We start from the raw sequence: 112,029 nt of genomic DNA, 5'->3' as shown, positions 1-112,029 counted from the left end.
AAACCGAGGGTACAAATGGGAAAAGACATGGCAGGAGAATTCCGAGGCAGACTGAAATGGGTGGTCCCATGCAGGAGTGCTGCTGATCCATGACAGTATTCCCCATGGACAGGGTGTGACAGGCCAGCCCTGGAAACTGTTAAACTTTGGACCAATTTGGTTCTTATCTGCACTGTGTAGAAATCAGCAGTTGGGTTCTGTGAACTGCCATTCGCAGAATAATAAAAAGCCTTGCATCCATGCCATGTTGCCTAATTTAACTCCCACCCTGTGGGAAAGGTGACCCTTTCCAGAGTTTTCCCAGCTCTGCAACACACTTCCCATGAGGAGAGCTCCATCAAAGTCATGGGCAGCTTTCTGCAGGGCCAGAGGGGCTTCAAGGGTGAGAAAAGCTCCCAGAAAAGCTACAAACGTTTCCACAGTCACGGTTACTTTAGAAGTTTAAGCTCATACATCACACACCTACTCTTAGTAACAACCTTACTAATACCCTACTGGTTTGGTCATGTCCCTGCTCTGGCTTTTCCTGCTGAGGTAACCTGTGAATTATTATCATGTGGGCAGTCAGGATCCAGCTATGGATCCCCAGCATGGGATGAGAAGGTGACCTGTGCTTCACTGAGTTCTTCCTGTGGCTTCTACACAGCCCAGGAGGTTTTCTCTCTGCAGCTGCACGGAGCTGAGCTGTAGCCATGCCTTGAGTGGTCCCACCCTGACAGAGCTCAGAGCTTGGTGGGCCTCATTAATTCAAACCTGGGGTGTGCAACTGATTTTATTTTTTTTTTCACTGAAGGCCTTGGAAGTGCAATGGGGTTCTCAAAGCTTTCCTTCCATAAAATGTGACCTCTCCTATGTCGTACATGGGGACTCACTTCCTATTCCTCCCAAAGTACCCTAAGTGCCAGGTGGTGGTTGCAGTGCTTCCTGCAGCGGTGGCACTGCTGTTCCAGTGTCACTTCAGCAGGGAGCAGAGGAATCCTGGATCCCTTCCTTGGCCAGGGCTGTGCCTGTCCCCTGTGCCATCAGCTGTTTATCACAAAACTAGCAAATGTTAGACACCAACCTCCTTCACAGCACAGGCAGAGCACAAGAGAAAGCAGAAAGCATTGGTTCATTGCTTCACCACTGGCTCAAAAGAAGAGAATTTGAAACAATTAAAGTCTAAGCAGCATTTACTACAAAACATGGACAATATACCTCTGGATTTTATGGCTTTACATTGCACTGAAACAGTTAAGAAGTTACTTTGTAATGGTTATGTAAATTCACACACACCCCAAAGACATTCCAGGTGTCCTGATTCTTGCATTAAAAAAAAAAAAGAAAAATCAGCATTTGTAATTGAAGGTCATACTATTAAAGTTTCAATCTGTTACAAATTCACATATCCTTTTCTCAAACCAAGTATATAAACCAAATGGCTGATGGTTTGCAAATATTGCAACATTACCTGGCCATGCTAAACTGAACAGAAAAAGAAAAATATAAACCTACTTTTCACATACTTAACATATTTCTAGATTTTTCCTAACATGATGATTATTCATTTCTGGGGTCTTGCAGTGCACTTTGGACCCAACATTCAATAATTCTGATATAATTTGACAAAAGTGCTTAATGTTGTATTAAACATAGAATTCTTTCTACATGATCTTTTTCTAATGGATAACTAGTGTGTCAGACATTAATTGAAATGCCAATATTTAAAAAAACCCTTTGGGATTAAATACAGTATTTCATTGTTCAGTAGTTATATGAACATTTTAATGCTTTCATTAAAAGTGTTTTTTAAAGGTCATGAAGCATACTTGGTTTCAAACTGCTTTTCAGAAAGGAACTTGCTGAACTATAAATTTTTCTAAGGTTTTTAGACATGCTGCTCACCTTTCAGTGAAAGCACTGTGATATATTGCAAGTGTTAGAGCTTTAACTGACAGTCTGTGCATTTGGGTCAGCATATAAAATGTACTGCCTGCAGGATGTCTGCTACTGCTGTGCATTTTCCTGTAATATGTGCCATATTTGATTTTATTTACTTAATTTTTAAACAACCAACATGACTTGAGAACTTTTACAAATGCATCCCAAATACATCAGTGACACGTGGGACAGTCCTGTAGAGCAGGTGTGTGTTCAACAGGGGGAGAAGAGGGGCTCCAGCTCCCATCAGCCTGGCAGGGCTGGGTCCCAGTTAGGTCAGGACCAGGTGCTCTTGTCCCTAAGGTGGGGAGAACAACCTGGACCAGGCTCAGACACACAGAGGCACCAGGTGCCAACTGCTGCTCCCTCCCTTCTCTCTTTGTCCCAGGGCCACAAGGGCTGTGCCTTGGGTGTCCCACAGCTCTTTGTGTCCTGTCCTATCTCCCAATTCTGTTGGGAAATGAGGGTTTTCTCTCACTGCTCCCTTCACTGAACAGAACTAGAACTGCCAGGCAGGATTGAAGCTGAGCAGCTTCATGAGGGAGCTGTGTGAGATCTGCAGGCAGCAGAGGAGGGGAAGCCTGGCAGAGCACCAGGAGCTGCAGCAGTGCAAGGGACCAAAGGTGCTGGCAGTCCCTGGTGGCTGAAAGTGCTGCTTTCCCAACCAAGGAGTCCCACTGGAATGTTATGATCCAGAGGTTCTTGAGCCAGCACTATCCCCCAGATTCCCAAAATATTCTCAGATTAACAGAACCAATGTCTCACTGATCCTCCTTTCACTTTCAGAAGCCAAGAGTTTGCAGCAAATTGTGTCTTTATGCAGTTCCATTTCAGGAGGTTTCACTGTGTGCAGGGCTGATCCTGTGAGAGAGACAAGCAAATGTCATCAGAGCTGCTGACAAGAGCCCCATGCTGCAGAGCAGGCTGGTGTCACTGAACAGCACATCCTTTCAAGATGAGGTAGCTGCTGGGATCCTCAGGGATGGGAGTGCCTTGCATCACCCTGCAGATCATTTTGGATGACAGCCTTGCTGCTGGACTTGGGAATTCAATCCAGCCTTCTTCAGCCAGAGCTTCACAGCTGAGCCACCCTCTAAAGGATTGGAAGAAATGTGTAAGGAAGGGGCAAGGCCAGGTATCTTTAGGGCACCAACAGGGTGAAGAATCCACAAGGAGAAAATAATGTAATAGTTGGTATCATTGTGATATCATATCAGTGGTATTGGTGTCGTATGAGTGAAACTTTTGAAGTATTTAGAAACACAAAAATTTCTTCTGTTCCATGACTACACAAAAAAGGGCTTTGATTTCTTGAATTTACCAAGAGGAAGAAGGAGAAGGTTTTACTTTCCCAGGTAGTTCTCAAAGGATTTAGTGGTTCTGGACACCAGGAAATGTGTACAAACATCTTTAACCAAGTAGTGTTCATTTCCAGAAGAGATGGTTGTAGTTAATTTTTAGAGGTGAGGTCCTCTCTCCCCATCTTTAGAAATGGAAGAGTATACTGGAAATTCATTCCTTGGCATGTGGAATGTGTTCAAAGCAAATCAACATTTAAGAATTACATTCCATTTCTTTCTGTATATAGGTTTAATCACAGCACATTCCTTCAGCAGTAAGGAGAGCTGGCTGGTATTATATCACATCCTTCCCCAGTTTCTGTAAAGGTATCAAGAAAGCAAGAGAGTTCTGCCCCTATTATTATGATTTTGTGAGTTAATTAAAAGGTTAAAACAATTTTCCTCAGACAATTAAAAAACCCTAAATTATCTGGATTGTATTTACTTCTACTAGCCATCATTTACTAAATTTCCCAGAGCCTGACATGGTTGACATTATAGACAGCACCCCTGGAGATCATGGAGTTAAAGATGAGTTGGTCAGTAGAGAATTACACCTTCATTTCTTCTTTCTCTATGATGTATTTCCATTGTATGTGCAACTGATAATGCTAAATGCCTATTTTGCCACCTAATGGTGTAGTTCTGAGAAATAAAGTACAATAGCAGATTACATCTAGGCAACCCCAAAAAATTTTAATTGATCAGGTTTCATTTAATCTAGAAAGAGATACATTTGAAATATTTATGAAAGCCTGTTCCCTTTCTTATCACATCAGTATTTTTTCTTTTTTTTTGGTAAAGCTCTGTTAATGTGGCCAAAAAAAAATTAGAAAAATGAAATTGTGAAGAATGATGAATGTTTCTACCAGCAGTTTTCTCTGCCTCTTTGTTAATTTACCTGGTTAACTCACACCCTTTCAAAGCATTCATCAACACCTTTGCTTGCAAAGGGCATTGTTCTCCTTTTCAGCCTCTGGCACAGGTTTTTCTTCTAAACCTTCCCTAAGCCAATCATAACTTCTTACTGTAGCTAAAGTACTTCCTGAATTCATTGCAGATCCATCACATTTTTGTCCTGTCCCTTAATGGAATTCTGTCCTCCCTGAGGCTTTCTGTTACTTTCCCTGCTGCTCTTCCGTGCTAAAGGAGCAAGCCCTACTGCAGTGATGTATAAAATGCTTCTGCATTTCAGGAATCAAGATAAGGAGCAGAAAATTTCACCTTGTACAAGATTCCTTTTTTCCCTTTGCAGATTATGAAAATTGTCAGACTGGAGGATTATTTGTGTTGCTGCTGAATGGAACAAACTACATGAAAGCATTGAGATGCACATGCTTAAATATCTGCTTTTACTCTGTCTCTGTTGCTGCTCGGAGACAAAGAGAGTTAACCCAGCAGAGGAGGACAAACCTATCAGAGCTCTGGGATGAAGAAACATGTCTAGACAGGGGCTCTGGTTCTCACTAAGGCTCCCTTTGGCATGCAGAGACAATGTTTATGCAAGAGGTCAAGAATCAATCCATTTCTCAAGCTGGAGCTGGAGATGAAGCTTTTCAGGAGAAGAAACTAGGAAGGAAATCTCCACCCATGTGCTGGCTACTGCAAAAGGGGACAGCAGCTTGGAGCAGAGACACTGTGGCCCTCTGAGACAGGATGTGTCTTGGGGAAATGATGTGTCTCTGAAGGGAAATGACTGCAGCTGTGGCTACAAAAAAAATGCATGAGCTTCCATATCACAGGATTTTCCAGTGGTTAGTCACTAAGATAACTTCTAAGTCCATCCATCCAGAACAGATTAGTAACTGATGCACAGATATTCCATGCAGTTCTCTAGCCATGTTATTTCCTCATCATGTCCTGCAGGACAGCCCTATCCTAATGTGACTTTAGCAGAAGGAGAAAAGGGAGATTTTAGAGACAGGTATTGAACATGGAATAAATAGATGTGTTGTGTTTTATTACTAGACAGGGGCTGAAATCCACTTTCTGAGAGGGTTAAATCTGTTGTGAAAACCATGTCCTGCCTGGGCAAAAGGTTGGAGGTGACACCCGTGTGCCAGCCCAGCTCCTTGTCTAGCTCATGTCACCATCACCCCTGTTCTCTGCTGCAGGACGTGTCTCACAGCCCAGAATCTAGTGGCAGGTGCTGCACAGCATTTTAAGAGCCCAGCACACAGGACAGAGCCCAGTGATGTGTCTTAGGCTTAAAATACATTCCCTTGATTGTCTTGTCATAGATACTTGTCTTGATTCAAAATGAATGGGACTCTTGACTTGCAGTACAAAATCAGCCTCCAAAATCTTAGGCCAAAAAAAAAAATCTGTCTGAAGAATATTCCTTTATTCTCCCATGATTTCTACTTATTTATCCATAGGACACTATCAATAATACAATTTCTTTTCTGGACTCTTGGACAATTGGCTTTGTCAAGGGCTCTGAGAGGTAGGTGCTAATATTCCAACTGAAATGAGGGAGGTTTCCTGAAAAACCACATGTTCCCTTGTGCAACTGCTCTGTGCAACTTTCTTGTGTTGTGTTGTGAATGAAGCAACTGTAGAATCTCATCTTTAGATTTCCTTGGCTGATACAGAACAGGTTCCTTAGAAGACCTTACAGAAGAAGACAGTTGGAAACAGTCTCCTCTGAGTGACATGCATCAAGAACTTAATTAACTGCTGGGCCACAACATCTGTCTGCAGATAGGGTCTGATTCAACTTGACACCGTGTGTATTGTCCCAGAGCTCAGACAAATGAGGTGTTTTGAGGAAGAATCTCAGCCCAAGTAAGTATTTCAAGATTTGACTTACAGCACTGTTTTAAACAAGCCACATTATTTGGCCACTAAAGGAATATCAAACCTTCTCCAATCTTTCTTATTCCCCATGACCCAGCATCAATTTGAAGTAATTATTTTGTCATCTGCAAAAGGTGAGCTGTAAAATCTCCTGTATTGCAAATCTCTGAGTTTTAATTATGGTGGTGATGCTGAGGGCAGGGTGCCACTGCTGGGATGCCAGGGGCTGACTCAGCCCTGATGCTGTAAACTCACCCTCAGCCACTGGTGATCAGCAGTGATTGCCCTGTTAAATCAGCCCTGCTCTGCCCAGGTAACACCCAGCTTGCACCACAACCCCTGCTTAATGCTTTGGAAGAAGTAGCAGATGTTCTGTGATGCAGCTTCCAGCCATGCAGCCATGGCAGGCAGAGAAGCTTTCCTGGCTCTCCAAAAGCCCTGGAACAATGTCTGATAAGCCTTGATAATTTGGCATAATTAGCCAGTTCTCTGTGGCCATCATGACTTATCCAAATACCCAGAGATGAATGTTCCAAGCTGTACAAAATTCCACATGTCAGGGCTTATGATGAGGTTTAGGAGGAGCAATTTATCCCATTCTAACCTGTTGCAGAGACTGTGGCTGTTAGGGACAAATGCAGCCACGGGTAGGCAAGAGGCTGGCAGCAGGCTCCTCTCATGTTGGCAGGGAGAGCACCTAAAACAGCCGTGTAAGCCACCTAAAACAGCCCCCACCTCATAGTTCTGATTCTCTCTGATTCTTCAAGCAAGTGGAAGTTTTTCCATGTGTGTCACTCAAGTTACTTCCAAGTATTTCCATTCAAGAGAAAAACTTCATTCCAGGAAATGTATCAAGTTCTAACAATATTGTCTAGTCCTACAGGTAGTTGAATGTGCAAGGTTCAAACCCAAAAATAGCTCACAAAGCCTTAACCCCATGGGATGATTATTTTCTGCCATGGGGAAGCAGGCACTAAGAGTCAGATGAGCTGTGCAAACCACATCTACTCACAGTTCTGGGAATTGCTGAAAGGAGCCTGGGCTGTCCAGCTTTGGAAACTTCTCACATGAAGTCTGGAGACATTATAAACATGCTACGTGAAAACTAAATCCATAAATAAGCTCAGTCATGACACAAAAGCATTTGCAGGTTCAATAAGCTCAACAATCCCTCTTTTTAAAAAAGAAATCTTATTCCTAAAACCTTCTGAACTGCAGAAATACCAAACCTATCCACAGGCTGTACTGGCTCCTTTTGTAGTTTCTTTTAACAAAATCACCCGCAAGTCCACTGTGAAATCAATTTGAGAGGATTTAAGATAAAGTTATCTCTAAAAATACCTCTAAAATATTTCATTTTAAAAGTTACAAAGCAAGGTTTTATACCAGATAAGAACAGCACAGATATCTAAGTAGGTTAGTGGGTCTAGTGAAGTGCTGAAAGTAACCTAAAGCAAAATCTGTCACCATGTATCTTGATCATTCCTTTATTCCACTCTTGAAACCCTTTAAAATAGAACTGGAGGAAAGGTAATTTTCTCCTTTTCTTTTTATCATTAATATTCAGGGGCAACATGTCTAATTAGGGAATGTGTCTAATGAAAGATGGGAGGGCTTGGCTCTTCAGTCAGATATAATCACCCTGCAAGCAGACACATACAGCCCCTCTGTGCACATGTTCTCATTCACTGACTGCAAAATTCAGGCTTTTTTGAGCAAATGTCATCTCTCATTTGTCCTGCAAAGCACTGCACAGTTTGGTTACAAATTTAACAAACCCTTGGATTATGCTGCTAGAAAGACATTATGTTCCAATTTGGGTCTAATACACAGTGGGTTGGCTATGAAGAAGTAAGCTTACCCTTGAGTTAAAATGGCTTTTGTTGGGGTTTTCTTATGTCATGTTTATTCCTGGGTTACTTTTTTCTGTTTGTAACTACAGCACACTGAATTCTGTTCACAGCTGCAAGTCCACTGTGCAATACAGCAGATCAAATTTTGTGTCCTGCAGCAGGGTAGGATATCTGCATGAGCTCTTGGTTGTACTGAACAGAAAAGTTTTTAAAGCCAGTTTGCACAAAAGCTCCAGGAGTGGGCTACTCTGATTTTTCTTAAGTAATTTCTAGGATCATTTGCCATTAAAATTGGATTTATTAAAAATTATTAGGTCCCCATTGTCAGTCTCCCTCAATCCCCTCTGTTTTGTCTTTCTGAGTTAGTTTACATCTTGCAGAGTTGTTCCACTCCCCCTCTGCTTATATTTTCCTTCCCTAATCCCTGTCTGGCCCCAGACTGCAGGTGTTGATATACACTTAAGTACAGATGGGGTAATAGCTCCAGTTTAAGGAACTACATAAAACAGTATTTGTACACAGATGAAAAATTCCTGCTCCATTCAAGTCAAGTTTGCAAAGCAGTTCTTCAGAAGTGGAATGTGGCTGTCCTGCCTGTCCCATCCCCCTGCCCTTGTTTCCCCAGATTGGTAATGTTCTCTCTCTTATATGTTATATGAACTGCAGCAACGGGTTTTTTTAGCCATTAGGGGAAAGGAAATGACATATGGAGAGAATTCAAGTCCCTCCTCATTCCTAGAGAGTCTATCCAGAAATTCAGTGTGCTGAGCTCCATCCAAGTGTCGTTTCCTGCTCAGAATTGGGAAGGGGACCTGGAGGTGGGAGGAGAGATGGATACGTAACATTAAATTGCTGCTTCTGATTAACAGCAGATTCTGCACATGATTTCACAGCATTGCTTTGAACAGAACTGAGCCTCTGCAGCCCAAATATGTGTAGCAATCCACTGATGAAAGAGCTATTTTTACATCTGTTTCATATAGTGGGTAAAAATGAAGTGATTGGGATGGTGGAAATGTGCTTTGGAGATTACTGAGGATTTTCTGATAACTTTGTACCTCCAATCTTCCATATGCCCACAGAGCATTATTAATACTCCTGGTGGTACAGCTATTTTACCACTGTGAAGCTGCACACAAAGCAATCTGTTACAGAGAAAAAATTAGGCAGCTTTCCATTATTTTATATATATTAATATAGAAATGCGTGCATGACCCTGTGATTTCTATATATATTAAAAAAAAGACCTTCAAAAAATGACCCCATGATTTTCATTTCACATTGCAATGCAGATTGAGAAAGATATGAAATAAAGGAGAATGATTCCTCATTACAAGCTCAACAAAAGAGGCAGTGTAGTTGTGATCCAAACTCCCCCACAGTGAAGTCAGTGCCATTGATTTTGCTTCCAGCATGTCAGTCAATTGAAACTCTGTTCCTGGTACATGATTTACACATCACTTCTGGAGCTGGCCCATTGTTTTATTCAAATGATCAGCACAACACTTTAACGTGGTCAAGCAAGTTGTGCTTGGTAAGAACTAACAGGATTTTTCTCCATCCTGCTTTATTTTTTCTCTCCTCTCCTGGTCCCTTTAAATCCCAATGTCACTTCCCTCCCACTGATGGCACTCCCAGGGCAGTGGGTGAACTGCAGCCTGCAGAGGGGCCACGGCTCTTCCACAAAATCTCCTGAAATCTCCTGAAACCTCCAGGACTCTCCTGGCTGCTGTGGAAGAGCATCCATTTCCTGGAGCCAGTCTGAGGCAGCCAGAGCTCTGCAGTCAGGAGCAGGACTGCAATCCAGTGACCCTTCATCCATAGGAAGTGCTACAAAACTCACAGCAAATCAATTCTCCCTCAGCTGTCCACAGGCTGAGTTTCTGCCTGCCTCATGTCTGTGCCATTGCCTGGATCAGTGAGAAGAAAGTGTTCTACAAACACAAGGGACAGCTCTGCACGCTTGGAGTGGGAATGTTCTTGAGAATGGATTTTCCTGAAATTTCCAGTTTCAGGGGGTGTACCCCTCCCACCCTAATTCCCTCTTAGCCTTTTTTCCTAATGTTCCTCTGAAGGCCAAAGGGTTAATGTGTTTCCTGTCAGGTTTTAAGTGAAAGTCCTAACATTTTCCTCTTTGGGTCAAATATAACTAAACACAATTAACCTTCATTAATTACCTCTGTTTTGACTAACAGTGCCTCTTCCCGAATTTACACACTTTCCAAAGTCTAGACCTGTACTTAAATCTACATCATACCTTATCACAACAGAGCTTCCCTACTCCTGGGATAATCCCATATTCAGCCAAAGGATAACAGTGACCAGAGGTGCCATGGGTTAACTACAGGGACAGACATCAGGATTCCCAGGCTCCAGGTGAATTCTGCCAGCAGCTTTCTGAATGTCTGTGGATAACTTTTTTGTGTCTCAGTTTGCTCTGGTGTAAAATAGATTTAGAAACAGAAGAGATCTGTGAAATATTGTTGGGTAGTGAATTCTTTTTTCTGCAGAACCACAGCTGCTTCTTGCTGCTGATACACCACTGTGGTTCTGTGCAATTTAAACCATTCTGGATAGAGTAGCAGGAAGCAGCTTTGCTTCAGAGAATAGTTCAGTCTAATTCACAGGAAAAGAAAAAATAGATTTCTACTGATTAAACCATTCCTAGCTTTCCCACAGTTTAAGCTGTTTTTCCTGCAGGGGATAGTGAACAGAACTGCATGCCTGCAAAGTCCCAGCTCTCCTTGCAGAGCCTGGCACCTTGGGGAACAGCAAATGGAACAATCAGCCAGGCAGCATCTGCTGCCATCAGAATTTCAGAGGCAGTTACGTTTGCTGAGATCTCAGACTGCAATCTTGCCATCACTCCACAGATAAAATAGCATTAGCAACAACTGCATTCCAAGCCAGTTGATGTCAGCAGGGGTCTGTTATTGTTGCTCTCAGCACAGAGGAGTTGGCAGACTGACACACAGGCCACCAGACATTGATTCCAGCCCTTGTCCTGAATGAGGCATTTGACACATAAAGAGGACAAGCTCTTAAATCTGACTGGGCCGTGCACAAAAAAAAATCCCCCCCAAATAACCAAACCCAACAAATTAAAAACCAGGAGCAATAACAATTCTCCTCTTCCTTTTTGCTCCTACCACTTTTTTGAAGCTAGAGATGTATCCTCATGGGTGACTGTGATCCTAACCTCAGAAATAGTTTGCATTTTCTTAGAATAAGGAGTGACTCACCCCAGTCACTTACTCATGATCATTGTAGATTGTTGTTTGTGGAAATACACGCTGCCAACAGGACTCACTGGTGGATAGGCTGAACACATTTTTCTTGGATAAAAACAGTCTCTGGCCCCAGAAAGTTAATTATTAAGCCACTGAGCTGTCAGGCATCTAAAGATCTTGCAGTGTTCTATTATTAACTCAATATATTGGATAAATCTGAAACAATTCAGAAAAAAAGAAACCAAGAGAACACAATTGAACAAGTGTTCTGCATTTACTATATAGAGAGAAACAAAAGCCAAATTACTTGCATATGCTAAAGAGCAATTAAAGGAGTGGTGTTTTGACGTAACAGTACTTTGATTTTAAAGGGGCTTTTAAAAGGTTATATCTTATATTTGATATTTAACCTGGCTAAACACTCGTGAGTCAGCGCACGGATGCTCTGTGTGACTGCCCGGAGCAGGAGCTCGCTGGTTTTTACTGGGAAATGGAGCAGAGCCCAGCTGAGCGCTCCCGCCGGGCTCATCCCGCCTCGGGCAGCGCCCTCTGCCGGCCGCGCGCTGCTCTGCAGCGGCACCAACCCCGCGGCTCCTCGGGCTCTGCCCTGCGAGCCCCGAGACAGCGAGCCCGGGAAGGAACCGCTCCTTCATTACAGCTTTGCGTCACTGCTTTCGTAGAGGTTTGGCACAGACACGGTCCAGGAAAAATCCTTTCCTTAGGATTTTTGCTCCTGAGAAGCTGAGAGGCCTCAGGAAGAACATGTAACCAATGGTTATCTGCTGCTGTGGGATGCAACAGGTGCATCTGTAATTAGTCTCATGTGGTTGTTTCTCATTAATGGCCAATCACAGCTGTCCAGACTGTCTCGGTCAGTCACAAGCCTTTGCTATCATTCTTTTTCTATTCTTAGCTAGCCTTCTGGTAAAATCCTTTCATCTATTCTTTTAGTATAGTTTTAATATAATATAGATCATAAAATAATAAATCAGCCTTCTGAAACATGGAGTCAGCATTCTCATCTCTTCCCTGGTCCTGGGACCTCTGTGAACACAACCACAAAGCTTAACTCTTTCAGTTCTCTACAGTTACATAGAAAATCATTATTTTCTAACTGATGCTTTTAGGTCAAGGGTGGAGGTTGGAGAGTAGAGCAAAGGACAAAGAGGTCTCACTGCAGGTACATCAATGCCCTGTTTGGTTGCTTTTCCCCCAGAAGAGCTCCAGCATTGCAAGGCTGGTCCTTTCCCCCAGGCACAGGACTCTGGTCCCAGGGGAGCTGTGGGACCGTTGGTGGCACTGTTCTCCATGGGCCCTGGGTGCCACCTGCAGCCTCAGCCTCCAGCCCAGGGGCTGGAAACAGAGCACAGGCACAGTTCAGCCTCCTTAGAGGCACCCAAAGAAAGGTTTAGTACCTGCTACAGCTCTTTTGGAGGTAAAGAAAAACAGTTAAAGTGGTGCAGGCCAAAGTATGAAGGTCCTCATGAATCAGTTCAGGATGGTGTGGTTTTTACAAGCCAGTCTCCTTTGTGACAGGTAGAATCTGCAACCCCTGCTGGTACATCAGTGACAGTAATGTGTCACCAGGACCACCTTCTGAGCTGGATGCAGGAACTGCCACAGCTCCATTGGCCCAGCAGGACAATCATTATGGCAGTGACTCACAGAGATTGCTCTGCACAACACGGGATTGTTGCTAACAAGATGTATAGAACTGGAGATATAAACAAATTATCTGTTGCCCTTTGTAACTTTATCACAATCCAGCAATAGCCAAGCTCCAGAGAGGTCCCAGGGATGGAGGTCATCACCAGCCTCCAGCCAGGGAGGGAAACATTTGCCAGCAAGTGTGGGATAGGGAGCAGCAGAGCTGCCCCACGCTAATGAAAACAAGAGTGACATCATCTACATTAGCAATAACAGACTAAGAGATCTTTGTTAGCAGCACACAAGAGTGAATTCTTCATGAAGCACACCTGATCTTCTGTGGATTGCCAAAGAGTTACACCCAAATCCATTTTTCTACACAACTGCATTTCAAAATAAACTTGGAAGCATGCAAAAGGTGACTAATACAGGAGACAATACCAGATTCTATCAGGTTCACCTAGCAGAATAAAGGGCTTTTTTTTTGTTTTGTATTTGAGTTTTTTATTCCCCTCCACCCATTAAGGTGGAAGGAAAGCCAATGGGAACTCTGGAAGAACTGCCTACATATCAGAATTTTTCCCCCTACCTTTTATTAATAAAAGTGACATGCTGTGGGTCCAGTTAAGGCATGTTTATGAAACATCTAGCCCTGAACTGTGACCTCTCCTAAACCATCATTGGAGCTAGAGACACTCAGTAAGCTGAGACAACATTGTTATTCCAGCACATTTGACTCCTGGGAGGCTTAAGTTTAATAGCTCAATCCAAGCTTTTCCAAAAAAGCTGGAAAACAGAACTCCAGTTCTTCCTCCATGCAATACTCTTCCCCCTGCAAACCCCATCCTGCACAACCCCTTTGAGGGACAAAATGGGTGCCCTGTAAGTAATGACTTCAGAAATGAAGGGACAGCAAAGCCTTCATTTTTGCTCTCGGGCAGGCAACTCCTTTAAAGCATTTCCTAAGCTCTGTCAAAAGGGTTCCTGAACATGTATGGAACTGGTTAACTGCTGTACTCACCTCTCCTCCAAACTACTACTTACAGTTAAGTAGCACTACTAGCCTTTAAATATTTCTCCAAGAGGCTGAAGCTAGTTTAGCTCAGCTATGCACACACAGGGCAAGATGAATCAGATTTCTATAGGAATACCTGGAAAGAAGCAGCAGTTCTTTGGTCCTGTAATGGAAGGCTGCTGCATACAGAAATCAGAGCTTGGGGTGACCAAACTGCTTTAAATGCACAATCTTCAGCATTGGATCTCTCATGGTTTGCACCTGCATTCATTCCATTAACTATTTTTGTCTAAATTTTACTTACCCCACCAGTCAGCTTTTAAGAGAGCAAGTGACACAGTTCAATTTGATGTACTGACAACACTTTATTGAACTTCAAGTAACTTTTCCTTAAAAGCCTGTTCAGTGTATTTATCACTGCAACAGGTCGTGTAGAAGGTAAGAGGGAGGCTTGCAGAGCAGTGGCTCAATGCTTTGTGAGAGGCCTGAATTGCTCACATGCTCTCTTTTCCCAGACAAGGACAGAAACAGGAAGTATTTACAAGTATATCTCAAAGAATGAGGTTTACATTTAAAAATTCACAGATACATATAGAGATTGAACTGTTCAAGTATGTTTCAGTTGGACAAAGTGCTACAGAACACAGAAAATCCAGTAAAGGCAAGAGGAACTATTAAGACAAAGAGGTGGCAGTCATTTGTGTGCTAAACCACTTGTAGGTGGTTGCAGTATATGCAAGACCTAGAAGTTGAAAGAATTTGGGGTACTGTCCTGGATTTGGAAAGTGTAGCTGTCAGCAGTAGAGTCTGGTACAACATTTTGGTCTTCCTCTTCCTAGAAGGAAAGAAAAGAAGAAGGTTGGAATAGCAGTAGCATTTGAATCTAGTAGTCAGTGCTGGAATAGAAAATAAAAGTGGAAGAGGCTCCTGAAGCCACTTACTTCTGCTGAGAAATATTTCTCAATGATGGTGGATGAGGCTCTGTACACTTGTTCATTTTCATGTGACTGGAGAGCTTCAATTCTGTCTAGACCACCACACTCCTCAATCATGAGGCAAAGCTTTTCAGTCTCATTAATCTTCTCAGCAGCCTGCAACAGGAAAGTGTGGAATTACCTCTGGAAAGATATACAGCAGCAGCTACTGGAGAGCCATTAGCAACAACATGGATAATAATCAAGTGTAACTGCATCCACATACCAAGAAGATGTTGGAAACTGCATCCAGGATAACGAGCACAGTTTTGCTGTCTTTAGTTGAGAGAAGATTCAGCAGGGGTTCAAGAACACCAGCCTGAACAAGGTACACTATCTGGTCAATTGTTCCACCACTTGTGTAGTTTGTCACAGCCCACACAGCTTCCTTCTGAGATTTGAAATCCCCCTGTGAAGGTAAAAGCAGAGTGTTTGAACACAGAGAAGTAATAGGAAAAGGCTCAATATTGTAAATATAGGCTTTGTTTACCTTCCTCAGAACACCAATGAGATAAGGCACGAGACCGTGGTCTACAACTCGCTGGATCTGATCCTGACGCCCAGCAGTGATGTTGGACATTGTCCAGGCTGCTTCTTTCTGAATGTTGTTTTTATGATGAGAAAGGAGACTTGGAAAGACAGCCAGAGCTCCTGAGTCAATAACAACCTGTGTCTGCTCATCAGTACCAGTGACAATGTTTCCTATGGCTCTTAGTGAAGGAGTCTGAAACAAAGATGAATGGAATATTTAGGAAAATTGTTCAAAACCAGATTAGATTATAGCAAACACAGCTATACCTGATGGCCACCCACTCTAACCTTCCCAGTTAACAGCATGACCTGCTATGTACAATTGGGGTTTGTGCTCCTTGTTAGCATTCCACAGGCAGACACTCATGTCTGCCTGCACAGACTGCACACCTTCCAAGGTCAGGCTGCAAACAACCACCCATGACAGAGCTTAGGGAAACTACCTGCTAAATACTAATGGAGTTTTATTATGCTCTAATTATAGTGTGTACAGAGCACACTTGTGAACACTGTCCCTAGAATTTGGATCTAAAACAGCAATTGAAAGGCAAACTTTAGTGAATGTCGACTGTTGTGCTGGCCTGTGAAGTAAATTCAATGATTATATAAAGCAGCTCAATAAGCTGCTGCTGCTGATGATGACTGTCTCATGTAGGACAGCACCCAGGCAGGAGAGAAACTGATGTCTCACTTCACAAAAATTAGAACAGGCACCTGACTCATGTATGAAAGGAGCCATTCAGTTCCATGGACACTACTGTCCTTAACTTGCTTGATTTGAATCATGGCTAGAGCTGCACAGCAGCCTGCATATCCAATCCCTTACCATTATTGGCAGTTCACTACATCCCAGGAGTCTCACAAGTTGTGGCACCAATCCAGTTTTCACAACAACTTCTATCCTGTCATTGGAACCATCTGTGAGGTAGGAAATTGCCCAGCATGTGTCTGCCAACACCTCAGGGTCATTGTGGTGCAGGAGCCGCACAAGGGTTGGAAGGATCTGCTGGATGGCTTCGAGGGGAGGTGCAGGATTCTTATTGCGACACAGGTTTGAGAGGGTCCACGTAACATTGCGTAAATATCCAGACTGCGGTGTTAATCACGAAGAGTAATGGTTAATAATAAAGAATAAATGGTTAGCAATAATTCAGCTAGGGTCTACTCAGTAATTGTAACTTGAATCACTCTGCACACTTACAGCCAGGGAAGAGAGGTCAGGAACAGCAAGGAGACTCAGCAGTGGCTCGATTGCACCATATTTAATAACCAGGTCTCTGTAGGCAGAACCATCCCCTGGAAAGAAACAAGAAAAAAAACCAGGTGAAGACCAGAAAAAAAGGAATATGTGTACACAGAACCACTGTGTGTTAGAGGATTAATTGTTCTAGTCCTTAAGAAAGGCTGGATAAAATCAGAAGGAATGAGAGGACAAAAGGACTCCTGCCATGGTTCAGTCACATGACAAGCATGTTCAATCAAGCTACTGAGCTTCACCTTTTGTGTTAGAAGAAGAGGTAATGCAGAGGGTTTTCTATGCAGCTTTTCCTAAAGCTGTATAGCTCATAACCATGCAGGGTCTTGCATGTTTTCTTTGGACACAAATTTAAGCCCTACACTAGAACAGAGCTTTCCCCACAATATGAGACTTGAAATGCATTATAATCATCAGCTGAATGATTGGGTGCTGCAGAATAAGGCTGATGGCATGTCAGAGTTTGACTGAGAATTCAATTCCAGGGTATAGTAAATACCTTATAGTTGATTTTAAAAGTCTAAGGAAAAACTTGAAGGAAACCCCAATCAAACAAGGCTTTTAAACAAGATAACATTCTTTGTGTGAAGATTCACTGTTCTCTAGGGCACATCCATTGGAAACCATAATACAGCAGGTACAATATTTATATTATTTATTTTGACCAATTTTTAAAGACTGGGTCCAACACTGGCTGATCAAGTAATCCTGAGGGAAGCATGAGAAACTTCAGTGTACCAACACTTATCAGCAAGCAAGGAATATTGGCCATCACATACATAATTATTTGAGTCACTGCTTCCTGCCTTCCCCCTTTCAGTCAACACACAGAGCAGAGCTCATTGCTGAGTCACAAAATCACTGCAATGTCTGAAAAAGGTTTGTGTTGTAGCATGATTAGAGATGCATCAAAGCTGAAATCTGGAAGCAGTGCCCACAACACAACCCACAGGCTGGGCCAGGCATTGCATGAGCTCTCAAAGTTTCCTGCAGCTCGCTCTGCAATGCAGGGCATGTCATGACTGGAAAGCCACCGGGGCAGAGCTCCCAAGCAGCTCAGCACAGGGCATGGCACAGCAGGAGTGATGTCAGAGTGATGGCCTCCCACCTCAGACAAGGACACAGGTCTGAATTCCAGATTTCACAGAATCACCAGGTTGGAAGAGACCTTAAAGGTCAAGTCCAACCCATGCCCTAATACCTCAACTAAACCCTGGCACCCAGTGCCATATCCAGTCTTTTTTTAAACACATCCAGGGATGGTGACTCCACCACCTCCCCAGGCAGACCATTCCAGAACTTCCTGTAAAAAACTTTTTCCTAATAGCTAACTTAAATTTCCCTTGGTGCAGCTTGAGACTGTGTCCTCTGGTTCTGTCATTTGCTGCCTGGTGAAAGAGCCCAACCCCACCTCCTAGCAGGAGGATAATTAGAGCTGTGCAGCACATGGACATACCTGCAATATTCCCCAAGGCCCACACAGCCTGCTCACTGATGTGAGTGTGTGGAGAGGCCAGCAGGGAAATGAAGGCTGGAATTGCCCCTCCATCCACCACTGCCCTGGTTTGCTCTGACGTGCCAGAGGCGATGTTGGTGAGCGCCCAGGCAGATTCAAACTGGATGGGGCTGCAGTCTGCTCTGCCCAGGAACGAGACGAACTTGGGAATCAAACCAGCCCGAATGATGTTGTCTATTGGGGGTTGCTTCTCTCTTGAGAGGAGTTTCCTAAGGAGGAAGGCAAACAGGAGGCATTATTTTTGCCTGCAGACATCTGAACAACAAATTAAAGTTTTAAAAGCGCCATATGTAAAAAGTTTAGCATTGTCTTAACATGCAGAGAAGGCAACACAACACAGCATGAAAGAGAAATGCAGACAAGCTGAACAGTGGCTTCCTAGGCCTCTGTTAATGCTGGGATTGGCATGTCTTCACTATGGGAGAGGTTCTGTTCAGACTCTGAAGTACAGCAGACCTACAGGAATCATTACACATCTGAACTGCTAGAGGCTTCTCAGCAGAGACAGGTGAGTGACTGCCAGAAGCAGCACTGCAGCAATATGCAAGCTTATTAAAGGATATTTTAGATTTGGAAGAAGGAACAAACTTGGCAGACTTCAAACCCCAGTCATCTTACTGTTCACATTATTCTAAGGTGGATTGCCACACTCATACATATCAGACCTAAGTGTTAACACAGTTTAAAAGGTACTTTACCTTGCTATAATAAAGGGTTTACTATAATTACTCCTTCAAATCTAAGGTGACTACTATTAAATTTGCCACCACTAGAGCAAATTACTTCTTCCTACTAAAATATTCAGGCACTTTAAATATTCAAAAGCCACATGGTTTAAATAAAACTATGCCTAAGTTATGTGTACCTCAACATGGTATATGAGATGCTGTTTGTTGAAATACTGCCTGATAAGAAAGACCCAAGCAGCCACTCAGGCTCATAAGTCAATTCTCTCACCTTGCCTAGTTATTGGCTTGCACAGCTGAGTTGGTTTCCTCTGAAGTGCTTACCTGGCAGCTTGAGTAGCCTGTAGCTGAAGCTCCATATTATTACTATTAACTCCTTTGACTATTTCTTCAACTGACCAGTGTGCCAAAACCTGTACAAGAAAACATTACATGAGTGCTTCACTGGGACTGTTGGGTATTCCTGACCACAGAGAGCTCTTACACAATACCATGAATAGGCCCCAATTTACAGCCACTGCCCTTAGTACCAGCACCATGAGATATTGCAAAACCTCAGCAGCTACAGCTTCATCTGCAGCTATCTGAACTGCTGAAAGCTTTTTTAACCAAGTGCTTCATACCAGTTATGCTAGGCTTAAAATGTAGCTGCAGCCAGTGATGCCTTGAGAAGGCTGACTTGGAACAGAGGCCAGACAGAGTTAAAGAATAAAGTAGGTATTTATTAAAAGGCCTCAATGGATACATCTTGGGCAGTACAAGAGCCTGGCAAGGGCTAGACCAAAGATGAATCCAAAATGGTCACAAAGTGGACCATGGTCACAACCACAAATGGTAACAAGGTCTGAGACTTTCCTAAATTTTGGTCCATTTGCATATTGGAGTTAATTGTCCAATTATAGCTTTAGGTTACAAAGTTCCATCCTCTTAACTTTTCTCCATTGTTTATAATTTTTGGGCCTGGAGGTTGAAACAGTTGTCCTTGGCCAAGCCGGAAAAGGATTGTTTTGTCTGCCTACCAAGAGTACTCACTAACACTTAATATGAAGCTCAGAGTTACACTAAAGCAGCACAGAATCTGAAAAATATGAAAGCTAAATCTTAAGGCATTCCCAGTTGCGTGTAAGAGTGCTGTCTATTAGAGGTGATAACACAGGCCTGAGCTGATAATGCAGATGTAGTAGTGCTGTCCTGCCCTCAAGAAGGGGCTCATGCTGGCCTGGCTGCAGGACCTGAGATGGTCCTCATCATGTGTCTATTCTGAGTACCCACTTACCTGGTTGCCTTTGTTTTCCTGAAGGGGAGAAGTAGCATCGTCTGGTAAAGTGCTCACATTTCTTCTTTTAAGCATCTGGTCATCTTTCTTAGCTTTCCTCAGCTCCACATTGACTTCAATGCGCCGTCTTCTCATCTCCTAAGGAAAAACTCTCAGAGTAAGTTCTTGGCTTTCAAAACTTAAAGAGACAACGGCTGGCTAAAACACTAATTGCACCAGAGTACTCACTGTGCTGTCCTTCCCTTTGTTCTTGAATCTGTTCAATCGAGCTGACGGTGTATTGGCATTCTCATTAGTAGACATCTTGCTTGTTAAGAGTTTCGAGCGGGACAGATAAAAACAAGCCTGAAAACAGGGTAAAGGCAAGTTTACTCCACAAAAGCTAAATTTTAAAAATTGGATCCATACTCAAGAATAAGAGGCACTTGATTGTATTAATAGTATAACAACATCTGACTTGATCAATCGCTGTCTCTTTAAAGAGCCAGATGTTACAACAAGCTCTAGCATCAACACAACAGCAGAAGACACACTCACACGATTTTAAGGCACTTTAAACCAAATACTATTAGTTATTATTTTCAGGAGCAACATAGATTCTCCTTTCCACAGACAACACACACACGCTGTTAAATACTATTTTCACTACCACGTACCTCTGCTGCACAGGATCCCACCCAGCCCCACCCCGACCTTTTTGGACGAGAACAGCGAGCTCTCGCAATGGGAAGGATCCCGAGGAACGTTTGCAGAGCGGGTGCAGCCAGCAGCAGATAACAACGGCTACACGGCTAACGAAGAAAACCCCTGCACCTCGGCCACCCCCAGAATAAGAACCAGCTTCGCTTCGGCCACAGCCCCGCCGGAGCGACAACCCGCGCTGGGATACACCAGCTCTGCCAGCCCCAGTGCTGACAGCGGAGACGCGGGAGGCTCCCGAGAGAGGCCCCGGCAGGATTGCAGGCCGAGTACGGCTCTTTCCAAAAGGGCAGCGCAGGGTCCGCGTCCCCACCACCCCGGTCCCAGCCCCCGCACCTCGGCCGGAGCCGCCGCCGGTCGCTCCGCTGCTGCCGCACGCTGCCACTGCCCACGGCCGCCCCACGCGGCATTTAAATTTCCCGCGGCCGCGCCCTGCCATTGGCCAGTTCGAGCCAAAGCAGCCTTCTGATTGGCCGGTTTGAAAGCTGCCCGGCTCGCGAGGACGGGGAATGCCCTCCCGGAAGAGCCGGTCGGACGTGACGTATGCACAAGGTTCGGTACTACAGCTCCCAGCGTGCCTCGCGCAGGTAGCGCCAGCAAGCCTGTGTGGGTCGGCGCGGGGCACGCCGGGAGCTGTAGTGCGCGGGGCCGGGCTCGGTGATATCCCGGGACGGGAGCGGGGGGTCGGAGTGAGGGAATTGTGGCCCCGGAGGGGTCTCGCTCTGAGCGGTTTGGGGCAGAAACACCCATTCCCTCAGGCAGAGCACATATTCTGCCTCAGTAACCAGCGGGGCACGGCAGGCTTCCCCTGGGACAAGGGCGTGTAGTGACAGGACGAGGGGGGCGGCTTCAAACCGAAAGAGATTGGGTTTAGATGGGATATTGGGAAAAAATTCTTTCCTGTAAGGGTGGTGAGGCCCTGGCACAGTTTCCCAGAGAAGCTGTGGCTGCCCCATCCCTGGAAGTGTCCAAGGCCAGGCTGGATGGGGCTCCAAGCAACCTGGGGTAGTGGAAGGTATCTCTGCCCATGACAGGGGGTGGAACTGGATCAGCTTTAAGGTCCCTTCCAACCCAAACCATTTTGTGATTCCATGGTTCCAGGGCTCCATGCCTCACTTATTGTCTCCCAGAAATGTGGTGCCCAGAAATGCAAAGAAAAGGGGATGTGAGATTGCAGTTGGAAGCAGTTCTGCAGCCATCAGGGCAGATGAAAACCAAATAATACGGAATAACAAAAGAAAAGGATTCCTGCCCCTGTGTCATGGCCTGAAAAGGGATGAGATTGTTTCTGATGGGTTTGGCCTGCTCATGAGGGATGGACTACAAAAGAACACTGATTTTCACAGGAGATATTCAAACCAAAGAACTGTAGGGAAAACACAACTCTGACATTTTGAGACACCTATAAGGTCCAGAGAAGTGTCAGGTATGCATATCGATATGTCTGTGTGCTAAACCATCACATTAAACCACTTATGCCCTGTAGGTGCACACAAGTGTGGAGAATGTTTGTCGAGGAGGAGGAATTATCAGTGACATCTCATATCGCTGGGTTTGGGCCTTACAGTGCTGAGCTTTGTAAAAAACACCCACTAAAACAAGAACAGAGAAAGCACATTGCTAACAAATGGAGATATTAAACAAGAGTAGTTTGACAAAGGAAAAATAGGCAGTTCAAAAGCAGAAATGGAGGTACACCACCTGCTTTCCTGGAAAGACTGGAAGGCTAGCAGGAAGAAATTCCATTGCGTCATGAATCGCTGGCAGTGCATGGTCTGGAGCAGTGAAATCTGCATGCAGGGATGGGCGTTGAGGGCAGGGAGAGAGCTGGCAGTGCCTGAGGTGCCCGAGGGGGTGTGTGTGAGATGCTGCAAGCGGTGAGGGCTGTGAGGGAGGGGATAGCTCCGAAGGGACAGAGAGGTGGAGGGAGACTGGGCAGTTGGGGCAGGACAGCGGCCAAGCTGCGGGTGAGGTTGTGGGGCAAAAGGGCCGTGAGGGGTCACAGAGCCCTGATGGGGCGGGGGGGGGGGGGTGTTCCCTGAGAAGGCCGAGTGTGGAGCCGCCGGGACTGGATGAAGTTACCGGCCGCAGCACAGGAGCCAGGACCGGGCCCGTAAAGGGGAGTTTAAAGGGACAGGAGGGCGGCGGTGGCCGGGCGTCCCCGGGACAGCGCGGCGGCCCCGGGCAGGTCCCTCAAGCAGCCGCGCGCTGCTCTGACAGTGAGGGCGGGAACCCGCTCTGAGGCGCGGGCGGGGCCGCGGGGGGCGGGGCCTGGGGGCAGCGCGACCAATGGTGTGCGAGGAAAGAGGGGCGGGGCCGACTCGCCGCAAGTAGGGAGAACGTGACAGCTCGCGGGGGGCGGAGCCGGGGCCGGCCGGGCGGGGCTCTTACCAGGCGGCGCAGGGAAGCAGTGCTGGGTGACCCAGTGGCCTAATGGATAAGGCATCAGCCTCCGGAGCTGGGGATTGTGGGTTCGAGTCCCATCTGGGTCGTGCCGCGCTCGTTTTGTGGCGCGGCCGCCCCGTGCTCGGGATTCCCGATTCTTTTACCGGCAGCTGCCCCGGGCCGGGCCCCGAGCCCCTGCTCCGCCCGGGCGCCGAGTCGTGCCTTGAGCCGCGGCTGTCGTGCGAGTGGGTCCCGCTCCCTCCCCGGGGCTCCGCGACAGCCGCAGCCGGGGAACACCCGGGCCCGGACGTGGCCACGGCACTTTCGGTCCCTTTTTTGCCCAGCGCCGCTGGGAAAGCTTTTACATCTCTGCTGCTCGAGCATCCCTGCTGGAATGCTGGAGTGCTCCAAACACCGCTACTGTGCTCTTAATGGAGATCCTGCCCAGATAAAGAGGCTGGAAAAACACTGCAGACACAGCTGTACATGAATGAGGGTTGAATTGCACCACCAGCTAATTCAACAGAAAAATCCTTGGCATACAGGTCTGTGGGATGCTCATGTGTGTGTATATCCATCCATCCATCCATCCATCCATCCATCCATCCATCCATCCATCCATCCATCCATCCATCCATCCATCCATCCATCCATCCATCCATCCATCCATCCATCCATCCCTCACAATCCAGCTTCTGCTTGCTGCAGGTACCTGCTGCTCACCAAAGCAATGGAGAAGCCCTCCTCTCCCTCATCCTCAATTTACATTCCTATTCCTGTAATAGCTATCTTGGGATAGTTCTGAAATTAAAAATGTTTCAAATAACAGAGGAAAACAAGGATGAGTAAGTGCTGCAGTAGAAATGTAACTCCTTGAGTAATAGATGTGGTGAAATGTCATTTATTTTCCACACTATTCTGGTAAATTTTCTTTATCTTCACCCATGGCTGCTGGAGACAAAGTCCTGAGCTTTTGGGAATCCTATTAAAATGCTTAATTAAGGCAGGACAAAACAACTGCTTAAACTAAGCAACACTGAATCCCATGCCACAGACATTGCTGAGGGTTACATTTTCTGTCAAAGGTGGGTTTCAGGAGCCTTTCAGTGCCTTTATGGAGTTTTAAATTCTTGGTTGCCCCTTAAAGTCATGAGCAGCTTCCACAGCACCCGGCAGCAGCTGGTGAATTAAACTGTCACAATGGAAATCTTGTGTAGCAATAAGGTCACTTAGAAATAAGCCTTCTTAACTCAGTAATCCAAATCAGGGTTGGCTTGGTGTGAGAAAATTTGCAGAGTTCTTCATGATGGCAAAGAGAGATTTAAAAATAAAGCTGTGTGGGATCAGCAGAGCTTTCCCTTGGACTAGACACTCACTACTGCATTTTTCAGTCTGAAAAGAATCACAGAAACCGGTTCCTGAAAGTAAAAGAGGAGATTAGCAGCTGTATCACTGAAGGTGGCCAGAAATCCCCAGATATGTTCCATTGTCATGCACATCCTTTACAGGCCCTGTGTGCCAGGGCTCTGGTGTATTCCAGCATCTCCCAGTTCCCCCCAGAACATGGCTCTCCATAGCCAGCCTTGTCCCCTATGATTTTTCCCTATAAAGTGCCAGAGGAGGGCAAGACATTCCCAAAAATAAAAATGTGCTGCCAGAACCACGTGTGGGTGTGTTATCCCCAGGACACAGGTGTGGAGCCAGCGGGTTGTTCCCTTTGGGAAGGAGCACATTCCTCCAGGCAGGGCTGGTGGAGGCAGCAGCTTGGTCCTGCTCCAGTGGGTTGTCCAGCCAGTGATTCCCGCTTCCCCTCAGGCTGCCTCTCATTAGCATGGATCGGGGGAAGGGCATAAAAGGCTCCAGCTCATTTTGAGTCTGGAAAAACTTCACTTCAAAATGACAACCCAAGTGTTCTGGCTCCTCTGCTTTGCCATTAGATCATCTTCTGGTAAGTCTGTTACCTCTGGAGCGGGGCTGGGGCACATCTGAGGCTGAGGACATTCCTGCAAACCTGGGCAGCCCCCCAGCCTGCAGCCTCTGCAGCAAGTAAGGGCTCAAGAAAGAAACCTTTCAACGTGTTTGTGGGATGGGAGTGTAGATTGCAATATTTAATTTGCCAGTATTAGGAAGAATTAAGAGCACCTGGCAGAAGCAGGCAGGGAGCTGGTGCTCCTCTGTCCTGCCAGCCACCACCGGCAGGTGAAGTTGGATTTGCTTCTGCATCTAGGATTTTTATAATTTGTATCAGGTGAAGTTGGATTTGCTTCTGCATCTGAGATTTTTATAATTTGTATCCGGTGAAGTTGGATTTGCTTCTGCATCTAGGATTTTTAAATTTGTATGTGATCTTTCTCTTTTAGTCCCCTTCACCTGTAACTCCAGGTGTCTGTCTGCCTGACTTTACCATGTTCAGTGTGCCTTGTATGTCTGCAGCAAGCTGTCCTGAATGGATTTATTTGGGTTTTAGTGCCTCGCTGACAGAACAGAAATAGCATTTACATCTGTTCCACTGAGATTTGGTTATGTTGCAGTCGTATTTCCGAGGTTGCAACAACTAGACAGGAATATGTTGGTACAGGAGGAGGAACCTCAAGGTCCTGAACAGATTGAGTAGGGAAAAATGAACTATTTCTTGATACAATCTGTGACTGAGAAGGCGTGATAAAGTGGTAGAAGAGTTTATTTACACACCCAAGTCTGAGACACCTGTTCAGAGGGCACAGCTTCACACTGAACCATCTCCAAACCCCCCTTGCCTGCTGCTTTCGGCAGCTTGGACTTCTTCCACCCCTCTCTCCATGGACATTCTTTAGACTTTACGTGTGGCCAGCCCAAATATCAGGGAATCTTTCCCATGACAGCAGCTGGTGAGAGCACAGGGGGAGAAGTGGCAAGGTCAGCAGTTGAGTCAGTTACAGGAGATAAACCAGGACGTTGTTCATCTGTGTATGTCAAATCTCTCTTTTCACACAAGGAGCTGGGATCAGCCTCCTACACAGGATAACCACAGCCATGAGCACCAGACAGAGGCTGTGTGTGGGTGAGCTGTGTGAAAACTCTGCTGGCTCGCTCCAAGCCTGCAGGGAAGGTCTAAAGGAAAAGGAAAATAGACTGCCAGGGGAAATTTCTCTCCTGCCTGGCTAAACATTTTGGTTGTTTTTCTTTGTGAGGTTCAAAGGATCAAGGTGAAGGTATAAATGAAAGTGTAGGTGATTGCCCAGCTTGTGTGAACAGTGCCATTAAGTTATTTTTTCCCTGGATTTCCAGACACTTCCTCTCTTTCTCAAATATCCTCTCAAATTAAGCAAAGCCTTGAAATAATTGTTACTCAGCAGCACTAGCCTAATTACTGCTACTACATGCTCAAGTCAGAGATACAAAACTGTGGATAAAGACCTTTCCAGTAGCATCCAAAGCTGCTGAAGAGTCTGGATGACATTGTCAACAGGCATCCCATGGATGGGAAAACCAAAGAGTTCTGCTGTCACGGTCTCTTAAACAAGCATCCCAAATAGCAACGTGAACCTTGTTTCCTCAGATGCTCCCTGGAGATTCAGGGGTTTGAGAAAAGGGTTTGTTTTTAATTTGCAACAATAATAAAGTAAAAATGCAAATCTCCTGTTTTGCTCACGCAGCTGCATTCCCTGTACTGGACCTTCAATATCTGAGTAGAGGAATGAGGAGCTCTACTGTGCTTCATCTATTGAGCTATTTATTAGTTTTATATCTTATTGTTGAAGGCCTCACTTATGGATTAGACCTTCAAGTCTTCTCAGTCTGAAATATTTGAAATAAAATACTTAAAACACTGATTTTCCCTCTCCTTTTTTTTGCCTGTAGGATCCCTGCTCTATGCTGAGAAACCCAGCCAGGTTCTGAGCAAAGATGTTTTCAGTCCAGCAGCTGAGGTTCAGGTGAAGGAGCCAGCGCGGGGCACGGGCAGTGCCAGCGGGAATGCCAGGGAGGGCCGGCTCCCGGGAATGCCCCCCGGGCCCGCGGGCATCCCCTTCCTCACCCCCGACAAGAGGAAACGCGCGGAGCCTTCCCTGGAGAACAGCACAGGGCTGAGGAAGCAGCTGGGGCAGCAGGCAGGGCTCCGGGCCCCGGGGGCTGCTCCCGGCCGGGCCAACAGGCCTCACACGGACCGGCGGCTGGCCGGGGCTGCCAACAGCCTGGGGGCCCTGCGAGCCCCTCCCCGCCCCAAGGCCATGGCCCTGCTGGAAACCCATCCTTTCCCGGACTCTGGAACGGGGGAGCCCAATGACCCTGACTCGCTGCACCACTTCAACCGAGCGGGGAAGGGAATGGCCTACAAAGAGCCCGACCCGTCCCGGAGGATCCCCAAAGCCTCGTGGGTCACGAACCGCTGGGAGCCCAGCCCGAGGCACCGCGGCGAGCTGGGGACAGGTGAGGGACAGGCTGCACAGAGAGGGACAGGTGAGGGACAGGCTGCACAGAGAGGGACAGGCTGCACAGAGAGGGACAGGCTGCCCACAGAGAGACAGACTGCCCACAGAGAGACAGATTGCCCACAGCGGGACAGGTGAGGGACAGGCTGCACAGAGAGGGACAGGTGAGGGACAGGCTGCACAGAGAGGGACAGGCTGCCCACAGAGAGACAGACTGCCCACAGAGAGACAGATTGCCCACAGCGGGACAGGTGAGGGACAGGCTGCACAGAGAGGGACAGGTGAGGGACAGGCTGCCCAGAGCAGGACAGGCTGCCCACAATGGGACAGGCTGCCCGGAGCTGCCCACAGTGGGACAGGTGAGGGACGGGCTGCCCACAGTGGGACAGGTGAGGGATAGGCTGCACAGAGAGGGACAGGCTGCCCACAGTGGGACAGGCTGCCCGGAGCTGCCCACAGCGGGACAGACTGCCCACAGTGGGACAGGCTGCCCGGAGCTGCCCACAGTGGGACAGGCTGCCCGGAGCAGGACAGACTGCCCACAGCGGGACAGGTGAGGGATAGGCTGCACAGAGAGGGACAGACTGCCCACAGCGGGACAGGCTGCCCGGAGCAGGACAGACTGCCCACAGCGGGACAGGCTGCCCACAGCGGGACAGGTGAGGGACAGGCTGCCCAAAGCTGCCCAGAGCAGGACAGACTGCCCACAGAGGGACAGGCTGCCTGGAGCTGCCCACAGAGGGACAGGCTGCCCGGAGCTGCCCACAGTGGGACAGGCTGCCCGGAGCTGCCCAAAGCTGGGGCACAGTGTGGGGACAGATCCTCCAAGGGCCCGTGGCTGTCCCTCAGGCTGTGCTCCTCTTGCAGACGGTGACAAGGAGAAGCTGTGTCAGAGCGAATGCCGGAAGGAGCGGGATGAAGGGGAGGCTTTCTGTGCCAGCGAGTTCGGTAGGTGCTGTCCCCCTCAACCCACAGGGACGGAGCCCCTTCTGTCTACTTGTCACTGATACTGCACTGCTACTTTTAAAATACTGTGATTAAGATATGGTAAGTATGTTCAATAATTACCAAGTATTCCAAAAGGACCCATCACAGCTCTTCAGAGACATACTTACATTATCCTTTCCCTCCCTTGGGCTAGTACTGCCCTTTTTTTGTTTCCTCTGGAGGAACAGTGTCTTTGGGACTGGTCAATGGAACTGAAAAGACCAATTGTTTTAGATACTCTCAGATTAAACATTGCAGCTGGGTTATTTATCTCTTACTATTTAGAGCGAGTTTGATTTTCGAGGCTGAAGTTTGAAATTAAAATAAAATGGTGAACCAAACAGAAAGAAGGCTGTGATGCTCTCTCTAGAGAGGATTCTTCTTGAAGTTCCTTAGGATTCAGTGTCTTTAGTCCTTGTGTTCACACTGATGTAACTAAAGGTGGCAGGAAACAGCCTGGTATTTTTGTACAGACTTTGTTTAAGGACAAGCATTTTCTGACAGAAACCCTGCCTTGTGCTTACAGAGTTGTGAAACAGATACCAACTTTTTCTCACAGTATTTTAAGAGATAAGGAAAATACAAACCCAGTGGTAACAGATGTTTCCATTTGTAGAACATAAACACGTTAGGAGACATCTGTTTTCTCTAAATGGAGAAGTCAGGAAGTGCTTTCTACAAATGCTGTCCTGCTTTGGTTTTTACCACTCTCATACAATCCTGTCCAACATGGGCTTCACAGCAACCCAACCTCTGTGTGTTTTAGCCCTTAACAAACAGCTCTGCTCCTAAATTGAAAGGACAGGTAGGAAAAAGTCTGAGCAACAGATGAGCCAAGGTTCCACAGCAGCCATCAGAGAGAGCTTTTCCTTTCTTTATATTTACAGTGCAGATAAAAGAATAAATGACTGAATCAGAGCTCTCCCCCTGATTCAGGTGTAACACCAGGTGCAGTAGCCCCATTGACACAGAGCTGTTTTCCCAGCCCTGCACTCAGCTCAGCACTTGCCAGAGCCAGAAACTGAGAGAACAGCATGAAGTGATTGTCTGAGCTCCCAACACAACCTACTTGTGCCCCTGTCTCTTGGTATGGCAAGGGCCTTTTATTTCAAAAGCCAAAGTGTTTCATTACCAGCTTGGCTTTGTACTTCATTGGGAAGTTTTAAATTTGAAAATTTTACTTTGTTAGGTAAATATTCCCACTTTTTATATATCAGGATAGAAGATGGTACTAAACCCATTGCTGTGTTCCCTAAGAAACATCTCAAACTTGTAAAGCACTAGGGTTGCAAAGCAGCAAAACTTCAGACAATGACCTCACCAAATGTGATTATTTGAAGCAATTCCTACTGCCCACTCCTGAGCCAAAGGATTCCTGCTGACACTTCCTTTACAGCATTTCAAATTACAGCCTTCACACATGCCCTGAAAATTGCCACGATATAGACTCTGATCCTATTTTTCCCTCTCCCTTAAACCAGCAGTGAATGGAATTGTTCATAACCTGGAAAGCCTGGGGCATGGAGTGCAGTGGATCACCCTCCTGGTGGACAGGGATGGACTGTACAGGATGAGCCGCCTCTATGTCACTCCTGACGCCGCCTTCTTCCGAGTTCACATCTTGGTTGTGGATACTTTCAACTGCAGTAAACCATGCCCAGACTTTAAACTTGGTAAATCATTGCAGCTAAATCCATTCTGCTATTCCTCTGCATGCACTGCAATCTCAGTCTGCCCTACTTTAATAGGCTTAGCCTGGGTCATTGGGAAAATTTGGAAGAAAAGTATGTACTCAAAGTTGAGGCCTTTTTTTCATCCAAGTTTCTCCAAACTTTCACAAGAGAACCAACTGCATGAAGAAGTCAGGTACCAGTGTAGCCCTTTCTTAATTCTGTCCAGTTCCAAAATGATGGCAAGTTTTCAGGGTTCCTAAAACAATACAAGAGAGCTTTAGCTGGTGCCTTTGTAAGTTGTTCAGTTTTCCTTTTGTGAGAAGCAACTACTCACTTTGAAAATTTAAAAAGGTTTATTAAACCTTGACAAAAATACAACAAAAGGACTATATAAGGAAAAATTTGCAGTGCTGAGAACTGCCCTCATGGATACCACATGGCCAGTTCATCTTCAAGATGGATGCTCAGTCTTTTATACCCCTGGGGGTTGCCTCAGGCAGCGCTGGCCCCTCCCAAGGTCTGTCAGTCAGCTCTTCTTTGCCATTTATCAGTGCAAACTGCTTTCTTGTAACTTGATTGGAGCTCAGATGTTGCTGCACCCCCTAAGCACCCCCTGAGCTTTTCCATTCCCAACTGCCCCATGCAAGGGACATGTGCAGCCTTCTTTGTACCTGTGCTAGACAACCCTGGCTGTCTGATGGTCACCATACAGGGAGGAAAAGGGAACCATGGGGAGAACAGAGGACATCTAAACTACAGCAACATAACTATACATCACTAAAACTTTTCTTAATATTCACACAATAGTCATCCCTTAAGTACGAGAGCCAATCATCTCATTATCCATCTATAACGCTTTTAAGTGCAAGTTTATCAAATACCAGCACTTCCCCCAAGAGTAAATCATCATTTCCATGCCAGCCCCACCCCAGGACCCAGCGGAGCTCAGGGTGCCGCAGTGGAAGCCCTGTGTCCGGGATGCTTCCATAGGCACAACTTGGTGGCTGTTCCCAACCGCAGTGCCCTCGGAGTGACCCCCACTGGCTCCCCGAGGCTCAGCTCCCCGTTTGCTCCGTTCCTGTCGTTGCAGGCAGCAGGTACATCGTGATGGGGCACATCCACCACAAGCGCCGCCAGGTGCCCGCAGAGCTGCTGCCGGCCCTGCGCGGGCGGCTGCGCCCGGGGGACGGCTGGGTCGGGAGCGGCAGCGGCTTCGTGAGGAGATTCAACAGGAAAAGGGATCTCAGGGTGAGGGCAGCGCGCTCCAAGTGTCCTTAAGGCTCCGGGGGCTCCGTCCAGGACGTGGGAGCAGCGGGATCCACCCTCGGAGCGCACCCGCCTGGAGCCGCAGTCCCGCAGCCGCTTCTGTGCTTCAGCAAACACCGGGTGCCTGGAGCAGGCACCCCTGGCGAGGCTCGGCACAGAGGACACTCTAGGGAATGTTAACCGGCCGGGAATTTGCTCCAGCTGCTTTCAGAGCCACAGGTTATTGTTGCTTCCCCTGCTGCAGAGTGCCCCGAATAATCTGTAGTAACTGTAATGCAAAATTCTGGCAGTTTGTCCTCGGTACACAACAACTGCACTTTGAACCCTTCACCTTGAACACATTAGATGATACCACAGCTTTATCTACACAGGATGTTCACTGTGTTTTCACAGTTCTGCCTAATGCATTTGATTTCAGAGAAACCAACACCTCTGAGTACCATTTATATTATTTTTGTCTCCTCAACCATGTCCATGGTATTTCTGAAAATTACACCATTCTTCCAGCAGAGCTGCATGTTCACACAAAGCATACAGAATAGAATGTAATAATTTGAGTATATGAACACTGACTGAAAGCAAATCAAGAACTGCAAAACACAAATGCCCAGTTGCATTTACAAGTAATGATGCAGGGACTGCAAAATGAGCATGGGCTGCACACACTGGGTGTGCCAGGGCACTTTGTCCCAGAGCTGTGCTGAATGTCATTCCCCAGGAGAAATATTGCCAAGCTTGTACGTGCACAAGAGTAAAGTTACTTTTTAAATCAAACAGACAACATTTTATTACCTTTAGAGTGGTGAAATTGAGATGTTTGTTGTTCCCAGTCAGTATTCGCAAATAATAAGTCTGTAAAAGAAACTAATAAAATGCTCATGAGGTTCTGCTTTCACTGTCTCCTGGGCTCTGGAAGACCCAAAAATCTTATATAATGATGTTGCACAAAGGCATCTCCTTGTGTGACAAGTTGGCTGAGGATTTGATACATATTTATATTAAGAAATGTAAAAAATTGAGTAGAGCTTAAAACCCCACATACTCAGCGATATGATGTGAGCTGCCACAGGAAGCAGTGGCTTCTATATAGAAGCATTTTCTGTTTTGAAACAAGGTAGTTCTGACACCCTATACTTGTCACACACCTCTGCAGCTTCATTTGGTGTCACTGGAAAGCCACAGAGCAGGGGATGGGATGGGCTATGCTGCATCAAGTATTTCTTGACATGGAGCCAAATACCAAGAACAAACATCCCCTATTTGGGACCCAAAAGGCTCTTACTGGATAGAAATTTACTCACAGCATGAGTCTACCTAAAAAATACCATGTCTCACTTTTGGTATGTGAAAGATTTTGCATGGAGCACAGCATGGATTGATGGAATTTTCCTGAGAAAATCTGAGGGGGTTTTGATTTGGCAGAAGGACTGTTCTGGCAATGAATCAAAGCCCTGGAGTGACTGGGAGGACAGAAGGAGGAAGGGTTACATGTGCATCTCGAGTTCCTTTGTTTCTATTTTCAGGGGAAGTCCAGGACTAAGCAGCAACTCCTCCAGGCATCCCCCCCGAGCAGGCCCGAGCCCCATTCCCGTTATCCTGCTGCAGCCCCGGGAAGTGTGGGCACAAACCCAGCCTGTGCCTCCCTGGGGCTGTCTCTGGGAAGGGACAAACACAGAGTAAGGACATCCCAAGCCTGGGTTCAGTGCCCACAACTGACACAAAACACTGGGATACAGATGTTGCTCTGGGAGCCTGAAAAGTGATTTATCCCATGATCTCTTCCTTGTTACCAAGTCCTCTTACCTTTCCCTTCTCGACTGGAAGGTCCCTCCTTAAAGTGTTCCCACAGCAGCTGAGCAACAAATCCCTGTGTGTCACAGCCCCACTGAGACAGGGCTGGAGCAGGAGCAGGACTGTTGTCCCCAGGCCCATCACATCCCAAACACCAACTCCCAGATCGAGAGGATTTCCAGTCTTGCACTTGCTATTCCAAATCCCTCCCAGCAATAACCACACTGGGAATGGGATGGCACTCACATTCAACAGCTGCCATGGCAATTCTGGTACTTCACAGTCAGTAATTTCCTTTCCAGCGGGGTAAGTATGGAAAATTCTGCTGCCACCACACAGAAATCTGGGTGTAAGGGAATAACTGTTCTCATCCCATCTGTCCAGGAGTTTACTCAAGGCTTTTTGGTAAGCCCAACTTCTTACTGTACTTTAAATCTCCATTAATTTCTGCATGAACTAAACAGAGATTGAGGATAATTGCTTCAAATTGGAGGAGACAGAAAAGGAAAATCAAGCTGGCACAGCTCATATTATCAATATCTTACAACATATGACCATTTCAAAACAACTGTTGTAATAATTTATAAAATACAAAGAAGACAAGGACTGAGCAGAGATCACAAATCTTATGAACTTTATGCTTGATGGCAGGTGGGGATTAATTACAAGTGATTTATTTTCTGTAACACCATTTAAGTATAAAACATCACCACTAGCAAATCCAGAGGAGTACCTTGACCTGCCCAATGGCAACTGAACCCACTGAAAAAGGCTCCCATGGAATCACAGAATGGGTTGGGTTGGGTGATTAATCAGCAGCATTCAATTGCATGGATGGATTATTTCCCTAATCAAACTGGTTCACAGTTACATATGATCTGGCAAAGCCAAGACCTATATCCAAGAACATTATCAATGTTTCATTAGAAACACCACCAAATCCATGTCAAACACATTACTTTATTTGTCTAGGATGATGTGTCCTATAAGGTACAAAAAAGTACTCTTCAGTTTGCCACAATTTGTTAAAAACAGCAATCTATTGCCTACAGGTAGGAAAGGTTTCAACCATGTCAATATGGATTTAGGTATGAATAAATAGTACAGAAATGCTGAGAAGTTGGGATGAGATGCAGGATATGTCCCAGTGCTGTTAAAGGTGAGATTTTCCTTGTCCCATTAAAACACAATGCTTACAATATGCAGCATTTTTTTAAAACGTCAAAGGACAACATAACCTAAATGCAACTACTCTTCTTTGACTTTCAGAAGCATAAATGGGTTATTGTTTCCACACTGAACAATTAGTAATTTTCACAGATTGGTTAAATGACAACATTTGTATGTACAAAAACACACGGGTTTTTAGTAGATAAAATCCCCCCAGAAGAACCTGAACACCTGAGCTGGAAGTGTAAGAAAGGGTGGTCAGTAGCAACATCTTGTAAGAAAAATAACAGAGAAGGTTCTTGCATAGCAAGGTGTGAGGTTAAACCCAAAAGGAGCTGATCCATAAATCAGATAAACCCCAGACCACTGTAGAACAGAAGTTGACTGTGAGTTAGTGCAAAAGCTGGTCCAGGTGGGTGAGGAGCTGCAGAGAAACCAGGGCTGGGAACTACAGACCGGTACCAGAGCAAGTCAGTCACACACAGGGAAGGAAAAGCCTCCTCATCTGCAGTTTGCATCTTCTTGGGCTCCAGTTCACCCCTCAGGGCAGCCCAGGAGCCCCCAGGGACACAACTACAGGTGGCACTCCACAATCCCAGAGCACCTGGCAAAGGTCACTGAGCTCCAGTGGGCAGGAACACCTCACCAACCCCTCCTGCCCTGGCCCAGCTGGACAGTCAGGCCTGGAACCACAAACAGCTCCTGCTGTCCTGGCCCAGCTGGACAGTCCTTCAGGCACCCTGTGGGAATGTCTGACAGGATAACAGGGCTGGAACCACAAACAGCTCCAGCCCTGTCCCAGCTGGACAGTCCTTCAGGCACCCTGGGGGAATGTCTGACAGGACAACAGGGCTGGAACCACAAACAGCTCCTGTCTCACCTGGACAGTCAGGGCTGGAATCACCTCCTGCTCTGTCCCACCTGGACAATCCTTCAGGCACCCTATGGGAATGCCTGACCAGGAACACAGGGCTGGAATCACAAACATCTCCTGCCCTGGCCCAGCTGGACAGCCCTTTAGGCACCCTTTGGGAATGTCTGATGGAGATAACAGAGTGGAACCACAAACAGCTCCTGCCCTGTCCCAGCTGGACAGTCAGGGCAGGAACCACAAACAGCTCCTGCCCTGTCCCTCCTGGACAGTCAGGGCAGGAAAACCTCACCAACAGTTCCTGCCCTGTCCCTCCTGGACAGTCAGGGCAGGAAAACCTCACCAACAGCTCCTGCCCTGTCCCTCCTGGACAGTCAGGGCAGGAACCACAAACAGCTCCTGCCCTGTCCCATCCTTCAGGCACCCTGTGGCAATGTCTGATGGGGTTGGGTCCCACTCCTTGGCCATTCCCCCCCCTGCTCCTGGCAATCCCTGCACAGATCCCCAGAGTGTCTCACACACGTGGCAGCGCACACTCAAACACACCTACTGCTGTGGGGAGAACAATGATCTCCATTTATTTTGTTTCATATACATCCATATTTTGAATTTTAATACAAAAGAAAAAAAAAATTAGAATCTGACAAATGTTTACAAACAAGATACCTTCAAATAGATTTTACTCAGTTCAGTCTGGTGCAGAGTAAATGACAAATTGTACTGTTTGTTATATTCAAGGCAACAGAGTCTGTAGTCCATGACCACTCAGCCCAAATTTTATGCAAGCTTGTTTTTATCTACCATGAATGATAAACTCCTTGTTGATTCCCAGTCCTGTGTGTGTGCACATGTGTACATAGCAGCTCCTTTCATAGAAAGAAAAGACATCTAGAGGTCTTCTTGTACTTTTACCTACAGGAATCATGTTAAGATACAGAATGGATTACATGGAACCAGGGCTGGATTTTATAAGAAAAAATAATTAGCTGACAAATGAGGGCAGCAATAAAAAAGCGTCTTTTTTGCAACAATAAATAAATACAGTCAAAGTTTTCTGTGTGGACTTTAAACCAGCTTCTTCACTGAAGAACAGACGTGGCATTTCCATGGAGTTAAACGTGACCCCATTTACTGTATCTTTTTTCTTGCTCTCTCTCTCCTTCAACAAAACAAAGTTTTCCTGCTTCTGCCACAATAGTACAACAATTTGATCTTGACAAGAAAGTGGTGCTGCTGATTTTTATTTCTTTGTCCTTTGGACAAAATAAGCCAAGAATATAATTTGACTGTTGTGACCAATAAAAACGCAGTTTACATCGAGTCTTGTCAGGATAACCTGACTAAAAACATCTGGCTCCTTAATTAAAAATTGTCAGACAACCAGATCCTTGCTCGTGTGTTTGGTTAACACGCTGAACTCTAAGAAGCTGTAGACTGCAGTTTGTTGTTATGGGACCTGCAGAATACAGAAGAAAGTGAAGAATTAAGCACCCTTCAGTTTGGAGAACACAGTTGCTGCAAGGTGTAGCCAAAAATAAATCACAATAAGGGAATTACCACCATGTCGCTTTCATTTCTTTTTTTCCCCTTCAGAAAAAATAATAATTCTTGCTCTGAATTTTAAGCCCATTTTCTCCTCCAGAATACAAATATTTCAGTACTTGTAAAATGCAGTCTGTCACTGGGATATTCCAAAATGCCTGAAATCAGTTTTACTCACATGTTTGCATAATAGTAGTCCATCAAAAGGAAAGAAAAAAGACATTTTTAGTTTTTAATATTTATAATAAGGTCCACTTTGCTTAAATTTATTCAATAAGTCTTTGGATTAACTTAATAGGAAAAAACTGAACAGGCATGTTAAAATCACATTTTTCTAAGCAGAGTTCAGCAAAATTCCTCTTTGACATTCAGTTTTATTAGTGACTTAAACTAAAACAATAAAATACAAGGTTTCCATGATGAATTTTTCATTTTTCTCAATACAGTATTTGAGGAACGGAACAAGTTTTTTTTTTTTTAATACAATTATGTTCACCAGTGTGACTGCTGGCAACAGAAAAAACATTTACTTTTTAGACAAATGATCTGGATTTTTAGGGCAGTTTAATGTCATTGGATTGTACAATAAAAGAAAGTGACCCCAACATCCAGTTCTGATTCCAGTTAAAAAGTTCAGACTAAAGATATCACAATCTGCAAGAAAAGAAAGAAGATGGATGGTATAAATGAAAAACAAGAACAAAAAAGATGCAGCAGTGAAATCAGTGTGCAAGCACAGGGAGTGCTGGGGACCCAGCTAATGGCAGTGACACAAACATGGGTTGAAAACTACCTGACAAAATCATTATTACAGCATTGAACTGGAAAGAAAAATGGATATTCTTTTTCAGGAATGTCTATGTAAGGGAAACACTCTGTATCAGCCATTCTTCGGTAAAAGAAATTTAAACTTAATTTTGAAAGTTAATTTTTGAATTAGGTTTCATTTTCCATACCCTACTTTAAACCTTACTTACTCTCCTGTTTCAAAGGTGGTAATGATAAAAAGATGAGAGAAGAAGTAACACTGAAGTATTTTAATTTCTTTCACTGGATTATAAGCTTCACAGCAGGATTGTCTCTTACTAGCATGAGAAGTATTTACTGCAGAGTAGAACATCAGCACAGCTAAGACACAGCATTTGCCCTGATCAGAAATTATTAAGTTTTCTGCAGCAATGAGTTGAAGTATCACTCAAATTTTGCAAATTCATGATCCCACCCAAATTTTTAACAGCTCCTTTTGAATAAACATTCCAAAGTAACCTTCATGAAATCATATTTAAGCTGTAATTGTGACAAAATTTTCCAGGAAAGCGCATGGCGCAGCAAATCCCTGTGCAAATACAAGATAAGCTTAGAAAGGAGATTTCAGGGACCAGCACAACACCTGTGGTTAGGAACACTCCAGCTTACCTGCTTGCCTTAAATCCTTTTAGTTTCTGTACAAAGAAAGACTCGAGAACTTCTGCACACTGGTAGAAAGGGGAGTCACTGGGATTGTAGTAACGGCAGTTATCAAAAATTTTGGTCATGTCTGCCACAAACTCCGTCACCTTCTTGTAGTAACGCTTCAGGATTCTTTCTTCCATGGTAGCAAGGTCTTCAAAGAAACCAAAGATTATTTAGATGAGAGACTTTCATCCTAAACAGAAATCTACACTGTCAAGACTGTGGGAAACAAGGCATTATCCAGATTAGAGGCTTGCCCAGGAATTCTGGTTTGGTGACAGCAGCAGCTCTCCCTCAGAAGAGACCCTTAGGCATGAATATGCTGTGTGCAGGTAAATTCAATAAAATGCAAGAATCACCATGACCAGGGAAAACCTTTGCAAGGAGCTCCCACTTTTTCTGAAGAAATGAAGGGAAAAGGTCAGACAAGCAGGATCCAGGTACCCTGTGCATGTACCAGCCATCACTTACTGATTATTTTTTGAATTCCTGCCTTGCTTTGAATGAGCTATCAATTCTTGTGGGCATGTGCACATTACACATGGCACAAATGAAAGATTTCAAGTGCAGGGTCATGCAAAATGCCAGAGCTCTCATCCTTACTGACCAGACGTGTTAAGGAGACAGAAATGGTGATGTGAGTAGTAATTGTCCTGTTCTAATGCAAATATCAATTAAAACCAGGAAGAGAAACAAAACCTGTCAAATATAAATATAGTAAATGTCTAGTGGCACTTTTAGCCAGAAAAACAACTATCTGCCCTTGGAAAATGCCTTGAGGTGCTTATTTTGAAATACCAGTGATGCCAGAATGTGTGCAAACAACTGCAGATAGATCTGCATTATCTGGTGTATTTTATTCAAATTTACTTGTATTACAAATGTCTTCTCCTCCTATTTAAGTCAGAAAGGGCTAAATCCACTTTTGTTTGCTCCATACTGTTATTTGAGCTTTCCTTATAAACTGTAACCCATCATCATGGAATTAGAGTTGTTCAGCATTGTCATAACAGCACAGTCCAAAACTTTGGAACAGGAAAAGGACACAATTCCTAAACAAAATATTATTTTCAGTCAAAATACCAAAACATTTTGCCAAGATACTAAACTGAACCTTCCTGTTTCTAGGATGAGTAAGGAGAGGTGAGAAAGCTCAAATGACACACTGGCTCTCATTTAGAGATCTGGAAAGGTATTGGTTCAATACTGTAAGGAAGGGAATAACATTCCCAGCACCATTTCTGTCAGGAGGTAGATTTTCCCAGGAGGTTGCACATGCAAGTGCTTATCCAGTTTTAACTGCTGAGCTCTAAGAAGATCAATTAAAGCACTGGAAAGCTGCAGCATCTCCCCTTCCACTTTGCCCACATTCACAACATCTGAATCCTTTTTTTCCCTAGAGCTTTAAAGACAAGTGACACATAATACAAAATTTACTATACTACCAAGTCAGATGAAGATAATTTTGAACTTCATCTTAAGGTGCATGTCACACTCCCATAGCATCACCTCCTCCTCAGCCTCTGGAGTACACATCCCAACCTTTGGAGGAGGAGCTCATTACAAAGACAGAAAAAAATAGTCCTCTTTGAATACAGAAATTGAAACCATGAATTCTCTCCTATTGCTGCACTGACTTCCACATTCATCTGTTAGACTGGCAGCATTTAGGGTGAAGGAGTCAGGCTAAGAGTAGATAAAACAGCCCTCATGAACTCCTGAATGGACCAGTGAGAATCACAGTGTTTCACCTGCCTAACCTGGGTATTTTGCAAAATATGGCTGGAAGTGGTCAGCAGGAAATGAATTATTATTAAATTAATAACTTGCTATTCCAAAGGCCAAAGCCCCTCACTGGGGCTGCTCTCACCAGCACTTACCCATTGGTTCTTTGATGACACCATAATAATCTGGGGCATCGTTGGGATCTACTGGTTCTAGGAATGGCCATGCCATCTTGTGAGCCTGGCAAGGAAACAGGAGAGAAGGAAAACATACAATAAAGTTCAATTAGGCACTACTAATAGGTAAATATTTTCATCCTTTTATCTGTTGGGGTCTGGAGCTGAATTTCAGGAAGAAGTGCAGCATTATATGAAAAGGAACCAGTTCTCATCTGATGATTGGGTAAAGTTTTAAATGTCAGTGACCCAGTAGCTGGGCTTAAAAACAGGAAACTGAAATTCAGACATAACAGGATACTGTGCTGAACAGGCTGCATGGAAAAGTATGGAATGAATTTACTGAGAGTGCTTTCAAGTACTCTGAAATTAATACACTTTTATAAATGTATGTAAAATACAGGACAATGCAAAGTATTACTTACAGGATTTCTGTTATCATAATTTTAAGAATGTTACCAGAATTCTTAAAAATTCCTTATAGTTGTAGCAGAAAAGCCTATTTGGGAGTGACAGACAAACCAGAAATATCAGACAGTGTACATAATTCTTATTATGAGGATGCCATCATTTACATGCTGAGAATGATCCCCTGTGAGAACACTCCTGAAATCTGGTAACACTCAAATAAAGCAAGGAAGTGTGGTCACAACCCACAGCAAACTGATCTGAGAACAGAACACTGCACCTTCCATGCCCTGTGCAGTTGGGCTCCCACTCTGCATTTTGGGATTCTAAATCTGCTTCCTTTAAAAGCCTTTCACTGCAGGAATTGTTTAATTTCACCCACTCAGGAGCACTGATTTACTAATTATTGTAAGTACTCCTCAGCACAGTAACACCAAGCAGGTTTGCAGCTGGCACAGCTTTGCTATTCCCCAAATTTCAGAGCTAATAAGGAGAAATTCCCCCTTCCTCCCAGACCCACTGGGTCTGTCACACTCCCTGGTGCTGCCATCCTCATCCTCACCTGCAAGGAGCGCAGGACCCTCCTCAAGCCTTCATAGTCTTTATCTGTGAGGGGGCTGAGCACAGTCATGGCATCCTCTGTGGACTGGCACTGGGGGCACACGTACTCATCGATGAGATCGGCCTCGCTCTGCAGGATGCCCACGCAGCGCCCGTGGTACCAGTTCTGGCATCGGTCACAGCCAATGTAAAATCTGCAAGAGCCAAACCAGGTGTCAGAGCCTTCATCTAGCTCCAATCCAGCTTCCATTTAACCACATAAACCTGCCATCCCCTGCACACAAGCAGATACTTGGCATGATTAAAGACAACAGGTAATGTCAGATTTCAGAGTGACAAATTCTACTCCAACTGCTTTTGTATTTACAGATCACTTCAAAACACATTCCTAGATTTTATACTTTGAGAAATCAAGATTTCAAAAATAATTCCTTTGCTTTAGAGATGAAAGGAACAGTGTAAAGCCAGAAGCCTCACCCAGCCAGTATCCAAACCAATTCAAGATGCATTTTGCACAAACTGGACTACAACTAGGGCTTGTTTCACTCCATACAAGCACTTTTCATATGGAAGCTTCAGCCTTGTAACTGAATACAGAGGGAGTATTCTATGACACAAGGCCTTACAGTAAAAGATGCATATAATTCACACATATATGATCATATACCAACCATATACCCCCCCCATACTAAAATTATATTCTCCAGCCAGATCAGATTAAAGCACAAAAACATCCACTAAATATAGCGTTTGTCTTTTAGTCTTTCTAACCATCCCCTGTTACAGAAAATAAAATAAAAAAAGAAAATAAATCCCAATTTAAAGTACATGGTGTTTTAGTAGTTTGTTGTTAAAAATAAAAACCACAATACATTTTGACTGCCCTGAGGGACTTGACTTTTCCTAAACATTTACTGAACAGAAACATTCGGGAGGGGGGAGACAATTACTGGAAAGCAATTTGTATTACGAATGAATACAATATATGCAGAATAACTCGTTTTTTACTCTTTGCAAGGAACAGGAAAGCACAGTCAGAGCAGTTTTGCTACCTAGACATGGAATAAGAGGTTCTTATCCGAACTCACTGCGACTCATCATAAGGTGTTCTGCAGATACAGTACAACTCCTCACTGCTGCCCTCTTGTGCCCGTTTACACTCATTACAGATGTACACATCCATTTTCTTAGCCTCCTTTTCTGTGATTCCAACACATTCTCCATGATACCAGTTAGTACAAAGATCACAGCCAATATAGAACCTAAAAGTGTTCACAATGAAAATGACAATGTAATTGTCATTTCAAATGGCATGGCACTTTTCCCTGCATTTCTCTCTGATGCATTTGATGCTGGGCTACCTTCTGTCTCAGCTTCCCTGCTCCCTATTCCTTACAAACTAACATCTCATGCTGCAGCTAGACTGGCAGTAAGGTCACTTGGGTCAATTTTAATTTGACAATTCATCAAAATGCACATGTATTAATATGTACATATAAATATGTAACCAGACTCTGACAAAGCTATGGGCTAAAAATCTACTGACTTCAAGGCGTGTGTGAAAAACTATCAAAGGCACAAAAAGACAAGGCCAAAGGAAAAGGTTTACATTTTCAAAATTGCAGCTCAAAAGCCACTGAAACATTTCCTTAAGGTTTGAAAATGTAGGTCTCAGTTAATTTAAAAAACAAAAGCAAAGCGCAAACACCAACTAGGAGTTACGAGTACACTACAAGGACATGCAACCAGCAGTGTGTAGGTACGTCTTGGTGTAACATGATACCAAAGAAAATGGGGTTAGGGCATGATTGTCAATTTCAAATCTTGGTGGTTTCTTTTTTGGAGGGGTGTGCACTGAAAAACTGATAATAAACTACTTAAAACTGTGACAAAGTGGGATTTTGAGTGAATAATGTCTCGTCTCAGACACAGCTGTGTGACAGAACCAGGTATGGTATGACACAAAGTGAAGGGAACCAGGGACAGAATCATGGGGATGGGACCTTGCACAGAATGATGTGACAAAAGTGTAAAATATTATGCCAGGATGTTTGTAACTCGTGTATGGATCTCTCAGAACACACCTATGGCCAGTGACAACCAGATGGGCGACGCTCACATCCATTCTCTCTGCCTAAGCAAAAGCAAGCGGACTCAGAACCTCCATTCTCTTGATTTTGGAGATCCCAACCCCCTGCCAGGTGCTGCTCTAGGAATTCCTGCCACCCTGTCAGCCTGGGGACACCACAGCACCAACAGGGCAGCAGCTACCCCATGTTCCACAGGAAGCATCTCTGATCTCCTGGGCCTCTGCACACATCCTGGACGCTCAGATCCTGCCTTTTCTTTTGTTTTTTCAGTCAGGCAAATCCTAAAATAAATATCACACAACCCAATTTCCATAAAGAACGGCCAGACATAGATTCTGACAGCTCTCAGCAACTCAGCCTGCACCCCCTTCCCAAGGGGCGCTGTGGCTGCTCCTGGTGATGTGGGAGCACATTTGCATCCAGGTGTAGATGCTAAACCTTGCCACTGGAATGTGGAGCAGGTGCCACATTATGATTTAACAAATAAGTTGGAATCTCAGTAGGAATCTCAGAAAGATATCCTTACTGACCATCCTTGAAAACAGTATCAGCAAATCCCTATAATCCTGGAGAATCATGAATGAGAACTAAACATAAGAGATCTGCAATACAATGCACAGCACAAAAGAAAACACAGAGGGTATTCATAAAATACCACAACTTGGCTTTTCAAGTAGCACACCTGTCTTTTCTGAAGTAGAAAAGAGACACCAGCACAAAGAGGACGATCCTATGTATGTAAGAAAAAATTTTAAAAAATTCTCAGAAAACTGTTTTAAAACTTGGCTAATTCCTTTCCAAACAGCAAAAAGATTATGTACTTCAACAGTACAGACATCATTTGTAGGAACATCAAATTTAAAATTCACAAAAAGCAAAGCAGCAGAGCTCAATCATATTGCTAAGGATCCTACTGAGTTATTAACATTTCTTTTTCTTGAAGTTTTATTCAGTGCATTGAAGCACAGTTCTCAATTCAAGCTACCAAAATTCACTCTATGACCACTGGAGTCAACACAAAGTCTGACAAACAAATCCCTTTGCTCACTCACTAAGTCCAGGTGCAGTAACACACAAACCTCTGGTATCACAATCAGAGAACAGGGTCCCTCCTAAGTACACTGGGTGACAGGAAACCTGACACAGACACCAAGTTAATTGAGGCTGGGGACATCTCAGAGGTGACAGTGACATAACAGCCAGAGCATCATTCTGCTCTTTCTGCAGCACTGGCAGTCCAAGGAGCAGCCCCATTTCCCACACTGATGTCATAGTGCAATGGTCAGAGCTACTCAAAACCAAGGTGAAAAACACCTCAAATATCTCAACTTTGTTAAAAGACACAATTAAAACCCAAACAAGGCTAGAAGGAACCTCAAGAGGTCCCCTAGTCCTGGCCCTAAACATGGAACAAAGAACCATGACCCATGGAGTGAATGCATCACTCCAGATCTATGGTTTCCCTGTTATCAGCCCTTAAAGTACAATCAAATGGTACCAGTTCTTACTTTTGGGTATTGACACTTGGAATTGGCCTGAAGTGAAATTTATTGTACATACATCTCTACACAGCTCTCAGATGTGAGAAAACCATTACTAACTACTGCTGTTAGTCACCTCTAGCTGCAACATGTCACCTTAAGCAGCAACATGTAACACTATCCCCTGGAATGCTCTGGATTCTCCACTCCAGCACTCACCATTTCTTTACAAGCGCTGTACACAGTGTAAATACTTGTCCTCATTCACAGTCAGAATCAAACTACAGAGAACTGCAGTTTTCACTTTGTCAAATGCTTGAATATTCATTTTTATCAATCCTAGCATACAAATAATAACACATGGAAACCATTTCTCCCTGAAACATTGTCCAAAGTGAACTGCAGTCCAGTGACTCAGAGCCCCCTTTACTGGTACAGCCTTACCAAAAAAAAGTCATTTATTGGAAGACGGTACCGAAGCTATTTCTGAAGAACATCAACTACTTCTTCAGAAGGAATTGCTCAAACCAAATTGTCACTTGCTTCTGAGGCAGAGGCAAAACGGCAAAAGAAAGAGTAACAGAGCGGAGGGAAAAAAAGAAAGGAGTATGTGCATGTGAGACAGGAAGGTCACACAATGGAGACATGCAAACAGTAAAGTATAAACCACGCCCAGGAACAGTATCAATCGAGTATGTTAATATTTGCAACTGCTAGTGGAAATAGAGATTTTATCCTCTACACCTCGGTGATCCCTGCAATAACCTGCCCCTAGCTCCACTTCTAGCACTACCTGGCACTAAGGGCTGACACTAACCCTAGAGCTGAGCACATGCAGGAGGGGCTGGGGCATCGCTACTCACTTGGACTCGTCGTAAGGCGTTTTACAGATGCAGTAAAGCTTTGTGTCCTTCTTCGTTTCCTTTGAGGTAGTAGAAATCATTTTCTTTTTCTTGGACTTGGAAGCCGAGGAATCTTTCTCCTCCTCTCGTTTCCTCTTCTGGGAGGAGACTGGCACGGGGACAGTGGTGGAGGAGGAGGAGGTGACACTGGCTGCTGGCAGCTGTGGCGGTGCTGGTGGCACTGGTGGCGGTGCTGGTGGGGCAGCGGCGGCGGCCGCGGCGGCTGCGGCCGCTGCTGCAGCAGCTGCTGCCTGGGCTCTTTCCTTTTCTTTCTTAATTTTAGTCAAGTCTTTCTTTAGCTCCTCCTGAAGTGTATTAAATGAATAAATAGAGGGAGGCACTTCATATGATTATTGCAAGACAGGGTTAAAATCTAGGCAAAAATCCCCAAGCTTAACCAAAAGAAAACAATTAAATCCATTTCAATATGCATTTTTTCATGTTCTGAACCTACAATTCACATACTATTAAGGGATGACATTCCTGGGCTACAATGGCCCACTGGCTGTAACTTATCAGAAGCTGTTTCATGAAAGAAGGTAATTTCAGTCCAGAAGAAAACCAAGAGGCCCTCAAAGGACATATGGGCAGCTTTGCAGAGATCCACAACCAATAGCTTCTTCCTGTAAATTTCCTTAAAATCTCACTAAGTAAACAAAGATTAACACAGAGATACTCTCCCCAGCTTATCATCAAATTAGCCTTTGAGACTCTGTCCTTACCTGCACTTCAATCTGCAGATCTTTGTCCAGAAGTGCTCTTTTTTTCAGTATTTCAGCTTTCAGCTGCTCTTTATGCTTGAAAAGCAGAGCTGAGAGCTTGGTCGCGTTCTGTTTGCTCCGCTTCTGCTCCACGCTCTCTTCTCGCTTCCGTTTCTTAGCTGCCTGTTTCTCTTCTTTGTCTATCTTATCCAGAATATATTTCATCACTTGGTTGCACACAATCATTCTGGGGAAGGAATAAAGGAAAAGGACATTGTGCTGACCTGCCTGTTTATTCCCAGTTGAGAATGCAGAATCAATTCTCCAGTCACTGCAAGCTCATTATTGTATTTCCTAAGATGTACAAGGTAAATTTAGCAACACCAGTGCTTCCACTCCTGCTTATTTACTAGAGCACTGCTGGGAGAGATCGAGTCCCTTGTTAGGCTCAAGAGGGCCAATCCCAATTTCACTTAAATGATCTGAGTACTAATTGTTCCTCCCCTCCCCCATCTGATTCCCAACAAAGCTTTGGCTTTAGTAGGATGAGAGAGATTTTCGCTCCATTCAGTTTCCTCAATTTGTTTGAAAATTGAGCTGCATTTTTATTCTGATGCAGGATGAAAGTGAGTTGGAAGCCTGCAACTTCTTCAAAAACAAACATTTCTATGCTCCAGTGAAATACTACCAAGGTTTTGTGTTTTGGCATAAGGACTGACAAACACTTTTCACTGTATAGAATTCAGTACAAACAGTTCTCAATTTCTCCACTGACAGCTCAAGATGAGGTTTTTGTCTGCTTGTTGTACCTTCAACTATAAATCTATTTTCCTGCTCACTTATTTTGCACCTTTCATTTATTTTGCTTTATATTTCAATTAGAAAATGAATGTATTTGGGTTCTTCTGAATTTACTTTTCCCTTCCCCATTCTCTTCCAAAACCATTAGAAAACCAAATGCTTCTTGTTGCCAGAGTGACCATGAAAAACAACTCCCACTGAGCTGAGAGGAAACAGCAGAATAGCAATGGCCAGGACAAGCAGCTGCTGGCAACTCTGGTCTCAGATATTTTGTCCTTTGTTAGACAGCTGGATTTTGATGACAAATGGAATATGTACATAAATATTTGTAGGGTCATACAATTTCGTTTAGTTTGCTCTTTATACCTGCCCTGTATCTACTTGGTTTAGTCTGTTTTTTTAACAGATTAAAGATCCCCATATTGTATTTCTGAAGAAGAATAAATCAGTGAGATGGAAAAGCAGATGCACCACCAAGCTAGTTAGAACTATTTTTTTTTCATCTTTCTTTTAAATTGGGCTTTTGTCACTCGAAACACCTATTTGGTTATCTGATACCATGAAATGAAGAGCATATCCACTACATCTTTTTCTTTATGCAACTCTGAACAGTAAAGGAGTGGCACCCAGGGATAGTGTTGTAATCAACTGAGCTTGTGACTGGATGATCAGAATTTTATAGAACATACTCTTCTTTTTCTTAGTATCTGACACACACTTGTGATTATCTAATTGGAGCAACTGCATGTGTGAAAAGGAGTCAAAATAATCCCAAGACAAATGACAAACACTCCAAATTTCTGTTTAACAGCTTCAAGCATAAAATCTCTCAGTTTGTCAATCTGTCTTCCAACTCTTCAGCTCCTTCTGTAGAGTGGGATGTGCAGGGACAAGAATGGAAACACATGGCCATGATAAAGGACAAACAAAATCCAGGCTTTTTTTTTGCAGCAGAATCATTAATTCTCCATTCTTGCTTCTTTACTTGAGTTTAAAAACTGGCCAGCTTCAAGCACAATATGTAACATTACTTAAAAACATATTATCAAAATAAAATTGAGATTATAGAAGATGAAAGAAGATCATAATTAAAGTTACTTTTAAGTGTTACTCTAACCAAATTTATATTGCAACACTTCTTTAAGCAGATTTTTACAAACCAGCATTTCATTATGAAACCATTAAAAGATGCAATAAATGAAAAATTTCATATCTACAAATGCACTGCGATGCACATTCACCTCTGATTTTCTTCCCTCTCAGCTGGAGTCAGTGTCTTCTTCTGTTTCAAATGTTCTATGACAGCATTCTGCTTCAAAACCACCTGTAGGATGATACAAGATTCAAAATAAAAGATGAAAACTTAGCCAGTATTTCACAGTATTATGGGGAGACCCAGGACATTTCCTAAGTTAAAGTGTCATTTATTTCACTGAGTGACAAAATAAAGCTGATTTTATCAGGGGAGCAGTGCTTGTGTAAAACAATTATTTGAAAATTCAAAAAGAAATTGAGAAAGAACACCACCACCCCCAGGATAGGATATTTTGCTTATGTCAAGTTTGAACCCAGGAACTAAATGTAAATTGACTGTATTTCCTCAGAGACTGGTTGTTTTATTTTAAAAGTGGTCATAGTCCATGATATATTTTTAAGCCCCGCAGCCGTCCAACAGCGTCACATTTCAGATACCTCTTTGGAACCTCAGTTTTCAGGTAATGAAAGTTCTGCACATGTTTTTGTCCATCAGCTCTCCTAGCTCTGACCTATCTTTCCTGAATTGAGAACAGAGATGGATTTGTCCCAGCAGCTAATGGTAAACTGAATCAAGGTGACAGAAGAATGCAAACATGGTACAAGTGACTTGATGTGCTGAATTAACTTGGAACATGTCCTTAAATTGCCAATAGCAATCGTGCACTATCTTCGAAAGAATCAAATTAACTGCCTATCAAATGTATTAACATTGTTAACAAGAACAGGCATTTGAAATTAGATTTCTTTCATTCATTAGTGTTAATTTCCTTCTGTTAACTTTACCTGTTTCTGGATAATGTCACTTTGATTAGAAACCTGAAGGGTGTGCTCACGTTTAATTTCTATCTATTGCTGCTGCCTGAGCTGCTGAACTGGGTGCAGCTGCTCCTGCACAGAAGCTGCTGGCACTGCCGCCACCCTGGCCACCTGCTGAGCCTGAGCTGGGCCACTGGGCTGGACCTCAAGGGGTAACTGAGGATGGATGTGGGGCACACCGCCCTGCTGGGCTCGGATCTGAGACAGAGGATTTCCACTTGCTGCTGGAGCTGGGGCACTGCAGTAACACTTTTTGGAGGCTGCTGAAATTGTAGCTGAGGATGAGCTGGGCACTGCACAGGAACCTGATTTAAACTTTGAGTACTTGCAAGGGCTGTGCCCGAGGTCTGAACCTGAGCCTGTGATTGCTGCAGCCGAGCTGGGATTTGGATGGGAGCGTGGGGCCACATCAGAGCGGGCTGTGGGGCTGGAGTTTGCACCTGAGCTGGAAGCTGAGCCTGGGCCTGGCCTGGGGGCAGCCCCGCGGGCGGTGCTGGAGAGAGCCCCGGAGCCGGGGCTGGAGACTGAGCCGGAGACTTGGAGGGCTGAGCTTCGGGAGGAGCCGCGGGGTCAGCGGGGGCCTCGGGCGGGCTCGGGGCCTCGGGCTGAGCCCCCGCGGGCTGGGCCTGGGGCTGGGCCTGCCCCTGCCCTGCGGGCACGGCCGCTGCTGGAGGCGCCTGCAGAGCCGGCTTGGCTTCCCCCGCACCTGTGAACACACAAACACAAACCACGAGTCCATTGATTGCAAATGGCACGGCTGTGAGCCTTGATAACCCAAACCCTCTGGAACTACTGCAAAGCTGCAGCTGTGAACACACAAACACAAACCACGAGTCCATTGATTACAAATGGCACGGCTGTGAGCCTTGATAACCCAAACCCTCTGGAACTACTGCAAAGCTCCGTGCAGGAACTCAACAGACTCTGCAATGCACTTCCAACACACTGTGAAAATGCGCATTTTATGATTGGCTTTTTGCAAATATTAAAATGAATATTATATGTGTTGTGTTAGAAAGTAATGCTGTATTAATTCTCTTAAGTAGTGTGGTAAATATAGTTTTAGGTTATAAAAAAATGTTAAATATAGTTTTAGGTTATAAAGAAAATGTTTAAATAGAAACTATGCTACGTAGGATACTTTTTTAAAAGAAAGGACTTGCAGCGACATAGCAGCCACAGGACACCTAAATCTTTCAGAGAAAAAGAATTTATTGCCCTCTTATCAGAAGAAACTAATTTCTTCCTGTGAAAAATGCATGTATTTTATGATTGGCTTTTTGCAAATATTAAAATGAACGTTATATGTGTTGTGTAAGAAAGTAATGCTGTACTAATTCTGTTAAGTAATGTGTTAAATATAGTTTTAGGTTATAAAAAAGGTTAAAATAGAAACTACGCTATGTAGGATAGTTTTTTTAAAGAAAGGACTTGCAGCGAGATAGCAGCCACAGGACATCTAAATCTTTCAGAGAAAAAGAATTTATCAGAAGAAACAAATTTCTTCGTGCCTTGAAGGCACTGTTAGAATTCAGAGGAAGAAGCTGATGATGACCAGACAGAATCCTGTATTTGAATGGAATTTATGCATCATGTATGAAGTGTATGAATATGCAACAGGCTATTGCTTTTAAGGGTTAATCCTCTGTTAACGGGAGTCCTTTCCCTTTTCCGGGCTCGGGGTTGTGCTGCCCAGAAAAAGGTACCCGGACGTCTGTAACTCTTTGTCTTTCAATTCAAATTGTCCAAATTATTATTACTCTAATTGTATTACTATTTTTATAACCATTTTATTACTACTAAACTTCTAAAATTTAAAAAAAAACAAGTGATTGGCGTTTTCCACAACATTTCCTGCAGTAACAGACAACCTCCAGCTGCGTAACTTCTCCCATGCAACTGAAATGGAAGTTTTTTTTCTGCTGAAGAGAACAGTGCTTACCCGAGGTGGAAGTAGAAACGGTGGTTGTAGTTGTGCTAGCTGTAGTAGCAGCTGCTGGTAGTGGGGTGAACAGAAATCTCTGAATTGTACCATTTGGCATAGCTGCTTGCATAAGCTGCTGTCCTGGACCAGGTATTACAGTCACACCCTGAGGGATTAATTGTAACTGACCAGTAGTTTGACCTTGTCCCTGAATTACCACAGTTAAGCCTTGACTGCCACCCTGAAAAAAAAAGTTAATATTGATGTATTAGTGATGTAATTCTTAGACAGACTTTGCTGAAAATCAGAACAATTAGGGGTTTGGATTTCAGAATTCAATATTTTTATCACATACTATACTCCTAAAATCTAAAACCAGCATCTGAGATCATGAAATACTCAAGGACTCTTTCAACAATTTTACCGCCAACAGATGACTGGGTTGGAGGGACACATTTTGTGAACCCACAGAACACAACACAACTCTGAGTCTTTGGTGTAGAAACTCATAGAATCACAGAATGGTTTAGGCTGGGAGGGGCCTTAAAACTCACCCAATTCCACCCACACCTTCCACTGTCCCAGGTTGCTCCAAGTCCCATCCAGCCTGGCCTTGGACACTTCCAGGGATGGGGCAGCCACAGCTGCTCTGGGCAAACTGTGCCAGGGCCTCCTCACCCTCATAGGGAAGAATTTCCTCCCAATATCTAATCTAAACCTACCCTCCCCTTCAACTTAAACTCCAAGTCTTGTTCCACCTACAAAAAACCTTATCTGGCAATGAGCAGTCTGTACATTGCAATCATTTATATGAATTATTTATAGTTTGAAGAACAGATGTTGTGGTAAATCATAGACATTTATTTTTACCCAAAAAATGACTCTCAACTTATTTTTTGCCAACAGACCTTCATGATCTGAACAGAAGTTGTAAGAACTTTTTCCTCCTCTGCTCACAGATACTGCAACTTTTCCTCTGAGATTCTGGATAGCATGAATGAAAACTAGATCTTCACATCAAATCAAAAGACAAGTAATCAAAATTATGATCTGAATGTCTACAAAACAGACCATACAGAATAATTATGTCCCTTACTGCTATTAAAGATTTTTTTTCATGCTGCTGAACACTCCTGATGCCAGTTACCTTACTGGGAAGTACAACAGGAAGCAAGCATTAAAACTTTACTATTAAAACTACTTACTTTCTATTTACTATTTATTATATTTATTTACTATTTAAGCTGCTTTCAGTCTGTAATTATGCCAATGCTCATCCTAAATAAAGCCAGACACATGAATTTAAAGGCACAGGCACTACACTGCTGAAATGCAAAGGCAGGCTGGGTTAGCACACTCCACACCCAGGGCTGTCCAGTGCTTTACCTGCCCTTGTGTGAGCTGGGTGAGCTGGGCCATTGTCAGCTTCACCTGGCCCTGCTGAGGCCGAGGGGGCGGCGCTGGGGTCTGAGGCTGAACTTGTTGAGGGGCTGTCCCAGAACTTGTGATGGTTTTCTGCCCAGTGCTGGAAGAAGCTGTGCTGGTACTAGAAACTGCTGTTGAGACAGGCTGACCCCTGATTATCTGAGTCACCACTTGCTGGGTCTGACCTGTAAGAGAAGAATTTGAGCTAAGAAATACATTTTCAGCTTTTTAACTGTAAGCACAGCAAACCTCCAAGTCACAAATTGCAATGGGGTGTGATGGTGATCAGACAGGTGAAGCAAACACTGCAGTTTGCACATAAATTTTCTTTACAAACCATTTGTGTGATTGAAAAATGTCTGCAAAATATTTTAACTACAGTTGCATGCATATAAAGAACTTTCAAACATTGAGCTTCTTTATAAGAAAAAACATACAAAAAAAGGGCTTCCTCAATGCACAATTACTCCATGTGTTTTTCAGTTTTGTGGGGCTTTTTTTTTTTCCCCCAAATGAATGGACTTAAACTTAATGTGTCAATGATAAATAACATTGACAAAGCCTCCTACAAACACATCCAAAAGCTGAAAAAGGCATTAGTCGAGCATCAAAACGAGGGATGTTTGCATTGGGACACAATGAATTGATGAAGAAACAAACCATGGATTTCACACTGGGAGTTGAAATATTAAAGTGAACCTACTGGCTGGCAGAATACCTTGTTGCACCACTACAGGTGTTCGAATGATGGCCTTGCCAAGGGTGGGCTGCTGCAGCGGGGTCCGGATCACCGTCATCCCGGGGCGCAGCGGCGTCCCCTGCACCACCTGAGCACACCAGAGAGGAGAGCACCTGTCAGCTGGAGGAAAAAGCCTCTGGAATTTGCCCTGAATGGTGTTCAAGGTGTGTTTTAGTTTTCCCAACTGTTGTAACCTCTTTGGAATAAAGGATCCATACACACCATTGCTGAGACGAGCCAAAACCATTGAAAAGTGATTTAATATCTGCCAATAACTGAAAGTCTACACACTTAAATTTCTTTGAGTTAAATAACATACACGCTTACACTTTTTTGAATTAAATAACATTGAGAAAAACATCTTACTTGTGAAGTGCTCGTTGTTCCTAACGTCCCTGTGGTGTTTGGCCTAATGGTTACAGTTGCTGTCCTTGGCTGGAATGAAGTAAAGGTTTGACTTGCACCTGTAGTTGATGGAATGATACCCAATACCTTTTGCTGAACTTGAACCACACCTAATTAAAGAAAAATTGAGAATTCATTAATGACATAATGGCCAGCAAAAGAAGTAAATGCAACTCCAGGGTGGCATTTAGAACTCAAGTCTCCAGGTTTCTAGAATACCTTTGAGTCTCAACATTTCTTGGGAAAGCCTTTGTCATATTGCAAAAAGAAGCAGCATTATACTTTGTTAATAGTCCAAACTTACATTTTAAGTTAAGAAACAGATATTTTAGAAAAGATTAAGGAAAGTGTGAATCTTCACAGAGATCAGTTTGATGGTAACTGCAAAGAAGCCCTTGCATTGACAGAGTGCCACAAATTAGTGTTATACAACCATTAAAAGCTATAATCTGATTAATTTCAAAAGTAGGAGAGCAGTTTAAACACCTTTCACCTACAACACTGTGGTGCTGAAGAAAATGGGCAATGCTTCTCCTGTCACCTATGAAATTTCAATACAAAATCTGCAGCCTTCATGATGTGCTCAGATGCTAAATATAATGGAGACAGAATTGAGTTTTTCTGTTCAATATACATTCACAAATCTCAAAAAAATTAAGTCCTCTTCTTGAGGCAAGAATCAAAAATGCTAATCTTAGTCTGGAGCCCAACTTCTGCTCATCAGTGAAGAGCAGCTGTAGGCATTAATACTTTTGTGAACAAAGTTTCTTTGTTGATTTAGATAACCAAAAAAAAAAGCATGCTTCATTCCACATTGTTCAAAATAAAAAAAAAAAACTTGCATTTTTTCCCCTTACAGACACAAATATGCAACACAGGGGGACCAAGCTGTAGAAACTTGTATTTTTTTATATATATATAATATATATTTTTCCCCCTTCACGTCATAGTTTACTTCACTGGGAAAATAGTGTCAAAGGAGAATTAAACAGCAAGCTGGAATACAGTTTTTATTCAGTTCCCTTTGCCCTACCTCCTTGAGTTGATGGCACATTGACGGCAACAATCTTGCTGTTTGCAGGGAGTGGCAGCTTAGTTATCACTTTCCCTGCCATCGTTACTGGGCTGCCTGAGAGCTGGAAGGTCTGCCCTGTGCTGGCAATGCTTGTGGCTGAGCTGGCAGCTGTGCTAGTGGCTATTGAGGCACACAGAACAGGCAGGTTTAGAGCAGAATCATTAGTCAATGAAATGACTGTTTTTCAAGCATGAAACAGCAAACTACAGGATTACTTTTACTTTTTTTTTAATGTGTCATGCTTTTTTTGGTAAAGGTTCTTTATTGGAAACAGTATGTTACATCATAGAATGCTTTCATGAATGATACTGGCACAAAAACTGTCAGTAATTAATGAGACAGGTCAGAAATGAGTCTTTCTAGCAGAAGTCAGAGCAAGGAAAAAAATAGACAGATATAATCTCAGAAATGTCCTTCTGGCATAGCAAGAGTTAAGAGCAAAGATAACCAGAAATGTACTAATGCTGCATGTCTGGAGAAGATGTGATGTGATGCACACACAGATGAACTCCAGCAATGCTCCTTCCATGACAAATGATTCCTTACCTGTTGAAGACTGGCCTTGCTTAACCCAAGTAGCAAAAGTTTGATGGAAATTCTTGTTCTGTTGGAATGTTACTGTAGCTGGAGACCCCACTTTAGTGGTGAGCACTACTTTGGTTCCTGTGGGGACAGGGCCTGCCAGAGGGCCCACCACGACTTTCTGGGGTGTGGACACTGTGGTTGCAGTGCTGCTGGCTGTGCTGGCTGCAGGGACCACACCTCCTGCAGGGATCTGCTTCTGCTGCTCCAGCCGTTTCTGTTCAGAAAAAAATGGAATTAAGAGATAATTAGTATTTTCAGATTTTACAACATCAACACTGTCTCCCAGTATTGAGAGATAAAGGCCTCTGGTAGGATTTTAGCTCAAATTAGGATTTTAGTTCAAATGTAGAAGATTGAAGAATAGGCTCCTTGATCTCCAGAACTACAAATCTGCTTAGAATACAGAGCCAGAAATTTTCCTTTAGAACAACTTTTAAATCCTTGCCTTATGTTAATTTCACTGCACATTTTACTTTAAAAAAACCTGCACAACATAATAATTTGTCTCAGATTAATCAGAAATATTAAAAAAACCTTTAAAAATATCCATCTATATTTGGCTTTGACCATGTACATTCATCTATGTCAGTAATTGGTACATCATCATCAACACAGAGTTTACTATTAGCGTTCCTAAATTTAGAGCTTCCTGCATTGAGATCCTGCCAGTTACAGAAAAAAGCAGACTGTATCATTCTGTTTCACCACTGAGAATGCAATTTTAAAAACTATTATTTTAAATTTAAATCCAGTTTTCAGCCTGCTTAAAAAAATTAGGTTCAAAATCCCTTACCTTACCCAGTGACCTTCTGTGCTGTAACTGTTGAAAAAGCATATTAAATCTAGAGATTCCCTTAGTGAAGGGATGTATCAGCAGCTCTTCTAAAATGTCAACTAATCTAACATTTTTCCCATGTTACTGGAATTATATCTGTATTTATCTAATTTAAATTCCAGCACTATATTGCAGTAATGCCCACAAATCAGAAGCACTCATTCACTACTAATGGGTTTTTGTCAGAGCAGATGAAATGAAGAAGGAATATGCTCAGAAAAAGCACAGTTCTTAATAATGTATGTGAAATACCAACATGGCATCAGATTTCCTAATTTTAATTGCATACATTTAAATGTAAATACATATACATATCTACATATATTTAAATAAAATTACCAATGGGTTTCACTCAGATAACGTAAGAATAAAATCAAAAGATTCAATTTGAGTGAAGCATGAAATGCAGTTGTATTCCCACGTCAGCTGTATTCCCAGGCAGCTTTCCACCACACACAGAACACTGAGAAGCTTACCTGGAGATGGTGCTTCCCAGCCTTCTTTAAAATGGAAACAAACTAAACCTTCTTTAAAATGGAAACAAACTAAACCTTTCTAAAGTGTTACAAATGACGTGGATGAAAAACAGGCAATCCACAACAAGCCTTTGCATTAACCCTGTTTCAAAATAACAGATGCATATAGTGGCAGCAGCATTGTTTGATGGCTTAATCTGCAGTTGGAAGTATTTGAGAAATGGTGTAAGCAAGGGCTAACTGCGTTTCCCAGGCTATGATGCATGTGCTGAGCAGTGCAGTTGCTGACTGCTGGGATGACCAACAGCTCCCCACCTGCTGGGCAGCCAAACGTTGGTGTTTTAGCTGAGCCTCCAATTGGGCCTTGAACTCCTCTGCCTTCTTCTGTTCACTAACCTTAGCCTGTTGTTCAACTGCCTGTGCCTTTTCCTTCTCCACCCTGCCAAAGACACAAGCAAAAGTAAGTTATACCACCACGTAAAATCCAACCATCAAACTGCACTTTGTTTTATTCAGTTTAACTGCTCTCGTATGAGCAACCATCAAGACAAAAGATCACTGAAAAACTGGTCACAGTTTTAAAAATATTTAGAAATAAACTACTGAAGTTGCATGCAACATCCCTGAAATATCCTGATGCTAAAATACTGCAACATCTTAGAGGAAACTATTAATCAAAACTGGAATTTATAATTACATCTGAGACTGCAAGGAACCCATGTAATAACATACATTTAAAATTGTTCTTTCCAAGAGACTCAAAAATGTTGTTCTAACTGTAAGCACATGATACTGAAAATATGCATCTTATGACTTGAGTATTCTCAGGCTCAATTTACTTGTACACAGTCATTTTCTTTGGATTACAAAGTGTTTCATAAATACTGTACAAAGTCATGCCAAAAGCAGCCTACAGCCTTTTGATGCATTACAGCAATAACCTTTTAGCATTTAACAGTAGTGAGTTCATAAGCATGGAAAAATTAATATAATATTACTTCTAACAAATCTGAAATATCTGCATACCTTAGTTTTGGTACCAGCAAACAGTTTAGCTTTGTAACTTTAAGCTTGACTATCAGTAAAAACCCAACACAGCTGTGTTTCTAGTGATCACAGTGACCAGGTTTGTGTTCTCTAGGGGAACTTGTATTTAACAATCACACAAATGAAGAGTACTTTCTTTAACAGCTCACTTTACCTTTCAGCAAATGCCCTGATCTCCCACAGCTCCAACTCCTCCTCTGCTACCCAAGTTTCCATTATAACAGGGCCTGTTTGCTTGGGTGTTTCTGGCCTTTTTGGCCTGAGGGCACTCGATCGCAGTCCCTTCCTCTGGGGTGTTGGAGTTTCTTTAGAGAGCAGTCAAAACACACACATTAAGCTATAGTGTAAAACGAAACTGAAGTGTAAACCAAGATTTAGTGATGTTTTCAGTCCCATTTTATAAACAGGGAGGCCTTTCAGCTTCAGATAAATCATGTCCACTTGTTAAATGCAGTATTTGTTTCCCATAGGTAAATTAATAGTTCCTGGCAAGCTGCATTTGCTCCCTTGATGGGCTGAATTAGCATAAAGATCCAGTTACTTTAATTTCTCTCGATTACAGGGGGTGTGGGGGGGAAGTCTAAACAAGCAAATAAACAAACCAACCTTTTGGAGCCTCTGGTACACCAATGGGACAAATGATTTTTCTTATACAGTACTCTGAGCGGATCCCATACGGACCAACATCTCTCCGCTTGATTATTTCTGTTGTTGTAATTTCAGTTTCAGTTGTTTCTGCAACAAATTAGTCCCAGCACATTAATAACAGAAACAAATAAAGCTAAATCTCCAATCAACCCAGTGTACTCAAGGCAGAGAAACAGCAAACAAAATTCAAATGCCACAGCTGACAGCAAGCCTTTATAGAAATGTTTTGAGTGTAACACTCAGAATTTACAGCAAAAGCTTCTGCAAATGAAAACCAGAAATTGAAAATAACAATACCTGTCCTTGTGGTTCCTCCCCCAGGGGGAGCTTTAGCTGCCATATCATCCCACTTGAGACATGCCCACAATAACCTCAACATCAGGCTCACTCCAGCCAATGATTTGACTGTTTGGAGTCGGTACCTAATGACAGAATATAAAATTATATTTAAAAATAAACTTAAAATACCCAACCAAACCAACAGGACACAGGTTTTCCATGCTACTTTAATTGAACAATATAGAAAACTGAATAATAAATAGCAAAATGTTAATATTTGGGAATAAACATGTGTATCACTTGTATTTTAAAAAAATCAATTTATTTCATCACACCCTAGACTTTTTCTCAAAAATGTAAAGTATGTACCTCCAAGTGATCCCAAAAGTTGGTCTTGGGGATGGATATGGCCAGATATCCAAGGCAGGCTTTGCATTGTAATTGAAATAAGGAACCTCTCTGATCCCTCCTCTCCTGGCCAGCTTTTTTAAGTCATCATTGGGTAAAACAAATATGCTTTTTTTACTGCTTTTGGTAACAAATTTCCTATAAGACGGCAAGGCAGTTCCAGAACGAGTTTTTTTGGGTCTTGTGAATTTCATTAACTTCACTTTGTCTTTTGTGGAATATTCTTTGCTGACAGTCATGGAAGTCACCAATGTTCCTTCTGGGGTGGTCAGGGAGTCGGTGACTGTGGTTGTAACCACTGTTTTACTGTGCTCCTGGACAGAGATGACATCAGAGTTACTCTCTGAGGCTGGAGTGGTGAGCTTGGTGACAGTGGTGGTGGTGGTGACAGTGGAGATGGCACAGTTTTCTGTAGAGGAAACAACTGTGGTCTTCTCATCACTGGCAGCTCCAGTCTCTGCAACCTTAAACACCGTTTTGGACTCTGTGGACACAGTTGAGGTTGTGGTAGTCACTTCAGTAATAACAGTTTTCATTTTACTTTCTCCATTAATATTTTCCATTTTATGTGTCTGTACCCCATTCTGGTCAGCAAAGTGACTGCTCAAGCTGGATTCCTCACAAGAGGTTACAGGACATGGAGCAACTTTCTTCTCCTCACATGCTTCAGTTTCCATAGATTCTGTTTCACTGTTCAGGTTATTTTCCTTACAGACAGGCTGTGTTGGGAGGGAAGCAGAGCCCACACTGGCAGATCTCTCAGGAGAAAGCTGCTTTTCTTCAGTTTTCTGCATACACTTGGGCACTTCATCTGGTGACTGAAGACTCTCTCCAGACTCAGGTGAACCCTGCAGATGTGACTTTGAGCCCACATTATTTTTATCCTTTGTGTCCTCTCCCATGATGTCACCATTCATGAATGGTTTTACTGAAGATTCCTTAAAAGTCAATGGTTTTATTTCATGTTCTGGAATGGCTTTATTAATATTATTAACTTTTGGTTCAATATCACCCCCTGCCTTAGCTTCACAGGTATTTTTCACTAAGCAGTCATCATTTGATAATGCTTTAATGTCATTGTCTTTTCCATTCATTTGAAATGATTTTTCTTTTTCTGTCTCAGTTTCTTCATCTTTATTATTCTTTTTGTCAGTAACAGTATTTACATTTGTCTGATCAAGATATTTGTTCATGGTACCTGTCTCCACCTTCAGTTCCTGACCTTTCTTTCGACCATTAGCCTCTGTTAGTTTGGAGCTCAGTAAATCTTTGTTATCATTTTCCCCATCCATGTGTTCCAGACTTTGACTTTCAAGGTTTCTTTCAGAAATCAGCCCTGTTTTAAATGGTTCTAGATCTTTATTAGCTGATTTTTGGTGAAATATCATCTTTTCAGATTTACTTTCAGTCTTTACAGGAGCAATTTCTTCCTCCATTTCACTTTCTTGAGAGGACATGGTTTCCATATGGCTTTTTATCATACAATTGTTTTCTGGATCTTTGCTTTGCTGTTCAGAATCCCCTTCTGAGTCTTGTTTTTCAAGAGTGCCCACAGCATCTCTTCTGCAGCTGCTTTCAGGTACCACTGGTCCTAAGTTTTCAAGTTCTCGCTGAGAAACTCTGGTAATAGGTAGCTTTTGTTTCAAGGGTTTTTCAGCTGTTTCTGAAACATCCCATTTGATTCTGCTTTCTGCACTGGTTTGTTTCAAGCCATCCACTAAAGAGCTCTCAGACTCTCCAAGAGCCTCTTGTCCTTGACGTTTATCAGCAGTGGAAGGCTCAGGGTTGTTTTCTCTGCCATCATTCTGAACAGAGCTGTCTCCTTCAGAGGATTGAGGGGAGTCGTCATCCAGTAGCTGCCCCTCTTTTGAGAGCCTGTTTGACAAAGGCAGAGAAGGTTCATCTTCATCCCCAGTTTTGCTGATGGGCAAACAGTCCTGTTCTGCATCTTCACCTTGGGTCTTGTCTGAAACGTAGCTCTGATCCTGGGAAGGAGAGCCAAACTGGTTTCCTTCTTTCCCATTCCTCACTTGTAGCCCTTCTGTGTTTTTCTGGGGGCTCACAGGTCGAATGCCCCCAGTTTTAGCACCAGCCTCCAGCTTCATCTTTTCCAGACGCTGTTTTTCCTCCAGTGTAAACTGTTTTATTCGCCGCTCCAGGAGTCCATCTAATTTTGATGATTTTACTTTCCTTTTGTAGCAAGTCCTTAAATGAAATCCCTCACTGACATTGATTATATCCCGCTTACAGTGACTTTCCTCATCTTTTATGGAGGATTCAATTTTCACATCATCCACATCCATAGGTTCTTCTTTGATGACTTTATCATTTTCACTGTCGATGTCTTTTTCCACTGTGAAGAAGAAGTAACTCTGAGTCAGTGAGCTCCCCAATAATGAATACAAATTATATTTTTACATTAAGTACTAAAAAATAAATGGGGCTTTTAGCATATTAAAAGATTTCAATTAAAAAAGGAACAAAAGCTTCAGACACTACCACAATGGATAACAGGCAATCATTTAACATTTTAGATGTCTTGACAAAATCTGTTACACAGTTTTTCACTAGTTATTTCTGAGGTTCTATGCTTTTACTCATGCAATAACATGAGTTTCACAATAACAAAAGATTATCACCTGTGTCTTTTGCATGATCTAAGTTTTCAGAAATTGTGTCAACTTCTAATTTGTCTTCACGCAACTTTTCTTCTTTTACTTGTACTTTCTCCAAGGTTTCTGAAACATCTGCTTTGTCTTTTGCTTGCAGATCTCGAGAATCCTTTGCTCTGTCTTTCTCTGGTTTTACCTTAGCTGTACCTTTTCGTTTATCCAAGTTGCACTTTTCATCTTCGCTCTTTGCTATTAACAAATTAAATTATTTCAATTATCCAGAGTATTTTTTGTACTCTGCCACATTTGAATGTATGTTAAGTTTACCTCTCAAATCATTTGCACACCATTAGTGAAATTCAGAAATAGAATTAAGCATCTAGTAGTAACACCATAGATTAAACAGTGCACTACTGAATATATATTTACTCAATATTTAAGAATATATATATCTCAATATTTAAGATGTTGTTTTTTTGTTTTGATGCTCTACATAACTTTTATCTACCTTTAATTTAAATAAGGTTATACAAAGATGCACAAGCATGACACAAAACATAATTGAAACAATTTAATGTAGCTACAAAATGTCTGTGACAACTGAACAGGTTACACTGAACAGTATTACCAGATATCCACAAAAGGTTTTCTGGAAAATTACTCCTAAAGTCTCCTTAAGAAATATTAACTAATAACTGCAATTAAAAAAAATATAAGCAATGCAGACACTTACTTGATAGCAATTTTCTGTAATTTGCATTAGTATTTCCTGGCAGTTTGGGCATAAACCTGTGGACATGGGTTTTACTAATCCAGCTCCAGCCACCATATCCTGTTACTCTATATTCCTCTCCTTTTTGCTTCCAAACCTGTAAATATTTTAAAAAAAGTAATATTAATGATGCTATCTGCTGCATTATTCATGTTTATAGGAGTTTTTAAACCAACCTGTGTGCTTGTTACAACAAAGAACTACTCCAACAAAAGTAGTTAATATCTACTGTAGGAGAATAGAGAGGTTTCTACAGTAGTTCCCATTGTATTGTACAACCTTTCAAAGACTGGGTTTTTTGGGGAGAGGGAGTGGGACAGGGACAGACACACAGACAAGATTCCAATAATCCCCTAGAACTTTCCATTAGGAAAGGCTGCATTTGCAGACCAGTATCTGTCACTCAGGCAGTGTCAATAAGAGCATGACAGATCAAATTCAGTTCAGACCAGGATAATGTGCTTGAATACATGGCCATGGTCCCTATTTCCATGTAGGACTAACACAAGGACATGAACACTGTAAGGTTAAATGAAAACAGAGAGTCAGAAATCAACAGTTTCTGTGCTTTCTTTGTACTTCCCACAAAAGAAACCCTCACCTGGTGTTTGACAGGAAATGTGTATTTCACCCATGTAGCTTGCTGCATTGTTTCTTCTTCTTCTTGTTTTCTCTCCTTTTTTTTCACTTTCTCCTTTTCTTCTCTTTCTATTGCTGTCATTCTGCGTAATCTAATCCATACAGATTTAAGTGCATTTAAGTACAGGATTTTGCAAGCAAGTATAAGATGTCAACAGCACCTAATACCCCTTTGAATAAGTTTAAATATCTGAATTTAAGTGGAATGCCCACTATCAGGTTTTAGGTATTACTTGTAACAGGAACATCACTTTTTTTGCTATTTCAGTGAGGCAAACACAGCTGGATGCAATTGTGTCTAACACTAGACCCATCTATTTTCTGCTCCTATGACAAAATGAGAGACAAAACCCAGACTCCACTGAACTGAGAGTGTTGAAATTTGCTCCTCTACTCTGCCAGAGTTTTAGCAGTTTTGAGACTGTGGCTCAGCTAAAACAAATGCAGGAGCAACGACACTATAAAAATACTGTCATGGTTTTTCACTGTTTCTGTTTGGGAAAATACACTTCAAGTGCTGAATGACTATCTCAATTTAAACATAATTCTTACAGGCTTAGAGGAACTAGCAATTGCAAACCAAACTAAAATTCTCGTATTCAACAATATTTTAATATTTATTAATTTTACCTCGTATGCCCCAAGGATTCCCTCCAGATGGGCAGCATGACAACTGGTTTGATTGCACACTCCAAAATAGCCAGTGCTAGTGCAAATTCTCTGGGTTTGCTGCACATCTGAACAGCCTTAATCCAGTTAGACCTAAATTGGAAAAAAGAGAACAATCTGAAACATATACATGCATTAATGCAGCTTGCCATTTTAAGAAGACTCCATGGGAGGATAAAAACTCCTGTAGTAATACTTCACTCAAATGTACAACCCTTTTAGCCTCCACCATCAACACACATTATGTTTTATTATAGTGAGGCACAGTGCTTGGAAATCACAGATTTGAAAAAACAAAGACTATTGTTTATTACCACTGCTAGCAAAACCACAAGTAAAACACAAGAATATATATTTCCATTTTATCATTTACCTGTGGGAAGCCCAATTAGGGTGAAGGAAGGATGCTGGGATATTATTTTCCAGCTGAATAATGGTCAGCCTCAGGGTGGATATGGTGAGAACTTTGGAGCCATGCACAGACCCGTTCCACTTGAACTCCCCAGCTGGGGTCAGGCAGAATTTGTGTGAGAGGTGTCTCCTCTTGTCGTGGTCCTCCCTGTGCTGGTGCTTGTTCAGGGCAAAGGAGTTGGTGGCATATTGGTTGTGATACACACGGTACTTCCCCTCCTGGCCCAGTTTGAAATAGTTGTTGATATTTCCTTTAATCACAACATCCTTCTTGGTGTTCACTCGGGACACTTCCCCTTGGGAGTTGACCACCAGAACCTTAGGAAAGAAAGATTGGAAACTTTTCAGGGAATCTGTAAAGTAATTCCTTCTCTTATTTATGATTTATGCTTCAAATGTCTATATATAAAAGAATAAAAATACCCTGCACCAGTGTGTAGAAACAAATAACTGTTTATCTAATACACCAATATATGTACTTCATCACTGCCTGTCTACAGAGTTAGGATGTTCCCAGATCAAATTTAACATTAAAAAAAGGAAAGCAGCTTCACTAAACTCAGGTAAGGCCTCTGTGAACCCCCTCCTTGGTACATCAGAGAATTCAGACATGCAGCTTAGGAAACAAGGATCCTGGACTTTGAAAACATGGCACAGGTAACATCACTGGACTAATTTGTTTGTCAATAAATTCACTAAGTGTTAACTTACATGGAAAATCAATGAACAAAAATAAAATTAATATACAAAATAATATGCAATTAACTGCAAAAAAAGCCCCAGTGTTTGAGCATTTCCTTCCTGTAAAAACTGGGCTACTTAAAAAAACCAGAACCAAAACAACAAACAACCCAGTCATACAAAACTACTCTACCAGTGCACTGGGTCACTGTTATCACTCTGTGCAGAACACTCAAAAGAGCAAAGAGAGGGGGGAAAAAGCTTCCTGTGATATAACAATTTCACCATTTGTTAATTTATTATTACTGCCTTTTTTTGAAGTACCTCCATTGCCTGAAAAAATAACTTTCTAAAACTTTTCAGTAAAATTTAGTATCCTTTAAAGAAATGAACATTTTTCCAGAACATTTTCTGTAGTTCTTTAAGTTTTCCAAGACGTGCACAAACCTCTCTGGTTTCTTTATATAACTTATTTGCTTCATTTGCTGCAGCAGCAACCTGCTGGCTTTTCATCTGGCTCAGTTTGCTGTCAGGATTTCTCAATCTGGTGAGCATCCGTGTCGAGCCTGGTGCGCCCTTCCCTGCACCTGGAGAATCACTTCTGTCACCATTGGATTTCTCTCCTGCCCAGGAATAAAAAAAGGCTTTTAAAACAAATTTAACAATTGGAAGTTTTCTATTGATGTATGGAAGTTACAAAAAGAACAGAAAGTTTAGTGAAACGATGCATAAAATGAAAGTTGCAGATGTCATTATCCTTATCATCCTTATTATTAATATAATTATCATCATCATCATTATTATTACCTAAATCCTCTGAAGCCTGGGATCCCCTCTCTGCATTTTCAGCATCATCAAGAGTCTTAATGGAGTCATTCTGGCCAGAGCCCAGCTCGCTGCCACTGCTGTTCTCAACATCTGCCTGTGGAGGTGCAGCAGAACCACTGCTGGGGACCATCTGACCAGTTTCTTCTACAAAAGAACAACTTCAGTTTTAGTTTTTTCTTTTGAGTTGGACCAATGAAACTTTTGAAAGTTTTCATTAAAAAAAGGCAGATGAACATGTTTTGCTGGGCTGAAGGGAAACACATGGAAAATATTAATTCCCTTCAGAGCACTGTGTCCATGACAGTATTTTTTTTTCTGTTTCAAGCAGTTTCAACTTCTACATCTCTGAAGAACTGAAATTCATACCTGTATTTAAAATATATTTGTATTTCATCCAAGAAATTTTTTTTCTCTAGATGCACACACAGATAACTCTGAGACCATTTTGCATTTAGAATTCACAAAATTTGGTCTTCCTGAAGCATCTGATTTTCTCTCTTTTAATTTTCTTGTGCTTTAGCTGTTCCTCAGAGCATACACCTTTCAATTTCCCTTGTTTTCCAATGAGTCTTTGATTGTCTCTTCCTCAGCACCTTCATTCTCAGGAATCTGTTCCATTGGCACACTCTAAATATCAGCCCACTGAAAATATCAGCCCCTTCCTGATCTGATGGATCGTGATGTGGCTTCAAATGGGTTTCTGGTCCTCAGCTGTCCTTGTTACTGTCTTGACAGCTCTGGACCTTGTTGTCACCTCACCTGTTGTGCTGCCCCAGTAGGAATTTTGGACTAAATATCACTGAATTGCAGCTACCTCAAAATAAATCCCTGCACCCTCCCAGAAGGAACAAGCCCCCATCCCTCAAAACAGCAAACCCAGCAATGTCTCCTGGGCTTAGAGCCAAAGGGAGACAGCTCAGCTGTTTAAAATCTACAAGATCTGCCTGTTTCTAGAATTATTCCAAAGCATCAGGGATTCTGATCTTGTTAAGAGTGAGAGAACAAAACTTGGTTTTTGTGAAATATTCCCTCCTAGCAGAAGGATGGATCAGAGAAATATTCTGGAATTCTTAGAGGATCCCTAATCTGAATGCATCCTGATTTCTGACTGGGCCAAATGGGTGACCACCACTGTTTGATCCACTTCCCTTTTTACTCTGAGGAGAAATGGACCTGTTTCCATGGCTGCTGTTTGGAGGAGAATGGAAGCACCCAAACCAGACTCTTAATAAAGATTATTATTCAAATTGCATTTAACAAGGATGGTAACAGACATTCTCATCTATCTCTGCATTTTACCCTATTTCCCCCTCATCTGGAGATAACTGCCTCACTGATCCTGGTTCAGTAACCCTCCCTCTCTCTGTCAGTCTCAAACTGAATTTCATAGCAAGAACACAAACATTGCTGTGAATATAGTGAATTAGACATGAGGAAAAACCCTCTCCACACACACTTTCCTACCAAAAAAGAGCCCATGAATATACAACTCACGCAGAAGCTTTGGAAGGAGAAAAGTACTTGTGAAAGTATAATAAATAATGATAAATATATAAGTGAATCTTTAAAATAAAATACAAACCCATAAAGGTGTCTGAAACAAAATTATACTCTGTATCTTTTCCATTAAATCTTTACACAGTTATTTTAACTTTAAAAGGGAATAAAAAATAGGAGAACTGGCAAAAATATTTAGTCATGTATCTAAAATATATGGCTTTTGTCTCGTACATCAGGACATTTTCTGTACTTAAAAAGAGCATTATGAGGCTTGCAGATTACGGATTAATCTTAGCTTTCATTTTGTCCTCTTGTTCAGAAAAGTTTATTACAAGGTTTGGATGCACTGACTTTCATAAGTTGAAAAGCTGCAGACTGTGACTGCATGGAGAACTGTTTCTGTAGGAGGGAAAACATTTACTACCCCTTTTTAAACCTAACACACTGAGTGTGTTCACATCACACATGTTCAGATTTTTAAGAACTGAGAATAAAACTGAAAAGAAAAGCCTGATAATTTTAATGGCGATCGGCTGTTTAGAACAACATTTGGTTATGTAGTAAATCCTGTAATAGAATATAATTCTAAATGTAATATAAAGTAATTCTAGAATAGTACACTCATGCTTCATGTTATACTTAACTCCCACTTATTCCTAAAGTAACTTTGTCTGATTTTAAATAGTGTATATTATTACCTTTGAGTCACTGACATGGCAGAACAAAACATGTTAAAATACAATAACCCTTGAGCTTATAATTCTGAAATCTGTTTAAAATTTCCAGCATGATAATTTTAATCTTGACATTTCAGTGCAATGGTTTATTCTCATGAATGAAAACACTTTGTTAGTAATTTACACAGTAAATGAGAGGTTAAAATAATAAACAAGCCAGCAGCAAATTAGATTTGAAATAAACTTTGAGAGGATGCTAACAATCATTACGGATCACTATGGAAAAATAAAATGTAGAGAAAACAGAAAATAAAAAGCTTAGCCATAGTTGTCTTTGGAAGGCATGGAAACAAATGCTAATGTCATGGAGGACCACAAATTTCAAGCACTAGTTGCAAGAAAATTAACTTTGAAATGTTAATAATGACAACGTAGCAGTAAAGGATGGCACTGCAAGCAAACAGCATGAGTGATATATGCTGGGAATGGTTTTAGTGGACAAATCAGAGAGAAAAACAGATTTCCCAAATTACAGAGGCATTGGTAACAGTGCCTTCTGTACCTGAGAGTTCCAGAGGGAGCTCTGATGCCACCTTCTTCTCTGCCACGTTGTTGCTATCAAGGGTTTCTGACTGACACCCCACTGCGTCCTTCCCTTCAGAGCAACTATTCTCTCCTGCAGGAGGATTTGTGGTGCTGTCATCAGTGCTGGAGGTCACAGAGTTACTTTTATCCCCAACGACTGTTGCCTCTATAGTAAAACGCACAACAAAACTTTAGGGATGTTCTTTATTATGCCTTAGGATGTCATTTGGCATCATCCATAGAAAGCAACTTCAGCAGCTTTGTTTGTTTGATAATGCTGAAAAATAGCAAGCTTTTTCCCTTCCTTTTTTTTTTTTTTTGCTATGAGATGGTATTGTCTCAGAATCAAAGAACAAACCAATTGTGAGTAGGAAAAAGTTAAAAACTGTGGCTTACTACAAACATGCTGGTCACAACCTGTAAGTGCCACCTGTACCTCAAGGCAGGGTATCTAGGAGCCAGCTGTATAGAAGTAGGAAAGTTGGTGAAATCACTTAACAAGAACAATTCCAACAAAGCACAACGCAACTGACAAATATCACCTATTACAGAAATATCTTAAGAGAATCATACAAAGTATTGCATCAACACTTAAATAAATGGGGGTTCACTTCACTTCACTTAAATGGAGCTGTTAAAGCACAGTCAGTTTCTTTACCTTCTGTTTTCTCTTTTTCCACATCTTGCTCACTCGGTGTTTCCTCAATTTTATCTTGGTCTCCAGATTCTTCCTTGTCTCTCTCAGCATCTGTCTGGTCATTATCAACATCACTTTTAGCCTTTTCTGCTTCCTCATCTCCTGTGTTTTTATCTTCCACTATTTCTCCTTTTCTTGCTCTGATAATGTCCAAAATTTCATCTACAATATAAAGCATGTTGTCAACATGAAACAACAAACCACCTCCAGAGCCACGGAGCACAAATAACATGACATAAATCCCGCTTCTGATGTAAGATAAACTAGATTTGATTCAAAGTGCAGCATCTATTCTCATTACACCAAATATTCCTACCATTTGCTGCAGAAAGGAAAGACTTGTTGCTGCCCCTTGCTTTGTTTGTAAGGTCCTCTGTCACATCCATGTGCCGATGAACTTCCTCACGCATCTCGTCCAGGGTTTTGCATAGGTCAGCCTCCCAGTAATCCTTGTCCAGGCATTCAATTAACTCTGCCAGCTGGATCTTTGTGCTGTAGTACCAGATTTTCTTATCCTTCTCACTTTCTGAATCTTCCTCTCTGTAGGAGTATTTTAAAAATATTGATTTTCAAATATCTGGATAAATGACAAGAATTGCTATCACCTGCTATCTACAGAGCACTATGAAATATATAATAAATAAATCACACTGCTCATATGCACCCAGTTTAATATCAATATTCCTTTCTTGTTTCCTTCCCTTTCTTCATCCCCTCAGTTCTCATGACAACTTGCTCAGGAAAGCTTTGAAGTCTCCTTAAAACTCATTTGTCCAATCTGACAACAAGGTTTATTCTTATTATATTTACTATTTCTTTAACCAGTAATTTACTACTAAGTCTGAAACAATTTGTAAGTCCAGAGTCCATAATGGTACTTTCTGACAGCATATTCAGGAAAAAACACAGACAGAAAATTCAAAGTATAGAATGTCACACTCATAAAATATTTTATATTGGCATCCTACAGCATCCACCTGTGAGAGCACCAGGAAGGGATGAGTCATAATACAATCCCTTTGAAAAGATCAAGGGATTTCCACATTTTTAATCTGCAGTACTCCATGAGCCCACGAGCCCAGAATTACTGGTGCCAACAGCACCTGAGCAGGGCCACAGGCCCAGGGGAGCCCCATGAATACCTCAGGTAACAGACTCTCCTGGAGCCTGCAGAGCACAGGCAGCATGCTCCAAGTGCTTCTGCAGCTGCTGCATTTCAGCTCGGCTTGCTCCATCCTGGGGGGCAGCAGCAGCCACACCCAGAATGGCACGAGCCACACCCAGGCTGGCACGAGCCACACCCAGGCTGGCACGAGCCAGACCCAGAATGGCAAGGGCCACACCCAGGCTGGCACGAGCCAGACCCAGGCTGGCACGAGCCACACCCAGGCTGGCATGAGCCAGACCCAGAATGGCACGAGCCACACCCAGGCTGGCATGAGCCAGATCCAGAATGGCAAGGGCCAGATCCAGGCTGGCACGAGCCAGACCCAGAATGGCATGAGCCAGACCCAGAATGGCACGAGCCAGACCCAGAATGGCAAGGGCCAGATCCAGGCTGGCACGAGCCAGACCCAGGCTGGCACGAGCCAGATCCAGAATGGCACGAGCCAGACCCAGAATGGCAAGGGCCAGATCCAGGCTGGCAAGGGCCAGACCCAGAATGGCAAGGGCCAGACCCAGGCTGGCACGAGCCAGACCCAGAATGGCAAGGGCCAGACCCAGGCTGGCAAGGGCCAGACCCAGGCTGGCACGAGCCAGATCCAGAATGGCAAGGGCCAGACCCAGGCTGGCAAGGGCCAGACCCAGGCTGGCACGAGCCAGACCCAGAATGGCAAGGGCCAGACCCAGGCTGGCAAGAGCCTGACCCAGAATGGCAAGGGCCAGACCCAGGCTGGCAAGAGCCTGACCCAGAATGGCAAGGGCCAGACCCAGAATGGCAAGGACCAGACCCAGAATGGCACGAGCCCATCATTTCCACAGCACATTCCCACACCGTGTGGGTGCCACTGATGGCCCAGCCTGGCCCTGTCCTGGGCAGAGGAGCCGAACTCCTGCTGCCCCTGCACCCCCTGTTCCAGCACTGCAGGCCTGTGGCTCACTGGGAGCCCTGACCCAGGGTGCTGGCAGCCATGGGAAGCTGACTGGAAATCTCCAACCTCTGCCCTTGTGGGGTTTGTTGCAGGTTCCTCTCTACTGGGTCCCTTCCTATGGCTTACATATTAAAAATGGCACAAATTGGCTTCAGGGGTTCAGAAAGACAAACAACCTTAAGGCAACTTGATCATTGTTGTTCTACTGCTTCCCACTCTGTATTTGTGAACCAATTCATATTTGTAACTCAAACAGAACACTACTGAGATAAGGTGGTTGTGAAGTTAATAGAGGCAGTATTACACAAAATTCAACTACTAACTTGTCACAATCATTATTGCAGAACAGACTTTAGGTTTTGATGATAAAACCTGGTGTTTTGCAAAGAAACTTGCATCTCTGTTGTAAAGGCCTTTGCTCATGAAAAGCAACTAATTCTGCTTTATCCATTTATCCCTCTAAAATGCCAATACCCCATTAGTTTTAACCACATCAACCTGTTAAGTTTGACAAGTTTTCTCAGAAAACAGCTCATTTCAGGAAGACCATCACATACAACACACCAAAATGTAACAGCTCAACACTGACAATCATTTGACTCTATGGAATATTCTAGGCCTGTAAACTTCCATGTTAAAGAAAAACAACTGTTTAAACCATGTTTCCTCTAAACCAAGAGTTATTTACTAACAACAATAGGAATGACAGCACTTTCATTACTGGTGGTGAACAAAAGCCACAGAAGAGGAAGATAAAGGCAAACGCCCAAAAACCAAGATGGAGGGGGAGATGAGAATGCAAGAATGGAGCTTTACACAGTGAGAGGAAATAAAAGGATGAAATAAAATGCTTAACTAAAAACGACAGGGAATGGGTGCCCTCTGAGTTTTCCCTGGCAAGTGCCCAAGGGAAATGGCAAGTGCAAGACCCTGCAGAGCAGCAGTTGTAAGGCTGTGTGCTCCTGGCAAACATGACTGTAGAATATGAGGCTGTTATTACTCTGTTTCTTAACTGACCAAAAAGGGACCTTGAATCTTTCATTTTGATCCCTTCTGTTGTAGCTGTTACAGGATTATTTGCTAGAGAGATAATGCCATTTATACATCCTCTCATATGACCTAGATATGCAACAATATAAATGCTTTATATAAAATGAGTCACTTTGGCTGGAAAAGACCTTTGAGATCAAGTCTGACAATATATTCCATGAGGAAAGGCTGTGCCTGCATCCATCTGCCAGACAAGCATCTTGTACACATTGCTTCTCTTTTCATGGTGACCATCCAAGTGTTTTCTTATTTTCACGTTTCTCCCCCCATTCAGCAAATCTGAGACTGCTCCAGCTGCACTAATGCAGCCAGGGTGAGGATGTGTCACCTGAACCTCCCAAGCAGCATCTGGCTCTTCCCTTCCCATCAGCTCTTTCTATTCCAGGTTTGCAAGGTTGCATTGGACTGAAAAGCAATTAACTGCTGTTTCCAGTTTCCCTGGATAACTCAAGGAAAAGCCTTCAGCACCAGTAAAGCTTTATTGTATTGCAGACCAGTAAACCCCAGGGCTCAGTGGGCAGAGCTGAGACATCAAACCACCAAGAGCATTCTGCAGAAAGCACCTGGAGCTGATCCCTCCACGTGTGATGTGAGTGCTGCCCATTAAAGAACTGCTCAGATATTATTCTAGAAACAGACAATGAGGTTATCCAAGAGTATTTGAATACTCTTCTCCTTCATTTGTATCAGGGTTTGAGCACAAAGTTTGTTTTGATCTGAAGACTATCACAACCTTAACAAGAGAATTTCAGGAATTAAAGAGTTTTCTCTGGAAAAAGCACAGACAGAATGTGAAATGGCACAAACTGGTTGGTCTGCTCTGTGTGCTTACACCAAGCTCATCTCTGGCCAGCCTTCTTTCCAAGACTCAGATGTGTGCCAGGGGAAGACTTGGAGCACACAGCAGGAATCATTCCATGCAATCCATTTTGGCCAACTCAGATAAGACTTAAATTAACAATTCTATAATTCCAGCTAAGTTTCCCTTAACATCATCTTGTGTTTACTGAAGGGACATGATTTTCTGAGGAAATCAGAGGGGCTGTCATAAAAAGATGGAATATCCAAGGCTGACAAGGAGCAGCTCCCAGCGCTGTTCTCAGCCAGCCCAGGCAGATTTGCCAGCTCGGTGCTGGACAGGGGGACTCAGCTGAGTCACACACAGTGTGAGGCCAAGGAGGGAGAAAAGAATCACATGATTATTTCCTACCTCTTTCAGCCTCCTTGGCTGCCAGGAACTATTCACTGGCAGGCTGCAGAGACAAGTTTAAAGATTGATAAAAGCAACACAGAAGATAATCCAAACTTTCAAGTAAGGTGATAACAAAATATTTAGTACTCAGTAGCAGATACTTCCTGAATTCCATGATGATACTTGGAAACTGAAGAATTCAGGAAATTGTTTAAAGCAATCTATTCAAATGAAGACCCAAACCCTTGTAAATTAACTACAGAAAATAGAGGAGGACCCCCTAAGAACATAAACAGCATGACAAATCTTGCAGACAAAAAAAGCTGAAACTGCTTTTGACTGTTGAGGAAGATCCATACAACTCAGGAATAACAATGTGTGCCCTATTTCTGCTATCAAAATGAAAGCCAAACAGTGTTTCATTTTCTGTTTTCACAGACAATTGATAAATCCAAAGCATCTCAGTATTTCTACAAAGATAAACTTGTTAAAACACTGCAGCAGTTTAGAAGGACAATGCAAGTCAAAGTCCCAAATCTCCTGAGTTAATAACTTGCAGAAATAATCTTCACAAGTAAAACAAATGCAATTGACCCAGAGGCATCCTCCTTAATTTGTAAACAGCTTGAAACAAAAACGTCAGGAATTAATTTGCTCTTGGCCTGTTTTTTGTTTTAATTTTGTTGATATTTGTTCATGAGGAGACTCCTCCAGTGTCCACTTTTCCATCTCTGTAAAACAGAAGAGGTGGAAAAGAGAAAAAATCCCACAATGATGGGCTTCAAAAAGGCAAGTGATGGAAATAAAAGTGTCAGGGAACAAGCTACAAAACCCTTTAAAAGGTAGGAAAACCAGCAGTAGATTGGATTTATGACATTTAAAGTGGAAGAGGGGAGAAGAAGTAGAAAGCTCTGAAAACCCTTTTGAGAAACAAAACCACCAAGAATTTAGGATTTCAGTTCTCTAATCCTCCTGGGCAGGATTTCAAATTGGTATTTGTGCAGATTATTTTTAGATCTATTAGTTTCCTCTGATACATTTGATCACATGGCATTGGGGAATATCTTCTATTCATTTTAATAACGTTGATATGATAATATAATTTCACGAATCTCAGGTTTTAGCATTTGGCAGTTATCCCTTAAGTTACCCTTCAGTTATCCAAGATATCAGGTGTGGTTTGATCCTGTTCAGTGTGTATATATAAATAAATAAGTAAATATATGCAAAAAGTTGGGTTTGCAATACAGCATGCTTACTGAATTTAAAAACTGAAATTACAGAGTTTAATGTCTATATGAGTTATTAAAGTTGCATTTCCCTGGAATTAAGTTCTGTACTACTTTTGACCCCTTATGATGAAATTTGCCCACAGAACACCTAAAAGGAATGCAAAATATTGGTTTTTATAAACTCAACACATTTAACTTTTGAAGATGTCTCTTCTAAGTGCAGTTAAAATTTCTACCAATGTGCTAGAAAGAAACAACTCTCACATGTGCAGATTTCTAAGGATCACGAAGCACCTGCATGATTCATTTTAGTTTGAAGTATGTTGAAGTATTGCCTGTATCAAAACCTTCTGAACATCAAATACTCTACTTCACTGGGAAAAAAAACATTGTTTCACAGATCAAGTTTGGTTAAAAATAATTACCTATCTGCCTACATACAGGGAGGAAACAAAGTCTGCCCATTTATCTCAAAATCAGCTCCCGAGTGATCTGGATTTTTAATGTTAATAATTCCCAGATCTCTGCCAGTACAGGAGAACAGTGAAGACAAACCCATCTTTAGAACAACTTTTTCCTCAAGAGTTTGAGGAGGAAGATACAAAACCAAAGCAGAAGTAACCCTAAGTTATTAAAGCACAACTAAAATAATCCCAGTTTTGTCCTTCACAACCAGGCTTTTTGTAAAAATCAAAATTTCAACACATTTTCTGAAAACAAAAGGTAGGAAATTCAGTATGAAGCAATGGAATAATTGGATATCAACAGCTTCAGGTGCCCATCACATCCTGGTGAACCACCTGAATGATGCACCCCTCACTGTGGAGCATGTGACTGAGTATAAACATGGAACACGTATATAGGGAAAAAAAAAAGAGTATAAAAGATTCCCTGCATCCTTTGAAAGGTTACTTGGCATTACTGTGACATTTATAACCCAGAGAAACTAAAAAAGATCAAACATGGACTCTTTTTTTACAAATATGAAAGAAGAACACAGGAAACAGAGCGGAGATAATTAACACTTAAAGCATCAGCTGACAATACCCCAGAGAAACAGCCCCACATTTTAAAGGAATACCATGAGCCCTTAGAAGTGTCTTCTTTGCAAGATGTAACACCATCAGCAGACCTCACAGTCCCTTTTAAACACACTGGCTACTATCTTAACATTCACTGTAACCTGCTTTGTACCAAATTCTGTTAAGGTACCCAGCTGTGGTTTATTTTCTCTGTAACACTGAATGGAAACTGTGTTTCTGTGTTTTCAGAGCTCTGTTAAATTCTCTATTTCTTCTAATTTAACAATAGCACTAATTTCACTTAAATATTGTTTCTCCTCCATTATGAGAACAATTAGATAAGAACAGTCTTTTATGACAAAAGCAATCTTTAGCCATTTTCCTGTGAAAAATGAATTTCAGATTCAACTTTTCAGGTAAAATCTAGGGCACAATGCCCTCATTAGCAAGGGTTTGACTCCTATTAATATTTTGAGGTACATTTGTATTTTGAGACCAACCAGTAACAGGAAATTGTGTGAAACACACACAGTACCTCCCTCAAAGACAGGCACAACTTTCTCTGGTGACTTTCTTTGCACTACAGAACAACGTTCAATGCAACATTTTCTGCTTTTCTAGTAACAATGAATCCCTCTGAGCATCTCTGAAAGTTTCAGCTTCAAAAGCAGAGCATCAAACTGGCACCAGAACCTGGCAGCCCAACACTGTGGTGACAGACCACAAGCAGTGTCCTACACACCATGTGATCATAAAGAGAATCAAACTTCTCTTCAGTAACTTCTACAAGAAACTGGGGAGTTCTCATTAATTCTCCCTTTCTTTGCCTCACATTCATGTGTTTTAAGTACATTAATATTAAGCCTGAGGTCCTGTTTTTATGTATAGATTATGAGAGTATTAATTTGGGATAAATATGGATTATTTACATGGTCTTTAGTAATAAAGAGCAAGCAGCAGCCTTATCTAAAGAAAGGGCAATTTTAAGATGGCAACAGCAATTTAAACGATGCACGGAACCCACAATATGGCTGCTCAGAGAGGATGCAGTGCTTGGCTCACTTACATGATGATCCTCCTGTTGAGGAACCAGTATTTCCGCCGGTGCCGGTCGTAGCCGATGGGCTCGTGGCGGATGTAGGGTTTGTTTTTTTGGATTTCAGCCACACAGTCAGTCACTCCAGGCACCTGGTGTGCCACGCAGACCTCGCACTGCCACTCGTCCTCGGGCACCTCCTCCAGGGGCGGCTTCACACACTCCAGGTGGTACACGGCCGAGCAAGTCTCACAGCAGAGCAAATCCCCGAGCTTGTGACAGACCCTACAGTGATCATCGTACTGAATGACACCTTCTGACATTAACTCCTCACGTGCAATGTTTGTGGTAAGAAACTGATCCACTAAGAACTGCAGAACTTTGATTTTATTCTCTACTGGTCCATAAGGATAGTCCTCTGTCTCTTGGTAAGGAAGAACATGATGGTATTCCTTGTCACTCTCACAATATACCCGCAGAACCTCTGGCCACGTCATTCCATCTATGAAATACAAAGTGGAATTAACGCTATCTTTGAGGTCAGCAGGTCCAAAGGTAGTATTTGAAGTGTCTTCTTCACGTAAAACTGCTTTTAACAGCACTATGTGCATCTCTGCCATAAGTGTGCACTGCTCTTGACTTACCAGAGCAGCACAGAAGTCCTCAAAACGAAAAGGAGAGAGGCGCAAAACAGTGCCAAAGTTCCTTAGTACCTCATAGATGGCAATAACATTCATTATATGCTCACTAGGCACCATTAAGTCCTCTGAGGATTTAGGAAACTCCAAGGGTGGGATATCTTTTTCTTCCAATATTGGAGAACGAGGACGATGTGCTCTCTGTCTTCTCCTACCTGGAATAAGAAACAACAGTGAGAATTCTGCTGTTCACAGGTCAGCGTGTTTGAACATCTGTCATCAATCACTGTGTTAACATTCTGAACTAATGCAAATTAAGGCTTCACAAGCTTCACAGTTACAGAAATGTGTTAAGTCAGCTAATCATCTTATTCTTTAACTAACAGTATGAAAATAAAACACAAGATATCTGAAGTTTTGCTTTAGACACATGCAGGAATTGCATTTTCCATACAATGTACATCTTTTGAAGCTTTAAAATGATATCTAGGAATGTAATTGTTTAAACTACTTAAAAAGAAAGACATTTCCTGCAGCCAAAATAATAATTTTCCTCGCTTTTATTCAACCTGACTAGTTTAAACCTGAAACATCACACTCCAAACAGGTATTCTGTATTCAATGATTGCAAGTTATTCTCCTATCCAGCAAGGGCATCCAGGAATGCTCATTTCAAGCAGATGTCATAGGACAACAATCTCAACCAAATTAAAATATAAAAGAGACCCTAAAGCAAATTACCCACTGCTTTCTAACTAGAATGTTTCTTCTGACTACCTACAAACCAAAACCAGAAAGTAAATGTGGTATTTTATGACAATATTTCAAAAATTCTTAATTTCTCAAAACAAACAACCACCCCCCCAATCCACCCTCATGCGTCAATGAACAGGAGCCATATCCACAGGATGAAGAGGCAAAATTAGAGAAGGATGAAGTTTACCAATAAAAGCTAATCTAAAGAGCTGTTTTACTACCTGAAAGAAAAGACACTGAGCATAATTAATTCAGTCTCAGATGTCAATTCAGATAAGATGCTGCATTTTCTTGCCTTGAATTCCACTACCCTTGATGCCAAGCAGAAGGAAAAATAAAAGAGGAATGTTTTTTTAAATGCCCCTACCTCACAGATGAAATATTTTAATCTTCTGTCAAAATAACCAGCTACATGCAACTATTTCTCAGCTATCAGTTTAAAGTTTTAGATGCACTCATTAAGCTTATTTCCCTTTCTAGAAAAAAACAAGTTGAGAAAAATCTCATAAACCATCATCTAGGTTTAATCCAAGAACTGAGAGAAAAACTGGTCCTCTTACTAAGCACACTAAGATTGTGGTCAACAAATAAATGTCAAAATTATCCATTGTGCATAGACAAGTGTCAGCAGGACACTTCATGCACAGAGAAATTCCAAAGAAAAACTGCAGCTATCCACAGCAGCCATTTCCTTATTAAAATGGGACATCTATTAAACTTTGTGTGTCCTGACACAACAAATAGTCTGGAATTTTAAGATTCACATTCATTATTTCTTAACCATATTCTGCAGATAACAGAGCTCCCCAAAAACTGGTTCAAGGAAATGAAGAGATAAAGTGAGTTCCAGTCTGCTTGGATGTTACCACTAAATGGAAATGGTTCTCTGTGGCATTTGTTCAACCCACCCTACTCCATTCAATACTCCCAGAAATACAGAAAATAAGTCTAATGTGGGAGAAAAGCTGCTAAGGCAGATCCTGCTGAATCTGAAACACCATCATTAAAACACTAATGCATTGAAAAGGGGAAAAAAAGTTACCAGAAAGAAAAGCCACCTCTAAGAAACATCTTGATGCACAACAAATGATTCCAAAAAAATAAATCAACCCCTAGACTGGTATGGCAAGAAGGCTCCAGACACAGCTCTCCCTTTCGAGTGTTACAGAATGAAATTTTGTACAACAAATTACACACCCAAACAATAGAGAAGATGAACTGCAAGATGTTTCCATTACAGAAGTAACAGGTCAAGCTCATCTGTGGATAAAAATAACTTTCCAAGTTTGAGTTCTGACTGTGGAAAGTGAAGGAATGCTTCTATGAGTGTCTTCCAACATGCCTCTGCACTCTGCAGTGGAAAATGTTTAATCATGGCAAACACACAAAGACAAAGGAGTTTCACAGCCAGGCACAAAGCAAGTGTTCTCCAGATTCAACTCAACTTTTCTACCACCATGACCCAAAATCATATGTGCATAAGCCACAGCTGGTTTAATTAGAGGACCCCACAGCAAAAGAAGCCATGCCCACACAATAAACCACTCTGGAGTCCTGGAGTTCCCTTCAACACTGCAGTCCTGGCTGGGCATGCAGGATACCACCACAGGACAGATCTTCTGAAATCCCTGATGGCCCTCACAGAGTACAAGTATCACAAAAGGCAGCAGAGATATCAACCAGAATTCTTTCTGGAGCAGAAAAATGTGTCTGTCACACAGCAATGCCATGAAACAGCCCTCCAAGAAAGAGAGCAGCAAGGACACTCACCCTGCTTTGCCTCAACTAATGGGAAGTGACAAATCCCCCAGTAATTCCAGGCAAAGATAAACCAGAGTGAAGGACCACTGCTGGAAAAAGGGACTCCAAACACTGATTTGCTGGTGTCTCTGTACCACGAGATAAGCATGGGAGGGAATCACAGAATCAGTAACGTTGGAAACATCTTCAAGATGAAGCCCAACCATCCCAGCCCCACCACCACGTCCTCAAGTGCCACATCCACACATCTCAAACACCTCCAGGGTGACCTACACCAGTTTCCTGAGCAGCCAGTTCTTCACAACCCTTCAGCAAAACAGAGTTTCCTAATATACAATCTAAACATCTACTGGTGCAATTGAAAGCCACTTGTAGATTTGCCACATGAAAGTAATAAGGGAATAAAAAAGAACTTTAAAACAAGGCATTCCTAATATGTTCTGAAATAGTTAATCTCTAACACTTCCTCTTACAAAGGAAGCACAAGGGTGCTATTGCAGATCTAGAAGAAATGTGTTATCAGGATATAAATGTGTCATAATAACACAATAAAGAATTGTACTTTGGTGCAAGCACAATACAACCTGTGGCTGCATTAGTCACACCATTCCATCTCCTACTTAAAGCAATTTGTGAATTTTCCTGTTTGCTTTGGTAGAAAGAGCAGAAATTTCAAAAGTAATAATAAAACAGACAATAGGAAAAGTAGACTGGATTAGAAAATGTGTGCTTCATTTGTGTTAGACCTCACAGTTGCAGCACATTATGATATTGTGCACCTCAACACTCCCCATCCACACTGCAAACCACACACCACAGCTCAAGAGCTCAAACAATTTCTGTTTTTGGACACTGAACTGCTCTGAACAATTCTCAACTAAATATAAACTGGTTTCCAGAGCTAAAAAAGGCAAGTATTCAAAGATGCAGAATATTTTAGAAAGAAACTGTATTTTTCTTGAATGACTTGATGGCACAGCATTTAAAGTCTTTCTATGCTGGCTTTTTTTCTTTCCAATTTCACTTTCAATTTGTTATTAATATTCTCTGTACTGGGGATGAAGAGAATTTGAAGTTGAGAGGAGAGTCACAAAGTGTGATCTGGATATTCAGAAATTCCCAGCAATTTGTGCTTCAATGTATTACTGGCCAATACATCAACTGTGATCCCAAGAAACATTCAGATACCTTTAAAAAAACCCTCAAAAGCCCAAACCAGCAAACCCAAGCAATCTAATAAATAATCTCCAGTGCAAAGGATGGACATTCTCTGCCAAGGGTGCTCATAAATCTTGAAGCATTGCAAGTGGCTGCTCAACTGGAATTAAAAGTGCAGGTCAATGGAATATATAATGATGTCAAAGTGCTACAAGTAGGTTTTTTTGAGCTGAAATGTTGGTATTTTACTGCTGATTTTTCAGTGTGCTGGCAACCCACACAGCTCACCCTGCTTTGGAGCAGCTGCACCTCCTGTGTGAGGGTTTTTGAAGACCACAGCCCATGTTTACCCTACTGTGCCTCATAAACACAAAAGAAAATCTCTCAAACATTGAAAAATGTCTCCCTGCAGTAAACATATACAATTTTTCAAGCTCTTCACTTTCAAAGACAATCTTCTTTTTCATGAGGCAAGTGGGCCAATATTAAAATTCAACATTCAGTGGCAGACACAAAAAACCCACAGCCCCACAAAGAACTCTGGCCACTTCAAACACTTCAGTTTAAATTATTTAAGAGATACTAGGATTTGACAACCTTTTTTTTTTTAACTTCTTGTCATTTGTCAAGGATTTGGGCCCCACAGGGAAATTTTGTTTCAAATAGAAATTGCTTTGTTTAACCCCAAAACCACCAAGGGGATTGCAGAGCAGGTGCACCAGCAGGTTACTTCTCCTTTAAGCACCACCACCTGACTGACCAGACTTTAAACTGAATTTTCATGTAACTACTCTAAATTCAAGAAATCTACTCTCAATTTACCCACACTGAAGTTTCCCAAAACATACTCAAGTTTTATTATATGCAAATGAGATACTTCTGAGATAGTTTCTGCATGTTAACTAAGTCTCTGAATCAAATTTCACCTCCAAGTTTGAGGCACTACAAAGGCAGAAAATGTCCACTTCTACACCACTCAAATTCCATAGCTTTATTTGGTGGAAAAAAATTGATTTGCCAATAGCCTCTGCTGCCACAGCTGGAATATTGACAGGATCCAGATCCCCTGGAGTGTCTGAACATTACATTTCTACCTAGCACAAGCTTCTTTTAAATGGCAAGTCCTTCACTGGCTGTCTCTCCCCAAGTGCTGGAGCACTCTGCAGTGGTTACCTGTCCCTATTTTGAATTCTCTAGTTGAAGAGCTGCCCTTAATTAAGATGAAAGAGCAAACAATTCTATTTCCATGGCACATTATAATTATCAGATACTGATAATTATAGTCTACACTTAGAATAATCTACTAAAATAATTTCTATTACAAATATTTAAGCAAACACACTAATGATATTTGAAATAAAACAAAGTTACTCAAGTAACAGTCTAAACACCCAAAACCAGAATTTACTTTAAAAACCCAAACCATTGCTTTATTTTTTTTATTTGCATCTACTCAACCTACTTGGTTCAAATGCTGACGCTTTCAGAATTCAGAAATGAAAAGAGTTTAAAAGGACCAAAAACCTTGTCACCACTTTCATTCACAGATTGAAAGAAGAAAAGGGAAAGTCACATCTACTCTTTACCACAGGAGAATGGAGAAATTAAAACTACTTTAACCATCCTTAACACATCTGCTGGTTTATGTAAACAGAGTATCTGAATTAACTGCAGATATCAGTGTCCAGGACACAGTTCCATGCTCTTCAGCTTTCATTATATACAATCACCATACACATGCAGGCTAACAAATATCACAAAAATCCAGTTTTGCCTTGTCTCACTGAGGTTAAACATCCCTCCCCTGCAGCAAACACAGCCTTTCAGCCCAACATATTTCAGGCTCTGGACTGGTGGATGGATGTCCTACAGGACAAATATCCTCCAGAACCACTGTCTTGTTTAAACAGGGACAGAGTGGTGGCTGCATTGGTCTGGCCTAAAAAATAAATACTGGTTCCAGTCTCTCTTGATCTGAAAGTTCACAACAGGTGCCATTTCACTTGTCTCAGAACTTTCCCTCCCTCATCGTTCCTCATCAACTTTCCTTTCCCCATCACTTCCCAGCCCTTGGGCTCTCCAGCTCAGAGCTCCTGCTCACAGTTGCCATGGAGAGGAAAAGCTTGGTAGGAGCACTGGGGAGAGAAAAGAGACCAAGGAGCTTCAGATGCTTCAGCAACCTCTCCCAGGAGGGGGGAAAATACAGAACAAACCCCCACCCCTCCAGTCGCACTCCACAGAACTGACCACGCTGACCACAGAAAGGACTTTCCATTTTCCCCAAAAAAAGATGAAAATTTTGGTTTCATGCTCCACAAGCCAAGTCAAACCACACTACTCTTACATGAAAGTCCATCTTTAGTAAAGCAGAACTGGGCTGGTTTTGTTTTCCAGATCGTGAGTCACTGCAGAAACTTCTCAACATAAAGAGCAGCTGCCAGTTCTATACAATGTCCTGGGAGCAGAGCACTCCTTAGAGAAGATGCCCTCTCCTACATTTTCCTTCCTTCTGTAAACTTTGCCTTTTTACTGCCCTCCACTCCCTCCTATTTTGGTCTGGTTTAATAAACACACACTTGCTGTCCCATATTATTGCTTTGCAGCAGGCACGTTTCAAATGGGACTCCACAGCAACACAGGAGTTTTTGTTAGATATCACTGAGAAAACTGGAAACAGTTGATGACAATGTGTAAGAAAAGCTTTTTTTGGTGTTCTTTCTTTCCTTTCACAGCAGAATGCAGAAACTGGATAGAGCTGCATGTTTGCCACAGCAATATCCAAACTGGTTCTTTAATTAAAAGTCAACCTCTTGGGAGAACATTTGCTCAGCTTCCACCAAAGAAAAAACAGCAGTAAAATGAATGAGTTCAACATAAAATAAGAATATATTATGAAAAGTAGTGCCAAAATAGAAAAATCTAAATATTTTTCTTGGGATGGGCTGAAATGAAAGGCTTTGACTTTCACAAAACAGTTTCTTCCCTTTTAAAAATGCCAACATGATAATCATGTTTCTAATATTCACAGTCAAACAGTCTCTTCCAGAAAAATTTTCTAAAAGATACATTTGTAACTACTTGTAGGTGCAGCTCCAATTTGAATATTACTCTGCAGTAATCACACCTAACCCAAATTCATTTATTTAGTCTGGAGAAAAGAAAAATCCAGCCATAAATAAAACTTAAAAACTAAACAAACATTAAAAAGGAGGCATTCCAAGCACCAAAAGAGCTTTGGAAGTTGAAAAACAAATGAAAAAAATCACTGGTTATTAGACTAGATCCTGAGTGCACTCACATCACAGAAATTCTCACACATGTTCCCAAGCAAAGTTTGACTCCTGCCTTCCCTTGTACAAAAATAGGTCTTTATGTTCTTTTAAAACTGTAAAACTTTTGGCTGCTTGCTTTTTCAGTTTGCACACCTGTCAGCATGCACTTTTATATCAAACTAGGGTTCTCAACTGATTTCACTTTTAAGAATTTAATTTCCCAACATCATGGCCATCAGCACTCCCTGAGGAGCCAGGAATACAAACCCCCCATGTTCTGTGGAATCATTTTAACATTTGGATAACAAATGCAAATGCAGCACAAGCAGCAGGTGAGATCACTTTGAGAAGGACTCAGAGACACAACCCTTAAGTGCCCAGAACCCAGGCAAAGGAAAAAACCCAACAGAATCACAGGTAGCTCAAACAAAATGATTCTCAGGAACAGTTGGACAATTTCTTGGGACACACTCAGATAAGCTGTAACAAATTTAATGAGTTAGTGAGCCCTGAGAGCCAGCCCCAACCTACTAAAATCCACATTTATTCACCTTACACCTGTTCTATGCAACACAATGAGCACTTCCAGAATTTTACTGCAGATCTACAGAAAAAGTTTGCCCAATAAAGTCATTGCAGCACATTTTCTCTTACAACACACACACATACTTCGATCAGGGCAGGTATTGGCTGCTCAGAGCTCCTGAGATGACTGACAAAGCTCTCCTCAGATAAGCTGCCAATTTACAACTCAATGCAGCAGGATCAGCCCCAGATTTACTCCTCTGGCCTTCCACACAATTTCTTTGTTAAGAATCGTCTCCTACATTTTTCAAGACTGGCATGAGGAACTAGTGATCCTTCCCTCTAGAGCACAAGTCAAAGTGCAGATCAGTACATGGTAAAATAAGAGCACAGCAGGTTTCATTTAGAGAAGAGGGAAGCCCAGGTGAGGTGTTTGGGAGGCTGGTAAATCTTCTCCCACGGCACACAAAGGAGGCTGCATATCTTAATGTTGTATCTCAGGGTCTCCACTTCCACAATTCTTCAGTTCAGATAAAAAATTACTACAGACACACCAAATGCAGCACCTGGTACCCAGCTAAATTCTTTCACTCTGAAGATAAAAGCACACTGGGAAATAACTGGTTAACTGAAGCAATGGTCAATCCCTGCAAACGCTCAGACAAGCAAAATCCAACTAGAAGTATTATTTATTGTATTTTAAGATATATATTGTGTATTTGTTTGTTTGACAGACTGATGATCTCAGCTGAAATCTAGATTTATAGCTCTTCCTAAAACTAGTTTTCTGATGAAGAAAAATCAATAAACAAAAAATGAAGGACTTCTAGGCCTCCCCATTAAACCCTTCTCTTCAAATTCTGCAACATATGAAAAATACTTAGTAACTATAATGCAACAGTGACAAGCCTCAAGTGGAATTTACATTGGACAGGGAATGGCAAAAATGTTTAGTGATACAAGTTATACAGGATACCTGTCCCAGCAGTTCATCCACCTTCTGGGGATGCAAAGGGGTGAGAGGGAAGGGACATTACACATACAAAATCCCTCTACCAAAAGTATATCCAGCAGAATAAAAAGAACTAATTGTTATTCACACAGTATGTTTTTATTGTACCATGACTAAGTGGTATATTTGGCATTTTATCTTTTCTAAGATTCCATTTCTTTAAATAGTTTAATAATATTATTTTATATTATAATAATATTAATTTATTACCATATTCTAGTAGAAAGTACTCCTACACCTAAGTTCAAGATAAATCATAAGCTTCCCACCGGAGCACAAAACCTGAGGCTTTCTTGGCCAGAAACATTGCTCTGTGATCTTTTAATTCATTGTTAGATGTAAGTTAGAAAAAACTGTAGCAAGCCCATCCCCCATTTAAGTGGGATGTGATTTATGTGTAAAAGCTAGGTTGGCAGCAGAATTTGACTGGGATGGCAATTATTCAATAGCCAGCTCTCAAAAACACTCTTCAGCCCCTCAGAGGACATCGTGGCAGTGGCTGGAGGGTGAGGGGAGAAGGACTGTTCACCATCTCTTCTGGTAAAAATTGTCAGGAGCCAGTCCAAGCTAGGGGGGAGCCGCTCCTCGGAGCCCTCCAGCGCAGCACAGGAGCTGTCACTGTGTTCCACTTTGTGTGTAGGACAAGGATGTGAGATAATAACCCCCAGTATCTAACACAGGGCTATGGAATAACCCCTGTATCTAACACAGGGCTATGGAATAACTCCTGTATGTAACATAGGGCTATGGAATAACTCCTGTATCTAACACAGGGCTATGGAATAACCCCTGTATGTAACACAGGGCTATGGAATAACCCCTGTATGTAACACAGGGCTATGGAATAACCCCCAGTATCTAACACAGGGCTATGGAATAACCCCTGTATCTAACACAGGGCTATGGAATAACCCCCAGTATCTAACACAGGGCTATGGAATAACCCCTGTATGTAACACAGGGCTATGGAATAACCCCTGTATGTAACACAGGGCTATGGAATAACCCCTGTATCTAACACAGGGCTATGGAATAACCCCCAGTATGTAACACAGGGCTATGGAATAACCCCCAGTATCTAACACAGGGCTATGGAATAACCCCTGTATGTAACACAGGGCTATGGAATAACCCCTGTATGTAACACAGGGCTATGGAATAACTCCTGTATGTAACACAGGGCTATGGAATAATCCCCCTGTATGTAACACAGGGCTATGGAATAACTCCTGTATGTAACACAGGGCTATGGAATAACCCCAGTATCTAACACAGGGCTATGGAATAACCCCTGTATCTAACACAGGGCTATGGAATAACCCCCAGTATGTAACACAGGGCTATGGAATAACCCCCAGTATCTAACACAGGGCTATGGAATAACCCCTGTATCTAACACAGGGCTATGGAATAACCCCCCTGCATCTAACACAGGGCTGTGGAATAACCCCTGTATCTAACACAGGGCGATGGAATAACCCCTGTATGTAACACAGGGCTATGGAATAACTCCTGTATGGAACACAGGGCTATGGAATAACCCCTGTATCTAACACAGGCCTATGGAATAACTCCTGTATCTAACACAGGGCTATGGAATAACTCCTGTATGTAACATAGGGCTATGGAATAACTCCTGTATCTAACACAGGGCTATGGAATAACCCCCCTGTATCTAACCCAGGGCTATGGAATAACCCCCCTGTATCTAACACAGGGCTATGGAATAACCCCTGTATGTAACACAGGGCTATGGAATAACCCCCCAGTATCTAACACAGGGCTATGAAATAACTCCTGTATGTAACACAGGTCTATGGAATAACCCCTGTATCTAACACAGGGCTATGGAATAACCCCAGTATCTAACACAGGGCTATGGAATAACTCCTGTATGGAACACAGGGCTATGGAATAACTCCTGTATCTAACACAGGGCTATGGAATAACCCCTGTATCTAACACAGGGCTATGGAATAACCCCTGTATCTAACACAGGGCTATGGAATAACCCCTGTATCTAACACAGGGCTATGGAATAACTCCTGTATCTAACACAGGGCTATGGAATAACCCCTGTATCTAACACAGGGCGATGGAATAACTCCTGTATCTAACACAGGGCTATGAAATAACTCCTGTATGTAACAAGGAATAACCCCAGTATCTAACACAGGGCTATGGAATAACTCCTGTATGTAACACAGGGCTATGAAATAACTCCTGTATGTAACACAGGGCTATGGAATAACCCCCCTGTATGTAACACAGGGCTAAGGAATAACCCCCCAGTATCTAACACAGGGCTAGGAAATAACCCCTGTATCTAACACAGGGCTATGGAATAACCCCCAGTATGTAACACAGGGCTATGGAATAACCCCCAGTATGTAACACAGGGCTATGGAATAACTCCTGTATCTAACCCAGGGCTATGGAATAACCCCTGTATCTAACACAGGGCTATGGAATAACCCCCAGTATGTAACACAGGGCTATGGAATAACTCCTGTATCTAACCCAGGGCTATGGAATAACCCCTCTGTATCTGAACAGAGCTGAGCCCCAACCCCAGCTCAGGGTGCACCCTGGAGCCCCTGGAGGAACCCGGGAGACACAACTCCAGCCCTGCCCTGCTCTGACCTCCCCTCTGCTCCACCAGACACAGAGATCCTGATGAGACAAACCCTGTCCTGCTGTCAGTGCTGCTCTGAGGGCCGGCATCTCCTGCTGGATTATGCCAGGAGCCAGATTTCCATCAGTGTCACTGGGATTTCAGATTTCCATCAGTGGCACTGGGATTTCAGATTTCCATCAGTGCCACCCTGGCTCCCAGAGCAGGTGTTTGTCCAGGAGGAGGCACAGACTGAGCTGCCTGAATGAAAACTTTGTACTTTCCTTGCAGAAAGGCAAGAGTTATCCAGGAGGGAGGGAGACCTCTAGGCAAACACTGAACTAATGAGAACCACCAGTAAATTGCCAAAATAACAACACAAACGTTTTAACTCTCAAAAAGTCGGGAGAGAGACCTAAGGATTAAAATGCTTACACTTCTCTTAAGAAAGTTAAGTGAAGTCATCCTACCAAGTGAGAAATAAACATATAAATTATCAAAATGGTTTCTGATACACCTAAATACCACATAAAACCTGTCTATGCTTGTACAACAATGCACAGAGAGCTATCTTCTGATTTGCCAAAACACTTAGCACATTTGAAAAATGGCATACACCCATTCTCTGCAGAACTCATTTTAAACCTGGATGCTCATGTAAAAAATATTATCCTGATCTAGCCAGTTAAAATCATAAAAATATTATTTCCCTGACATAAGCGCTCCCAAAAAAGTAATAAAAATGAAAGTTATCACAGCTAAGAAGAAAATGGAGAGTTAAAAGTCAAGAGACTATTTGAGTATTTTAGAGTTTTCCTTCTGTGAAGCCAGGTCTCAATCTTTATCAAAAAAATTTCAATTTGATTGCAGGACATTCCTGCAACAGGTAAACTAACATCTTCTAAAAATTATCTCTAAATAAATTTAGTACTGTATGTACTTATTTTGATTCATTTAGATTCTGAAGCATATGGATATAAGTTTAAAAAAAATATATAGACAAACATACAGAGCTTTTTAAAGTACCATTATGAAGTCACAGAATGAGCTGATATCATTAACTCACCAAAATAAAAACAAATTACACATTTAGCACCCACTACTTCCCCCTTTTAAAAAGTCATCAGCTAACTACTCGGAACTACATTCCTTTTTTAATTAAGATGCAATGCATTCACATCAACAACCTGTTCCTCCTCCCTTCCAAACTGGCCAAATACTGGAACAACAGCAGTGCCTGCCATCCTGCAGCCCAAATTACCTATAAGTTGAACTACTCTCCTGGTTCAGAGACTTCAAAAAAAAAAAAAAAAAAAGAAAGAAAAGAAAAATAAAATAAAATATTCTAAGCTTGAATTCCATTCTGGAACAAGTTCAAATAAATCCAAAGTGCTTAAGTTTAAATAAAAGAATTTTTGAAGCTTGGTGAATGAACCAATTAAGGACAAACAAAAATGCAGGCCTTAAAAATTTCCCAATTTTTCCACTAGAATGAAAAAAAAAAAATCACAATTACGTTTAATGAATTTTAACCCCAACATGAGTTTTAAAGGTTGCCATATCTTAAGATAAACGCAGTGTTTAAATGCAAGACCTCTGACTCAACCTCCACCTTTTAATCTTTGTGTTGAACTCAAACTAGGTTTACATCCTTGCAACGAGGCCCTGTGCACTTTTCCCCAAACTATAACAATGCAATCTCCATTTTGAACAATGCACCTCATTTCCCTCCTTGGAAAGCTACTTTTGTCTTAAAGCCAGTAGATGCTGGATCCAGTTATAGCTCTGACCTCAAGAGCCTGAAAATTCTCGGTGTTTATAGTTTTTTGGTTTTTTAAGCCACTTCAACTTACATGCGCTTCCTTTCCTTTCAACATCAAGTTGTATTTGCAAGCACAAGCCAGCCTTTCCTGTATTTAATTGAAAAGACCTCTTTGCAAGGCATGCCTCTCGTTTCCCTTGTTTTTAAATTTAAAGTGAATGCTCCACGACACTTCTGACATTGTTTGCAACACGTCCTGGTGGATCGCGCATTTCTGCGGTCACCAGGTTCCCCATGAATATTTGCAAAGCATCCCCTTGTTCCAGCAAGTGCCGCCCGCCCTCCCCGTGCCTGCGTTTGTGAGCATCTTCCAATGCTCCCCGCGTCCCCGGGGCTGCCAGTGGTTATTTGCATCCCCTCTCCCTGGGAGTGCTTGCGGGCATCCCTCACATCCTCGCATGGGAGTGCGGAGCGTATTTGCCAACCTAGAGGGAGCATGTGGGGTGCCCTCGACTTGTTTGAGTTCGCCCACGGACTCTCTACCTGGGGTGCTGCTGTAGGTGCTGTGGCTCCTGAAGCTGCTCTCAGTGCAATAACTGGCATCGTCTTCATCCTCCATCTCTTCGGGGTAGTCAGAGTCGTCGTCGTCCTCCTCCTCCATTATCTCCTCCTCCTCTTCTTCCTCGGAGTCCTGGTTATCCTCGGGGTCTCCCTCCTCCTCCTCCTCGGACACCATGCTCTCCTCCTCCTCCTCCTCGCTCTCATGATCGTCGTACACCACTTTGCTGATGCTCCTCCTGGACGAGGCAGCCCTGCCTTGGCTGTTGCAGCTGCCTCCTGCGCCTCCTCCTCCCCCTGCTCCTGCCGCCCCGGCCCTGCCCCTGCCCTTACCGCCGCTGCCTCCCCCACCGGGGGTGCTGCTGCCGCCGCCGCCCGCCTTCCTCTTGCCGCCCCCCCTGGGCGAGGCGGCGGCGGCGGGCGACGAGGCCTGGGCAGCGCCGGCTCCCTTCTGCTTGGGCCCCGCCGTCTCCGCCTGGGCCGCGGCCGCCCACCTGCCGCGGCTGCTGCCGCGCTGCCGGGAGCGCAGCCCGCCGATGGGGCCTGCCGGGGCCGGGGCGCTCGCCGGAGCGGCGGCCGCCGCCGGCTGCTGCTGCTTGGGCGGCCTGCCGCGCCGGCCCCGCATCGCTGGGCGCTGGCCGAGGGGGAAGGGAGGGGAAGGGCGGCTCGGGAGGGCGCTCGGAGTCCGGACAGGCGGCTACGGGCAAGCTCCGCGCCCCGCGGAGGGCGCGGGGCCGGGGCGGGGGGGGGCCGGGCCGAGCGGGCCGCGGCTCAACGCGAATCGCCGGCGCCCCGCTCCGGATCGCCGCCGGCCGCCATCTTGTTCCCCGCCTGCGCCTCGGCCGCTCCGCGCTGACTGGGGGAAGCGGCACCAGGCCCCGAGCGCCTCACGTGACCGCCGCGCCCGCCGCCGCCGCCAGGGGGCGCGCCCGCCGCGGCCGGGAGGGAGCCGCCGCGACGGGGCGGCCCCGCGAGCCTCGGACCCGACACCGACACCGACACCAAACCCGGACCGAACCCGAACGCGGCACCGACATCGACCCCAGGCACCGACAACGGCGCCGTCACCGACGCCGACGGCGACACCCAACCCGAACCCGGCACCGACCCCCACCCCGAATCCGACCCCGGCACCGACCGCAGGCACCGCCACCGCTCCTCGCCCCTTTTTGCTCCGCTTGCCCCTTTCCCTTCCGCCGGCACCGGGCGCGCCCCCGCCCCAGCTCACGGTCCCGGCACCGCCGCTCCCTCAGCCGGCGCTGCCCCGGCCTCACCCTCTCCCCACAGCGGAGTCGCTGGGCCCGTGGCCGGGGTCTCTCCCAGAGCTCGGCCCGAGGGAGCCCCGGGCCCGTCGGGAACAGCTCTGAGCGAGGTGCGCGCCGGGCCCTGGCACGGGCTCCCCACGAGGGTCTGCATTCCCCGTCCAAATCAGGGCCCCGGGTGTCCCCTCGGGAGACGCTTCCCTCCGCCATCGGCACCAAGCAGCTCCTCTGACCACTACACTCAGCTCTGGCCGTGCTTTGACTCCTCGCCCGTTAAACCCCATTTACAGCTCACCCTTACACAGCCAGCACCCCTGTAAAGCAAACACTGACATCACACACGGACCCACCATCACTGTTTTGCCCATCCACTTTCTCTAATCTCTGTTTCCACAGTTCTCTGGAGCACTAGGAAAAGAGATGGGCTCCTTCTGCTTTGTATTCCCTCTGGTTGTCTCATTTGCCAGAGCCTACAAAGAGCTAAAAATCAACAAAAACCAGTTGTACATTTGGGTTTCCAATGCCACCACTTGAATTCAGGGTATCAGTTTCATAAGCAAAAGCAGCGCAAACTGAAAGTCAGCCCAAGGCACACAGATATCTTGCATTTCCTACAACCAGCCTTCCTTTTCATTGCTAGACCGAGACAGCTTCAGGATTTCAGAGAGCCAGAAGCCTTATCGTTAGAAAATCAGTTTACACGTTCATTTCCTTCAGTCCCTTGCTTATACATCTGAGCAAGGCAAAACCCAACACTGGTCATGCCACAAACATGGCAGTGACATGTCCAATATATCATTTAATTTGCATTCTTCAATAGTAATTTTTGAAGTCCTTTTGTTCATTAACTTGTTGCTCAGACCGAGCACCTCATTAAACCCACAAACCTGCCACAGCATCAAGCACACAACAACGGCAGCAGGGTTTAGCCCAATTTGCCCTCTATATCCAGCTTTTTATCTGCAGCTCTTTTATATTCAGTGTTGCTGCTGCATAGGCCCAAAGCCCTGAACACAGGATGATACACACAGCATCAGCCAACACTGCCCAATCCCATTTACACCTTTCTTTCTACTCAAATTGTATTCTGAACCTTTCCAAGTCACCTTTAGATTGCTTATGTGGGGCTGATTTTTGCTACCTCTCACAAGGTGGCAGAGGGTTGTGGTAACTCTTTAAATACATGAATATACAGACACACATTTTCCATTATCTCCTTCTGGTATCATGGGAAAAACACCTGTGCATTCTGCCATTGATCCTGAGAATCTAGCAAAGGTACCTCTCTGCTGCACCAATCACACAGCCTGCAGCATTCTGAGAGCATCAACACCTCCAAAACACTGTGGATTTTGTGTATTTGTGGTAGATCAAAGGTGCTGAGAATCATGTGCTTCTGAACTATGAACCAGAGTATCTGTCTCTTAATCTCATCCCTTATCAGTTGGTGATGTGGAAGTGCTTACTGAATTCTCATTTTGTAGGTGGAGAAATGGGTGCACAGAGAGGGGTTACCTTCAGGGACAGGATATAAATTAGTCCTTTCCAACACACAGCGCAGTAGAGAAATCAACCCCAACCCCAAAACCTGCTCATTCCACTCAGTAGAGTAGAATACACTGATTTGGAATTTGGAGCTCCTATTTGGAGTCTGCTGGTTTGAGCATGTTTATAAATGAATTGAATACAGCAGAAGAGGAATTTTTGGGTGGAAACTCTACCCTGCTTCCATCCTCAGGACAGATGGAGAAAAAGCCTCCTGTGACAAGGCACTTTGGAGAAGATGAAGAGCCCAGTTGTTCCAAGCTGTGGTCTGGGTGGGCTCCTTTCTCCAAGGATAAGGGAAAGAACTGAACCTACAGCTGGATGGCATTCAGAACAAGGGAGCATATGCTCTTGCTTAAATTATTGAGATGCTTTTGTCCAGTCCTCCACTCCAAACTATTTCATAACTTGTGTTAGGAATTGTATTCAGGTGTTCAGCTCTCAAATCAATTCCACAGACATTTTTCTAAGAGTAATGTTACACTAGAGCTCCAGCAGACTGGAAGTCAGGTGTAGGAAGGAAGGAAGGGCTTACATGACTTTTGCTGAGGTAATTCAATATAGTTCCAATTGTCATTTTATTTAGATGATGAAAACCAAAGTATATCAATGTACTGTTATGCTGAATTCTACTAATATTCCATCACATAATTAGTAAAAATAACATCATATTTGCTGTTCTGAAAATGAACTGATTATCTTGTCCCCAACACTCCACCTTATACTTGACTCCAGGAAATTCAGCATTATGCTTCTGTCCCATTTTTCCTTACTCCAGATGAATAGTCCCACAAGTATCTTGTAACAGGTCAGCTTTAAGTGAATGCCTCATCAGAAGAACAAGTCAACAGATACCTGTAAAATCTTCAACAAATGTTGTCTGCATAAAACTTTAGTTCATCACTTTGTATTTCAAAGAGAGTCAAAATCTAAGATATACTTTGAAATACTAGAATTCAAGCAGCACAGGTGACATTAACTAAGTTGAGGTGTTCAGTAGTTGAAAAAGTACTTACAGAAAACAAACTGATATAGGTAAGAATGATCTTATTTTAAATTCAAGATAAGTTTTCTTGTCCAAAACATTGAAAGCAACTACCAGTGCCAAGAAGTCCCCTCTATAAATCTTCAGCTGCTACTGCAGAGGTTTTTTTCAGACTTGTACACACACTTGGTACAGACAGTGTATAAATACAACCAAACATGTCACCTTCCAAAATGACTCGAGCCTTTCAACTGTGCAGCTCTGTCCAAGTTACACAGCCCAAGACAGCAAGTTCTGCCACAACCATCTTGTGTTTAGCCAAGAATTGTGTGCTATTCTAGGAAGTTCTCATGATCACAAAATTCTACGTGAAAATATAAGCAAACATCCAGCTTCTCATCCAGTCAAAAAGAGAGATTTTAATACACAAGGTTCAAACTTACAACTCCCATGTAGCTACAGAGTAACCAGGCTCCTCCTATGTAGAAAACAACTTTTGACAGCCCCAATATGGAGTGCTAATACATCCTTGTCATAAAAGGAATCAATACAAAATAAATGTGTCAATGAGCTTCAAATTCAAATGATTTCCAGCACTTCAATAGAATAGGTCTGAGATTCTCTCAGGTGGTTCAGTCTTTGCAATTCCCGCAAACTTCCTTCAATCTTGTTGAGTTCTGAGTAGAACCGTACCTGAAAAGAAGAAAACAGAGACATTTCTAGTAAAACACACTTTAATTCTTCCCATACATCATCATACTGTGGAACTATCTGTGGTTCTGCACAGAGTAAGATATTTAAACCAAATAAAGCAGCTTTTGAAATCCAAATGAGACAGAGGCAACTGCAATTCATGCTCAGGAAGGAGGACACAGAGGAGGACAGACATTATTTGATTCACTATATAATTTGTTGTTGTCTGTCTCCCCCTGTTCTCAACATCCATATTCTGAATCCAACTGAAAATCAAAGAATTATCCCAGAAGATGCAACTTACTTGGGCTCTCACAAACTTGTGCAGGTTTGAAAGCAAGTCCTTTGCTTCTGGAAGCATCACCATGACAGTGAACTGAGCATCAAGCAACAGGCACATCCAATCCATGATCTGCAGGGAAACAAAAAGTCCACTTACACTTCCCAGTCTGGAAACACACGTTTGCCTTTAAAAGCTGAACTCTGAAACATTCACTTCTACTGCAAAATGCATGGGCTCCTATGTTCAGGCATATTTTAAGGAATATTTGCATTCTGATTGTTAAAGTGTTAAATCTGACTTCATACAGGTCACATTGATGGCCAGTTCTTTGCAGAATGAATGCAGATGTCTGTTGATCTTAGATATTCCCAACTACTCAGTTACACACCCCAGAAAAAGAAGGAAGCACAGCTCTCAGAATGAGCTGCTCACCTGATTTATTGTGGGAGAGCGTATTCCAGGAAGAGTGGTGTTAACTTTTTCACTGCATTTCACATACAGGTAATATAAATACCTGAGAAATAGCTGAAAGTAGAAAAGTCAGAACATTTGTAAAGGACAAACATTTAATAGACCAAGGGGTTTTATCCTGCACACGGTAATAGCCATAAGGAATTTTTAAATTTTATTTCTTGCTTTGGAATGCAACATAGATGCCTGTATACTACACATTAAAAACAAGTTTTATGGTTCTCTTACACCACCCATAGCTGGATGTTTGAAAATTCCCAGCAATATTCAGTGTAAATTACATTCAGGGGTAATCACTGTTCCAGGAAATGTGTCAGAGATGAGATCAGCTTTGTTTTGATGTGTGGGGTTTTTCTAAGATCACTGGAAACTCACACATATGCTCAGGTACACACAGTTCTTGAAGTTATATTTCAGATTTTGAGAAATGGGAGTTTGGTGGGTTTTTTTCCTAAACTGAGGTGATCTAGATTTGTATTACATTTGGGATTATACAGAGGTTTTTTTTCTCATATTTTCTAAACTTCTGTTTCTGATAGGACTGACTAAATTACTGTGTCTTTTTCCTTTCTTAAAAAACATCTCAATCAAGGGAAGGTATAATTACTTGCTAACAGAATATGAACTTTTTCCAGGTATGCTGGGTCATAAAGAAAGTTTCTTACTTACATCTTCTAAAATAAGCAAGGACTACAAATATCAAGAAAATTACGTAAGTATATGGAAAAATGTGATATTCCTTAATATTAAATCTTATCGGGCATCCTAATTTCATTTTTGCTCATTAGTTTGAATTTATATGAGAAATTCATTGTTTTTTCAGGAGTCCTGAAAGAACAGTGAATTTCTCATATACAACAGAAATAGAATAAAAAATAGAATAGAAAAAAAAATCTTTTTCCTTTCCTTCACCATGAAATAATAAGTGTTTTTATACTTTTTAATGTTAAAATACTTACAATAGCTTGTTGAGCTGGAAGGTTTTTCAGGTGAGGCAAAAGAAATGTTTCAGTGTAAGCTGAATGGAGAACAGCATTTCTGTGTAGTGCTATTAAGGGAATAACATTGCAGGAAAAATACCAGTTTCTTCAAACCAGAGTGAATTCTAAAGAAAATATTTCTCCAGGTTTTTGAGAGAAGTTCTATTTGAATCTTATTTTTATCATGAAATATCTACAGCAACTGAACCATTACAACAGATTTAACTTGAACAGTTCTGTCCACTACAAGAGTAACTGCCTGATGTGCTTTAACAGGCAAATATCCAAAGCACTGATACCTTTGCTTTTAAGTAGAGAAAAATTATTGCAAAAGTGAAATAAAACTAAGTTTAAATTGGTGTAGATACATCCTAAAAGCTAAATATTTCTATTTCTATTTTAAACAATTTTTCTACTGAGCAGAAACAGCTGTTATGAGAAGCCAGAAACTCTGAGCAGTAACAGAGGTTGTGCCTTGAGGCAATAGCAAACACAAACTCCCACAGCACGTGCAGTGCTCTGCCTGCCCTTCCCCACAGAGGATACAGCAATGCTGCCTTCTGAAGCCCAACAGGGCAGGATTCACCATCTCTCTGGTTTTCCTTTGGGATTTTGGTATCACACATGTCCTGGTCCATCTCTTCACTGAAACCATTTTCCAGAATTTCAGTCTTAACTTCCATATCATTGCATTCAATATCAACGTAACAGATGGCAGAATCTAGGTTTACATCTACACTTTTAAGATGGTCTTCACTTATGCTGTAGAAGAAAATTTCAGACATTGAACACTTTTAATTATTAGCTTTAAAATCATCAATGCCATCAACACATATCATGAATTCTATGAAGCTTCTTATGAAAACAAAAACAGACTAAAATTTGGTGAAGAAAAAAAGGAAAAACTGATTTTGAGTTACCTTAAAAAGGCTTTCAGGCAAGCATAAGTGATTTCTTCAGGAATATCTGGAAAGCGTTCTAGGCAGATCTGTAAGAGCTGCAGGTCTTTTTGCTCCAAAGCAACAGCCATTAAATCTGGACATAAACTATAAGAAAATGAATTTAGTATTTAATAGGTTGCACAGTCCACACTGAGAACTACACTTTTGGTAGTAGTACTGATCTTCCTCCCCAGATGGAATTTTATGTAAAACACCAACTTCATCAGAAAATAAACATCTTTGGTACTAAATTCTGATCATTCAAGAGCAGCTTATAAAGAACTTTATTTCTACTTTTTTTAATTTTACAGACTATTCCTTACACTTTAAAAAATACAGAGTCACTACCTGTAGGACAAGTCCCGGGTTTCAACAATCTCCTGCAGTAAATTTTGAGGGTAGAACTTTGGATTTCTTTTACATCTGTCTGTAAGGGCAGTGACCACACAGCCAATGGTGGCTTGCAGATCTGGGGTCGGTGCTTTTGCCATTAGTTTTTTCAATTCAGTTTCCAACACATAATTAGAAGCATCCTGGAAAAGACAAATACTGTGCAACTCAGAAGTACATGGCACATGCTTGAGAACTACCCTGGCACTAATTACAAGTTGGCATTAAGTAGAACAGACCTATTTTGGAATTCAAGTTCCAGAAATGTACAGAAATCCCTCAGCACTGTGTGTTTTGACAGGACAGATTCTCTCAAGCATGAAGGAGCTAAATGAGGAGATTCCTCACCTGAACTCAGGCAAGCAGTAACTGCTCATTAATCACTGTTCCATCAGTGACAATGCCAAGGTGTCCAGCCACAGCTGAACTGTAGATAAGCTTCCCTTCTTGTGTGACCTATCACAGCACTTGCAGCAAGTTCTAGAAAGGAACTAAAGAGCTTTTTGCTGAATTTACAGTGGAATTCCTGACAATTCCTCTGACTTCCTATGGCCAAAATGCCTTCAACAAAATTAAGGCCATAAATAAGAACCTAAACAAGCAAAGTTCAACTTAATTTCTTTTTAATTTCTTAACCATACTCAAATGCTGTTCTTGCACAATAGTGATAACAATATCCTTCATCTCACCTGTTCAAGGCAGCTTGGTCAGCCTGATATGTGCAAGAGGACATGGAAAGAGGTAACAGCTTAAGAGACACCTAGAATATTCTGAGTGTCTAAACTCTATTGAGGATATTTGGGTTACTTACTTTGAGTCTTAGTAAGAGCTGCCCAACTGATAAAGTCCCTGATTGTCCAGTGCTCCTATTTGATCTTAACTGTGGTGAAGAAAAACACAGAGTTATTATTCAGCTCCAAAACATTTAAGGATTTCAAGCAAAATAAAAGGACACTTCATGTGTCAACTTGCTGTCCAGACTATAATTACTAACTCAAATTCCAGAAACAGTGTTAGAAACAATCAGGAACAGATAAAGTGAAATTTCTTTCTGCTGCAACACCTAAAAGCAGCAGCATGGGGAAGAGACAGGACAAACAACAACCCCAAAGGACCCTAATGCTAACTTACATTCATTCTGGACTCTGCTTTCAGAGCTACAGACTCCTGGGACTGAAAGGAAACCAGCAGCTCTTCATCTTCCAGGGTATTCCAGTTCACAAACGAGGACACATCTGGGAACACACAAATGGAACTGCATGAAGGTAACACTTACAGCACATTTATTGAAGTGTGAATATTGCATCAACTTCTCATGCTAACAGATACTTTCTAAACAATAATGCAAGGGATTTTATGCTAAGAAAGTTGCCAGTTTTATTTCAGCAGTGGGTAATTTTATGACCTTTTTTATACTGTTCCTCCACTTTGCCTCAGGGAGCAGGAGAAGTAAGTTATTACACAATTTATCCCGAGCATTACTTGCAATGTTTTACCACTGCAGTGTTTAAAACCACTGTGACAGAACAATTTTAAACTGAAGTTCACAAACTAAGGTTTGACATTGCCCTATCCAACCACAAACTCTTTGAAAATACTTTTTAGGAAGCAGCACTTCACTTTGTTCTCAGTAATTCCAGGATCTGAATGACAACCCAGGTTAAGTGAAGCCACAATAAATTCTGACATTTGTGTGCTTTGGTGGTCCCAGCACCAGTAAATTTAGCAGCCAGGAACACAGTACAGGGTGAAGTTGCTTCAAGCTGTTTAGATTAAATTAATTAATTTTATTGGACTGCGTTAAAATAATTTTTATACAATTTCAGACATCTTCCTTTTACAAGATCTTTTCACTGTAATTGTAAAAAAAAAATCTTACCAAGGGTTTGACTGTCCTTGAGCTTTCCCACAGCAGCTGCCAAGGATGATGTTTCACACTTGTACATAATTACAGTCAGCACTTTCCCATGAATTAGAAAAAATTTTTCCTCATAACACCACAACTGCAAAATATTAAAATGTATCATAAATGAGATAAGCAGAAAAGTGAGTTCCTGCACTGATGTGTAACTCCTTACTCTAAGCTTCAACTGGAAGTCAGTGATCAGATTATTTTAAATTATTTGTGGTAGGTTTAACATTTGCTAGCAAATCTTCATTAACTGCTGATTTTAAATACACAAATTACAAATGCAGAGTATTTTTTCAGGGATGTCCTAAAATATAGAGGCTGCTCCAAAGCATTAAGTCCTCTGAAAATTTCACTTTTTAAGTTTCCTCTTGTACAATTTTAAGACAAAAGCAGTCAGCTGTTCTGGTTCACTAGTGCATTTATTCCTTAGGTGTCATTTCACCTATTTGACTCTGGAACAGCTTGAAGTGCTGCTCAGGTGTTCACAGAATCATTTAGGCCTTTAACTGCAAATTGCCTGAACAGAACAGACACTGCTGGATTTTGTGTTCAGTGATTTTACTTACACCAAATAATGATGAGAAGTGACAAATTACTAAATGATCACAGAAATTCCTCCAGGCACCACTCTCCCAGTGAATATTCTGACAGAAAGTGCTCCTCAACTGCTCAGCAATAATTTTGCTGCAGAAGTTGCAATTCCTGCTCCTCCAGCAGCAGCAGAGCTCTGCAGCCCAACAGTTCCTTCCCTGCTGCCAAAAGCACAAAGCCCAAGGACCCCAAAGCCATGGCTGAGCCTCACCTGGCCACTGGTCCCCAGGGGCAGCTCCTTGGAGGTTTGCAAGGTCTGAAATTTTGTATTCCATATGGTCAGGCACTCTGAGGGAAGTAACAGAGAGATGAGAGCAAAAAAGGAACAGAAGCACTACATCTGCCTTTGCTACTTTCAGTTACAAAGGCTGCAGGAAACAGAAATAACTGTTTCAAAACAGCTCAGCCACTATTTAGCATTAGGAATTGCATCACTCAGGTTAAATCTCAATCCAAAGAAATGCTGGATTTCCAGGGAAGAGCTTTAAACCAGAGGCTGAGACAAGAGAGCAGAGTTTTCACACCCAATGCTTTGCCCAAGGAAATTTTAGACCTTACAATAGCTTAATATGATTTTTCAAGTTACCTTTGGGCTTTTTCCCAGGATCGGGCAGACTGCCCAACACTGCAACGTGGTCTTTGTCCAGGACAACCAAAGATGTTCCTTTCAGAGCAGCTCCAGATACTGAAAGCTTTAGTAGTAGTGACTTGGACAAAATTTCTTCTTCTTTTTCCTCTTCTTCTTCAGTATCTTGCTGTAGAGGTATCAGAACCTGGTACACAGAGTTATTGGAATCTGTCAAAAGAAAAATAATAATCACTCTATTACAAATTTTTTTTGTGGAAAAAACCTGTTTGATATCATATGGCAAAAAAATCCAAAAAACCCCCAATACCCAGTGAATGCTGAAAGAAGAATTAATGCAGGATATTTAAAGGATTTATTATAATCCAAAGCAGCAAAACAAAAGTACAGCAATAAAGGTGCAGTGAGATCTGCAGGGTACAAGTGATCATGGGTAGGAACAGTTGGTCATTGCAACCGTTAAAGTACCAGGAATCCTTCATTACTGCTTGTAGCTATTTTAGAAAGCTTAAAAAACTAAAAATATTAAACAGCATTTAATAAAAATGAACATTTTATGTCCTTTCATACAATTCTTTGCTTCATTATCACAAGCCATTAACAAATATAACTTACACAAACACAGAAGTGTGACAGTTTGGTTTGTTATATGTGCTGTGAAACACAGTGGCCTGGCTGGTTTCTGTTGTTCAAGCTTGTATTTGTGTAGACTATTCAGCTTAGGCTTCTGTACATAGACAAAAAAATCCTTATTCTAAAATAAAAAAAGAAAAGAAAATTTTCCCTTAATTTACACAAAGAAGATATAACAGAAATTCAGATATCAGTACTGCTTAACTTTGGATGTTGTGCAAAATTAGGAAATTGTGTTTTCTATAGGACATACAGAATTATTTGGAGTAGTCTGCAGACTAACAAGTAAAGAAAATTCTTATTTGATGCAACAAATGGATTGACAGGAAGAAGCATTTGCATAAAGACAGATGCAGGTGTAATTCCTTTTTAAAAAACATACATCCTATTCAATAGATCTTCACAATGACCAATGAAGAGGCACACAATGTCCACTGTACTTCATATTATTAATTGTTCTCTGCAGTTCTGAGAGCCCAGCTTCTCAGCCCTGAATGCAACACAACTTCCATTTAACTGCTATGTTGATTAAATCAGGATAATGATTCTACTAAAAGCTTTAAAAATCAAATATCAAATGAAACCAGTGATGGATTTTGAAAAAAACACTCAGGTCTCCTGCTATGAGAGTTTTTAAAATAAAAAATATTTAACTCACTTTCTCAGTAGTGAAAATTAAGACAGGTTCTTGGCCTTCCATAAAAGCTCCACTCCACCTAAAACCAGAAAGCTGGATGAACATCCTCCAAATTCTAGCTTTATACATAAAGTCACTATATCACTATACACTAGGCACCTTCTAATTTTAGAATTAGTCTAGTGAATAAATAACTCCAAAATTTTAAAAACCAAGTGTTGGAAGAAAACCCCCAACTCCATGATCTTGGTCCTTGATTTCCCCAACTTTCACGGTCCCAGTGAGTTCCCCCAAGCAAGAATCCCCCCAGAGGGCCCCACTGACCTGATGGCCTCAGCTGAGAGGAGGCTCTCGATCTCCTGCTGAGGAGCCTCCAGGAGCACATCCAGGGTCCGAACCCCCCCGCCCCTGAACAGCACCAGGGCGCCCCCCTGGGGAAGGGAGTGGATCCTGTACACCTCTGCTGAGAGCTGCAAGAGCAAAAACAAACAAACCTCTGCTTTCTGCTACACAGCCCTGAAAACTGAGTGCTTTCTTCATTATTCTCGCTTATGCCAAGAAACTTTTAACAGAAAAATGATAAAGCTTTAAGATTCTTGATAACATAGATCTGAACACTGCTGATTTGCTGAAATGCCACAAATAATGCAAATCACTACCCCAAAAAAAGCCAGGAAAACATCCTGATGAGCATCACATCCCTGAATCACATCACAAAATACAGGACAGGGTCAGGAGGTCACACAACTGCACCACACAAAGTGATGCTTAACACATCAACTAGCAGAACATGAACACAATCCTTCATCTTCAGAAATTCCTCAGAAATGCTGGCCTTGGCATAAAAATCACTTTAGGAGATATTAATAATATAAAATAATAGAAATATTCTGATGATAAAGTCAGTGCAAGTGGATTCCTTGTAATACTCCATAACATCATGAAGCACAAGTTAAGCTAAAATGTAATATAGCCAATACTATGAAAATTGGAGCAGTTTTTCCCTCCACCAGGATCCAAACCACATAGAAGAGAACACCTGAAGGACACTTACTGTTGCTTTAAAGGCTTTGTCCAAGTTAAGGTCTTCATTCTTCCATATTCTTAAAACCTTTAAGAGAAGCATCATTTTTAGGTAAAACAGTAACACAGAGACTTCTCAGCACTCAAAATACCAGCAACTGCAACAGGAGGAAAACACACAGGGAGCATTCAGAGCAGCCTGAGGGGAAACTGCCCCAGGGGGGAGCAGAAACAGCAGGAATAGAAACCAAGCTCAGAAATCCTGAGTTGGAGAGAAAGGACAGGAGAGAATAAAGAAAAAGACAGAGCAGAACTCTGAATTTAAAGTAGGTAAGAGTGATGGAGACAGGTGAGATACAGATGGCCTGATTTTCACAAGCAATGCTTGGAGTGATACTTCATCAACAACTATGAAAAGCCAAAGGCTCAGCATGATCTAAGCAAATGCTCCATAAACACAAGAGAAACTTTTAACTGTGAAACAGGAGCAGGAAAACGAGGATGGGGGTGTGAATTATTGTAAGCATTCCAGTACCACAATCTTGTAGCTGTAAATGTCACCCAGGCTGCAAGAGGAGAAATAACTCATCCTTAGGGAGTGCCTGCAGCAGGCACTGAGCATCTCCTGTGTCTAAGGCCACCAGACCATGGTGCTCAGCACAGAACCTGCTCACATCACTCTGGAAACCCAGGGCACTGGGAATATTCCTGTGTCTGCTCTGGGGTGCCCTGACCCCCAGGGCAGCTCTGACTTTGACTCTCATCCATGGAGAAAGTTTCCTAAACTCCAGAATAGACCAGAATCCACAAAAGTGTGAAACAGATTATAGAGAGCAGTGTAGGTGCATCACTTGGTGAGAAATTGAGGTTTTGGGGTTTTTAGTGTGCTGTGGATGGCAGCAAGATGGAGAGCACAAGGTGTCATCCTGGGTTTCTTCTTCATGCTGCTTCTTCCTTCTTCCTCATGGGTTTGGGTGGCATTTTGTAATTGGGCAGAAAATTCTGCATTACAGCTCTTTGGGATCAGTTATTGGGTTAAAAGGGAAAATAATTTAGGTGTCACTTCTTAATTGCATAGTTTAGTCTTAAAAGACCTTGTAACCAGAGATTGTGGCCATTTTGTGCCTTCTAATGAAAAGCTGCCAAACTCACAGCATGAGACTGTTTCACTGATAAGAAATAATAAACACCTGAGTCCAAACATGAATTATTGTCTCAAGTGCCTTCAATCCAGACCCAGACAAACCCACACCTGGTACCTCCACACGTCACCAGTGTGCCAGGGGCTCCCCACACTTTCAACCAGAAATGTCACACTGCTGATTTTTTCCTACCTACATCCCTCAGGAGGACCCACCAGCTCCCTTTTCCCTCTACAGAAGATGAAGGCTCTCACCTTGTCATCATGAACTGCAATGTACTCGTGGGTTTCAAAGTTGCACACGACAGGACAGGTGAGAATCTGCCCATGTTTAACTGACCAACAGCCCAGGGGCTTCTGATCCGAAATCTAGAGTCAGAACAAAGACAATGCAAGTCAAATGTTACATGTGAAACATTTTGGGGACTTCTCTCATGACAGAAAGGAAATGTGAGACAGCCACATCTGACCTGAATTAGAATATTAAAATATGGAAACTGCTTCACTCAGAAATTCCTCTTGAGCATTCCTGTTTCCACCTCTAACACCAACAATTTCAGAATAACAGGAAAGAACTCTCCATTAATGAGATTTCTTTTCATGTAAGAAATAACTTTGACCTGTAACAGTCTGAAGGGCTTATGCCATGAAGCACAGGTGCAAGGCATGGCTTTTTCAAAGGGCAAATATTCACTGTATCACTAGTGTAATTTGTATTTACTGACTAATACAATCACACACAGACTTGTGCTTTTTCTCTTCCTATTTCAAGGTGAGTTATTGAGACCAAGAGCAGTGGATTTTGCAGACTGAACTCCTGTTCTGTGTGATTCACAGAAGGGCACTGGGTGTATTTACAACAAGTTGTGTTGTCACATATGGTCTTGGCAGCGGGAATAAACAACCCAAATGAGGTTGAATCATCAACCCACTTAAATAATGGAATTATTTGGGTTGGAAGGGACTTTAGATCACCAAGTCCCACTCTCTGCCATAGACAGGGACACCTTCCACTGTCCTAGGATGCTCCAAGCCCTGTCCAACCTGGCCTTGGACACTACCAAGGATCCAGGGGAAACCACAGCTGCTCTGGGCACCCTGTTCCTCACCACTCTCACAGGGAACAATTTCTTCCCAATATCTAATCTAAACCTACTCTCTGTCAGTTTAAACCCATTCCTGCTTGTCCAGCCGTGTGGATGTGATAGCCAACTAAACACAGAAACTCAAATAGGCGCCTTAAAGTTTCTCATTATGGTCTACTGAATAACAGAGACCAGAAGACATTTTCATTTTCAGGTGCTGCAAACTAAAGTCCTCCTGCTGCCCGCAGGACGGCAGCTGACACTGAGCTGACAGCCCGGGACCTGGCACTGCAGGGACACGTACCTGTGGCTTCGGGAAGGTGTTTTTTGGGACGGGGAACGGACAGAGAATATCAGCAAAAGGAGAAATACGCGAACAAGCGCCCGAGCCGCCCCGTGTTCCCGAGCAGAGGGAGAGCAGGGGGCAGAGCATGGCCGGGCCGGGCCGGGGCTGTTCCCCGCCCTGCCTCCCACCGGGGATGGCGGCCGGGACAGCGGGGCCTGGTCCGGACAGCCGGGAGAGAGGGAATACGGGAAACGGCGCGGCCCCGGCCCTGCCCGGGACACCCCACCATGCCGGGGCTGCCCGGGCGGCGCTGACGCCCCCCGAGCACGCGCGCGCGGTACCTTGAAGAGCGTGGCGGCCCGGCCGCGCTCGGTGAGCAGCACGAGATCGCTGCCCGGGCCCGGCTCCAGGCACAGCCCAGGGTCGGGTCCGGAGCCGCCGCCGCCGGGGCCCGGCCCGCGCAGCGTGAAGCTCTCGCACAGCGCAGCCATCTTGGCCAGACCCTGCTCTCGCGAGAATTGGCGCCAGCGCGCGCGCCCCCGCGTGACCCGGGGCGGGGCCGGCCGGGGTCGGGACGGGCCCGGCGCTGTCGCGACCGGGAGCGCGCGCTGCTGTCGTGAGGCGCTGCCCGGCCGGGCCTCGCCTTCCCCGAGCAGGCAGCGCGGCTGCGGCTGCGGGCCCCGGCTGCGGGCCCCGAGCCCCTGCACTCCCAAGGCGTTACGGGCTCTGAGTACTGTGAGGGCTGTGGAGGGCGATGGCAGCTGTCCTCGGGACGGCGCCCCACAGCGGGACGCTCCGGGGTTCGCGGGCACTGCCCTCAGTCGGCTGTCCCCGCCGCGTTCCGTGCACTGAACCCATCGCTCCCGCGGCGTTCCCACGGCAGGGGCGGCTGTATGCTAATGAGGGCTCAGATTTACGCTAATGAATGGGTCACGCGCACGCCGATGAGCGGGGTCACGTCTCTGGTAATGAAGGTCACGTGTATGATAATGAGGCGGTCACGTGCGCGCCAATGTGCCCGGGGACGGACGGTGAGGGCCCCGCTGGGCTCGGGCTGTCCCGGGCTGCGGCCCCGCCTGTGCCAGTGCCCTGTGAGGCATTGAGCAGGGATTGTCCCCAGGGCAGCGGCACGGGAGGGGATTGTCCCCAGGGCAGTGTCACTGAGGGGGGATTGTCCCCAGGGCAGCGACACGGGGGTGGGGTTGTCCTCTGGGCAGTGTCACTGGGGGCGGGGATTGTCCCCAGGGCAGCGGCAACTGGGTGTGATTGTCCCCAGGGCAGTGTCACTGGGGGCGGGGATTGTCCCCTGGGCAGTGTCGCTGGGGGCGAGGATTGTCCCCAGGGCAGCGGCACTGAGGGGGGATTGTCCCCAGGGCAGCGACACGGGGCGGGATGGGGATTGTCCCCAGGGCAGCGGCACTGAGGGGGGATTGTCCCCAGGGCAGCGGCACGGGGCGGGATGGGGATTGTCCCCAGGGCAGCGGCACTGAGGGGGGATTGTCCCCAGGGCAGCGGCACGGGGCGGGATGGGGATTGTCCCCAGGGCAGTGTCACTGAGGGGGGATTGTCCCCAGGGCAGCGGCACTGAGGGGGGATTGTCCCCAGGGCAGCGGCACGGGGCGGGATGGGGATTGTCCCCAGGGCAGCGACACGGGGCGGGATGGGGATTGTCCCCAGGGCAGCGGCACGGGGCGGGATGGGGATTGTCCCCAGGGCAGTGTCACTGGGGGCGGGATGGGGATTGTCCCCTGGGCAGCGGCACGGGGCGGGATGGGGATTGTCCCCAGGGCAGTGTCACTGGGGGCGGGATGGGGATTGTCCCCAGGGCAGCACAGCCCGCCCCGCTGACCGCGCAGCCGGAGGGTCCCGTTCGGGTTTTCACCGCGTTGTGTTTTCCTGTGTGGGATGTTGAGCGTGTGCAGATTTCAGCGCAGCCGTACCCGAGACCAGGAGCCCAGGCTGTGAGAGGTCAGTGCGGGTCCCTGGGGGTCACTGTGGGCTCCGGTGGCAGGGCCGGGCACGGTGACCCAGCGGCTGCCGAGATGTCCCCGGGGCTGCGCGGGCTGTGTTCCCTTTGAGCCGTCCCATTTCCAATTTAAAACATTTCCAGTCCCCTCTTTGTTCCCCGTGCCCTGTCCCACGCTGCCCGGAAGCTTTTCCCTCCTCAATGAGCGCTGCCGCTCCTCTGGAGCAGGGAAAGCTCCGTTTCTATGGAGGAAATGAAGTCTCTGTGTAAAAGCTTATAAAGAACCGTTGTGCAAGGGAAACTTCTGGTGACTAAAATTAACTGACTTGGAGACAAGCCTGAGAGCATTCGAGTGGTCTCTTTTCCAGTATTTTCCAGTTACTTGGTACAACACCGAGCTGCCAAATCCTGCATAAAGAATTAGATTCCCCAATGAAAAACTTCCTTGTCAACCAAATGGTCATTTACAAGTGAATGGGCTAATGCCGGACCGATGAGGCACCTGCCCCGGTAAAACCTTTACAGAGCTGGGGGACAACAAAACCCAGGAGAGGCTGTAAGTGCTTTAAATTTTCCTCACAAAGTTAATTCTTTGTGCTGTTTAATTTTGAGGAAGTGACTTGCAGAGCTGGGGTAGAAATGTCAATGTTACATGTTAATGAGGAGATTTCTGCCTACAGGAGACCCAGTAAGAGAAAACAGCCACCTTTGTAAAGAATAGTTGTTGGTAGTTTATTTACAACAAAATGCAACGAAAAATACAATATTAAAAATAATAAATAACTTGGAAAAAACCAGAAACTAAGTGATATGAGATAAATGACAGTCAAATTCTCCTGCTGAGCCTTGCACTATTGAACGTGCAGAGCAAATCAAGACTTGGTCCTTCTTTGACGGTGGTGATGCATTGCCTGATGTTGCCATCAGTGCTCTAAATAAGAGAAATTAATTACTGGACATAACAGAATCACGTGGAATTATCACAGAAACGAAAGAAACCAATAAAACCTGCTTTAGTGACACCACAAAACTACAGGAGATCATAATTCAATGACCGTACTGTTCATTTAAAGCAAAACATTGTTAGACTTATTTAGCAATTTTAACTTACACATAGAAAACCAAGTCCAAACAATGGCAACAGAAAATCTCCTATGGACAAGATTTTGAATTCTCTCTTACTGCACTCACTAATTCATAAAAAGCATATACATTTGGCTTATTTCAAAGGATAACACATTGTTTTGAAGTTATAGTGCAGCAAGCCTCAAAGCAGTTTTAGCAAAGTATAGCGGTCTTGTTACAAACTGAAATTCAAAGAACAAATATTTCAGTTTCAAAGTCTCTACAGCAGCAATTAATGCAAATTGGCTACTAGATGTCACAAAATCACCTTCCAGAATAACCAAAAAAGCCAAAGAACAAGGTCAAATAGTTTCTTTCCATAGTAGTTATCCAGTCCTTTACAAAATTAACCATTACATTCATAAGAAATCCCATTAAGTACATGTTTCAGGAACAACTTTTGTGGGTCCCTCCCTTTTTGATTTTTTAGGAGATGGACCCTTCTGAAGCTGCACTGAATTGCCAGTTGTTTTGTAATGATTGTTCTATCCAAAATACACAAAAGTACAAGCAAAGCCTGGAGGTTTTCATAGAAACCTGAACAAACTCATCACAGTTTTTGCTCTGAACTGTATTCTCCTTGATAAAAAATTCCTTGCCAAGTCCTAGCAGGGCTGCATCACGGGATTCTTGTCACTGTGGCAGAGAAGAGGAACACAGGCTGTGCTCACCAAGCTCTGAGGCTGCACCCAGTAAATAATCACAGCGTTTATTTTTGCAAACAAAGTGAGGAACACCTGCAAAACTCTCTATTTTAATCCTAATAAACATGTCTGAAAACACAACAGAAAGGGAAAAATCAGCACTGAAAACAATCCCTTCTCCTCAAGGTGTAACACTGAAATACTCAGACCTTCCTTCTCATTTCATTTCATTTCATTTCATTTCATTTCATTTCATTTCATTTCATTTCATTTCATTTCATGTGTGCCTGCTGGGAATATTCTAGAAAAAGCTATCTTACCCTAAATAGCAGCCAACCAAACAGAAAAAGGCATTTAAAGATCCTGTCATTGACCAGATGGGTGATGACTGCTGGGGAAACCAAGACAGAACTGAGCACTGGGCACTTCCACAATCAGTGAAAACCTGGGGTACTCTTATCCAAAGCAGGGGCACATTAAGATCTTTTAATTGGCCTTGATTGAGCAGCAGCAGCAGCAGAGGCAGAGTGGCTGCTCCTGACCCTGCCAGTGCTGGATCCAGGGGGGGACACTAAAGCTGGGCACAGCAGGGGGAGTCCTGTCACTCTGACACGCCAGGATCCCTGTCTCTCTCTCATCTCTGCCAGGCAGATATTCAAATCTGTCCTGTTCAATATTTTCACAAATGACTTGTCCCCAAACCTACTTAATATCATGATCAATGTATTGGAAATCAATCAGTTAAAATCAGTAAAGATGGAACTGCTATGGTCTAATAATCTGTGTCAAACCCGGATTCCAAAATGTGAATAGAAACAGTCCCATGAGCACCAGGACACTGACTAGAGCTGAGCAAATTTGTCTTGGACAAATTAAAAATCCATTGAAACAGACTTTCAGGTGGAGCAGACCTGAATTATTTCTGTATGGGCCAAAGTCAGGCAATGAGAAAATAACCAAGCAATGTTTTATGTTTTTAAAGGTTTCCCTTTGCTGTCAATGTTCCAATCTTGATACAATAAATCAATAATAACAATAAAAAATTACACATGATCCTATGATTCCATAATGTGTTAAATGGAAATCATAAACCTGTGTAGGAAAGTTTTGTTTTCAGTATTACAGCATCTTTTTTTTAAACAAAGCAGCATCACCCATCAGGTCACCAATGAGTCAGAATTACCAGCTCTGGAAAGAAAAGCAAAGCCAAGCCTGGACGGGACATGGGAGAATGCAGGACCACAGCAAACCTGCAGAGAGCTCCTGGACATTGCTGGCTGTGGGATTTTCACTATCAGACAAATGAACACTTGTTTCAGTGCAGGTTGGCAGTGGAATTGCTGCTGCTCCTAAAACCTCTCCCCAAATACCACTCATTTCACAAAACTTGTGCTGCAGCTGCACCAGCGAGGAGCTCAGTGCATTTCAGCCACTGTGGCCCAGGTTTGGGCACCCCCAAACTGAGTGTTCAATATTCAGGGACAGCTCAGCTCTGGAGAAGTCTCTTTTTTCCTCCATCCATGAGCCATCAGTGGTGGCACAAAGTATCACCCACTGGGATCATGGTTCAGGTAGGAGCTGTCATTCCCTGGAATCGGACAGTGGCTCCCCGATGACACCAAGGGAAGGAGCTGCAGCAGCAATGGAGCAGCAGCTTGTGTGGGGGAGAGCAAAGTGTCCCAGAGAGGGGCACAAGGAAAGGGTCTCACCCAGTTCATGCTTTGAAGAGAAGGAAAGAAGAGCCACTCCTGCCATTTATTTTTCTCCTTCTTCCACCATCTACACTTCCCTCTGGGAAACATCCTTGTCAACAATTGAATTCCTGAGACTGAGGAATGATTTCACACACACACCCACCAGGAAGACCACTTCTGGTTCCTCAACATCACCCACCCCTGGTTTGCTTTTTGAAGTGACTGATTTTGTCCCCCTTCCCCAGTGAGGCAGTGCCTGAACCCAGCTTTGTCAGATTGTTCTGTTTAGCAGAGATGCAAGGCAGGAAAGAAAAAGGAGTCTCCTGTTTTCTTCCCTTTGCATTCAAGGTCTC

At 43.1% G+C, this 112,029-nt stretch overlaps 4 protein-coding genes and 1 non-coding gene across 13 annotated transcripts; 2 read left to right on the top strand and 3 right to left on the bottom strand.

Moving 5' to 3' along the window:
• Positions 1–14,256: 14,256 nt before the first annotated feature.
• On the bottom strand, positions 14,257–21,102 carry KPNA2 (karyopherin subunit alpha 2). Its single transcript, XM_066565871.1, has 11 exons — positions 21,078–21,102; positions 20,271–20,387; positions 20,043–20,180; positions 19,091–19,179; positions 18,021–18,289; positions 16,511–16,605; positions 16,136–16,399; positions 15,269–15,502; positions 15,005–15,187; positions 14,746–14,895; positions 14,257–14,639 (listed from the first exon to the last, which is right to left on the bottom strand). The coding sequence occupies exons 2-11, from the start codon at positions 20,343–20,345 to the stop codon at positions 14,547–14,549; spliced, it is 1,590 nt and encodes a 529-aa protein (XP_066421968.1). The 5' UTR covers positions 20,346–20,387; positions 21,078–21,102; the 3' UTR covers positions 14,257–14,546.
• A 2,058-nt stretch (positions 21,103–23,160) lies between these two features.
• Positions 23,161–23,233, top strand: TRNAR-CCG (transfer RNA arginine (anticodon CCG)). Its single transcript has one exon. It is a non-coding gene; the product is annotated as a tRNA-Arg (tRNA).
• A 305-nt stretch (positions 23,234–23,538) lies between these two features.
• C26H17orf58 (chromosome 26 C17orf58 homolog) lies at positions 23,539–32,354 on the top strand. Of its 2 annotated transcripts, none has more exons than XM_066565875.1 (5): positions 23,539–23,671; positions 26,967–27,533; positions 28,403–28,483; positions 30,004–30,195; positions 31,286–32,354. In XM_066565875.1, exons 1-5 carry the CDS (start codon positions 23,617–23,619, stop codon positions 31,471–31,473), a joined length of 1,083 nt encoding a protein of 360 aa, XP_066421972.1. In that variant the 5' UTR covers positions 23,539–23,616; the 3' UTR covers positions 31,474–32,354. The 2 variants fall into 2 exon arrangements, with proteins under 2 accessions (XP_066421972.1, XP_066421973.1); XM_066565876.1 differs by lacking the exon at positions 23,539–23,671 and adding an exon at positions 24,980–25,074.
• Positions 32,355–35,846: 3,492 nt separating this feature from the next.
• On the bottom strand, positions 35,847–91,428 carry BPTF (bromodomain PHD finger transcription factor). 8 transcript variants are annotated; one of them, XM_066565855.1, is made up of 32 exons: positions 90,789–91,428; positions 76,778–77,600; positions 69,439–69,662; positions 69,084–69,284; positions 68,403–68,591; positions 65,643–65,807; positions 65,283–65,458; positions 64,117–64,472; positions 63,705–63,836; positions 63,037–63,166; positions 62,397–62,532; positions 61,691–61,912; positions 59,013–61,404; positions 58,662–58,786; positions 58,323–58,451; positions 57,871–58,021; positions 56,985–57,108; positions 55,320–55,572; positions 54,732–54,893; positions 53,660–53,808; positions 53,258–53,381; positions 52,516–52,739; positions 51,148–51,370; positions 49,646–49,911; positions 48,374–48,456; positions 46,353–46,578; positions 45,592–45,935; positions 42,246–42,419; positions 41,159–41,351; positions 40,168–40,252; positions 38,252–38,438; positions 35,847–36,749 (listed from the first exon to the last, which is right to left on the bottom strand). In XM_066565855.1, the coding sequence occupies exons 1-32, from the start codon at positions 91,426–91,428 to the stop codon at positions 36,713–36,715; spliced, it is 9,045 nt and encodes a 3,014-aa protein (XP_066421952.1). In that variant the 3' UTR covers positions 35,847–36,712. The 8 variants fall into 8 exon arrangements, with proteins under 8 accessions (XP_066421952.1, XP_066421953.1, XP_066421954.1 ...); XM_066565856.1 differs by having other exon boundaries at positions 53,273–53,381; XM_066565857.1 differs by having other exon boundaries at positions 57,066–57,108.
• Positions 91,429–94,169: 2,741 nt separating this feature from the next.
• On the bottom strand, positions 94,170–106,741 carry NOL11 (nucleolar protein 11). The gene is made up of 18 exons (XM_066565868.1): positions 106,589–106,741; positions 105,132–105,245; positions 103,767–103,823; positions 103,037–103,182; positions 102,734–102,791; positions 102,058–102,196; positions 101,443–101,652; positions 101,068–101,144; positions 100,233–100,356; positions 99,485–99,588; positions 99,165–99,233; positions 98,312–98,496; positions 97,943–98,068; positions 97,569–97,784; positions 97,002–97,080; positions 96,004–96,096; positions 95,593–95,700; positions 94,170–95,288 (listed from the first exon to the last, which is right to left on the bottom strand). Exons 1-18 carry the CDS (start codon positions 106,736–106,738, stop codon positions 95,175–95,177), a joined length of 2,169 nt encoding a protein of 722 aa, XP_066421965.1. The 5' UTR covers positions 106,739–106,741; the 3' UTR covers positions 94,170–95,174.
• Between the last annotated feature and the right edge of the window lie 5,288 nt (positions 106,742–112,029).

This window comes from Molothrus aeneus, chromosome 26 (assembly GCF_037042795.1).
Source record: "Molothrus aeneus isolate 106 chromosome 26, BPBGC_Maene_1.0, whole genome shotgun sequence".
In the NCBI taxonomy this organism is placed as follows: Eukaryota; Metazoa; Chordata; class Aves; order Passeriformes; family Icteridae; genus Molothrus; species Molothrus aeneus.
This window is presented reverse-complemented; position numbering and strand designations above follow the sequence as displayed.

Bases quoted from the DNA above. Each gene is read 5' to 3' on its own strand.
- KPNA2 (XM_066565871.1), bottom strand. From the start codon at position 20,345: ATGTCTACTAATGAGAATGCCAATACACCGTCAGCTCGATTGAACAGA. The intron at 18,290-19,090 runs GTAAGCACTTCA...CTTCCTCCTTAG, and splicing joins CAGGCTACTCAAGCTGCCAG to GAAACTCCTCTCAAGAGAGA. The intron at 16,606-18,020 runs GTATGTCCATGT...GTTTCTTTCCAG, and splicing joins GGCCTTGGGGAATATTGCAG to GGGATGGTTCTGCCTACAGA.
- C26H17orf58 (XM_066565875.1), top strand. From the start codon at position 23,617: ATGAGGGTTGAATTGCACCACCAGCTAATTCAACAGAAAAATCCTTGG. The intron at 23,672-26,966 runs GTCTGTGGGATG...TTTTGCCTGTAG, and splicing joins GAAAAATCCTTGGCATACAG to GATCCCTGCTCTATGCTGAG. The intron at 27,534-28,402 runs GTGAGGGACAGG...CTCCTCTTGCAG, and splicing joins CCGCGGCGAGCTGGGGACAG to ACGGTGACAAGGAGAAGCTG.
- BPTF (XM_066565855.1), bottom strand. From the start codon at position 91,428: ATGCGGGGCCGGCGCGGCAGGCCGCCCAAGCAGCAGCAGCCGGCGGCG. The intron at 69,663-76,777 runs GTAAGTGAGCCA...ATACTCCTACAG, and splicing joins CTCAACAGGAGGATCATCAT to AGAGGAAGATTCAGAAAGTG. The intron at 69,285-69,438 runs GTAGGAATATTT...TTTATATTGTAG, and splicing joins TTTCCTTTCTGCAGCAAATG to ATGAAATTTTGGACATTATC.
- NOL11 (XM_066565868.1), bottom strand. From the start codon at position 106,738: ATGGCTGCGCTGTGCGAGAGCTTCACGCTGCGCGGGCCGGGCCCCGGC. The intron at 95,701-96,003 runs GTGAGCAGCTCA...GTTTCCCTGCAG, and splicing joins GCTCTCCCACAATAAATCAG to ATCATGGATTGGATGTGCCT. The intron at 95,289-95,592 runs GTAAGTTGCATC...TCTTCTTTTCAG, and splicing joins ACAAGTTTGTGAGAGCCCAA to GTACGGTTCTACTCAGAACT.